The sequence below is a fragment of the Chlorocebus sabaeus genome, chromosome 23, assembly GCF_047675955.1.
Source record: "Chlorocebus sabaeus isolate Y175 chromosome 23, mChlSab1.0.hap1, whole genome shotgun sequence".
Taxonomy (NCBI): Eukaryota; Metazoa; Chordata; class Mammalia; order Primates; family Cercopithecidae; genus Chlorocebus; species Chlorocebus sabaeus.
The window spans coordinates 55,462,422-55,606,600 of NC_132926.1; the positions used below are offsets into that span (position 1 = coordinate 55,462,422).

General features: G+C 39.7%; 1 protein-coding gene across 10 annotated transcripts; it reads right to left on the reverse strand.

The window, feature by feature from the left end:
* Positions 1-24,529: 24,529 nt before the first annotated feature.
* GRAMD2B (GRAM domain containing 2B) lies at positions 24,530-96,370 on the reverse strand. Of its 10 annotated transcripts, none has more exons than XM_038008425.2 (15): positions 95,887-96,370; positions 57,854-57,973; positions 57,078-57,120; positions 53,615-53,726; positions 51,100-51,166; positions 50,055-50,158; positions 45,304-45,399; positions 42,539-42,610; positions 42,359-42,439; positions 39,555-39,666; positions 38,548-38,673; positions 37,293-37,380; positions 36,099-36,203; positions 34,185-34,278; positions 24,530-30,183 (listed from the first exon to the last, which is right to left on the reverse strand). In XM_038008425.2, exons 1-15 carry the CDS (start codon positions 95,948-95,950, stop codon positions 30,142-30,144), a joined length of 1,326 nt encoding a protein of 441 aa, XP_037864353.1. In that variant the 5' UTR covers positions 95,951-96,370; the 3' UTR covers positions 24,530-30,141. The 10 variants fall into 10 exon arrangements, with proteins under 10 accessions (XP_037864353.1, XP_037864348.1, XP_008012471.1 ...); XM_038008420.2 differs by having other exon boundaries at positions 37,293-37,383; XM_008014280.3 differs by having other exon boundaries at positions 38,548-38,670; positions 95,887-96,361.
* Positions 96,371-144,179: the final 47,809 nt, after the last annotated feature.

Genomic DNA, 144,179 nt, shown 5'->3' on the forward strand with positions numbered 1-144,179 from the left:
GAGTCATTATTCTCATTGCAGGTGATGTGACTAATGCTTAAAAACTTAGGAAACTTTGTCAAACCTCACCATTAGTAAGTCACAGAAAAAAAAATTGAATCCAGAGACTTGGGCTCCAGAATCTGTGCTCTCAAACTTGAAAAATTTGCCTTCCAGCTTACAAAAGTCACTGGGTTTGGGAGCATCATCTTCACTGGTATATTTCTTCTTTCAGGACTCCTGGAAATATCAAGAATATCAAGGTCCTTTGGCTTGGCCAGATCTAACCTAAAAATGCAAAATTCTTTTTCATTTCTTATTTTTTTGAAATTTTCATAGTATGAGTCAAAGAAAATGCAAAATTCTTCTTGTTGTTCTAAAAGGTGAATGGCACAAATGTTTCATATTTCCACGAACTTTACTAGTATTATAAAAAAGAAGAAACTGTTTCTCTATTCTCTTAAGTTTAGTGGCTGGGGCCTGTGAGTTAAACTGACAAAAGACAGATTAGCAGGAGAAAATGTATATCGATTTTATTGATGTTAATTTTACATGCACAGAGGGCTTTATAGAAAAAAGTAAAAAGCTCAAATAAGTGGTTAGATGTGGGGGCTTATATATACCTATCTTAGTAGAGAAAAGGGAAGGGGAGAAAGGGCATTTGGGGGAAAACAAATGACTTTTTGGAAAGATAAGTGGGCCCTTGGGAGAATAGATGGGAGATACGATAGTCTTGTGACAATGTTCCAACCCTCTAATCATGCCTCTGTCTGGACTTCCTATCTCAGGAAAGATTAAAATTGCTCCCAGGGGAGGAGATTTGAGATTGAGTTCTTTTGAGATGCTTTTAGGGAGATCAGGGATTTCAGCAGCTCAAATGCTTTTAGCTCAAAACAGTTTTTATGCCAAAGTAGTATATTTTGGGATGGTATATCATGATCCGTGAGCTATGAAATATATGTATAGGTTTTGTCCATGGTACCTGGCTCCCAGAACCCAGAATCCTTGTAATTTCTTAAATGATTAGAGAAATAGGAGTATCTTTAATTAAAATATTTGGCCTTTTGTTTTTGGTTCTTGAAACAGCTCCAGAACACCTCCAGAGTGATAAGGGTCAAAGATGTTGTAGTGAATGCTTATAAGTCTATGTTGCCTCCACATCCATTTTGAATGCAGTTTGGCTTTCTTGTGCCCAAGGCAGGGCTCAGTCACCTGTGATGCAGTTTCCAGTTATATATCATGTCCAAATGCCTCAAGCTGGTGGCCAGAGATAAGAACGTAGAGGCGTCTCTCCTGCCTAGAAGACTGGGCTCCCCATGATCCCTCCTCTTCCTTTAAAGGGACCATTCAGACATGTGTCTGTCAAGTTAAAGTGACCCACACCCTATGCCCTTATATACATTACTGGTTGCCACCACTTTGTTTTCTCTTCTCTCTTCCTGTCTATGCTCCCTAAGACTTTCTTCTGTGTGGCCTCCAGGAGTGGTATGTTCCTATCTGGGTCTGTAAGTACTAAAATCTCTTAGACTTTCACATTGTGATTATGTAATTGAAGCCCATAATCCAACCCTTGAAGGCCATCCATACAAGTGGATTCATTGATGATACTCTTTGATCAGGGCTGGGGATGGTAACTAGCAGCTAAGTTGATGGAGAAACTCAAAGACTTTCATTGAAAATGTCAGAGATGTCTGAACAAGAGCAACTCCACCTTGAATAGGAGCTGGGTAAAAAAAGGCTGAGACCTGCTGGGCTGCATCCCCAGGAAGTTAGGCATTCTTAGTCACAGGGTGAGATAGGAGGTCAGCACAAGGTACAGGTCACAAACACCTTGCTGATAAAACAGGTTGCGATAAAGAGGCTGGCCAAAACCCACCAAAACCAAGATGATGAGGAAGGTGACCTTTGGTTGTCCTCACTGCTCATTATATGCTAAAAAAATAATGCATTAGCGTGCTGAAAGACAATCCCACCAGTGCCATGACATTTTACAAATGCCAAGGCAACGATACGAAGTTACTCTATATGGTCTACAAGGGGAGGAACTCTCAAGTCCAAGAATTGCCCACCCCTTTTCCTGAAAACTCATGAATAATTCACCCCTTGTTTAGCATATAACCAAGAAATAAATATGTGTATACTTAGGCAGCCCATTTTACTGCTCTGCCTATGGAGTAGCCATTCTTTTATTCCTCTACTTTCTTAATAAACTTGCTTTCACTTTATGGACCTGCCCCGAATTCCTTCTTGTGTGAAGTCCAAGAACCCTCTCTTCGGGTCGGGATCAGGACCCCTTTCTAGTAACAAAAACAGACATGTTATTCATAACAAGGCTGTTTTGGAAAAAGCTTCAACAGTGTTCTCTTCTGCTCTCTCTCACACAACAACATCATCAACACAAAAGACTTCTGTGACCCTAAAAATATGTGGGGATTTCTCTGCACCAGCAAGTAAGCAATCAATTCGGCAGCAGACACCAGCTGGGTGTCCTTCAATTCAGTTCCAACACTGTCTACTCGGAGATAGCTTCAGACTGTTTCCCCCTCAGACACCAGTCCCAAGTCTGAGCCTCTGGAACTTCTGACCAACTGGCTTCAAATTGGAGTTCCCTAGGCCCTTCTTTGTGTTCAATTAATTTGCTGGAGTGGCTCGCAGAACTCAGGGAAACACTTATGCTTACTGGTTTACTATAAAGAATATTACAAAGAATACGGTGAAGAGATTCATAGGATGAGGTATAGGGGAGGGGGTGTGGAGTTTTCATGCCCTCCCTGGGTGTGCCCCTGCCCCCATCCAGGAGCCTCCATGTGTTCAGCTATTCAGAAGCTCTCTGAACCCTGTCCTCTTGGGTTTTTATGGAGGCTTCATTACATAGGCATGATTGGTTAAAACATTGGCCATTGGTGACAAGCGTGGCCTTCAACTCCTCTCTTCCCCGTGGAGGTTGGGGATGGGGTTGAAAGTCTCGACCCTCTAATTATGCCTTTGTCTTTCCACTGACCAGCCCCATCCTGAAGCTGTCAGTCAACATTAGCATACAAAAAGACAGCACTTTGGAGATTCCAAAGACTTTAGGAGTTATAGGCCAGGAAAAAGGGATGAAGACCAAATATATATTTCATAATATCACAAAGCTCCTTTCAACTACATCTGAGTTTATGGTTAATAAGGAGATTTGGGAAAGTTCCTAACCACAGGATGGGAGCCAGTTGCCAGGGGAACCAACCGTATGATTAGAGGGTTCCAACTCACAACCCCAACCCCAACTCTGAGAAAGAGAGAGGGGCTGAAGGTTGAGAAGATCACCAATGGCCAATGATTCAATCAGTCATACCTACATAATGAAGCCTGCATGAAAATCTGGAAGGACCAGGTTTGAGGAACTTGCAAGTTGGTGAACAAGAATATATCCACATGCTTGGAGGGTGGCATGCCCCAACTCATGGGGACAGAAGCTCTGGCCCTTGGAATATTTCCAGACCTCATCCTATGTATCTCTTCATCTGGCTGTTCAATATACTTTGTAATGAATGGGTAAATGTAAGCAAACTGTTTTCCTGAGTTCTGTGCGCAGCTCTAACAAAGTAATCAAACCTGATGAGGGAAGCATGGAAACCCTGATTTATAGCTGGTCAGTCAGAAGCACACATCACAACCTGGGATTTGTCATTGGCATCTGAAGTAGTGGGCAGTCTTGTGGAACTGAGGCCTCAACTTGTGGGATCTAATGCTATCTCCAGGTAGGCAAGAGTTGGAATTGAATTGAATTGAATAAGAGGACATCAAGCTGGTGTCTGCTGGAGACTCTGATATCAGAAGTGTTGTGTTGAGTAACAGTAACTGAGAATAGGGCAATACAGCTTGGTTTTTGCACTTTGCTTTTTCTCTACATATCTCTACCAATCCCCTTCAGCACATTTGAGACCTACCTACAAGTTACCTAGTAAGTGTGATATTTAGTTACTATCATTTGATGCAATCTATGAAGAAAATCTTACTCCCTTTGCAGCTGGTAAGCAAATTCCTTGCAGGGAGAGCTGCTTCTTTTGGGGAGGCTATGCATGGACAAACCCTGTCAGGGATGAAGGTGGCCTCCAAGCTAGGGGGCACTGACTGGCTGTAGGGGTTGCTACTTGTGGTGCATGCTCAGGAAAGCTCAAATGGTGTGGGTAAGGACCTTGGCAAAGGGCAGACTCTGAGAGATCAGGGCGAGGAGGAGGAAGAGCAATGTGATAGGTGTGATAGCCCAAGGCTAGGTGGAGCATGGTGAGTGCTCTCCCCAGGAACCCTCATATCACTAGTCAATTTATACATTCAGGAACCTGCACCACATCTTTTGAAAACTGATGAAGGTGGTGGTATTCAGGTCACCAGCACCTACAGACACAGAAGTGGCAACATGGGCACTAGGAGGATGTAAAAAGTGGGGGCGGTAAATGTTTTCTTTCTTTCTTTTTTTTTTTTTTGAGACAGGATCTCACTCTGTCACCCAGCCTGGAGTGCAGTGGTACAATCTTGGCTCATTGCGAACTCCGCCTCCCTGGTTCAAGCAATTCTCCTGCCTCAGCCTCCCAAGTAGCTGGGATTACAGACATGCACCACCATGCCCAGCTAATTTTTGTATTTTTGGTAGAGATGGGTTTTCACCATGTTGGCCAGGCTGGTCTCGAACTTCTGGCCTCAAGTGATCTGCTCGCCTTGGCCTCCCAAAATGCTAAGATAATAGGTGTGAACCACTGTGTCCAGCTGATGCTTTCTTACTGAGCAAAAACTAAATACTAATATATATATCTAAAATATACAGATATATACATATATGTGTACACACACACACACACACACACACACGGCCACATAGAATTCCTCAATAAATTCCAAAAGGAACAATATCATTATATCATCTAGACTATGTTCTCTGACCATAATTGTCAATAAAATTAGAAATCAATAACAGAAAACAGTCATTATGTATGGAGTATGAAGGTCCCTCAACAAATTAAAAATAGAACTACCATATTATCTATGAATCCCACTTCTGGGTATATATTCAAAAGAAATAAAATCAGTATGTTAAAAAGGCATATGTGCCCTCAGGTTTATTGCAGCACTATTCACAATGGCCAAGATATGGGACCAACCTGTGTCCATCAATGGATGAATGGATAAAGAAAATGTAGTACATATACATAATGGAGTATTATTCAGCCTTCAAAAAGAAGGAAATTCTGTCATTTGGAACAACATGAATGAACTTGGAAGATTTTATGTTAAGTGAAATAAGTCAGACACAGAAAGACAAATACCACATTATCTCACTTATATATGCAGCCAAAAAAAAGTCAAACTCATGGAAATAGAATAGAATGGTGGTGACCAGAGGCTGGGGATGGTGGGGATTGGGCAGATGATATGATTTGGCTCTTCATCCTCACTCAAATCTCATGTTGAATTGTAATCCCTAGTGTTGGAAGAGGGGCCTGGCGGGAGGTGATTAAATCATGGGGGTGGATATCCCCCTTGCTATTCTCATGATAGTGAGTGAGTTCTCCTGAGATCTGATTGTTCAAAAGTGTGTAGCACTTCCCCTTTCTCTCTTTCTCTCCCGTTCCACCATGTGAAGATGTGCCTGCTTCCCCTTCACCCTTCTGATCTGACTGTAAGTTTCCTGAGACTACCCTAGCTATGCTTCCTGTACATCCTGTGGAAGTGTGAGTAAATTAAACCTCCTTTCTCAAAAATTACGCAGGCTCAAGTAGTTCCTTATAGCAATGTGAGAATGGATTAATATAGGAGACGTTGGCCAAAAGGCACAAAATTTCAATTACACAAAAGCAGTAAATTCAAGAGATCTATTGTACATCATGGTGACTATAGTTATTAACAATATATTATATATTTGAAAATCACTAAGAGAGTAGATTTGAAGTGTTCTCACAAAGAAATAAGTCACTGAGGTGATGCATCTGCTAATTTGCATGATTTAGCTGTTCTACAATGTATACATATTTCAAAACATAATGTTGTATACCCTAAATATATATTTGTAGTTGTCAATTAAAAAATAAAGAATGAAGGAAATCAATAACAGAAGAATAGCTTAAACATCTTATATGTTGGAAATCAAATAATGTTACTAAAGAAATTTTGGGCAGAGAGTAGTGGCTCACGCCTATAATCCCAGCACTTTGGGAGACTGAGGCGGGTGGATTGCTTGAGACTAGGAGTTTGAGACCAGCCTGGATTACATGGAGAAACCTCATCTCTAGAAAAAACAAGAAAGCCCCAAAACATAAAAATTAGCCAGGTGTGGTGGTGCATACTTGTAGTCCCAGCTACTTGGGAGGCTGAGGTGGAGGATCCATTGAGTTTGGGAGGTTGAGGCTGCAGTCAGCCATGATTGCACCACTGCACTCCAGCCTGGGCAAGAGAATGAGACTCAGTCTCAAAACAACAACAACAAAAGAAATCTTGGAATTAAAAATAAGTCATAAAAAATTTTAAAATAGTTTGAAGTGAATTGGAGGTGAGGCAGTCCCAGATGTGGACCCTAATGGACTGAAGTCAGGTTGACCTAAATCTCTGAGATACAGAAAGGCCACAACTGTCAGGAGTGTCTGTGCACTAGAATTAATGGGTTGCTAGATAATCCTGAGGCTACACTGTCAGAATGTTACTGCCAATAATGTTGCAAAGTTCTTACTGAGCAAGTGCATATCTAGATGCTCGGAATTCTCACACTTTTCTTGAAGGATGTGTTGTTTGTGAATTATCGCTTGGGTGACCATATGTGCTAGATTGCCTGCGACAGTTCCAGTTCACGTTGGCTGTCCTGACAAAATTATTAAGGGCACCACTTTTACATTCACAAGTGTCCTGGTATGAGTAATACATTATGTCATCACCCTAATTATCAGTTTTAACTCAAGTTGGCCATGATCTCAAAGGGTTGATATTTTTGCATTAAATAATGTATTTGTAAATTATCATCACAGTATCCTTTTGGTCATTGTTTGGTTCTTGTATAATTACTGCATTACTACCATTTTGATTGATTTGTTCCTCTCCTCTAATTCATTGTTATCATGCTTTCTGTCCCATGGGAAAGTTAGAATGGATGAGATGGGCAAGCTGTGGGGGACGTTGTGTCCCCAAGTGGAGTACATTCAAAAGAGTTTGTGAGTCACATTTCTTTGAGGTCTGCTTCCTGCTGTGAAGCTGACTTCCTGTTTCAGTACATTCTCATTTCTCACCCAGAAGAAAACACATTTCAGGACACTTAACATTTAAATTGTATCAAGAAATTTATTTTCTTTGATATGGATGTAGCCAGTTTAAATTTCATCACAGGTGCAGAAGAACCAGAAGCAATAGAAAGAGGAGCAAATTGATAATCATCTAGTGCCTGCGAGCTGGATTTGGGTCACCTGGTGCCTCCCTGTTTCGAGAGCCAACAGCGTGGTGGTTTCAAGGACCTCTGCCTCTGGTTTGGGATCACAAATATTTCCTAATCTCTAGAAATGCTCTCAGTTTATGATCTGCTTTAGACATGCACTACTAAGTTTATATCAAAGGACATTCTTGTTTGAAATGTGCTCTGGTATCCACCAATGAACATTTTTCTTCATGCTCAGTAGCAATGATGGTTTAAAACTGTTTTTGCCATTAATAAATCTGAAATAGGGGCCAGGTGCTGTGGCTCACGCCTGTAATCCCAACATTTTGGGAGGCCGAGCTAAGCGGATTACTTGAGGTCAGGAGTTTCAGACCAGCCCGGCCAACATGGTGAAACCCTGTCTCTGCTAAAAATACAACAATTAGCTGGGTATGGTGGCAGGCGCCTGTAATCCCAGCTACTCAGAAGGCTAAGGCAGGAGGATTGCTTGAACCTGGGAGGCAGAGGTTGCAGTGAGCCAAGAACACACACCTGCACTCCAGCCTGGGCGGCAGAGCAAGACTCCGTCTCAAAACATAAATAAGTAAGTAAGCAAGTAAATAAATAAATAAATCTGGAATAGGCATAACCAGCATATTTTCCAACCATAAAGACAGCCCTAGGTTATGTCCCCAGGGCCAAAAAGAAATCTGGGGTGGCATAAAGGAATTCAAAACGAGCAGAAAATAATGTGAGTTGCTTCTTCCTATTTCCTTTTCTGCTTGGGTCTCACAAAATTCACAGCATGTCTGCTGTATGGTTTTTGTTCTTTAAGTTTCCTGCAGGGTAAAGGACAACCTATGGGCAAGATGCGTGGAGGCCGGGCTTGGTGGCTCATGCCTGTAATCCCAGCACTTTGGGAGGCCGAGGCAGGCAGGTCACATGAGACTAGGAGTTCTAGACCAGCCTGGCCAACACGATGAAACCCCATCTCTACTAAAAATACAAAAATTAGCCAGGCATGGTGGTGCATGTCTGTCATCTCAGCTACTTGGGAGGCTGAGGCAGGAGAATTGCTTGAACCCGGGAGGTGGAGGTTGCAGTGAGCCGAGATCACCCACTGCACTCTAGCCTGGGAGACAGAGCAAGACTCCATCTCAAAAAATAAAAAAATTAAAAAAAAGATGGATGGAACATGTATGACGTTTTAGGGTACATATGTTGATACACTACTTTGCTAGAGGGTAGACTTACAGCAGTCTGGAATGTTTAGAAACATAGTTAGAAACTGGAGGTTACTGGAAAACATCTTTGAACCTGGAAATTAGTGCTATGAAGCACAGTACCTAAAAGCCACCAACTCTCCTCCTAGGAAAGACCTTTCGGTCATTTTCTCATAACACCTTGATATGGTCTGGGTGTGTGTCCCCTCCAAATCTCATGTTGAAGTGTGATCCCAGGTGCTGGAAGTGGGGCCTCCTGGGAGGTGTTTGGTCATGGAGGTGGATCCTCTTTGTAATGAGTGAGTTCTCGCTCTGGGTTCGTGTGAGATGTGGTTGTTTAAAAGTGTGTGGCACCTCCCCCACCTCCCCTTGCTCCCTGTCTCGCCATGCACTGCTTCCCCCTTCGCCTTCAGTCATGATTGTAAGCTCCCTGAGGCCCTCACCAGAAGCAGATGCTGGCATCACACTTCCTGTACAGCCTGCAGAACTGTGAATCCATTAAACCTCTTTTCTTTATAAATTACCCAGTCTCAGGTATTCATTTATAGCAACACAAAAAATGGACTAATACAGCACCTAGACTTGAATTTTCTCGTAAGTTTCCCTTACCCTTTTAAAGGGCCTGACAGTTTATAACCAGGGGCTAGTGAACCAGTTTGAATTCAACCATTTTACTTTTTTCTGATGTACACTCTCCTAAATGGGTGGCACTACAATCCCAAACCCACCACTAGAGATTTTAATTCAGGAAATCTGATAGCGGGGGTCTAAGGATCGGTTTCAACAAACATCCACCTCCCTCGGATTCTGTGGTGGGCGTTTCTTGAACCACACTGTTGTGGCGGGAAGGCCACGTCCTATGAAACAGCTGGGGAAGCACAGGGTACCGATTGGAAGAGCCCAAGCTGGGATCCTCCTCAGGCTGAGTCCACGGTCTCGGATTTGTGAGATTCAGCGTGAGGGGCAGATCTGTTGCAGCAGGCCTGTGTTTTCTCCACGGCCAGAGCAAGTCAGGTGAGCAGTGCACCTGTGACAGCCGGAAAGGCAGGTGAAACTTGCATACCTAGGAAAATGAGCACTTTTACCTCCAAGTGTTTCATCTTTGGGAAAGGTTGTATGATGGCTGCTTAAATTAGGATCTCTTTGGATTATTACAGTGTCCAGGTATTGTTGGGTGCTGTATTCATTATTGGTGCCAAATACGTAGAAATAAATAATAAACATGATATAAAAATGTTTATGTGATTCTAAATATTTAGTAAAAACCAAATTCATGGGAGAAAAAACTAAGTCCCATGCTTTTTCATTTCCTCAAACCATAGTCTAAATAGCATGTGTATATAGGACACGTGACATGCTTCCAGATTGAAACGAAGCAGAATGGCCTAAAGTCAGTCCCCATTGTTCTATCCTGGCTGCTTGGTCTCTGGAAAATTACTTAATCTTGCTGTCTCAGGTACTGTTTGTGAAGTTGGAAGCAGGGGATGGGAGTGTCCTTTATAAACTTCATGGGCTGATTTATTACAATTTACCCAAATGACAGGATGTCTTTTAAATGTACAAAGCATGAAGGTATTGAAACAAAAGGCTATAAAAATATTGATTTAGAAATGGTCGAACTTCCCATGTTTCCAGGAAGACCATGTGCCTTGTTCTACACATTCACTTGAGTAGCAGGCCTGGTCATGTGGAAATATTTACCTGGAGGAGAACCAAGTAGAAAGTTGACACTTTTCACACAAATCTACCTAAGCCATTGTACTTACTTATATTGGAGAAAATGCAGCTCCAGCGTTCTAGGTGCCATCATCAGAATATGGTTTTATGCTTTAAGTGTTTTATGGTTGTCCTCATTTCATATTCATCACTATTTCCTCAGACAAAATTTAGCAAACTTTAATCTTTATTTAGGTTTTGTATAAAAACGGAGGCCAGGTATGGTGGCTCATGCCTGTAATCCCAACACTTTGGGAGGCTGAGGCAGGAGGATTGCTTGAGCCCAGAAGTTCAAGAATAGCCTGGGCAAAATAGTGAGATCCTGTCTCTACCAAACAAAACCAAAACCCAAAATTCGCTGGGCATGGTAGCATGGACTTGTAGTCCCAGCTATTCAGGAGGCTGGAGTGGGAAGATCTCTTGGGCCTGGGAGGGGGAGTCTGCAGTGAGCCAAAACTGAGCCACTGCACTCAGGCCTGGGTGACAGAGTGAGACTCTGTCTCAAATAAATGAATAATAAATAAAAAAATAATGGGGCAGGGCGTTGTGGCTCACACTTGCAATCCCAGCACTTTGGGAGGCCAAGGTGGGAGGATTACTTGAGGTCAGCAGTTCAAGACCAGCTTGGCCAACACGGTGAAACTCCATCTCTACTAAAAATAAAAAAATTAGCCAGGCATAGTGGTACATGCCTGTAGGCCCAGCTACTTGGGAGGCTGAGGCAGACGAATTGCTTGAACCCGGGAGGCAGAGGTTGCAGTAAGCAGAGATCACACCATTGCACTCCAGCCTAGGCGACAAGAGTGAAACTCCATCTTGGGGGTGGGGGGGAAGGAAGATTCTAGTTCTGAGTGAATCCAGCCATTTTCTTTCCTTCCCTGGCTACGTCATGGGAGAATATATTTCCAAGATCCTTTTTTTTGAGACTGCAACTTGATGTAGAGTTTGAATTCCCACCTAATTTAATATTTTGTCCCTCAAAAGGAGAAATGACCCAATTGTTCAAGGCTTTATAATTGCTCCAAATGACCACCAAATTCATCTCATTTTGGAGACCTGCTTTCATGTCATTTGTTCTTTGAAAGTAAGATTATTCTAGACATTGAAAATACAAGGAAAAAGATAAGTAACGTGAGGGAGTTCAAGCCCCTCCAAAGGTCCATATGTAGTCATTTTCTTATAAAACTTAATTCAAAAATCTCTTTTGGCAGTAGGATCAATGCAGTCACAAGCCTACAAGACAGACCTGCCTTGGGCTTAATTTGTTGCAGTGTTAGAGGAAATACTGTTAGGGGAAAGCATCAATATCCTACACTACACACTGATTATACAAAAGGGTATAAAACACAATTGATAATATCTTTTAAGGTTTCCCAGGAGTTAAAAAACAATGACAGCAAAAGGATATGTATGCCGACCCAAAGCTTATTCACTTCTCTTACCAAGACTGCCAAAAGGATTCTGTTCCTGGGGAGTCATTTGAGCCAGGATGGAGACTGATTTATTGGGTTTGGCGCACTAGGTCACTGGTGGACCAGGAGAGGCAGGTAGGAAGGTAGGAATCATCTTGTGTTTCACTGCTGAATGAATCCGTTTTCTTCCCTGTTATTTTTTTTCTCTAGGGTGACTTTAGGATTTATATAACATTTTATTTGGTTCAGCAGCCACTTGGCTTTGATTGTGCAATCAGTACTCTGCCTTCAATTTTCTTCTGTCAGTAAACTACTTCTCTGGAACAACTGCCTGGCAAACAAATTGGGTCACAATATGTTTGTCTGTAAAGCTGACAGCACATCACATCCTCCATGCAACGTTACCCCGATCAACTGTGTCAGAGCCCTGGCATTATCACGTGACTGTTGTTCTTCTCAGTTTAGCAAGAAATGACTTAATTTTCCATAGATGAACTTAACCCTTGAATGGGAATTTGTCAGTCTTAAAAATGAAAGAATGTGCAGTGGAGGAAATGCAGATTTCTCATTCACCACTGTCCTCTCCTGAAGTAGTCAGCATAACCATTTAACACCAAGCAATCCAGGAAATATTTTCATACTCTCCAGACTGCTGACTAGCTCTGATGATTTCCTGAGCAGTCGCTAAATAAATAATTTTTTAAAAAAAAATATTTTTTTTTTATTTCTTTTCTTCTTCTTCTTCTTTTTTTTTTTTTTTATTATACTTTAAGTTCTAGGGTACATGTGCACAATGTGCAGGTTTGTTACATATGTATACATGTGCCATGTTGGTGTGCTGCACCCATTAACCCATCATTTACATTAGGTATATCTCCTAATGCTATCCCTCCCACCCCCCTCTCCCCACAATAGCACCCGGTGTGTGATGATCCCCTTCCTGTGTCCAAGTATTCTCACTGTTCAATTCCCACCTATGAGTGAGAACATGAGGTATTTGGTTTTCTGTTCTTGCGATAGTTTGCTGAGAATGATGGTTTCCAGATGCATCCATGTCCCTATAAAGGACATGAATACATCCTTTTTTATGGCTGCATAGTATTCCATGGTGTATATGTGCCACATTTTCTTAATCCAGTCTGTCACTGATGGACATTTGGGTTGATTCCAAGTCTTTGCTATTGCGAATAGTGCCACAAAAAACATACATGTGCATGTGTCTTTATAGCAGCATGACTTATAATCCTTTGGGTATATCCCCAGTAATGGGATGGCTGGGTCAAATGGTATTTCCACTTCTAGATCCTTGAGGAATCGCCACACTGTTTTCCGCAATGGGTGAACTAGTTTACAGTCCCACCATCAGGTAAAAGTGTTCCTATTTCTCCATATCCTCTCCAACACCTGTTGTTTCCTGATTTTTTAATGATTGCCATTCTAACTGGTGTGAGATGGCATCTCATTGTGGTTTTGATTGCATTTCTCTGATGGCGAGTGATAATGAGCATTTTTTCATGTGTCTGTTGGCTGTATGAATGTCTTCTTTTGAGAAGTGTCTGTTCATATCCTTTACCCACTTTTTGATGGGGTTGTTTGTTTTTTTCTTGTAAATTTGTTTGGGTTCTTCATAGGTTCTGGATATTAGCCCTTTGTCAGATAAGTAGATTGCAAAAATATTCTCCCATTCTGTAGGTTGCCTGTTCACTCTGATGGTAGTTTCTTTTGCTGTGCAGAAGCTCTTTAGTTTAATTAGATCCCATTTGTCAATTTTGGCTTTTGTTGCCGTTGCTTTTGGTGTTTTAGACATGAAGTCCTTGCCCATGCCTAGGTCCTGAATGGTATTGCCTAGGTTTTTTTCTAGGGTTTTTATGGTTTTAGGTCTAACATTTAAGTCTCTAATCCATCTTGAATTAATTTCCATATAAGGAGTAAGGAAAAGATCCAGTTTCAGCTTTCTACTTATGGCTAGCCAATTTTCCCAGCACCATTTATTAAATAGGGAATCCTTTCCCCATTTCTTGTTTTTGTCAGGTTTGTCAAAGATCAGATGGCTGTAGATGTGTGGTATTATTTCTGAGGGCTCTGTTCTGTTCCATTGGTCTATATCTCTGTTTTGGTACAAGTACCATGCTGTTTTGGTTACTGTAGCCTTGTAGTATAGTTTGAAGTCAGGTAGCGTGATGCCTCCAGCTTTGTTCTTTTGGCTTAGGGTTTTCTTGGCAATGTGGGGTCTGTTTTGGTTCCATATGAACTTTAAAGCAGTTTTTTCCAATTCTGTGAAGAAAGTCATTGGTAGCTTAACGGGGATGGCATTGAATCTATAAATTACCTTGGGCAGTATGGCCATTTTCACAATATTGATTCTTCCTATCCATGAGCATGGTATGTTCTTCCATTTGTTTGTGTCCTCTTTTATTTCACTGAGCCGTGGTTTGTAGTTCTCCTTGAAGAGGTCCTTTACATCCCTTGTCAGTTGGATTCCTAGGTATTTTATTCTCTTTGAAGCTATTGTGAATGGGAGTTCATTCATGATTTGGCTCTCTGTTTGTCTGTTACTGGTGTGTAAGAATGCTTGTGATGTTTGCACATTGATTTTGTATCCTGAGACTTTGCTGACGTTGCTTATCAGCTTAAGGAGATTTTGGGTTGAGACAATGGGGTTTTCTAAATATACAATCATGTCATCTGCAAAGAGGGACAATTTGACTTCTTCTTTTCCTAACTGAATACTTTTATTTCTTTCTCTTGCCTGATTGCCCTAGTCAGAACTTCCAACACTGTGTTGAATAGGAGTGGTGAGAGAGGGCATCCCTGCCTTGTGCCAGTTTTCAAAGGGAATTTTTCCAGTTTTTGCCCATTCAGTATGATATTGGCTGTGGGTTTGTCATAAATAGCTCTTATTATTTTGAGATATGTTCCATCAATACCGAATTTATTGAGAGTTTTTAACATGAAGGGCTGTTGAATTTTGTCAAAGGCATTTTCTGCATCTATTGAGATAATCATGTGGTTTTTGCCTTGGTTCTGTTTATATGCTGGATGACGTTTATTGATTTGTCTATGTTGAACCAGCCTTGCATCCCAGGGATGAAGCCCACTTGATCATGGTGGATAAGCTTTTTGATGTGCTGCTGGATTCGGTTTGCCAGTATTTTATTGAGGATTTTTGCACCGATGTTCATCAGGGATATTGGTCTAAAATTCTCTTTTTTTGTTGTTTCTCTGTCAGGCTTTGGTATCAGGATGATGTTGGCATCATAAAATGAGTTAGGGAGGATTCCCTCTTTTACTATTGATTGGAATAGTTTGAAAAGGAATGGCACCAACTCCTCCTCGTACCTCTGGTAGAATTCGGCTGTGAATCCGTCTGGTCCTGGACTTTTTTTGGTTGGTAGGCTGTTAATTATTGCCTCAATTTCAGAACCTGCTGTTGGTCTATTTAGGGATTCAACTTCTTCCTGGTTTAGTCTTGGGAGAGTGTAAGATCCATTTCTTCTAGGTTTTCTAGTTTATTTGCATAGAGGTGTTTATAGTATTCTCTGACGGTAGTTTGTATTTCTGTGGGGTCGGTGGTGAGATCCCCTTTATCATTTTTTATTGCATCTGTTTGATTCTTCTCTCTTTTCTTCTTTATTAGTCTTGCTAGTGGTCTATCCATTTTGTTGATCTTTTCAAAAAACCAGCTCCTGGATTCATTGATGTTTTGGAGGGTTTTTTTGTGTCTCTATCTCCTTCAGTTCTGCTCTGATCTTAGTTATTTCTTGCCTTCTGCTAGCTTTTGAATGTGTTTGCTCTTGCTTCTCTAGTTCTTTTAATTGTGATGTTACAGTGTCAATTTTAAATCTTTCCTGCTTTCTCTTGTGGGCATTTAGTGCTATAAATTTCCCTCTACACACTGCTTTAAGTGTGTCCCAGAGATTCTGGTATGTTGTATCTTTGTTCTCATTGGTTTCAAAGAACATCTTTATTTCTGCCTTCATTTTGTTATGTACCCAGTAGTCATTCAGGAGCAGGTTGTTCAGTTTCCATGTAGTTGAGCGATTTTGATTGAGTTTCTTAGTCCTGAGGTCTAGTTTGATTGCACTGTGGTCTGAGAGACCATTTGTTATAATTTCTGTTCTTTTACATTTGCTGAGGAGTGCTTTACTTCCAACTATGTGGTCAATTTTCGAATAAGCATGATGTGGTGCTGAGAAGAATGTATGTTCTGTTGATTTGGGGTGGAGAGTTCTGTAGATGTCTATTAGGTCCTCTTGGTGCACAGTTGAGTTCAATTCCTGGATATCCTTGTTAACTTTCTGTCTCGTTGATCTGTCTAATGTTGACAGTGGGGTGTTAAAGTCTCCCATTATTATTATATGGGAGTCTAAGTCTCTTTGTAAGTCTCTAAGGACTTGCTTTATGAATCTGGGTGCTACTGTATTGGGTGCATATATATTTAGGATAGTTAGCTCTTCCTGATGAATTGATCTCTTTACCATTATGTAATGGCCTTGTCTCTTTTGATCTTTCATGGTTTAAAATCTGTTTTATCAGAGACTAGGATTGCAACTCCTGCTTTTCTTTGTTTTCCATTTGCTTGTTAGATCTTCCTCCATCCCTTTATTTTGAGCCGATGTGTGTCTCTGCATGTGAGATGGGTCTCTTGAATACAGCAGACTGATGGGTCTTGACTCTTTATCCAATTTGCCAGTCTGTGTCTTTTAATTGGACCATGTAGTCCATTTACATTTAAGGTTAATATTGTTAGGTGTGAACTTGATCCTGTCATTATGATATCAGCTGGTTATTTTGCTCTCTAGTTGATGCAGTTTCTTCCTAGCATCAATGGACTTTGCATTTTGACATGTTTTTGCAATGGCTGGTACCTGTTGTTCCTTTGCATGTTTAGTGCTTCCTTCAGGATCTCTTGCAGGGCAAGCCTGGTGGTGACAAAATCTCTAAGCATTTGCTTGTCTGTATAGGATTTTATTTCTCCTTCACTTATGAAACTTCGTTTGGCTGGATATGAAATTCTGGGTTGAAAATTCTTTTCTCTAAGAATGTTGAATATTGGCCCCCACTCTCTTCTGGCTTTGAGAGTTTTTGCTGAGAGATCTGCTGTTAGTCTGATGGGCTTCCCTTTGTGGGTAACTGAACCTTTCTCTCTGGCTGCCCTTAACATTTTTTCCTTCATTTCAACTTTGGTGAATCTGACAATTATGTGTCTTGGAGTTGCTCTTCTCAAGGAGTATCTTTGTGGCGTTCTCTGTATTTCCTGAATTTGAATGTTGTCCTGCCTTACTAGGTTGGGGAAGTTCTCCTGGATGATATCCTGCAGAGCGTTTTCCAACTTGGTTCCATTTCCCCCATCACATTCAGGCACACCAATCAGACATAGATTTGGTCTTTTCACATAATCCCATATTTCTTGGAGGCTTTGTTCTTTTCTTTTTACTCTTTTTTCTCTACACTTTTCTTCTTGCTTCATTTCATTCATTTGATTTTCAATCGCTGATACTCTTTCTTCCAGTTGATTGAGTTGGTTACTGAAGCTTGTGCATTTGTCACATAGTTCTCGTGTTATGGTTTTCATCTCTATCAGTTCTTTTAAGGTCTTCTCTGCATTGATTATTCTAGTTATCCATTCATCCATTCTTTTTTCAAGGTTTTTAGTTTCTTTGCGCTGGTTACATAGTTCCTCCTTTAGCTCTGAGAAGTTTGATCGACTGAAGCCTTCTTCTCTCAACTCGTCAAAGTCATTCTCTGTCCAGCTTTGTTTCATTGCTGGTGATGAGCTGTGTTCCTTTGGAGGGGCAGATGCGCTCTGATTTTTTGAATTTCCAGCTTTTCCGCATCTTTGTGGTTTTATCTGCCTTTGGTCTTTGATGATGGTGACATACTGATGGGGTTTCGGTGTATGTGTCCTTTTTGTTTGTTAGTTTTCCTTCTAACAGTCAGGACCCTTAGCTGCAGGTCTGTTGGAGTTTGCTTGAGGTCCACTCCAGACCCTGTTTGCCTGGGTATCAGCAGCGGAGGCTGCAGAAGATAGAATATTGCTGAACAGCAAGTGTTGCTGTCTGATTCTTGCTCTGGAAGCTTGGTCTCAGGGGTGTACCCCACCATGTGAGGTGTGAGGTGTCAGTCTGCACCTCATTTGGAAGTGCAGAAATCACCCATCTTCTGTGTTGCTCACGCTGGGAGCTGGAGGCTGGAGCTGTTCCTATTCGGCCATCTTGGGTGCCTAAATAAATAACTTTTAAACAAGTCCAGTATTGACAGAGAGGCAGACTGTGAATATCTCAATTTTTTTTGTAAATGTGGCTATAAGAGATAGAGTCTTTGCTTTGTCTGCAATCTGAAATAACGCAAATGTTAATTTTCTGCTTTTTTTTTTTTTTGATGGAGTCTCACTCTGTCACCCAGGCTGGAGTGCAATGGTGATCTTGGCTCACTACAACCTGTGTCTCCCAGGTTCACGCAATCCTCCCATCTCAGTCTCCCTAGTAGCTTGACTACAGGTGTGCACCACCACATATGCTAATTTTTGTATTTTTAGTAGAGATGGGGTTTCACCATGTTGGCCAGGCTGGTCTCGAACCCCTGACCTTAGGTGATCTGCCCACCTTGGCCTCCCAAAGTTCTGGGATTATAGGCATGAGACACTGCACCTGACTTTTTTTTTTTTTTTTTTTTTTTGAGACAGGGTCTTACTTTGTTGCCCAGGCTGGAGTGTAGTGGCATGATCATGGCTCACTGCAGCCTCAACCTCCTTGGCTCAAGCAATCGCTCAGCCTCCTGAGTAGCTGGAACAACAGGTGTGTGTCACCATGCCCAGCTAATGCTTGTGTTTTCTGTAGAGATGGGTTTTTTCTTTGTCCAAGCTGACCTCTAACTCCTGGGCTCAAGTGATCCTCCTGCCTTGCCCTCCCAAAGTGCTGAGATTGCAGGTGTGAGTCACTGAGCTCAGCCCAAATATTAATCTTTAAATAGAGAATAAATATGATTATTACCAAGTTTTGTTCTGGATTCACCCACACAGACTTCCCCTAAGGAAGGCTGACTCGACTGAGTGCCTAACGTGGCAACAGCAGACATTGTCACCGAGCCCGGATATGTTGCCACTTCCCTGCAAATCAACAAGCCATGTGGTAGCAGGATGATTGCATTGGACCCTTCCCCATTGGGGAAATAAATTTGTCTTCTTTGGGATAGACCTACGTTTTTGGTATTGATCTGCCTTCCTTGACTGTAATGTTTCTGCTTTACTTGCTATCAATAGAGACTTCATATTCCACATTATAGTGCTTCTAATCAAGAAAGTCATTTCATAGCGAAAGAAATGTAGCAGTGGGCTTGTGCCTACTTGAATCCACTGTTTTTACCATATTCTTCATTACCAAGAAGCTGCTGACTTAGGGTGGTAGCATGACCTCCTGAAGCCTCTGTTAGGCCATCAGGATACACTGCATCTTAGAGAATGCAGTAGGTGCTATGAAGCAGAAACTAATATTTGTGTGCCCTTTATCTAGCAGGAATACATGGACCCAGGAGTCAAGTTTAGAGGTAGGAATGCTTCTCTCACTATGGATAGGGACAAGAGGCAGAGAAATTCGAGGCAGAAAAGGGTGGGGTACCTAGCGAGGGCCCCACCCTCAAGCCTGGAACCGTGATCCAAGGTGAGAACTTTACATCCTTGTTTTCCTGCTCAAATGTTGCCTTTTCTGAAACCATCCCTGGCCTTCCCTGCCCCCTATCCTGTACCCATAAAGACCCCAGGCTCCACTGGCAGAGAGTAGAGAAGGGGAGAAGAGAAGAAACAGCTGAGTGTCAGATAGAAGCAGCTTGACTTCAGAGGGACAACTTGATGGCAGGGTAGAACTTTGGAGAAGACTCGTCTGGAGGTTGCTGGACTTCAGGGGAGGAATACCTTCTCTCTCCATCCCCTTTCCAGCTGAGAGCTACTTCCATCAGCACTAAAATCCTCTGCATTCACCTCCCTTCAATTTGTGTGACCTGATTTTTCCTGGACACTGAACAAGAGCTCAGGTGCCACAAGTGCAGATGCTAAAGGCTGTCACACGGACCTTCTGTCCTCACAGGTGGAGAGCAACCACCTCATGAAAAGGCAGAGGGCCCACTGAGCTGTTTAAAACCTGTCATCTGCAGACAGCAAAGCTGAATGGCCCACTGTAATGCATGCCCTCTGGGGCTTTGGAGGTTGCAGATACTCCCCCACTAGTCATTGCCTTGGGCCCCCATGGAGTTTTGCTCCCATCAACACCCAGAAGCACTCGCTCTGGCTCCTGCACCCATTCACCTCTATGCTTCCTCTCCCATGAGGGGTTGAGAAATGTGGGCTGAGTAAGCGAGGCACTCCTGTCACTCCTCTCGTGAGGCCTGCAAAAGGGTCAGGGAAGATTCCCTGTTTCACTATTACAACTAAAAACCCATTTGCAGAATTCTGGCTTCCCATCTGTACAATTCTGAGTTCTGCTGGTTTGGAGGTTTTCATTTCCAAGGGAAGAATGCTTCCATGAGGGGACATAAATGTTCCCACTGAATTGGAAGCTGAGAGTTCCAAATATCCATTTTGGTCTACTTATGCTCTTGAACCAAAATAAGAAGAAGATAAAGAAGAAGAAGAAGAAGAAGAAGGAGAAGGAGAAGAAGGAGAAGAAGGAGAAGGAAGGAAGGAGAAGAAGAAAGGAGAAGAAGGAAGGAGAAGGAAGAAAAAACAGAGAAGGAAAGAAAAAGACATGACCACTGAGAATCCATACCCTTCAGGAATAAAGATTTGGGTCATCCTTAACAGGTAAAGTATTGTGACAAGCTGAATTTCTGTCTGAGGGCAAATAAAAGATGAAATGAATAATGGCAGAATAAAGATGGAAGAAGAAACATATTTTGTGATGAGTTACGGAAAGGAGAATTATAGCGGCTATGCATATTTTCTTCTCTTCCTTTGTGTGTGTATGTATGCGCACATGTGCACAAGCATGTGTATGTATGGTATATAGATTCTCAATGAATGTATGTTAGCTATTTCCTTCTTTTCTCTTTTCCTTCCCTTTAGCGTTTTATACAAGTTTTGTTGATGGCTAACTTTACAATCTAGTCATTAGACTACAGAATATTCAGATGGCATTATACCAAATTTGAAGAACAACTAATATAGCTGAGAGATGAATGATGTGACTGCCTTCCAGAGAGGCATACAATGAATGTTGGGAATTTGCATCTCTTTTTGAGGAAAATGTGAGAATGTCTTCCTTTGTATGAAGGATAATTACATCTTGTAAGAAATATAATCTCCCTCCTTCTCTTATCTTTCTCTTGCTCTGCTGCCCAGGCTGCAGTGCAGTGGCACGATTTTGGTTCACTGCAACCTCCGCCTCCTGGGTTAAAGTGATTCTCCTGCCTCGGCCTCCTGAGTAGCTGGGATTACAGGTGCCCACCACCACACCCAGCTATTTTTTTTTTTCTTTTTGATTTTAGTAGAGACAGGTTTTCACCATGTTGGCCAGACTGGTCTCAAACTCCTGACTTCAGATGACTTGCCCACCTCAGCCTCCCAAAGTGTTGGGATTACAGGCATCAGCCACTGGGCCAGAGTTGTGTTTCTTGTTGCATGAGAGTTCAAATATTTGTAGAAGAGTGTGTGTGTGTGTGTGTGTGTGTGTGTGTGTGGATGCTGAATAGCCAAAGGGGTGAGTAATAGCCAGTTAACTAAGCTGTTATTATCTCTGTTTGAAGCCCGGCTTTCTTACATTCTGCTTTGTGATGCTAATGCTGAATCTTGAAACTGTATTTTCATTTTGCTAGTAGCTCTGCTAGATTCTGCCAATAGGGGGCACTAGAGAGAGAGAGAGATGGCTGGCACCTGTGAGGCTGGAAGGCAAGAAGCGGTTGCTGTTTTTTGTTCTCTCCCTAAGAACTTTTTGACTTCTTCCCATTCTGGTGAGTTTGTCATCCTGACAAAGGCAGCTTATTTCTGTAAGCTGAATCCAGTTTTCAGTCTCCCCAACATTAGCAGAACCAGCCTCATTATGCCTCCTCTGCGACTTTAACACCACCTGGCTGTGCCCCTTCTTCAGAGGTTTGAGCTTCAGCTGCAGGAAGCCCCTCCGCTGAGCTTCTAAACTGTTGTAGTTTTGAGAAGTGACAACGTGCTAGCAGCCCTAAACTGTTGTAGTTTTGAGAAGTGACAACGTGCTAGCAGCCCTCGTTCGCTCTGCGCGCCTCCTCCGCCTCGGCGTCCACTCTGGCTGTGCTTGAGGAGCCCTTCAGCCCTCCCTTGCACTGTGGGAGCCCCTCTCTGGGCTGGCCGAGGCCGGAGCTGGCTCCCTCTGCTTGCGGGGAGGTATGGAGGGAGGGGCATCCTCGGGAATTGGGGCTGTGCCGGGTGCCTGTGGGCCAGCGCGGGCTGGCAGGCCCCATATACAGAGTGACCAGCCAGCACTGCTGGCCCTGGGCAGTGAGGAGCTTAGCACCCGGGCCAGCAGCTGTGCAGGGTGCGCAGGGTCCCCTAAGCACTGCCAGCCTGCCTGTGCCGCGCTCGAATTCTCCCCGCGCCTCAGCCGCCTCCCCATGGGGCAGGGTTCAGGACCTGCAGCCTGCCATGCTGGAGCTGAGCCCCGCCCCTGCCCCCACCCTTGCCCCCGCCCCCACGCCCGTGGGCTCCTGTGCAGCCTGAGCCTCCCTGAGGGGCACCACCCCATGCTCCATGGTGCCAGGTCTCATTGACCGCCCAAGGGCTGAGGAGTGCAGGCATGCAGCGGGGAATTGACAGGCAGCTTCGCCCACGGCCCCAGCACGGGATCCACTAGGCAAAGCCAGCTGGGCTCCTGAGTCGGGTGGGGACTTGGAGAACTTTTATGTCTAGCTGGAGGATTGTAAATGCATCAAGCAGCACTTTGTGTCTAGCTCAAGGTTTGTAAATGCACCAATCAACACTCTGTGTCTAGCTCAAGGTCTGTAAACCCACCAATCAGTGCTCTGTGTCTAGCTAATCTAGTGGGGACTTGGAGACGTTTTGTGTGTAGCTAAAGGATTGTAAATGCACCAATCAGCACTCTGTGTCTAGCTCAAGGTTTGTAAACGCACCAATCAGCACCCTGTCAAAACGGAGCAATCTGCTCTCTGTAAAATGGGCCAATCAGCTCTCTGTAAAATGGACCAATCAGCAGGATGTGGGTGGGAAGGGGGGGTGGGTCAGCTAAGGGAATAAAAGCAGGCTGCCCCACCCAGCAGTGGCAACCCAGTTGGGTCCCCTTCCATCTTGTGAGAGGTTGGCTTTTTCATTCTTCAGAATAAATTTTGCTGCTGCTCACTTTTTGAGTCCGCTGCGTTTATGAGCTGTAACACTCACCGCAAAGATCTGTAGCTTCACTCCTGAAGTCACCAAGATCATGAGCCCACCAGAAGGAACAAACTCGGGACACACCATCTTTAAGAACTGTAACACTCACCGTGAGGGTCCGCGGCTTCATTCTTGAAGTCAGTGAGACCAAGAACCACCAATTCCGAACACAGTTTCATCCACTTCTCGTTTGTTCTCCCAAACCTAGATTTGCCACTTCCATGCTTTCTTCGTGTTCTGTTTCCCTTTTCTGTTACCAAGTTAACAATTTTTTCTACTTGGTTCACAATTCTGGATGTTGAGTTTTCTGTGATGTGGGACTTCCATCTCCACTCAAGATGGAGAAACAGGTGCTAGATTTGACTTACCCGAAACAACCAAAAAACCCAGACAAAATATATGAAACGAATGGTGTTCAGGACACTGGAAATTAACTAGTGAAGGACAGTGATGTCTGAGAGAAGGGAAATAGTGGAGATGAGCCTCTGATTGCCCGGCTTACTGCATTGCGGGTTTTCAGGCTGCAGTGTAGGGAGGGGAACCCAGGGAGAGCCCAGGGATCTCCTTGAGCTCCAGAAATGGAGCTGGGAGTTGGCCAGGTGGTGGAGTTTGCATAATAGAGCATCAGAAAGAGCTTCTCTTCGAAAGACATAAAGAGAATAAAAATACAAGCCAAGGTCTGGGAGAAAATATTTGCAAATTGAATATCTGATAAAGGACTTTAGTCCGAAATATATGAAGAACTTTCAAAGCTCAATAATTAGAAAACAGTCCAGTAAAAAATGGACAAAAGATTTAAACAGACCCTTTACCAAAGAAAATATACAGATAGCAAATAAGTCCATGAAGAGGTGCTCAACATTGACAGTCTTTAGAAAAATGCAAATTAAAACTACAATGAGATACTAGAACACACCTATATCATTATGTCTAAAATTTAAAAGATTGATATCATGTGTTGGTGAGGGTTTTGAGGAACTGGTGCTCTCACCCTGCTTGTGGAAATGTTAAATGCTATACTTTGAAAAAGCAATTTGGCAGTTTTTTCTGAAGTTAAACATATATATATATATATGGTTTTTTTTTTTTTTTTTTTTTTTTTTTTTTTTTTTTTTTTTTTTTTTTTTTGAGACTGAGTCTCCCTCTGTTGCCCAGGCTGGAGTGCAGTGGCATGATTTCTTGGCTCACTGCAACCTCTGGCAACCAGGTTCAAGTGATTCTCGTGCCTCAGCCTACCAACTGGCTGGGAGTACAGGTGCGTGCCACCGTGCCCTGCTAATTTTTATATTTTTAGTAGAAATGGGGTTTCGCCATGTTGGCCAGGCTGGTTTCAAACTCCTGACCTCAAGCAATCTGCCCGCCCAGAGTCCTGGGATTACAGATGTAAGCCACTGAGCCCACCATTGAAGTTAAACATACACGTATCATATGACCCAGCAACTCCACTCCCAAGAGAAATGAAAGTGCATATCCTTACAAAGACTGGTGCCAGATGTTCACAGCAGCTTTATTGGTATTAAGAACAACAACAAAAAACTAGAAACAACCCAAATATCCGTCTACAGGCAAATCGATAAACAGTCTGTGTTATACACATACAATGGAATACTGTTGAGCAATAAAAAGGCATAAACTATTGAAACATGCAAAAAATGGATAAATCTCAAAATAATTATGTTGACAGAAAGAATCCAGACCAAAAAAAGAGTACATGGTATATGGCTCCACTTATATGAAATTCTAGAAAATGCAAACTAATCTACAGAGACAGAAAGCAGATCAGCAGTTGCTTAGAATGGAGAATGTAGGTAGGGGCACGAGAGAAGGATTGCGACGTGGTTTCTCTAAGGGGTGATGGATGTTTATCATCTTGATTGTGGTGATGGTTTCTCGAGTACACGTGTACATAAAAACATAAGATTGTATACATTAAGTATGTGGTTTACTGTATGTAAATTATACATCAACAAAGGTGTTAAAAATGGAGAATAAAACAAATCAGAATGCTGTTAGGATGGTGCTGTTAGACAAAACTGTACAAGTATTCCTTTTAGCAGCCAACAAATCTACTTCTCTCCTGCATCTATGGCCTTGAACTGCATTTTCACTAGAGAACTTTCAGCTTGGGGTAAAAAATATTTAGCTCTGGGTGTGGGGGAAGAGTTTTGTTACTTCCTCCTGTAGCCTATATATGTGCAGAGAGGAAGAAATGGAGTTCACAGTCATAGTCCTCAAATGAAGGAGCAAAGGAGTAATAGGGTCACTAACTGGACAGAGCCCGAGAATAAACGGACAAGAGCTTACATAGGCAGCTGGATGTCCTTCTGTCTATAATATGCTTAGCATAGGTGCCGTGGTGGCGGGGCAGAGGGATGCATGCTTCTCTGTATAACGTGTTCTCTCACTTCCGTGTATCAGAAGAGGTTTTATAATCATAGTTGTTTTCAGAAAGAACAAAATGAAACTTTCTAGTGGCATTCATAAAGACATAAAAATAATGGGTTGTGTAGCTCATCAAGATCCATTGAGGCAGGGCGCTGTGGCTAATGCCTGTAATTTCAGCACTTTGGGAGGCTGAGGCGGGCAGATCACTTGAGGTCAAGAGTTCGAGACCAGCCTGGCCAAGATGGTGCAACCCCATCTCTACTAAAAAAAACCCCCAAAATTAGCAGGGCATGGTGGCAGGCGCCCATAATCCTGGCTACTCAGGAGACTGAGGCAGGAGAATCGCTTGAACCCGGGCGGTGGAGGTTGTAGTGAGCTGAGATTGTACCACTGCACTCCACCCTGCGCAGTAAAGTGAGACTCTGTCTCAAAAACAAAACAAAACAAAACAAAACAGAACAACAAAAATGATCCATTAGTGAGTTTGTCTGTGAGAAGCAAGGGCCATTTTCCCCTTCCACTTTTCATTACCACTACTGAGATTATTGGTATTGCGAATGCTCCTTGTGTGTGTACAGAAAAAAAAAGAGAGGCACTACATAGAGTGGTTAGAAACAGAGATAAAAGAAACTACAAGAGAGAAACAGAATCAGGTCTCCGTTTTTTTTTTGTTTTTTTTTTTCAAATTAGGAAAGGACTTAGCGTCTAGACACAACAAAGAAGTGCTGGAAATTCAGTGATCAAAGATGCTTCATGTGATGACTTTTCTTTTAGGCAAGAATCTGGTAGCCTGATAGTAAATAGCAGGGAGAGGTGTAAAAGAAGCATATGAAAATAATATTATATCACTGGGCTCCTTTGTCAGTAGGTCAGGTTATGACCTCAAATGGCAGTATAACTATTACCAATGTGTAGAATTTTGACTTAAAAAATGCTTGAGAGTAAAATCACCTGAGCTATCCGTAACACATTAGTGTCCATATCCTTTAGATCACCAGAAACAAAAAAATAAGAAAGCATCACCTGCATTTTACTATTGTTAGGGTACACAAATCAAAATAGCATACAAGACAACTCATATTTAAGTCAGAATTTTTTTTTTTTTGGCCTGACTCCATGAATTTATGAACTTGTGTAAGACAAGGAAAAGGCATTTAAAAAATGTCTCTGGGCTGGGCGAGGTGGCTGACATTTGTAGGTGGATTGTTTGAGCCCGGGAGTTCGAGACCAGCCTGGGCAACATGGCGAAAACCTGTCTCTACTAAAAATACAAAAAATTAGCTGGGTGTGGTGGTGTGCACCTGTAGTCCCAGCTACTTGTGAGGCTGAGGTGAGAGGATGGGTTGGGAGGTAGAGGTTGCAGTGAGCCGAGATTGCGCCACCCAGCCTGGGTGATGATAGAGTGAGACCCTGTCTGGGGAAAAGAAAAAAAAGTCTCTTGGTTGGTTTCAAGGAATTGCATAAATGAATACCTGGGAAATGCTTTGGAGTATTGTGGAGTATATATAGGAAGGTATCTTAAATGTTTAGCTTGAGAGGGCAACAATAATAATAATAGCATTTCCAGCTTATGGAAGATTGGTAATTTCTATTCACCAAAATAGTATGTATTTAATTATATTATAGATTAAAATATTAGAGTGCATAGAAGTAGTATTACAACTGATAATCTTTTTAAGATTACACAAGTTTTGAAGGGCAAAACATATGGTGGACATTTGCTATTTGGCCATTCAGCATCTGAAACCCCTATGTTAGAATTCCCTATGTTTATAACCTAGTTGGTAGAGGCGTAAAAATCCCAGATGCTTGCTTTCCCTCGCTTGGTATGCTCGTTAGTATGCAGGCTTAACCTGGATTTCACCATTCGGATCTAGCTGGATCAGATTTTCACTTGGAAGCTAGTAAAGGGAAACAAAACAAACAATAGAATCCACAAAGCAGAAAAAATAACTAAACCTAGGAATGGCAGCGCTCTCTTTCGCTTTGGATGAGTCAACTGTAGTGGTTATTGGGAAATAAAGTTTCAGGTAAAGAACTAGCAGCCATGCTGTGGGGGTGGCAGTTGTGAGTTCTGATTCCCTGCAGAGAGTCACCCAATCTTTTAAATTAACTTATCTGATTAAAAAAAGGTAATGACTGTTCATTATACAAAATCTGTAGGATACAGAAAATGTGTATGGGTTTCTGTGTATGTATGTATGTGTGTGTGTATATATACACACACACACACACATATTTAGGGTTTTCTTCCTAAAATTGGGATCATACCCTATAGTTTTATGTCTTTTAATGCACTTTTTGATATTTTGTATGCCTTTCTTTGACAATGCAATTTTAAATAACTACATCATTTAACTGTCTTCTACTGAATATTTCGACTCTCTAATATTTTGCTGTCAGAGTTTTCAAAGAATATTCTTGCATATAAAGTCTACTATACCTCTAATTGTTGCTTTAGGATAAATTCCTAGATGGCAGATTACTAAAACTCAGTGAAATCTGAGCCTTTTTGAGGCTCTTGATATGGTTATAAAGTTGTTCTCCAGAGGTGGCTGACCCACTCTTGAATCACTAATGGGTTTTGAATAGAAAGCATTGACACTGAACTTTAATAAAACTGTAATGTCAGACATGACTTTTTTTTTTTTTTTTTTTGAGACAGAGTCTTGCTTTGTTGCCCAGGCTGGAGTGGCAGTGGCAAGATCTAGGCTCACTGAAACCTCCACCTCCTGGGTTCAAGTGATTCTCCTGCCTCAGCCTCCCAAGTAGCTGGGACTACCGTTGCATAAAAGTATTTTTAAAAATAATGACTATTGTAGCTGTTATGAAAGCATACTACTTGCCTGACATGGCTATGTGCTTTAGAGACACCATCACATTGACTGATTGACTGAAACAAGGTCTTGCTCTGTCACTCAGGTTAGAGTGCAATGGTGTGATCATGGCTCACTGCAGCTTCAGTCTCCCAGACTTCAGCAATTCTCCTGAGTAGCTGGGACTATAGGCATGCATCACCACACCCAGCTAATTATTTTTATTTTTAGTAGAAATGGGATCTTGCTACATTGTCCAGGCTGATCTCAAACTCCTGAGCTCAAGCAATCCTCCTGCCTTGGCCTCCCAGAATGCTGGGATTATAGGCATGAGCCACTGCACCTGGCTGACATTATCACATTTAATCCTCACGCTGATACTTTTTACTGGTACTTTCAACCTCATCAATAAAATGGGGGGATATGGCCAAATATTTTGCTAAAGGTCACATAACTCATGAAATGTGGACTGAGGAATCAAGCATTGTCTTTTTTTTTTCCTTTTTTTTGACTTCAGAGTTCATTTTCTTTCCTTTAAACCATTGTAACCCAAGAACTTAAATTCCTTTATCAGTTTTGAAATGAATACTTGGGAGGAAGGAAGTATAAGTGAGTTGGAAGCAGTAGATGGCAGGTGGAAAACGAGTTAAAAAGCATAGTAAGTCTTGGTTAAAAGAATTTACCAACTGACAAAACACAGTGTTAGCAGGGCGTTTCAACCAATGAGTATTTATTAAAAGCCAGAGGTGCACCAGGCACAGCTGTCCACTAGGCTAACAGATACAAACGATGTAACCAATTCACTTATTAGCTTATCTGATTAAATAAAATACATTTCATAGAAATGATTATCAAATGCATTGTGGATAGAAACAGAATATCCTTTATACTTAGAGATCTTATGATACCCTAAACAATTATTAATAAAAACCAGCCAACCCATATGGTACATAGCATACCACCAGTTATTTTATTTTAGTCAGCAAAAGATAAAAACATACAAATTTCATGCTGAAATGGATTTTAGCATTATTGAATGCTGAATACAGACATCCTGTTTCAAAACTATCATGGTCCACCTACAGTCTTAAAAATTCAGTGTTTTTCATCCTGTATTAAATCACTATATACCTTTTGGCTTAAAAATTAGGTTTGGTTTCAAAATAAGTTTAATTTAGTACTTCAGTCACATGCCTCACAGATTCTTGACCAGTCCAATTAACTATTAGTTACAGCAACAAAACGAAACATAAACGGAATGTTAAATCCACCTTGCTTGATATTCTTGCCAAAAAGGAACTGAGAAATTAAGATACACAGGTGATTTAAACCAGAACATAACAGGAGGACTAAAAAAAAAAAAAAAAAAAAAAAAGAGACAAAATGTAGATGTTACTTGTTTGAAGCAAACCTGTCCACTTAGAGCCATTTATTGCCTTTTTCAGACTTGTGTCTAATTCTTGAAAGGACCACATTGAGTTCGTCGGTATACGATGTATCCTTTAGTTTGAAAGTCGTTAAGATGAGTGTAAGGGAGAGGCAGGAGGGCGGGAAGGATGAACAAGGCACAGGGTGGAGTGTTTGCTGATGCCATTATGGTAATTATCCAAGAGAGTGTGTCCGCTGGGCCCTTCCTGAGACCTCCAGAGATGGGTCTGTTTTCTTCGGGCAGCAGCAGCAAAATCTTCCTCAGAGAGTCAAGGTCAACTTTTATTGCACAAGAACCAAAATTATTTCCCTCCCCACTTTCCTGAGCTGGAGACCGCCACATGCAATGTCTGGATTCTCATCTGTTTGCGCCTCTGACCAGCAGGGCGCACTCAAACAAAACGCCCCGGGAAGCACCTTCTTCAAAGGGAAACGTGAGGTATTCCGAAGGTCCAAGCAATCTGGTCAATCAGTCACCATTCTCAAGCAGCTTCTGTAAGTTATTTTGTATCTTGAAATAAAAGAAAAGAAGCTCCTATTATTAAATAGAATGGAATATATTAAGGGCATATTTGCTATAGTCTATATAGTGTTCTAGATTATTCCACTTTGAATAAAAAGCTACAAAAGGGTTAAATTTAGATGAGGCAAATAGATGCTTTTTCATAAACTAGAACTCTGGCAATCCACTTTTTCTTTGGGACATGGTCTCGCTCTGTCACCCAGGCTGGAGTGCAGTGATGTGATCATGGTTCACTACAGCCCTGACTTCCTAGGCTCCACTGATCCTCCCATCTCAGCCTCCCAAGTAGCTGGGACTTCAGGTGTGCACCATCATGCCTAGCTAATTTTTGCACTTTTTGTATAGATGGAGTTTCATCATGTTTCTCAGGCTGATCTAGAACTCCTGGGCTCAAGTGAGCCTCCTGCCCCAGCCTCCCAAAGTGTTGAGATTACAGGTGTGAGCTACCATGTCCAGCTTACAATCTACTTTAAAATGAGAGAATATAGTGCTTTAAAAAAAAAAGAGAGAATGGCAGAAAGACGAAAATGTCAGTAGAGATTGAGATAAATGAGACGAAAGAAAAAGAACAAGGAACTGGCAACACCAGTGTGACCCAAATGCATTAGAAGACAATAGGAAATTGGTCTTTACACAATCCATTTGATGGTTTTAATCAGACAAATGCCACGTAATAATGTTTTACACTCCTGTTACTCCAATTAGCTATTATTATTTAACATTTCCAAGAAGGTTGTGGATTTCACAGGGACAGAGACCAACCACATCAGATGTTTGGATCTTAAGACAGGTCCAATGTTGGACATCAAAAATGTTCTCAGTAAATGACTGTTGAATAAAGGAACTTGTAAGAATTCAGAGCAGCTGGGTGCTGTGGCTCATGCCTGTAATCCTAGCACTTTGGGAGGCCGTGGTGGGTAGATCACGAGGTCAGGGGTTCGAGACCAGCCTGGCCAACATGGTGACACTCTGTCTCTACTAAAAATATACAAATTAGCGGGGTGTGGTGGTGGGCGCCTGTAATCCCAGCTACTCGGGAGGCTGAGGCAGGAGAATTGCTTGAACTTGGGAGGTGGAGGTTGCAGTGAGCCAAGATTGTGGCACTGCACTCCAGGCTGGGTGAAAGAGCAAGACTCTGTCTTGCGGGAAAAAAAAAAGAAAAAGAATTCAGAGCAAGGAATTCTCAACAACCAGCCCTGTGACGTGAGTAGAAACCTTGCAGATCAAAAGAAAGAACATATTGTTTATTAGAGGAACAGTCTGTGATGTCCTATGGGTGTTCTCAGGTGAGTGAGGAAGAAGGGGATCTGAGATGTAAGTGCCAGCAAAGGCATGCCTGCTCCTGAGTCACACAATACCACACACAGGCAGGCTTTACACATGAAACCATGGGCCAGGGAGCCGAACTAGCAGGATGAGTTATGTGGGTAGTAAGCGGTGGAGCAGGGATAAGAACAAAGGCCTGACTCCAATATTTATGCTCTTTCTACTATACTGTTCCACCATTAATTCCACTTCCAGAACTAAGAAAATAAGTGTTTACTTCAGTTCCCATAAAAGACATTGCCTTTTCCCCCCACTTTCCTGCTTTGTTTCTTCCTCATGTATCGCTCAGGACCAAAGATAAATGGAAAAACAGGAGTGGGAGGTAGAAAAAGGGATAAAACAAAGAACTGATAACCCAAATCCACAAAACACACCTATGATGACACACACACAAAACCCAAAAGTAAAACAAAGGAGGGAAATAAGCAATTTACATAGGAAAACCCAAATGGCCAATAAATATATGAGATGTTCAGCCTCAGTAATAATTACGAAAATACAAGTGAAAACCACAATGAGATCCAGCTTCACCCTATCTGACTGGTAGTGGGAAGGCTGAATGGACTAGGATGGTACCTGTGGGAAGAAACTTTGAGGAGACATTTGAAGACAGACTTCACTGGATTTGCCAACTAGTCAGTCAGTGGCAGGTGAAAAGAGGGAGTTAAAAATTATTCTTAGATTGCCAATGAGGATGACTGGAAAAGCAGTGATGCCATGAACAGAAATAGGGAAGTTATAAGCAGAGAAAGATCATGAGGCTTAGACATCACCGGCCCCTGATGGCGAGAAGAAGGAACTGCTGGTATGGAGTATAAGACCTCCACGGTGTGGAGCTGCTATTTCACCGGCAGGCTGTGCTGCACTAGCGTCCAGCTGCCTCTGAGGAAAGGTGCAGATGAGTCAAAAAGAGCACGGGTGTGGCCTGGTACCTCTTTTTTAATACTTAGGTTCTTTTGAGCAATGTGTGCAACTTCTAACTTTTTAGAACATCAACACATGCATTTTGACCCCAAACCCACTTTTTACTGAATCAGTTTCTGCTTTGAGACAAAGGTGGTCTCCACTGGTGCTCCTGTAAACCTCCCCGGCCTCCCTGCTAGGCTGTCTGAACCCTGCACAAGACCCGAGGCTGTTGGCCTGCTGTGAACAAGCCCTTCTGTTTTCAGTTCCCTGATTACAGAACGTGGTGTCCTGGCCGGGCCCGGTGGGAGAGTGGGAAGAAACACAAAAGAAGGCAGCAGGATCCCATGTGTTTCTAATCCAAAGAATATCACTGGTATGTCAGAGTGAACAAAATTGAAAATTAATACTACTCCATTCTCCGGGTTGCATGAAAGCCAAACATTTGTAAGCATTTCATTTAAAAAAAATCATTTATCTTCAATTCTCAGAAACTAATGGTTTAGAAAGGAAAAAAAGCTAACCCATACCTTCTCCAGGTTGATTCTCGATGTGAGAACTTTCCACATTTGCCCATAAATACAATGATTTAATATGAATTATCTGACCTGACTTGGTTTAGAACATAAGTTTGGAAACTCCTCTGCTTTTAATACTTTAGCTGTTAAATACTAACATTGAGTGTAGAAAAACAAAGATAATTTTACTCATTTGTATTTAATATGAAATTTTACTAATTTGTATTTAATATGAAGAAATACATCTTCCCAAGTAAGCATAACTGTACTATGATGTAAAGCTACCAAATACTGTGCATTTGTGACAGCAGTTCTAGCTGAACACTGGATTCTTCTCTCTAAGCCTTTCCTGAAGGATTAGAGTAAAAACAAAGTAGTTATCAGATAAAGAAGAAGAAAATAAGACATGTAAATCAGGTTTATTTCTGGGATATTTCTGGCATGCCTATCTTCTTCTCCAGCTCACTCTCCTGCTGCCTTCTAAGAATGCCACAAGCTAAGGACAGATTTGCCCTAGCGTTGTTTGGACTGTAGACACTTTGAGATAAAGGTACATCTGTGGCCTTATCAACAAAGCCTAAAGCTGAATTCTGAGGAACCGTAAAGCAGAGAGCTTCTAAGCACAACTTTGCAGTCAGACAGGCCTGGTTCAGGTTCCAGATCTGCTGACTTTATTTACATATTTTTCTTTTAATGTTCTCTCAGCAGACTCAAGTCTGCTGCCTTTCTAGGTGTGTTACCTTCAGCAAGCTAATTTGATACTCTGATTCTTCTCCTATCAGATAGGGAACAATGACGCCTATCTTCCACGGTTCTAATAGGGCTTACATGCAATATTTAATGTATGGGAATGGTCAGCCTGGGTGGAGTTGGGGCTGTACTTTCTGGCCAGGCCAGTGGTTGGTCTCCAGTTCACTCCCTACTATGTCCCTACACTGAGCTCTGCCGTCAGAGGTCACTTACCATTGGGCCCTGTGCTATTAAGTAATATGTCTAATCAAGGAGGAAAAACAAAAGACCCGCAAGACTATGTATTTCAGGGAAAATGAGATTAAAACCTGTTTCTTTGTGGAAATAAAAAATATTTTTCACATTTACTATGAAAAGCCCCCAGCCCGGGTTGATCATATAGGTTTATTGCGGCACACTAACGGAGTCTGAGTGTGTAATCCCTGACCTGACCTAGGACAATCAATAGGCACTACTGTGACTGCCCCCATACACAGGAAAGAAATAGGTCACCTTTTCTAATTTCACTATGTTAGCTGTAAGCTCTTGACAGAGAACCTCCACATTGAATTGTACTTGTGAGCCCAGGCCAGATGGTGCTGCCTGTCTGTAAGAAAAAAGAGAAAAATTATTATGGGCAGGGATGACAAGGAAAGAAGTGGAATGAACACATTTAAAATTGATTCGAACAGAAAATTGGTTTATAATAGAAGAGAGTGAACATTTCATTTGTTAATATTAGACAAAGCCCTGCAGTAATCCGCAACTCCAGGCTAGATGTTTAGGGAACTAATTCCTGAAGGCTCAGCTGGAAATCTCTTAAGCTATTTTTAAGTGGATATGGTGTGTTTCGGCTTCCAAACAAAAATCAGGCAATTATTTTCAAGCACGTGGTTTCTTAGAACCCTTTTATTAACCCCTAATATCCTCTCTGTCTCCACCAGAGCATAAACTTACAAGAATGATTGTACTTTTCAGCTATTTATACTAGAACTTTAAAAGTTTAGGAATGTCTTTATCTAGTTAATCAAATGTCCCTTGAAATGTGAGACTTTTGTAGTTCCTTCTTTGAGATTTATCATACAGCTATAATTGCCCTTGTCTTATAATCAGGCATGAGCCACTGTGCCTGGCCTGGAGTCACTTCTTGTCTTTATGTACATTAACTTTTTGAACAAGATGGGAGAAAGTAAGGGCACAGTATGAATCCATACCAAACTGTTTATTAGGCTTTTGTATTTTATTAGTTCAAGTGTATATTTATGGTTCAAAAATAACCTGTATACCTGCATACATGTAAGCCACCTAAAGGTAATTCCTACAGAGTAAAGAAAGGTCCTAGAATGGTATAACACAGTATTTCTCAAAGTATAGAGCTCAGACCATTGCCATGAGCACCACCTGGGAACTTGCTGGAAATGCAAATTCTCAGGCCTCATGCCAGACCTACTATATCAGGCACTCTGGAGATGAGCCCTGAAATCTGTTTAAATGATTCTAGATAATTCTGATGCAAATTAAAGTTTGAGAGCCACTGGTAGACTGAGGAGCCCATGGTTTTTGTAGTTATATACGCCTGCAGCTGATTCTGCAAACCGTAAGACATTAAACTAATTATTACTCTGAGTCTCAGTTTCTTCATCTGTAAAATGGGAATAACAGCTCTATTCTAAAGTTGTGGTGAAAATGTAATGAGGAAAAATCATTGGTATTTGTATGTGTATGTATTCATTCTAATAGAGTCTTTAGCATGTGGTGGACACTCTGCCAGGAAATATCTCTACTTCAAAAACTTGGGCTAAATGTACACTTTCTAACATAGCATAAATTATTTCACTTTTTAGGTAACGTGTCAAAATCTTCATGTAAACAGGTTTAAAGAAAAGAGCTCTATGTCTGAAAAGGTTTAATTAGGCCAGGCATGTTAAAAAAAAGACTGATAGAAAATCTTCACAGACACATTCAACTAATTACTAGCCACATTGATCTTGACAGTGGTCAAGAGTTTTGTAAATAAGTGAGTTAATATAAAAAGTTATACATGATCAAATGTGCCGAGTTTCTTGAATTGCTTCTTTCTCTGAGTGTCTTGGTTAACTGCCATTTTACTAAGGTAAACTTGCATAGTTTAAGAAATGGGGCAAGGTCACAACTGCATCTTAGCATATTAGAGCAAGATAATATAAAATGAGTTTTGTTTCTTGCCTTCTTACTAGCAACATTACAACAACTCCAAAATATTACAGGGTTAGGTCATCCATTTCTAGACCCTCCTACCTTTTTACTTTCCACATATACACTTAACAAAATATCTCATACAGAATGTATCTCCAATTAATGTTTACTAAGAAGGATGCTAAGTTCTGGTCAATTATTACATTAAGCAGAAAGGCAAGCAGATGACAGCACTAGAGGCAATTAGCTTACTCAGTATTATGGGTGTCCACAATGGAGGTTAGTAACCCCAGCTGCTCCTCCAGAGTATTAATTCTGTATCTCATATAGAAGGTCGAGATGATTAGTGCACAGACACTGGAAAGGGATGAAAGAGAAACTTTCATTAGGTTAATGACCAGGATCTGATGATCATAAAACAACTCAGTGCCAATGTGATACACTTGAGGCAAGGCATTTTCCAAAATAACTTGGTAAAGAGATTTTAAAAACATCCTTTCTAAACAGGCTGATGCTTGTTATAAAACTTACAGCTAGAAGAGACTTAAAATCCTCTAGCCCAAGTCCCTCAATTTGCAGATAATGGCTCTTCTAATAGCATTGGTCAGAGCCAGACCCAAGTTGGAGTACCGAGCCAGCGTTCCTCCTCCCTGCGGTACTACCGTCCTCTGCTAGAAGAGCCTGGGCAGACAGTCCCCAGTTGCGTTCTCTGGTGACTCCCTCCTTTATCTGGAAACTAGACTGGGCATATTTTCCTTGGTTGGGAGGAATAGCCTAGAACTGGGTCAGGCTATTTTCAGAAGAACAATCGGTTACACACTGGAAGTTAAAAAAGTCGATGCCTACATTTTTGGTAAAGGGGATGAGGATAAGATTTTCAAGTTGTGTTGGCCCCTGTTCAGGGGACATGGGACAGATGGCAAAACAAAATTACAGCTAGACAGAAGGAATAGGTTCTAGTGTTGAATACCACTGTAGAATGACTAAAGTTAACAATGATAGAGTTTCAAATAGCTAAAAGAGGATATTGAATGTTCTCAACACAAAGAGATTATAAGGGTGATGGATATGCTAATTACCCGGATCTGATGAGTATACATTATATGTATCAAAACATCACTATGTACTCCATAAATATGTACAATGATTATATGTCAAAAAAATAAAAACAATAACAAGGGTAAATATGTTTCATAATTTACAGAGCAATTTCCCAACTAAGGGTACCCACTCAGAACTTAGTCCTCTGCAGGGTTTGGCACAACCACGAAAATGTGACCTAAGCCTAAGGAAAAAAAGCTGAAGTAGGAGACAGAAATTGTCACAGTAAAGATGTGGGTCACATTTCAGACAATTGAGATTTACAGTAGGTCTCGGCAATGTGAAGAGATTACTCCTTTAGCGAATGAAATCATTTTCTTAGTCACAGTAAATTCATGTACTTACACAATTGCATAGAATATAAGAATATGGTGAAGCACTGGACATTTCTGAGACTTGACTTTATGTAAGATTCCAACAGTTTCTGACAGACCTGCTGGGTGGAAAACAAAAAACAACTGTTTAAAACCATAACACACTTCTTTTATCCAGCAATATCCCTATAGGGTACTTGAGAGAGGTAATTATTCCCAGGTAAAAGAAATCAGAGAAAATATCCACTGAAGCCTCCCAGTTGTCATTTTAACCAGTAGTTACAATTCCTTCCAACAAAATTCATTGATTTACACACCTATCCACACAGCCTTCTTTGTGTCAAGCATTGTGCTGGAATCAATGGTGAACAATATAACAATATCCTTGCTCTCTTACCAGTATAGCTAGTTATTAGAATAAAAAGTAAATAAGAAATTTGAGTTTTACTGGAAATTTTTTTGTTTTTTTGAGACAGTCTCACTCTGTTGCCCAGGTGACAGTGGCGTGATCACAGGTCGTTGCAGCCTTGACCTCCTGGCCTCAAGCAATCCTCCTGCCTCAGCCTCCCAAGTAGCTAGAACTACAAACATGTACCACACCCAACTGATTTTTACATTTTTTGTAGAGGCAGGGTCTCACTATGTTGCCCAGGCTGGTCTTGAACTCCTTGGACCCAAGCAATCCTCCTACCTCAGCCTCCCAAAGTGCTGGGGTTACAGCAGCAGAAATTTTTGAAACATAATCTCATGTATTCAGAATCATGAAGTGACCTCCATGAAGGCTATTCACTTTTGTATCCCCCACTGTAATCATGGAACTGGGTACTGTTTGCTAAATGAATAAGTGAATTAATATGCAAAGACCTATAATACAAAGGGAGGAAAGGGAACATGAAGAGCAGTCATAAGGCGAAACATGGGGACCCTTTAAAAGTTACAAATAGGCCGGGCGTGGTGGCTCACGCCTGTAATCCCAGCATTTTGGGAGGCCGAGGCAGGTGGATCACAAGGTCAGGAGTTCAAGACTAGCCTGACCAACATGGTGAAAACCTGTCTCTACTAAAAATACAAAAATTAGCTGGGCATTAGCCAACTCAGGAGGCTGAGGCATGAGAATCACTTGAACCCAAGAGTCAGAGGTTGCAGTGAGCCAAGATTGTATCATTTCACTACAGCAGCCTGGGTGACAGAGCAAGACTCTGTCTTAAAAAAAAAAAAAAAAAGGGTTACAAACAGACATCTCCAACTCTTCTAAAAAACCCCCTCACAAGACCTCCATTCCTTACCCTGTGCCGGGAGACTCTTGGCTTTTCCTTCAGGTACTCTGTTAACATGGGCATCTGCCCGAGTTGGCTTTGCTTCTCCCTTGGAGACATTCAGAACTGTTTGGGATTCTGTCACATGGAAATCTACTAAGCCAAAACGGAGCTGGGTAAGTTTTCTCTCCAATGTATTTAAAACAGGATTAATCACCAAGTAAATCAATCCCTTAACATGCATGATGGTCAAGAACATGAATGGATCGTCTCACAAGTTAGTTGTGGTGGCTGGGGGCTGAAATTGAATGCTTAAGCAAATAAGTAATAAAGTGATATAAAGATAGTTTTTCATTTTCCAACTAACTCACTCACATAGATAATTTGGCTATAACAATTAAAAATATTATTGAAATAAGAGGGAAGAAAATAGGCTGGGCGCGGTGGCTCACGCTTGTAATCCCAGCACTTTGGGAGGCCGAAGTGGGTGGACCATGAGGTCAGGAGTTCGAGACCAGCCTGACCAACATAGTGAAACCCTGTCTCTACTAAAGATACAAAAATTAGCCAGGCTTGGTGGCACACGTCTGTAATCCCAGCTATTCAGGAGGCTGAGACAGGAGAATTGGTTGAACCTGGGAGGTGGAGGTTGCAGGAGCCAAGATCGCGCCATTGCACGTCGGCCTGGGCAACAGAGAGAGACTCTGTCTCAAAAAAACAAACAAAAAAAAAAACAAAAAAAAAGAGGGAAGAAAATATTATGTTTCTCCCTCTCAACTACCCCAATATTAGGTCTATTTAAGAGACCTCTGTTAAATGTGCATAAAAGGAAATGAATTTTTACCACATAGGCAATTCTTTTCCCTAGAACTCTCAAGGCATCCTTTCTCCAGATTCCATTCCTGATTTTTAGCTAGGAAGACAATGTGGCTTTTTTCTTTCTTTTCTTTTCTTTCTTTTTTTTTTTTTTAAGGGGGTTGGGTGAGGATGTTTTGCGGGGAATTAAATTTTAGTCAAAATACAACAATTTCCCAAACCTCGAGAGTTCTCAGATTCAGGAGTTTGAGAACCAGAACTGCTGTATCCTTCCATGTCTTGCCTTCTTTGTTGAACCACTCCATCCAGATCTGAGAATTCATCATTGAAATCCTGAAAGGAAACAGTGAAATGAAGACAGGCTGATTTTCCCTTAGTAAACAGGCAGGCCTTTGTAACTCCCAGCCCTTTCACCTAGGCCTGACCTATAAAACATAGAATAGAAGGAAGGATTACCCCATATGACTGGGATTTTCCCAACAGATCACCGAGTATCTGGTTACTGAAACAGATTTTTCAGGCAGTTAAAATTCTGTCAACAAACAGTGGCCAACTTGTTTAAAACAACAAATGTCTGGAAAAACACCCAGAATGCCAATAATTGAGAAGCATCCAGTGTGAAGCTGAAGAGGTTTCATTAGCACTTTGTAATGAGAAAACCTGATTACTATACACATATATAAGAGAAAAAAATAGAAAGCTTTAAATCCAAGTTCAAATATGTAGACAGAGAGAAAGATACTACTAAATTATAGTTTTTTTTTTATTTTAAAAAAGTATTGGAAACAGAAAAGGAAAAATGGCTTTAGCAAATTAGGCCCTGAAAATAAAGTTTAAGCTTTTTTTATTCCCTCAACTAAATCAAAACAGGGTTAGTGCTAGTGTTACATTTTAGAAAGATGATGAGGAGTAAGGGAAAAGCACAGACGTTCTACTTTGTATTCTATTGGTTCCCCAAAATGCTTAAGAACGGAAGAGACAAATGGTGTCATTAAAATGTCCTGGCAAAGGTACAATTAGGCTGAGCTTTTAACAATTTAGTCAGCTGCCAGATGAAGAAGAGACTCATCTTGTAAGCAAATTACCAACCTTTCACCTTGAACTAGCTGTCTTTTGTTCATCTCAACACTCATTTCGATTTCATACAAGGATTTATAGGAGAAGGAAAATTGAAAATTTCTTCAATTTAACGATTTCTTGAATGCCTATCTTGTATCAGGCAGTATGCAAATCTCCTTACATACATGATTGCATTTAATCTTCACAGCCACATCATGAAGCTGGCATTTTAATGGATGAAAAAACTGAGTCAAAGCAGTTACAGAGCTTGCCTGATGATATAACATAGCTGGGTGGAGCCCAGATTTAAAACCAGGTTTCTTGGATTCCAAATCATATGTGTTACATTATATTTTGTGCTGCTTCCCACTACTGTTTTTCAAGGTAGATTTTTAAGAAATTGAGATAAAATTCAGGTAACATAAAATCCACCATTTAAAAGTATACAATTTAGTGGTGTTTAGAATATTCACAATGTTGTACAACCATGGCCACAATCTTGTTCTGAAACATTTCCATTACCCCCCAAAGAAAGCCCATACCCATTAGCAGTCACTTTCAATTTCTCCCTCACCCCATTCTCTGGCAACCACTAGTTTACTTTCTGTCCCTATGGATTTGCCTGTTCAAGATATTTCATATAAAGGTAATCATAGAGTATGTGGCCTTTTGAGTCTGGCTTCTTTCACTTAGCATGCTGCTTTCAAGGTCCATCCATGTTGCTATATTGTAGCTGGTATCAGTACTTCATTTCCCTCTTTTTTTTTTTAGATGGAGTCTCATTGCACCATCCTCCAGGCTGGAGTGCAACGGGGCGATCTCAGCCCACTGCAATCTCTGCCTTCCAGGTTCAAGCAATTCTCCTGCCTCAGTCTCCTGAGTAGCTGGGATTATGGGCACCCGCCACTAGGCCCAGCTAATTTTTTGTATTTTTTAGTAGAGACAGGGTTTCACTATGTTGGCCAGGCTGGTATCGAACTCCTGACCTCATGATCTGTCCACCTCAGCCTCCCAAAGTGCTGGGATTACAGGCGTGAGCCACCACGCCCGGCCCTTAATTTCCTTTTTATGGTTGAATAATATCCCATTGTATGGGTATTTAAAAAATTTATTAATCAGTTGATGGACATTAGGCTTTTCCCCACCTTTTGGCTATTACGAATAACGCTATTAACATTCTTGTACAAGTGTTTGTGTGAATACGCTTTCAGTCCCATTACTTTTAAACTGTTCTCAAAAAAAGATTTGTGGGAGATGTTGAAACCATGGGCTCATATTGCTTCATTAATGTTGAATATTTCTAATCATTTGAATGATATGGTTGGAACTCTCTTGGGAAAACATTATAACCATTATGGGTACAAATCTTACACAAACAGAGGGAGCTACTTCCCACTGGAGATTTACTCTACAGTTTACAAAGTCTAAGGGAATGAATCAATCTTTACCCGTCACTTGGGCTTTATAGCTTTCTTTTCTTCAACAGTTAATTCTGAGCATGTTTGTCTTCTCTTCTAAGTTGTGAAGTCTCTGAAGGCATGAATTAGTTTTAATTTTTCCTGGTATCCTACAGCGTGCACTAGCATGGTGCCTTGAACACAGAAGACATTTAAGGATTTGTGGGATGACTCAGTCCTACCTCAAATAGATGTGTGAATCCCTCTAAACCAATATTGACAGGCAAACAGAGCAAGACTTTATGAATGCCTTCACTGACCAGTAACTCACCAAGACAGTCTACTAGGTGTTTCTTTCTTTTTGCAGACAACTCTTCAATTACTTGGAAAAAGCTTATGGCTACTACGGTTTCCTCTTCTTCAAGACAGATATGCCCTGTTTCTTCAACTGTACCTCAAATATTTTGGTCCTAAGCTCTTCCCACACCGTGGTCATGGTGTAAGCACAAGTGTAACTGTGGGACATATTCCCTTTCTTTTGCATTTAGATAGTTATGTAGACAACTTACCAGAGGCAGAGATGACGGGCGGTCTGCTCGGAAACTGTTTTCAGCAGAAGATGGATTGGGACTGTTACCAACACTTGTATTCTGAAATTATTGGAACAAAGCGAAAAACCAGATTAACTATGAAACCATAAGAAATATAGAAGAGAGATAGTAATTGAGGCTCAGGGACATCATACTCACTTCTAAGTGTCCACACACAGATTTTAGTAGTTTGTAAGTTGAATCTCTGGAGAGTAAGGAGACAAATATGTACTGAAAAACAAAACGAGATAATTACGAATAGATATTACCGATGAGAAGTGAGAGTTGAGAGTTCAGAAAAGTATCTGTATATAGCTTTTTCACTTTCAAACAACATGGACCTCTCTTTGATCTACATTCTCATTCCTCTCACCCAAATATTCCATTTTTATTCCATTTCTGGAATAAAGCAAACATTCTCCCATAAAAACAACAAAATTTTCAAACCCAATTTAAGAGTAATAAATACACGTAGGGCAAAATGAAGGCTCCAAAAGCCTGTCATTGGTGCCACAAACAAGCCCAGAGAAGAAAAGGCCTGGACATTAAAAAAAGGCTAGTGACATTCACTAGATCCCCTTTAAAATCTCTCTCCCTCTGTTTTTGTTGTTAAGGGTATTTAACAATTCCCGAGGGTCCGCCTTCTCTGCTCTGACCTAGATTTCCACTGAAAACTTCCCAGTGGCTCTAATAGGCTAGCTCTCTTTCATGCCACTTCCAGATTCTTCCTTGTACAAATATGGAGATTTTCGAGTGGAGACTTATAAGTGAGCCATGGGAAAGAAGTAAAATCAAAGCTAGACGAATCATGTGAAGACAAATGACATGAGGAAAAATGATTTTACCATAAACAATATGTTCAGAAAATATAAAAATCTACTTTCTTTTCCCATCTATTTATGTCATAGAATGTTTTCAGACCTCCTTTCCGTGAGTTTGCGATTATCCTCATTTACCAATGAGGGAACTTGAATTATTTCCAAGCAAGTACTATATTCCAAAGTAATTAATATTGTGGGTTCTGGCATCAGGCAGATCCAGTTGCAAATTCTGGCTCTGACACTTACTAAGTGGGTGACATTGGGAAAACTGCTTAACCCCTCTAACTTTCAGTTTTCTTAATAACAGTTATCCATTACAGGGTGGTAGCAAGAAAATATAAGAAAAGCATTAGTGTATGGCCTGACAAGGAGGAAATACTGATGAGTGTTGGCTATTAGTATTTTTAAAAGATCCCCAAATAGATATTAACATATCTTCTAGCTTATCAGAATGGTCTCTTTTATCTTTCCTTCTTTCTTCTTCTCTCTACAAGTTTTCTAGTATGGTTAGAAAGGAAATCTATAGCCAGTCACGTTGGTTCATGCCTGTAATCCCAACACTCTGGGAGGCTGAGGCGGGGGATCACTTGAGCCCAGGAATTTGAGACCAGCCCTTGGCAACATAGCAAGACCCCATCTCTATTTAAAAAAGAAAAAAGAAGAAAGGAAAAAGGAGAAATGAAATCTATAGAATGTAGATTTTATGCTTTCATAGAAATAATAGGTAACAGATTAAAAAAATTTCACGTGAAAAGTAACCACTCCACTCCCTCTTTCTTGCCAAGCTGAAATAAACACCACTTTAATGTAAATGTTTCTGATTGCACATGTCTGGGGTAGCACAATAGTCAATTCAGCTCTGGAATTTCTATATAGAAGGTAGTGCAGGCAACCTGTTAGTAAAGCAGGTCTAAAAACTGATCCTGCACCTGCAGTTGCAGAGCAGGTGCAAGTTTTATTTATCTGGAATGGCTCGAGGGAGGTATTGACTGAGGTTATGGGGAGGCTGGCCACCCCCACACCAGGAACTCCTCACTATCAACCTGCTTGCCTCACCCTGTCAGTAAGGTGGTGTTTTGTTGTTGTTCTTTATATGTATTTATTACTGTTTTGAGACAGGCTCGCTCTATCACCCAGGCTGGAGTGCAGTGGTGCTCAATCTCAGCTCACTGAAACCTTTGTCTCCTAGGCTCAAACAATCCTCCCACCTCAGCCTCCCCAGTAGCTGAGATCACAGGTGTGTGCCACCACACCCAGCTAATTTTTGTATTTTTTGAAGACAGAGGGTTTCACCATATTGCCCAGGCTGGTCTTGAACTCCTGGACTCAAGCGATCCACCCGTTTGGGCCTCCCAAAGTGCTGGGATTACAGGTGTGAGCCACCATGCCTGGTCTTGTTCTTGTTCTTTTTCTTGGAGACAGAGTCTCGCTCTGTTGCCCAGGCTGGAGTGCAGTGGCACAATCATGGCTCACTGCAGCCTTTACCTCCTGGGCTCAAGTGACCCTCCTACCTCAGCCTCCCAAGTAGCTGGGATCACAGGCACACACCACCACACCTGGCTAATTTTTATATTTTTTGTAGAGATGGGGTTTCACCATGTTGCCCAGGCTGGTCCCCAACTCCTGGGCTATAGCAATTCTCCCACCTCAGCCCTCAGCCTCCCAAAGTGCTGGGATTAAAGGCCTGGCCTCCCTTTTTTTTTTTTTTTTTTTTTTTTTAAATTTTTTTCTTCTTTAAGATTATTAAAGGCACTGAATATATCAGTTTAGCCTGATCTGGCAGATGTTAGCCTGACCTAGCTGAAGTTGAGACAGAATTTTATTTTTTTGACCTTGGTCTGGCAAGTATAATTAAGTCAGCAGGAAATTCAAAATTGGCAACACTTCTATGAGAATAAATCACCTTGTGAAGGGAAACAGCACTACATGAATGTCTACAGGCTATAATTTTTAAAATTAGTCTTACAGAATTTTCCTGATTCACCAAAGGAGATGATGATATTTATGGTTTGGAGTCTTGGTCCTTGGCAAGAGGGCCCTCAGGCAGCAGAGCCCAGAGCAGGAGGACAGAGCGAAGGTGCCCTCGCTCTGCTGCATACTCACCCTGTCTGTGACCGTCGCTATGATCAGGGCGTTTGGCACTAGAAGAGCAGTTTTGGTTTTCTTTATTAGGGTTACTGAGAAAGCTGGAATAGAGATCTGAAACAGAATCAACAAGTTAATGCCAGTTCAGACTTGACAGAACAGCACTTCGAATCTTCACATTAAAGGGGGAAAAAAAAAAAAGTAAACAGAAATCAAAACCAGCAGCAAGCTCCCCAGCCTCCATGAAGAAAAGTCAATCTTACAGAGTGGTAGGGATGTGTCACTGAGCTCCTCAAAATGGTGCTTACTGAGCCGGAGGATAAATCTGAATCATCCATTGGACTGAAGATCTTGGTGGGAAACCTTTATCTTCAGACATGGAAATAGAATGCAAAATGTATATTCATTTTAAAGATAAGCCCAAGGCGCTAAAGAAATTTCAAGCTTCTGGTCATCCACTTTGGGCTAACTTCCACATGCCCCACTCTCCTCTGTCTTTAGGTGCATGTTGGGGGGAAAACGTTAAAAACCACTGGTATAATAGGACCATCACTGGAGAGAAACCCTGGGACCTGAATTCTTGGCTCAGTTCTTTTTTTTTTTTTTGAGACAGAGTCTCGCTCTGTCGCCCAGGCTGGAGTTCAGTGACGTGATCTCAGCTACCTGCAAGCTCTGTCTCCCAGGTTCACGCCATTCTCCTGCCTCAGCCTCTCGAGTAGCTGGGACTATAGGCGCCCACCACCATGCTCCGGCTAATTTTTTTGTATTTTTAGTAGAGACGGGGTTTCACCATGTTAGGCAGGATGGTCTGGAACTCCTGACCTTGTGATCCGCCCGCCTCGGCCTCCCAACTTGGCTTAGTTCTGTTACTACAGATTGAGCATCCTTAATCTGAAAATCAGAAATCCAAACTATTCCAAAATCCAAAAGTTTTTGAATGCTGATATTGATGGTCAAAGGAAATGCTCACTGGAGCATTTCAGATTTGGATTTTTGGATTAGGAATGCTCAGCCCGTTATATATTGGCAGACATTGCAAAATCTGAAATCCAAAACACTTCCGGTCCCAAGCATTTTGGATAGGGGATACTCAATCTGTATCTACATGACCTACTCCCCCTTGTAAGCCATCTGTTCTAGGCCTCAGTTTCTTGATTTATAAATTGGAGATAGTCTCATCTACTTCTCAGAATTTTCTGTGGATTAAGTAAGATAATATATGCAAAATGCCCAGTGATGAATAAAAATTTCATTTACCTACTCACTTGTTTATGAAATCAGGATGGGTGAAATAAAAGAACTCTAAATACTTTTCTGGTTCAACAAAGAATAACAACAACAGTAACTATAGAAGCTACGATTATTGATACCTGTTTACCAGATATAATTTAATTATGATGATCCTACATAGTCAGTATTATAAGAAATAAATAAATTTATTTAGAGAGGTGCATATCATACATAAGAAGTTACAAAGATGGAATGCAAGCCAGTCTGATTCAAAATGTGGGTTCTTTTCAATACAATGTGCTATAAGAATGTATCAAATGGCACAAAGAACAGAAGTTCACGATAATTTATGTTATACCTCTCCAACCAAATTTGATCTCAAAGGAAAATGGATCGCCATCACTTCAATCCCTGAAAACAGAGTTGCAGACAGCCATGGTAAAATGATCCAACTCCCTCCTTCCCTAGGAACTCATACACACTTGAACATCTACTTCTTGAAAATGCCTCACATATTCTCAAAAAGTGGAGAAGAGATGGGCTTTATGTAAGTACTGCCAGCTTGAAGGAAGCAAGCACAATGAGCTTTTTTTTTTTTTAAAGACGGAGTTTTGCTCTTGTTGCCCAGGCTGGAGTGCAGTGGTGCGATCTCAGCTCACAGCAACCTCCTTCTCCCAGGTTCAAGTGATTCTCCTGCCTCAGCCTCCTGAGAAGCTGGGATTACAGACATGTGCCACCACGCCTGGCTAATTTTTTTTTTTTTTTTTGAGATGGAGTTTCGTTCTTGTTGCCCAGGCTGGAGCGCAGTGGTGCGATCGCGGCTCACCGCAACTTCCACCTCCTGGATTCAAGGGATTCTCCTGCCTCAGCCTTCAGAGTAGCTGGGATAACAGGCATGTGCCACCATGCCTGGCTAATTTTGTATTTTTAGTAGAGATGGGGTTTCTCTATGTTGGTCAGGCTGGTCTCGAACTACTGACCTCAGGTGATCTGCCCACCTCAGCCTCCCAAAGTGCTGAGATTACAGGTGTGAACGACCACGCCCAGCCACACCCAGCTAATTTTGTATTTTTAGTAGAGATGGAATTTCTCCATGTTGGTCAGGCTGGTCTCAAACTCCCAACCTCAGGCGATCCACCCGCATCGGCCTCCCAAAGTGCTGGGATCACAGGTGTGAGCCACCGTGCCTGACCGCAAAATGAGCTTTTAATTTTGAATATTTGCATTCACATCTGGGTTTATGAGACAGGCTTATTTATTGCCCTCAATGATCTAGGCAGGAAGACTATGGAAGAACAAGGGATAATCCAATTGAGACATTTTCTAAACACTGTTTGCCAAAGAACTCCACTCACAATATTTTTCAAAGGCAGGAGGCAATTCAGAACTTACAAGTTGGGATAAATTTGGAAAAAAAGAATTTGAGATCTACTTAGATCATGATTTAAAAAAGATGAGTCTAATTTTGTTTCTGAGCGGCAATACAAACACGCAGTGGCAAAGGGCTATAAATTCAGATTTTTCATAATCTAAGGCATGGAACACCCTTAAGAAAGTTTTCCATCAATTGCTTCATGAGTATAAAATTACAACCAGATAACATTTGTAAAATAAAGCTTAAATCACTTTTCAGTTTGAGCCTAGACAGAAAGTGATACATGCATGCTAATTTTACTAGCATCTGAAAATACCAACAGGCTGACTAAAAAGGTCCTGATTAAATTAAGGCTGCACTTTATTAATATTTCTCCAGGGTAAATGATAATATTTTTCCAGGGTAATGGTAACATTTTTCCAGGGTAAACTGCTTTAGAAGGGGAACTTGATTAGAAAGTTCCCACGGTAAAGCAATTGTTTGGGTGCCTTCAGCTCATACTGGATCACGCTGGATTGAGGTCCATTGGCAGTGAGGAAATTCTGCAACATCTCTGAAGCCCAAATCTCCTTCGACACCATCCTTAGAAGGGATGGAACATACAAGTCACTATCATGGTTCTTATTCCCACGCCCTGCTAATTTTCAGTCTCCTGCCTTGGTAGGTTACAAACTGTAAAAGCAATCTCAGTATATCCATGTCTTCAAAAAACCAGGGTCACTTCTTCTAACTTCTTTTTATCAGTTCTTAGGTATAAGTAGAACTTTAAAACCATTGCTAGAATCATATCAGCTTGAAAGTGCACTGACTGCCTTTGTGGATCCCCCAATCGCTTAACAAAGACTAATGCTTTGTTCATTAGTGTCTTCAGTCCCTGCTGCTCTGCTCAGAGATGTTGGCTCTATATGAATTCCTGAGAACTATATCACATTGATCAGTACTACCCAAGCCCCTTCCCCATTCCATGAACAAGACCTTTAATCCAGAAATGTAGAAACAGATGAAATACTGCTCCCTATTGCTTTGTATTATACTGATTCAGATAATACTATCAATCAAATAATGCTTATCTAAACATAGCTCTATATGATAAAAAATCAATATAAAAAGAATATGTTTTACCTAAAGAATAGTATGCTAGTCTCTAGCTCCAACACCAACAAAAGAAAATATTCCTATTAGATTTGTTAAGTGGTCTTTATGCAATTGCCAGTGGTTTTAGAGAGAATATTTAAATAAGGCACATCTACCACTCAAAACAAAAAGAAGTTTTCATCAGCTACTTCATGACTATGAGAGTTGCTTCTTCACACTCATGAATCAGAATGATTGAAAACTCACTGAGGTCATGCAAACCCAAGAAGTGTTTCTCTGGTGTTATTCTGGAGGCCTGAATGAACTGTGATGTGACATTGTAGCTCAAAGGTAAAAAAAAGTCAGTGGGATAGAATTATCTTTTCCTTGATAGGCCACAGTCCCACGGTCCCCAGTTTAGAGGGCAGTGCCAATTCCTTTAGGCTGTTCTCCTTAATGTCTCAGGATGTCATGTGTCTCTACTCCCCCAAATCTGTGTTTAATAATAATGAAAAGATGTAATATCAGAGTACACTTGGGATCGAGGGTGTCTGACTTCCCCAGGCTAGGCCTTAACTGCTCCACTTCCTGCTCATTTTGTGCTGGTGAGGGTACAAAGGGAGTGCTAATAAGTAGCTTATTTACTGGCCTGCTGTCCTAGACATCACTGATAACTGGTATAAATATGGTATAAAAATTGATGTTTCTTAAAAGAAATGATTTTGGTTTAAATGTATGTGTTTTAAAATCATGGCACACCCTCCATATAAACAACTTTGAATGTTCGCTGGTGACATCTGAGTAAAAAGTATTTAGGGTATGGCTATGGGTGAGGTACATGTGTATATATGAGGTATATGTATATAAAGAAATGAGTGAGAAAATAATGTTTAGGGAAAAAGGGATGTTAGTGTCATCTGGAGGCATTTAGAACCTATAGTATTTGGAATTACAACAAAGGAAACTTGGCATAAAAGATTAACCATAATATAAGTATCTATAAATATAGCTAAATTTAAGACGATTAATATTTGCCATATACAATAAAGTATAGGGTTAGCTTTTTTTTTTTTTTTTTAATTATACCAACCTTTGTGTCTTTTCCAAAGACCTTGGAATGAAAACAAATCCAGTTTTCTGATACAAAGAGCTTTCCTTGGTATAGTATTTCTTTCTGTAGAGCACAGGTAAAGCCTGGGAGAACACACACAGGTACAGCATCATTTAGAATTTCCATTTAAAATAAAAACCATGTATATATTTTGGTGACTCAAGGATGGGCAGAGAATACATTCATACTCAAAAGTTTTATTGCCTCTTCTTCTGTCATCTTAATGGAAAGAAAGCTGTGGCGACCAGTTTGTTTTTAAATTCAAAGTCTTACCAACTTCAGTATAAATATCAGAATGAAAAGGCAAATCTACCGTTGTACCTGAGAGACCAAGAATGAGGTTTTACAAGTCTCCTCAATCATGTGCTGGTATTAGTACACCTGTTCCCCTTTTCCCCAGTATTTTCACTAATGACTGTTTTCGAAATAGATGGCCTCACTAGGGGAAGAGCACATAACCCACACCTTCTGTCTGAAGGTCATGGCAGGAACCCAGCATCTTGCCTCAACTTTTGCACATCAAGAGAGGCTAGAATGGAACTTTGGGCCCCTTGATGAACCACTGCAGAGCCCAGTAGGCGTGCTTAACTAGCATGCTGGGCAAGATATTTAGGTGACCATCACACCCTTCATAGTGGCATCAGCACGTGTCTGTCCATGTCTAAGGCTGTGAGTTTTCTTTTAGTCTTCTTCTAGTGGCCTCTCTTGCCCCAGGCTTGTTATCCTAAATCTTAAAGCAATGTAACCATGTGCATTTCAGCAATAAATAAAGAAGGGAAGGGTATCATGGAACCATCTTGGGTGACTCCATACCCCATGGAGAACTGTTTCTTTTTCTCCTCTGTGATCTTTTCACGCTGCCTGGTGAAAGCTGATTGAAGCTGGTGTTATTGTTATGTTATGACTTTCAGAAACCTGATCCCCTTGGTGACTCAGTCCATAGACTATGCCCTCTTTCTTCCCCAAAACTAATGATCAACTTTTCAAATATGTAGCTTAGAAAGTCAAACAGGCCAGAACTTACTTTGCTTCAGTGGTTCCTCCGTTGGGACACTAAGAAACAACTTGTGAAAGTGCATATTGGCCTTGTACTACAATGAGAACAAAATACAAGCATTACCACTCTCACTTTCTTGTGAAACATCACAAATTCAACTTCAACAACAAATTTTCCCTCCCTTAATAGTATCTTTAGGAATTCCTTCTCACTGATCTTACGTCTCTGACACAGGCCTTCAGTAAAACACAGTGAAAGTCAGGGCACACAAGTTTCATTTTCTAACAAGTTTAATGCTTTGCTGGTTGGATGTAATGATGCAGCTGCTGGTCAGCCTACTGCTGAGGAAACAGGGCTAGACAAGGATGTCCCTAATCAGAAAGGGGATGAAATCTTAAGGAATCTCATTAGGGAAGGTACTGGATCCCAGGTACTAAACGTACCAGTGAGTACTCTCAGAAGAGTACAGTGGTTCAAAGCTTTGTAGTCAGGTAAACTTGAGTTGAAGTCTTGGCTGTAGTGGTCTAGCTCTTGGTGTGTGACCATGGCTTAGTCCCTTAATCTCCCTGGGCCTTGGTTTCCTTTTCTGTACCAGAGGGCAAAAACAGTGCCTGCCTCAAGGTATGACATAAGGCTTAAATGGGATAATACACATAAAGGACCTATAGTCTAAGGCAACATATGGCCACTCTTCCTACTGTATTATTGTGAAGGCATTTCCTTAGCCAGTGACAGGAGTAGGATGCAGTAGGCTACTGTCAAGACAAGTAGGATTTCATACAAAGACTTCACTCTCCAGGGCAGCAGAAAGCCCAAGACTATGAAAGCTGCAAATCACTTCATCTTCAAGGGATCTGTTTTCACAACTGTGACAATAACAATGGATAGCCAGCAATTTACAGATTGTAAAACACTTTCATCTGCATCATACAGCTATTAATAGGTAGAACTGTTAGCTGGATGTGGTGGCATGTGTCTGTAGTCCTAGCTACTTGGGAGGCTGAGGCAGGAGGATCTCTTGAGCCCAGGAGTTCAAGCCTGCAGTGAGCTATGGGGTATAACTGGATCCTCTCTCCACAGCATCAATCTGCCTCATAGGATACTTCTGAAGAAAAATTCTTATAAAGAGAATGGGTAGGAGGCCCTGGATGGCTTATTATCCAAACCAAGAGTGGTCTCAATGGCAAAACTGGCCCTGTTTTACCGTAAAGAACTACAGACCAGGTCATCAAGACGATAGATGGTCCCTGCAAGTCAGCTATTTTATAGATAAACACCTTGTAGAAAGATACCTTGATTAAAGCTGGGTGTTGTATGGCTTCACTGAGCTTTTGTTTTCAATGGCTACAGTGAGCAATGGTTGCACGCTTGATTTAAAATATGCTAGGCCATAAACTCTTCAAAAATGTCAACGTAAAAATTGGCAAAAGAGGTAGTGGGGCTGATTTCAATTAAAAGGGACATAGCAGGCTGAGTGCAGTGGTTCATGCTCCTAATCCCAGCACTTCGGGATGCAGAGGTGGGTGGATCGCCTGAGGCCAGGAGTTTGAGTCGAGCCTGGCTAACACAGCAACACCCTGTCTGTACTAAAAATACAAAAATTAGCTGGGTGTGGTGGTGCACATCTGTAATCTCAGCTACTCAGATGGTTGAGTCATGAGAATCACTTGAATCCGGGAGGTGGAGGTTGCAGTGAGCTGAGATCATGGCATTGCACTCCAGCCTGGGCAACAGAGCAAGACTCTGTCTCGAAAAAAAAAAAAAAAAGAGAAGACATAGCAAATACATGCAGTATGTGACTCTTGATTGGATCCTGGAGAGGAAAAAAACACCTTTATAAAGGATATTTATTACCAGGACTACCATGGAAATTCAAAAGTAGATTTTATATTAATAATATTTTAATACATTTCATATTTAAATTTCTTGGGTGTGCCGATGGTTTTGGTTTAGCTCTTAGGAGGCACATATTCAAGTATTTAGAGGGGTGAAGAATTAAAAAAAACCCCAAACTCCTGGCCCCAGGACATGCATCACACTCTCTGATGACATAGAACTGGGTTTTGTTTCCTATCTGGGTGTATTTTAGAGCAGAACCAAAATTAGTTTGGAGAATAATCCTGACCCTGTTCAAAGGTCTTACTCCTCTGTGTGCAGTTGGCTGGCCTACTACTATTCAGGCAGATGCCTTATCAGACTCTTCAATTTCAGTACAAGGATGTCACAACTCCCTTTGTCTTGTTAATTATTGGATAAGCACATGACTCTGTGTTGGTCCCTGATCTCTGGGTATTTGTCAGAGTTCGAGGCCACAGCATGGAACTCATCACCATGCAATGTGCTGAAAAGTGAGTTGTAGAATATAACATTGATAAAAAATGGACTGGAGGAACTGCTGCCTGTTTGTTCCTCTAAATTGTCTAAACTCTATGCCTATCTTAGTCTTGACCAGCAGGAAGGTGCATGCTTGAGTTCCTTCTTGTCACTGGCTTCAATAGTCTTGTCACCCCCTAAGACAATACAAATTTCATTCTTAAATTACCTGGCCGGAAGATGAAGACTTTTTTCTTTCAGTCTTAGAGTCATTTTTGCTTTCTGTTTTACAGTCGTTCTTATCACTTGCTAAAGAGGCACCATCAAAACTGGATTTTGACCTAAAGAAAGAAAGTCCAGGGTGTCTATAAGATAATTTTTCTTTTTGAGACAGTTTTGCTCTGTTGCCCAGGCTGAACTATAGCAGCATGATCACGGCTCACTGCAACCTCCCCATCCAGGACTCAAGCGATCCTCCCACCTCAGCCTCCCGAGTAACTGGGACTACAGGTGCGTGCCACCATGCCCAGCTCATTTGTTTGTAGAGATAGGGTTTCACCATGTTGCCCAGGCTGGTCTTGAACTCCTGGACTTAAGTGATCTACCCACCTCAGCCTCCCAAAGTGCTGGGATTATAGGCATGAGTCACCACACCTGGCCTATGAGATACATTTTTCATTAATTTATTGTAATAAATCTTGATTATTATACTATCGTCTAAGAAAACCTGACATTTGTTTTTCTTTTCTGAATATCAAAAATCATTCATGATACTCTGAGAGCATTTACACAGCACATGCTTTAGGACACTGGAAGGATTTCAGCAGGCTGTAATAGAAAACTGTGGAAATAGTAACTTATAGAGGGTGAAATAACAATCAAGTTGTGAAAATAATTATGTCATTTTAAAAGTATTTTAATCAGTATTTAAAAAGGAGTACTTGAGGCAAACTACTCAATAGTATTGCGGCTATAGTTCAATCAAAGAATATTTTTGTTTCAGAATTCCACTAATATTTAACAAGTATTAATTGAGTGGGGAATTGTGTTAAATGTCTTGGGGCCCATAACACAGTCTTTGTCCTTAAGGCGCCTGTGTAGGCATGCATCAAAGACTTTTTAAAAAAGCAGTACATGATTTAGCACCAAAACAAAAACAAAGATAAAAAAAAATATTACAGCAGTTAGGAGAAGGTATGGAGCCAATAAGTCTAACAGGAGGTGAGAGAAGAGGAAAACAGGCTGGGCACAGTGGCTCACACCTGTAATCACAGCACTTTGGGAGGCCAAGGTGAGCAGACCACCTGAGGTCAGGTGTTTGAGACCAGCCTGGCCAACATAGTGAAATCCCATCTCTACCAAAAGATACAAAAATTATCTGGGCATGGTGGTGTGCGCCTGTAGTCCCAGCTACTCGGGAGGCTAAGGCGGGAGAATCGCTTGAACCCGGGAGGCAGAGGTTGCAGTGAGCTAATAATGCGCCACTGCACTCTAGCCTGGGGGAGAGAGCAAGATTCTGTCTAAAAAAAATAAAAAGGTTAAATTTAAAAAAGTAAATAAAGAGAAGAGGAAAACAAGAGAATAATGTGGGCTTGAAATGCTGGGCCTAAGAGGATAAGCAAGAATCGGGTATGAGGAAAAGACACAACACATCCCGGAGTGGAAATACAATACAAGTGAAATCAGAATAAAACAAAAATGAAACCAAAAACATGTGTGAAGCCAAATCTTCCTTTTTCCTGTTAAGGACAGAGGTCAGAGCTCCGGAGTTTCTTTCTAAGGCGATTCTAGTCCTGGTTTTCCATTTTAGTAGATGTGTGCATTTGTACGTGTCTCCAACCCTACGGCTAAAAGCAGTCGCTTCGAAGTAGCATGCATGGATGATTTTTGGAGTTATATATATAAATAAGTTTTACGATCGTGAAGTTGCTTTAATGTTTCTGGGAGAAAATGGCACATAAAATCTATGATTTCACGATATTATTCCTTAAAATGAGGTTCAGTTAAAAAAAAAATTGGTTCAAAGTGGATTTAAGAACAATCTGAAGTAATTCAGGTGGTACCTGGGTGTCACAGATAAACAGAAAGGACTGAAGTTAGAGAATTATGCTCTGGTTTTCTCAGCTGTGAAAAGATGGACTATATGATGTCTTAGGCCTCTTCTAGCCACTACAGTGTATGATTCCACAGTGCTCAAATCACAGGTCAAATACCCCTTAGCTGTTCAAGGTAAATGAATTTAATTTCAGACACAGGCCATTTAAGCTATTCACAGATGTAAATTCCCTGGGAATTCTAGGGATTACTTTTTTTTGGAAGCTATGAAAAAACATTTGTTCTCTATTTGAAAATAAAACTATCTGTACAAATGTCAACTTACCTTTTATTTATACTATTCACAGATTTGAATTCATCATCTCTACTGATTCAAATCAATAAATGTTAATGGAATGGGCAAGGAAATGATCAGACTGTTTGAAGATCCATGGCCTGCAAGCAAATATGACAAGTAGGGTGGCTCTACCCTTGATAATTTCAAAAGGCAGAAGCAATAAGGGGGTTTATCTGCATGACACTGACCCCTGTGGACAGGGTATGTATGTATATAATATTGATTTCTTTGGGTCTTTTCAACCCTGTTATTCTCACTTCCTACAGGTGACAAGAAGCCCAGTGCAAAATGAAAATGTGGGGTCCCTTATATAAAAATTAATTAATTAATCTTTTGAGACAAAGTCTCACACTGTTGCTGAGGCTGGAGTGGCACAATCTCGGCTTACTGCAGCTTCCACTTCCTGGGTTCAAGCAATTCTCCTGCCTCAGCCTCCCGAGTGCATGCACCACCACACCTGGCTAATTTTTGTATTTTTAGTAGAGACGGGGTTTCACCATGATAGCCAGGCTGGTATTGAATTCCTGACCTGAGGTTATCCACCTGCCTCAGCCTCTTGAAGTGCTGGGATTACAGGTGTGAGCCACTGCGCCCGGCCCCCTTACATAAAAATTATTAAGCATTTCTGGATAGCAAGAGGGGAGCATTAAACCAAGTGTGGGCCCTTCCCAGCTGCACAGACCACATGCCCATGAAGTTTAGCAAGCATGCCCTGTGGGAGTGTATTATTATTACTGAAGCCTGGGGAAGATGGAGTAAAACCAACAGTGTTTTTAAGGTGCCTGCTGTAGTCAGCCAACAGTGGTGAAAGACATGAGAAATAACGTGCCTTGTGCCTTTGTGAAGAGAAGCATTAGGTGAGGCTTTGAGGGGAAACAACTAGAGGAAAAAAAATGGTTAAACTGAGATGCTGGCCAGGTGCAGTGGCTCACACCTGTAATCCCAGGACTTTGGAAGGCCGAGGCCAGTGGATCACCTGAAGTCAGGAGTTCAAGACCAGCCTGGTCAACATGGTGAAACCCTGTCTCTATTAAAAGCACAAAAATTAGGTGGGCATGGTGGTGCATGCCTGTAGTCCCAGCTACTGGGGTGGCTGAGGGAGGAGAATCGCTTGAACCTGGGAGGTGGAGTTTGCTGTGAGCTAATGTGCCACTGCACTCCAGCCTGGGTGAGAGCGAGACTCCGACTGAAAAAAAAAAAAAAAAAAGTGAGATGCCACAAAACAGCATGCAGGAAAGATGAAGAGATAATTGGGAATTAGAGTCAGAAGAGGAAAATTTGGGGAAGAGTTAAGACTTACTCTTGGTCCTGAATGAAGCATAGATTTGGAGAGAAGACATGGGCTGGTAAGCCAGGAAGGAAGCAAAAAGTGGAGTTAATAATCTTTCAGCAGAGACCAAAAGAAGTAGAAGGTAGCAGTTCTAAAAGTTCTAATAATGGTGAAGGACAACAATCATTTCTCTACTCAGTTTAGATAAACTGCACTCACCCATCACACACTCTTGGTTTAACTGCTATCTTTTAAGTGCCCCAAAGCAACTTTAGTCTCTACCAAACGGTAGTTGGTGCCTCTGAGAATGATGAGGCTACAGCTACACATCTCAAAACCACCTCTCCCCTCCAGCTCCACAACCAAACCGCCCCTCCCTTTTAGTCTGTCACTGGAAACTGGTGGCCTGATGGGTCCCTGGGATGGGGATTCTTTTCCTTGGCTTTTTCATGGGCCCCAGGAAAATGAGACACCAGGTGGGCACACCCGAGGCTGGGCAGACACTCCAACCCGGCCAGCCTTCCCAGGTGCTTTCTAAACATATGTCTGAGAGTGGGCCACCCTGGTCTCATCACTTAGCAAAATCAGCGCTTTCAGAAAGGTGCAGATGCTCTGCTGAAGGTTGGGGCAGGAGGGAGAAGAAGATGCTACCTGGGTATCGGGGAAAAATGCTCATTCTTTCTCATGAGTATTATTTGTCTATAGTATCAATACATCCTCACTCTTAACAAAAATCCCCAGCTCCTCCCATAATGCCCTCTCCCCAAAAGACAAAAGAGAACAAAGAGAGTCAACGGAGGACTCACCGTAGGCTAATGATTTTCTTCTGGTCTGGGGAGTCGGCCTCCACAGATGGGGTAGGGGATTGGGCTGTTGGCGACCTGCAGGCTTTCTTTTTCTCCTCCACACCATTCTCAGCCTCTGAGCTGAAGAAGAAAGGAAAACGCTTCACCTTAGACATTCAGAGAGAGGTAGCTGGAAGGAAAACGATGAAGTAACCTGGTTTTCTAGAGAGTGGAATGATTTTCATTCCCCACTGATAGGCTAGTTAACTTTGACACCTAGGCCCTTTCCCAATCTCCATTCTAACCCCTTGCCTGGTGCCCCAATGGCAGTAGCTGCAGGTCATACCTGTTTCACTTATAAATGCCAGACTGTGTGGACTTGCTGGCTCCCAGGTCTGTGTTGCCCAGCTCTGTTGCTCTGCATAGTCTGTGCTGCCCAGCTCTGCTGCTCTGCATAGTCTGTGCTGCCCAGCTCTGCTGCTCTGCATAGGCTGTGCTGGGGAAGTCAGATCACCTGGAGGCTGGGAGGGCCCTGCACACGTGCACATGCACACGCACACATGCACACGCACACATGCTCATGTGTGGCCTCCTGCAGGTGTGAGCCTTCCCTCTGGGAACCCCCACCCCTTTTGTTTGCACTTCTTTTATGTCACTTACATGTTGTTTAACCAAGCAGTTCCCTAAGCAATTTACAGTCTCTGATCTTAACAACCACCCAGACTAGGTAGGAATTACTACCCTCATTTTATAGATGAGGAATCTGAGGCTCTTGCTATCTTGCCTAAGTTCAGAGAGCTAGCATCTATCTTACTTGAGATTCAATCTCAGTATGTCTGTCTGCAAAGCCTTTGTGTTCTCTCTCTCCATCCATCCCCCCAACCACCTACTCATCCATTTATCCCCATAACTAACTCTTCAGTGTGAGAGCTCCAGGGTGGGGTGGGAATCTTACTCATCTTTGTCCTAACCACGGGGTCTAGGATAGTGTTGACCTACAGTCATGATCAATAGGCTTTGGAAAAACTAGGTCTGACCTTGGTAAAAGAGAAGGTGGAGGGGAGTAAAGGGGAAGGTGAGTCAAGAGGGTTTGTGCATAGAACCAACAAACAGAGGACAACCAGCATGGGGGATGCAGAAGTGGGCTCCCTCAGTCGGCCGGTGAAGATCTCTTGGGAAGCAGGGGAAACCATTTCCAATAGGAAAGTGGGAAAGGAAGGGATGTTGAAGGAAAAATACAAAATATTTTTTATGGATCAGAACTTCTTTGGTGTGTCAGCTCAGTAAAACACAAACGATACTTCTGAGGATGTGAGGACTCCACGGAGACTGAGCATAAAGAAAGACATGTTAAGATGGCATTGCTATGAGAGATTAGCTAATCTTCATTTTCATTTACCATGTATTTGGTATTCTTACCTGGATATGACTATGCAGGCAGGAAATGTCACTGGATAATTTAAGCTGTCTGGTTGCTTTGCCAACCACTTTTCACAGCATATGAAAATTGCAGCCTAGGCGAGGAGTCCTATTGTAGTGTCAGAATCAAGGCCAGTATATCTGACAAGGGTATCTAACTAATAACTCCCCAAAATGGTTGTTACTTTTTTTTTTTTTTTGAGATGGAGTTTCACTCTTGTTGCCCAGGTTGGAGTGCAGTGGTACGATCTTGGCTCACTGCAACCACTGTCTCCTGGGTTCAAGTGATTCTCCTTAGCTGGGATTACAGGCGCACGCCACCATGCCTGGCTAATTTTTGTATTTTTAGTAGAGACGGGGTTTTGCCATGTTGGCCAGGCTGGTCTCGAACTCCTGACCTCAGGTGATCCGCCCACCTTGGCCTCCCAAAGTGCTGGGATTACAGGCGTGAGCCACTGCGCCTGGCCAAATGGTTGATGCTCTTAATTTTGTGGTAAGAGTTTCTTTTTTCCTAGTAGATACATATCTGAGGACAGAGGTCCAACCTTCTATTTCTTCAATTCTTCTCAAAGTACTTAAAACAGTTACATACATTAAAAGGGCTCGGTCCATAACAGAATTGCATTATGTGGCAAAGGTACATGGAAGGCCAAGGCCTGGAAATATTATTAGGAAAACCCTGTTTTGGTTTAAATAATAATTGGACTTCATTAAACTTAACACCATGTTTAATTTGTGGACTCAAAGAATTTTAGAATAGTTAAGAGGCCTTAAAACACATCTCTGGCTTTTTTCTCTTCCCCCAAAACACACACACATTATCTCTCTTCTTCAACAGATTCAGGCAGAAATCTACTTGAGAAGCCCTCTTTAAGTAGAGACTGGGTATAGAACTTCAATAATCCATCTCAACATTTATTCAGATATTTACTGGATTTTATGCAGGATCAGATGAAGACTTAGAGGGAGAGCCAGAGCTGTCCTGTACAGCATCTTTGTGTACAGAGAGCCACTCCGCAAAAGGTGCTCCTGGCAGAGATAAGGTGCTCCTTGCTCTGGGCAGAAGCGACCCAGCACCAACGTCAGAAGGCAGCAAAACTGAGGCTGGACTTCAGTCCCTCTTTGCCCCTGACCCATCTTGGTCAGGCTTTTGTGTGCAGTGCAGGTGACTAAGTGCTTAACCACATGAGGTGGTCCTGTTTTGGGACTCAGCTTAGCACTGAAAAGATTACAGTGCATGCCTCTAGATTGTCTTACTCAAACAATGTCTTTCAAGGATGGAACATACAGTTGTACTCAAAGTAGCTTTTTTCTACATACTCTGCACTTTATTTCTCCTTCAGCTTGCGTCTTGTCTTCAGCACTGGTTCTCTCCTTGAAGGACCTAGCCAAGGGGCACATCCTTCACATTGCCTAAAAGTCTCTGTGCTGCCTGCTGATTTTATAACTCACTAGGCATCGAATTAATTCCTACCTTGTACTGGTACCTTTTCTCCCAAAAATCTTAGTTATCCAGCACTAGACTAAGTTCCTCAAAGGCAGGGAATGTCTGTTTTCTTTTCCACGGCACTCAGCTCAGCATTTGCTCACAGTGGTCATTTACAGGTTGAATAATATGGATGAATTATGTAGTATCTCGAAGAGGAAGCGAAATTCACCTACGGGTCAATTCGATCTTAGGTTTTTGCTTACTTAAAGATGCTACAGGCTCAAGCAAGTTAATTCCTCACACAGGCAAGATGATTCCTGCAAGCGTCCCTTACCTTGGAGGTCTTGTCAGCAGCAGACTGAAACTATGTAGAATTCAAGCAGCAGAGGCTAGCTAGCGTGTGTTTGAGTGAGCAGTGTGGGAGGGGAAATGGAATGCTTCCTCAAGGCCTTTTGGAAACTTTGAAGTCAATGAAGCTGAATCAGGCCTCTCAGCAACTGTAAAGTTACAGTCAACAAAGCTGAACAGGTTTCATTTAAATCATGAAAATAAGGAAATCAGGTTTTATTTATTTTTTAACCAGAAGACAAAGCCCTGTTATGGACTTTGACTAAAAGAGTCAACTGAAAAAACAAACCAAAAAAACCAATCTGCCTATTTCAACAAATATTTACTGGACTGGTCCCTGCTGTCAGGGCGCTCAGAGCTTTGTAGGTGAGACAGGTAAGGGAGCTGGCAGTTGTTAAGTATCCATAGAAGCAGTAGAAGATGCTGGAGACACAGGACCTTCACTTGACCTTGGCAGGTTACTTTTCCTCCCATCTCCAACCCACTTCAAGCATCAGTTATGGTCCCTGCCTGAAAGGTTTTTAGTAGAAATTTCAAAGCAGTGAGATAGTCATGCTTATAATAACGAAACCTGACTTCGCCTATTAGGGGACAGCATTTTTATTTTTACTTATTACTTTTTTTGAGATGGAATTTCACTCTTGTTGTCCGGGCTGGAGTGCAATGGCGTGATCTCCGCTCACTGCAACCTCCACCTCCTGGGTTCAAGTGATTCTCCTGCCTCAGCCTCCCGAGTAGCTGGGATTACAGGTGCCTGCCACCATGCCTGGCTAATTTTTGTATTTGCAGTAGAGATGGGGTTTTACCATGTTGGCCAGGCTGGTCTTGAACTCCTGGTCTCAAGTGATTTGCCCGCTTCGGCCTCCCAAAGTGCTGGGATTACAAAGCATAAGCCACCATGCCCGGCCAGGGGCCAGCATTTTTATTACTGGCTAGGAAAACCTTGTTTCAATAAAACACTGCCACACACTGTTACACAATTTATAAATACAAAAACAGGTTGTACAATCCCTATCAATCATCTAATATTTGTCACTTCCCAGACCTCATTAGTTTGATGATGACTTAAATTTGGATTTCACAATTTTTCAGAATTAGAACTCTAATGTGGAGGCAACCATCATTCCTCCTGGAGATAGTATCTGTGAGTTTCAGGTAAACTCAATATGCCTTTCTCTTGTCACATCACTGGCCCTTTGCCCCTCCTGCTGGGAATGTATTGTATTCAGGCACCATCACATGCAAGTCCAAGTAAATAAGTAGCTGAGGGCAGAAGTTATGATTAAGCTGTGTCTCAGGTGAAGGAAAACAAGTGTTACACTGAGGTTCAGTCCAAGAAGGTGTGTTCCCTTCTACTTACAGGGGTGAGTCCCTGTGTTTGAGTCTACTTACATGTTAATCTAAGCTAAAGGCATAAAAGTATGTCACTGAGCTTCCTTATGGTAGCAGAAGTAGAGGTAGTTTTATATCTACCATTATTTTTTAAGAAGTCTCTGATCATTTTAAAGCCACAGTCTTGACCAACAAAGGTTTAGAAGAGTCTTGAAGATAGGATACGTTTCATCAGAGGGTCTTCATAGAATAAATTCCTGGAAATGGGATTGTTGTGGTCATGGGTGGGTCTCTGAAAGTAGAGTGTTGCTGAAACCCTGTAGTGAAAACCAGGTTGGCATCTGGATTCACCAAGATCTGGGGCCTCATAGGCGTTTGTTTTCAGAGATCTGCCTGCTCAGTGGCTCCGTGGCTGGCAGACACTCTTTGGAAAGCAAAGAGCTGGGCTATAGAGATGGAAGAGGGCTGGACAGCAGCCATAGTACAAATAAAGAGAGGCCTCACAGGGACCAAAAGAAGGAAATAGAATGGAGTGTGGAAGTACAAGAGTGAGCAGTGGAGACAGGATGGCTGGGAAACCCTTTAGCTTCTCCAATTTCATAAACTCGGAATCTCCCAAATTAGATTTTTATAAGTCAAGAAGAATGACCTTCCATTTACAGTTCTGATACATATATTTTTGTTTGGACAACCATACATTTCATTTATCTATCTACATATTTATTTCTGAATAGGCACTATAAGCATAAGTATAAAATTTAAAAGTTACAAATAGAAAAACAAATTTCTTTTTACCCCTGTTTCATGGTGACCCAGTTTCTCTCCACAAAGGCACCTGCTCTTCCCAGCAACTTGTGTGTCCTTCCTGGCAGAGTCTGCGCATATCAGCATGTGCATTTTTGAAGTACAAATGATAGATAGCATGCTATTCTATGCCTTGCTTTTTTTTTTTTTTTTTTTTACTTATTGTATCTTGGTGCTCTTTCCCTGTCAGTACCTATAGATCTTCCTCATACTTTTTAAATGACTGCATAAAGTTCCATTGTGAGGACGAACTGTTATTTAACTAGTTCCTTATTGACGGGGCATGTAGGTGGATTCCAGTCTTTTGCAAATACTAACAACATTGCACAAATGTCCTTATATGTTTATAACGTGTGAATAATTTTCTGGAAATGGAACTGCTGCATCAAAAGGTATATGATAGAAAAAACATTATAGCTATTGCCAAATTGCCCTCAGTAGACATTTTGTGATTCACACCCAAATATACAAGTGTTTATATCTTCTCACTAATAAAGTGTTAGCCTTAAAAATATACATATTTTGAAGTACTTAATAGCTGGCACACAAAATAACAATAATCATTTTAATCATGACTAGTGCTAAACTTTTTGATCTTTGCAAATGTAAACGGCTAAAAAAATTCCACTACAGTTTTCATGTGCATTTTCTTCTTAAGAGTAAAGCTGAGTGTATTTCCATATATCTAAGTACTTATTCAAACTTTTCTTGTTTTGTGAATTAGTTGTTTGTATGTACATTTTTGCCAATTTATCTAATGGTTTGCTGTCACTCAGGCTGGAGTGCAGTACAGTAGCACAATCTCAGCTCACTGCAACCTCTGCCTCCCAGGTTCAAGTGATTTTCCTGTCTCAGCCTCCTGGGTAGCTGGGATTACAGCTCAGGGGTTTGAGGCTGCGGTGAGCCGTGATTGTGCCACTGCACCTTACCCTGGGTGACAGAGTGAGACCCTGTCTCAACAACAAAAAGTGGTAGCTACTGAGGAGGCAGACAGGGGATGGGAGAGGTGGGATTGAGATCATTATACAATTTTAATGAATTATATTATTTTGGTAAGCATTTAAACAATTTAAAAAGTTTTATTCATATCCTTGTAGCAATGATGTAAGGTACAGAATGGATAATAAAAATCAGTGGATTTACTATCTTCAAATGTTTGAGCTCTTACTATGTGTAAAACCTCATAGCAGATTTTATGTTCTCAAAGGACTTAGGCTTTACTGGGAACTTAAGTTGAGTACATAAATAAAGAACAAAACATGTCGTAAAGGATATTGTGTCATAAAGAACGTGTCTAAGGAATTCAGAAACCTCTTCTAATTGTAAAGAGGAGACTCAGAGAAGTTGTGTGGAAGAAATAAGCATGATACCCTTGTGTATGAGGAGGCATGTCTTTTCTAGTTAAGTAGAAAAATATTATAGCTGTCAGAAATATATTTCAGTATGAGAAATGTAAATTATATTTCTATTTGTTGTATAAAACAGTAAAAATAAAACAGTCCTTTGGATTGGAGACATCAAAACTTTCATTACTGCATCACAGCCGTCGGTGCCACCTCTCTGCCCGAAGAAATGCTGTAGTTATACAATGATTATTGTGGAAGGATTGAGATTTGAGCTGGATACATATAATTTGGACTCATAGAGATGCCATAAGGTCATGAGAAACACAAGGAAAGGCAGAAGCAAAATATGCAGACAAGGAAAATTCACTCTCACAAGGAAATCCAGTAGTGTTTTTTTTTTTTTTTTTTTTTTTTCCTGAAGTACAGGCAGCAGGAAGAAGCAGAAATTAAGTTGTGAAGTTTGACTCCTAACGAGAGAAGGCTACTTTTAGACTTCATTTGACTGGTGGCAGGTATTAATTGAAGATTTTTAAACAGAAGGAATGAAATGACAAGATATTAAATGTCCACCTTTTATACATCATGGACCTGATGAGCTATGGGCTTCTGGAGGACTATATTCCTATTTGTATAAGAACAAGGGAGGGTGGAAGCTGGAGACGAGAGAAAACAGAAAGGCAGGTAGGGAGGTGAATCTGAAGGCAAGAAACAGACACTGCATTGGAGGGACAATCCAGAGATAACATTGGAATGATTAGGGAGAGTACGCAATGGAGAGGAACACCTGAGAACACCAAGATTATCTGGGGGATGGAGAGGATGGCATTGCCACTAACAGTTACAGAGAACACGAGAGAAATTGTAGTTTGGTGGGAAGGATTTTGTAAATTTAGTTTTAGACATAATAGACGTTATATTGATAGCAGGTAGAAAACTGTATCTAAAAGAACCAAAAGAGCCCCAAATATGTCAACAATAAAAAGAATATCAGATTTTGCAGAGAAGGGGTTCTGCCAGTTTGGAAACTAATTCCATTGAGTCTCAAGCACACTGCTGTAGCAAAAATGAATACCTAAACACCAGCAGCAATAGCAGGGCTAGATAAATGGTTTAGCAGAGGCCACCATCTGGCTCCAGTAACCTCTTTAATATGGTCTCAAAGAAGACCCCTCTGTTCTCATGAAAGTGGACAAGTCATTGTCCCATGAACAATCGTGTGATTCATTCCTCCCTCTATATCTATTCCTAATTCTGTTTTCCTAAAATATTATGTCTCTTTGAAAGCCTAAGGCAACTCATATAACTCCAAAAAGCAATTAATTGTTAAGATTCTGATTCTGGAGAACTCAAACTAGCTTATGTTTTTTTAAAAAAGTAACCAAACAGCCCCCAAGGGTTTTTGTCACTGCTTTAAGAAAAAGTCAACAGTAGAGAGTGGGTGCAGCTGCAGTGATTTCCCTTCCACCCTTGGAACGCACAGCAATGATCTCTAGGGTCTTCCTCTCCAAGACTTCTGGGACATCAATGTGCAATTCATCCTCCTGAGACACCGCCTCCATTATGTCATGCTCCAGAGTCAACAATGGCTTTCTAGTGAGTACCAGATCGAGCCAAGACCCTCCAGTTTTGCAATCTCCCTCTGCTTTTCAAAAGGAATTCTTTGTTCCAGCCATGTTGGTCTTCTTACCTTGGCTGTACTTATATCATGTTCTGTCCTTCCTCTATGCATTGATTCTCAGTCCTCTGCTCCCTCCTCTCTACACACAAGAACACATCATACCAGACTCTGAACAAATCCAATTACATCCTCACTTTGATACTGACCTCCATCTCTTTATTATCAATAATATAAGAAATTCTGCAATTAATACTTATTGCCTAGACATCTATTTGCAATACAGGAAAACAATTAGCATTTTAAAAAGGGCTTGGGCTTAAATTTTATCTCAAAACCTACCTCATGAACTCCTTCCCAAGTGTGGTTGACAAGTTTTGGAAAAGCGGGTGGGAGCAAGAGAAAAAGGTCAGTCTTTTCATTTTCCCCACTGCTGAATTGGCATTGTGTGCAAACTTATTTTTTCAAACTGATTATTAGTTAGATGAGCAATAATTTGAAACCATATGGAAACTTGAAAAGACTGTCTTCATCAAACTGACTTCATAGCAGTAGCATTTTGAGGCCAAGCACAGTTGGAAAATAACAAAGTAAATTATAAAATGCAGCAAGGAGGTAGCAATGGACTTTTCTAGTTTCCAGCCAAGGAAGATTGATGCTGCTGATAGTGAATTCTCTTTTGCTATTTACAGCCTCAGTACATGAATGCTATTTTACATTGCATAATACTACCAAACTTTCTAAAAACATATACTGAATATATCTCCTCCAAACTAGACTATAACCTTTTTAGGGGCAGAGACTTTAAGCATTTTTTTTGAATTTCTGTCTTCATTCCTTTTTTTTTTTTTTAAGATGGAGTCTTGCTCTGTTGCCCAGGCTAGAGTGCAGTAGTGTGATCTTGGCTCACTGCAACCTCCACCTCCTGGATTCAAACAATTCTCCTGTCTCAGCCTCCTTAATAGCTGGGATTACAGGCGTGTGCCACGATGCCCAGTTAATCTTTGTATTTTTAATAGAGACAGAATTTCACCACGTTGGCCAGGCTGGTCTCAAACTCCTGACCTCAGGTGATCTGCCCACCTTGGCCTCATATCTTCATTCCTTTTTGAAGCTCTTCTCCAGTAGCAGCTGGATGTCACAATGAGCCACTTTAATATACCTAAGATATATTAGAGGACATCTATTTGATTAAGGTTTTTGTCCTGAAGACTGTGTTTAGGAAAGAATTAGTTTTAAATTAGTTTTAAAGTCCAGAAAAACATATTTAGAGAAAATGAAAATTTTCATTACTCAGTGAGGTCTATCATAAAGGAGACCAATTTGGAACCTCACTTTAAAGGAACAGAAGATCAAAGAGAACAAAACTATGAGGATGAGAACTTCAAGCAAGAGTCATAAAAGGTTCTATTACTAGTATACAAAGGAGGAGAAAGGAAAGAACTGACTTATATATCAGGAATGCCAAGGAGAAGTGGTATCTGTAGCACGAGAACTGCCAGGAGAGTAGAATGATAAGGAATAGAGTGGCTGAGGGGCTAGACTTACTGATGGACGGATAACGGTGCTTCTGAATTTAGGAGGGAATAACAGGCCCTGCCATGGTTTCCTGAGATGTGATAGTTTATGAACCTGATACTCATGAGAAAATTATTGTCTATCTTTTGATAGACAGGTATTGCAAGAGAGTAAAGTCAGGGAAACCGGGTGCTATGGTCTGAATGTTTGTGTCCACCAAATATTGGTATGTTGAAATTCTAACCCCTAAGGTGAAGGCATTAGGATGTGGGGCTTTTGGGAGGTGATTAGATCATGAGGGTAGAGCCCTCATGAATGGGATTAATGCCCTCGTAAGGAGCTCATTAGTCCCTTCCACCACATGAGGATCCAACAAAATACAGCCATCCCTGAAACAGCAAATATGTCCTCACCAGACACTGAATTTGCTGATGACTTCATCTTGAACTTCCAGCCTCCAAAACCATGAGAAATAAATTTCTGTTGTTTACAAGAATGTCAGTCCATTTGCATTGCTATAGAGGAATACCTAAGACTGGGTAACTTATAAAGAAAAGAGGTTTAATTGGTTCACAGTTCTGCAGGCTGTCTAGGAAGCATAGTGCCAGCATCTGCTTCTGGTCAGGGCCTCAGGGAGCTTACAATCATGGTGAAAGGTGAAGGGGGAGCAGACATGTCCCATGGTGAGAGTGGGAGCAACAGAGAGAAGGGGAAGTCCAAGATTCTTGCAAAAAACCAGATCTTATATGAACTGAGTGAGAACTCACTCATCACTAAGGGGATGATGTGAACCCATTTGTGAGGGAACCACTGCCGTGATCCAATCATCTTCCACCAGGTCCCACCTCTGACACTGGGAATCACATTGGAACATGAGATTTGGAGGGGACAAACATCCAAACCATATCGTTCTGCCCCTGGCCCCTCACATCTCATCCTCACATTGCAAAATACAATCGTCCTTTCCCCAAAGTCCCCAAAAGTCTTAACTTGTTCCAGCATCAAGTCTAAAGTCCTAAGTCTCATATGAGACTCATCTCCTACCACTGATGAGCCTGTAAAATAAAAAAAGTTATGTACTTCCAAGATACAATGGTGATACAGGCACTGGATAAACATTCCCATTCCAGAAAGGAGAAGTCGGCCAAAAGAAAGGGGAAGTAGGCCCTACACAAGTCTGAAACCCAGCAAGGCAGTCATTAAGTCTTAAAGCTCCAAAACGATCTCTTTTGAGATTGCTTACACCATGCTTCCTGTATAGCCTGCAGAACTATGAACCAATTAAACCTCTTTTCTTTATAAATTACCAGTGTCAGGTAGTCTTTCACAGAAATGCAAATGGACTAACATACTTGTAAACAACAGAAATTTCTTTCTCATGGTTTTGGAGGCTGGAAGTTCAAGACCAAGTCACGGAGCTCACTGGTGCAAGGAGTGAGCTCCCAAGGCCTTGGGCAGTTCTGTCTCTGCAGCTTTGCAGGGTGCAGCCTCTCTGGCTGCTCTCACAGGTTGGAGTTGAGCACCTGTGGGTTTACCAGATGTAGGGTGCAAGGTGCCAGAGGCTCTACCATTCTGGGGTCTGGAGGACAGTGGCTCCCTTCCTAGAGTTCCACTAGGCAGTGCCCCAGTGGACACTCTGTGTGGGGGCACAACCCCACATTTCCCCTCAGCACTGCCCTTGTAGAGTTTTTGTATTGGCTACGCTGCATGATAGGCTTCTGCCTGGGCACGTAGGCCTTCTGATATATCCTCTGAAATCTAGGTGGAAGTCGTCAAGCCTTCTTCACTCTTGCATTCTGTGTGTTTGCAGGATTAGCACCACATGGAAGCCGTGAAGGCTGATAGCTTGCACCCTATGGAGTGGTAGCCAGAGCTGTACCTGGGCCCCTTTGAGCTGAGGCTAGAGCCAGACTGGCCGGGACACAGGGAGCAACATTTTTTTTTTTTTTTTTTTTTTCAGCAGGCTGAATGGACTGACACCAGTTTTAGAGGTTCTCTTCTAGGACACAGAATGAATGAGGACCAGGTAATAGGTGAGAAAGGAAATGGGACGAGTCAGAAATGATAACCCAGAGAGGCATTGCTAGTAAACTTCACAGCAGAATGTTTCATTATGTTAATACAAATTCCCCTTGAATTACACTTCAAATCTCTTGTCTGGCCTTACAAAAATTACATTTATGCTAATATGCTAATAAATTTTATCCAGAGAGAGAGAGAGAGAATATATTATGCTAGAAATACATGTATGCGGTCAGAAGAGAATTTTTTACCTATTAATAGTGCAATAACCTTTTAGGTTAACACAGACAAAAACCAGGGCCATTAGAAGCCGACTTAGAAGAGAGAAATGTTTGCTTTTGTTTTGAGGCACCCCTCTCCACTCCCATGGAGACGAGCTGTGCTCCTCTGGCCCTCAGCTAAGCCCCTGAAAGAAGAGCTGCCTCTTGCCACCCTGGCATTTGTGATGACTATAGCTCTTTCTTTCCTCTTATACCCTTCATTTCCTGTAACTCTGTCTTCTGTTTCATGTAGGAGGGAAAAAAAAGATATCAAAAGCCAGAGAGAGCTTAAAAGACCAAGTACATGGGCGTTGTAGCAGAGTTAAAAGTTACTACGGGGGTCCAAAATAGTTCCAGAAGCTGTGCCTTTGTTTCTCCCTCACTCAAACTCCGCATTGCTACTTCCTCAGTCTCCTGTGTTCTGATCTTACAATGCAGAGCCGCACACATGTGAGGACAGAGTAGGGTGTTCACAGGATGTGACATACAGGACTTTCCCAGAGGCCAGGTTTGGGTCTCACGCCATATTCCACCAAGTGAATCAACACAGGCGTCAGCAGCACATGTGAAAATTCTCTTTGCTTAAATGCCAAGTATTATTAAAGCTAAGGATTCTTTTTCTAATAAAAAATTAATGGGACTCAACTTCTAGAGAAGACAGACATTGTCACTTTAAAAAAGTGGAATATATCTATATATTGGTGAACGCAGTTTTATGTAAAAGGCTTTGGTTTAACCCAAACACCCTCAAATTAGACACACGTAAGGAAAAAGAAGTTCACGATATCCCATGGCAAAAAATAAAAGACAGTATAATTTTAGTTATTTCAGATTGCGAGGTTTCAAAGGTGTTAACCTACCAAGAATGTAAATGTCTCATATCTGTATTTGGCTTTCCCTAGAATGTATCCATGTGGTTTGTCATGTTAGTGTCAACAAAATAGAATTATTCCATATTGTTATGTAAAAATATATTATACATGATTTTAATTATTACAAGTATCAACATAGGAAATAATTGTGGAACTAGTGATAACTCTTCACCGCTGTTAAAATGTTTACCCCAATATCTTAAATATAGCTAACTTTTATGGGATAGAATAATTAGATTGAATATAATTTGTACATGACAGTTAGTACCTCTTTCAAGGAAATAAGCAGTGGATCTAAAAGATTTTAATTTTATATTTGACATCTTTATTTACTGTCCTTAATTTCTCCCACCATAAATATGCATTTTATCTATCTGCACTTTAAACGTGTTGCTTTGGAAAACACATCTCTGCCTCTTCCCTCTTCCTTGCCACTCCTTTCTACTGGATTTCCCGAATGACTTTATATTTACATGGTGCTTTGCCATTCGAGGAGCATTCATACCCATGACACCACGATACTACACTAACCCTCATGCGGGCATGTAAGCAGGCATGTTAGACAGATGTTTGAGGCAGGCATGTAAGACAGGTGTTATCCACATTTCACAAATAAGGAAACCAAGATGAGTTCATTGAGGGCCCACACAACTCCAATCTTGGTGACTGAAGCCTCTATTACTCGCATACTATGACCAACCTTCTCTTTCCAAGCCCGGCCAGACACCAAGACCTGTAGACTTTACCTTCTTAATATTTTCCAGTTAAGTCCCCTCTTTTTCTTTCCCTCATTTAGTTGACTTAGCTAGGGTCCTCAATGCCTCCTGCCTGGACCACTATACCTCCCTACCTCATTTGAGTTATATGTGACCTCTCCGCCTTCCATCCGTATGGAAGATCACTTTGCTCTGTGATCTTTGCAAAGTCCAAATATGATCACATCATTCCTTCTCCTCCTTTAAAACCCCTTTGACTCTCTATTGCCTACAGGATAAAGCTGAAGATGAGTACAGCAAACAGGTCCTCTGCAATGTGAAGCCTCCCTTTCTGGCTTTGAACCTCTTGTCATGCTGCCCCCAAGCACCCTCCTCTTGAGCTGCTGTGCCTTCTCTGTGGTCCCTTGCACGCACTGCTTATCTTTCAAGATATAGCTCTTGCTGGGGTCACCTCCTACCTGGCGACTTCCCCAACCCCCTCTGGGTCCTAAGGACTGACCTCTTCTTCTTTGTGCTCCTTTCCAGTACCCTGTGACTGTCATGGAAACTGTATCACTTTAGTATGTGGTTTGTTTAAAAATTACAAATGGGGTCAGGTGCCGTGGCTCACACCTGTAATCCCAGCACTTTGGAAGGCTGAGGTGGGTGGGTTACTTGAGGTTAGGAGTTTGAGACCAGCCTGGTCAGTGAAACCCTCTGTCTACTAAAAATACAAACATTAGCTGGGTGTGGTGGTGCATGTCTGTAATCCCACCTACTGAGGAGGCTGAGGCCAAAGAATTGCTTGAACCTGGGAGGCGGAGGTTGCAGTAAGCCAAGATCATGCCACACTGTATTCCAACCTGGGCAACAGAGTGAGACTCTGTCTCAAAAAAAAAAAAAAATTATAAATGGGCTACTGTTTACTTGTCTTTGCCCTGCTTTGACCATATGCCTCTGGAGGGCAGGATCCCGGTCTTTTCATATCTCTGTATCCCCACAAAGGGGTTCAATTCGTTTACCTTAAGGACTTCATGTTCCTTAAACCAGCTCCAAAGGCCAGGCTTTCTGATTTCTAGCCCAGAGCCCATTTTGGCTACACCAGACAGTATAGATAGCAATAGGAATGGATGTACTTCACTTGGAATTCCTGGGTTTGGGAACACTGGCATGGGAAAGGCCAGGAGTTTTCTGCTGGGGTTTGGATCCTGTTCTGGAACAACCCCCCATAGTTCAGTAGACTAAACTACCGAGGATGCTTTTGGTGAGGCAATGGTCTGCCCTTCCAATACCTTCAGACAAACATTAGTCAGATGGATCCTGTGAAGGTTATGGCTAAAGAAGGAACATTTCCATCGTGGGAGCTTTATCATTTCTTCCCACAAAACTAGGTGAAAGGTAGTGGAGTCTGCCTGGTTACTGAGGCCAAATGATCTCATAATTACTGCTGGGAGGGGCCACCATGCCTGAGTTTGCTTTACTTTGCTAGAGTTGAAAGGGCAATGCTTAGATATTAGATTCCAAGAAATGGAAAGAAAACAGGATTGCTTTCCTTCGTTTTATGCCTTCTTGGAAATGGAGAAGGTTCCAGGAGAAGAATCTGTACTCCACGGTCTGTGGCTTCCTAAGAGTAGCTCACGTCCCAGTTTCTGGGAGTGGCATCTTCATAAGGATGTTTATCATATTTCAGTGTCTTAGTAAGGGCCCTGGTTTCCTCGCCTCCACACCAGATCCTCCTCTCACAGCCTGCGTCACAGAGCTGCTCTCTGTCACACCTTAGTCAAATTGAGAACACACAGAGTTTTTTTGTTGTTGTTGTTACATTTTTAAAAGCTTGGGGAAGGTATGCATTTTCTACATGACCAATGAAGCTAGGCATTGTTGATAAGAGAAGCAGTGAATGTTTTAAAATCAGTCATGGTTATTGCTGGATTTTATCAGAAACACTCAGACTGGTCTAGTTTTGGGGAGTTAATATGAAATTTACAGCACAGCTGAATAAATAAGGGTACCCACTTATTCTGATAAATGATTTTTAAAGTTTTAAACCACTTACTATGAACATTTCATAACATATAAAACATGTACAAAGTGGACAGAATAGTATAAACAAGGCAATCTTGTTTCATCTATATACCTGTAGCCCACCACTCCTACCTCCTACTGGTTTTGAGACAAATCCCAGACCGTATTATCTTTTCATCTGTCATTATTGCAGTATATAACTCTAGAAGATAAAGATACTTTGAAAAAATAAACACAATACCAACATCAAACCTTAAGACAAAATTGTAATTGATTTTTAAAAAATGAGTGAAATATGGCTGTTTTTTCAGGGAAACTATTAGCACGACATAGTAGTATTTAGGATTGGAGTGGACTAAAGCATCTCTAGGTACACTGTTGGGTATCTGGTTACCCAGTAGGGGACTTGGGAGAGTTCCTATTCTCACATTAGCCCACATGGCTCTTGCTAGCACAGCAGTAGGAGCTACCTACTTTGACATCACCAGGTACCAGCATCCCTTTTCTCTTGCCCTTCCTGCTCTGGCTGTCCTGAAGAGAGGAAAAAATGGAAATGCCATTCCCCAGTCTCCACACCCAAGTCAGATTCAGCTTGAAGCTGAAGAAGAGAGATTCCCAATGACACAAATCAGCATGAAAGGAATTATGGCTGTGAACAGAATGTATCGAAGTGGGTATGTGTCCATGACTCTAGGCGGGATGATGGAGCCACTCTGCATCCTGTCTGTGCCTCAGGCTGCAGCTGCTCCTCTTTAATCTGCCCTCCTACCCCTTCCTCATCCCCCCAACCCTCCCACCACATACCCAAGAGACAGTGAGAGAAACCTGAGCAGCAGCAGACACAGGGGGTGATGTGACATGTGACAGCCAGGCTGCCCACTTCCTCTGGCCCATCAATACTTTGTGTCAGCAAGTCCTCAGGCTGTGCTGGCCCTCAAGATTGTCTGGGTTTTTCATATGAAAAAAAGCTCAACATCACTGATCATTAGAGAAATACAAATCAAAACCACAATGAGATACCATCTCATACCAGTCAGAATGGTGATTTTTAAAAAGTGAAGAAAAAACAGATGCTGGCAAGGCTGCAGAGAAAAAGGAATGCTTTTACACTGCTGGTGGGAGTGTAAATTAGTTCAATCATTGTGGAAGACAGTGGGGCGATTCCTCAAAGACTTAGAAGCAGAAACAACATTTGACCCAGGAATCCCATTACTGGGTATGTACCCAAAGGAATAGAAATCATTCTATTATAAAGATACAGGCACGAGTATGTTCACTGCAGCCCTATTTACAATAGCAAAGTCAAGGAATCAACCCAAATGCCCATCAATGATAGAATGGATAAAGAAAATGTGGTACATTATACACCATGGAATACTATGCAGCCATAAAAAAGACTGAGATCATGTCCTTTGCACGGACATGGATGGAGCTGGAAGCCACCATTCTCAGCAAACTAATGCAGGAAAAGAAAATCAAACACCGCATGTTCTCACTCATAAGTGGGGGCTGAAAGATGAGAACACATGGACACAGGAAGAAGAACATTACACACTAAGCCCTGTCAGGAGAGGTGGGAGGGAGAGCACCAGGAAGAATAGCTAATGGATGCTGGGCTTAATACCTAGGCGATGGGTTGATCGGTGCAGCAAGCCACCATGGCACCCGTCTACCTATGTAACAAACCTGCACATCCTGCACATGTACCCTTGAACTAAAAATAAAAGTTGAAGAAGGAGAAGAAAAAAAGATTGTCCGGGTTTTCATGTGAATATGCTCATTTATCTTGGATAATTTACAAGGTCTGTAACAATTCTGTATAGATCTAAAAGATGAACAGTATGTTTGAAACAAAAAATGGAATTCTAGGTGCAAAAATCAGCTCTCTCAAAAGTATTAGATTCTCTGAATTGATCAATCATAAACATATACTTCAAAGGGCACCTGTCCCCTTATCCTTACAAAAGGTTCTTGCCAACTCTTAGAACAAAAAGTCTACAGAATTTGGTTCATAAAGAAATGGCTTTTACAAAACAATAATTCGTACCATCTCCTTGAATGGCTTCAGATACCAAATAGGCAAGTTACCTTAGAGAGGGCACTGAAGAAATGTCTTTTCTAAGCTAGAAGGCCAGCTTGTTCTTAAGGCAGACAGACATCTGCACAGAATAGTGGGGGATAATGGGAAGGGCTCCTGTCCTTAAATTCCATAAATTCCCTTACCACCACCCTGGCCCCCTACCCCAGTGTGCTCCGCCTATTTTTCTCTTGGAATAATCTTCTTTGGAAAAGGTAGGCCAGGATTGGTGGTGGTGGAGTGCTGGAAGGCCTCTCTCTCTTTTTTTTTTTTTTGAGATGGAGTTTCGCTCTTCTCGCCCAGACTAGAGTGCAATGGTGCAATCTCGGCTCACTGCAACCTCTGCCTCCTGGGTTCAAGGGATTCTCCTGCCTCAGCCTCCCTAGTAGCTGGGATTACAGGTGCCTGCCACCATGCCCAGCTAATTTTTTGTATTTTTAGTAGAGACGGCATTTCACTATGCCGTCAGGCTGGTCTTGAACTCCTGACCTCAGGCGATCCACCTGCCTCAGCCTCCCAAAGTGTTGGGATTACAGGCATGAGCTACAGCGCCCGGCCGGCCTCTCTATCTTTTACAGCTCACTGTTTCCTGTTATGGATATAACAACATGCACGCATGAAATCACTGATGGAGTCTTTCCATCACAGCTGAGAGAAAGCCAGTTTTACTGAGAAAAGACAGAAAACTATTGTGCAGGAAAGTTCAATGTCAGCATCTCTGTGGGGAGAGCAGAAGGCGACTGGGCAAAGATGTCTTTGAAGACACAAGGGAAGGGAGATAATGAAAGAGGATGTGAGAGGACTCTGAAGCCTCAGGGTTTTGCCTGCAGAGGCCCTGTTTTATTTTAGCTAATTAATAGGACCCTGGCTCTGCAGCGAAATACATAGACTGAAACAACACTTACTAAAACTAGGAGTGAGAATATAAATAAAGCTGACGAATTTTCCTCTCTTCTATTAAAAGTCATTTCAGGTACGCCTGAGCCATACAGTTTCTGAAAGATCAGTCTGTGAACTCCATAAACTAGAGGTTCTGAAACTGTGGCCTAAGAACTTTCTACATCAGAACCATTTAGGTACGGGCCTTGTAAAAACGCACTTCTTAGGTCTACTTCAGACCTTTTAAAAACTTAAGTCTTATACCTACCAAAATCTTGGAACTACTGAGCTGAGTGTCAACCAAGCCAAGATTACTGGGCTAAGCGGGAAACGAGTCAATTACTATTGTTACTTTCATCCAGCAATCTTCTAAGGAGGGCTGGGAGAGACTGGTAAGTTTATCAGTACTACTGGAAAAACAATCCCCATTCACCATCAATCTGTAATGCTACTTCAGGAAAGAAGTTTCCAAATACTTAGTAATTTTGGATTTTGGATGATTCGTTAGATATATTATCCAAAATCAAAATATGAGCCACATCTGAGTTTTCTTTGGGAAATACAATTACTGGTGTTTTTTTATTTTATTTTTTGCTATGATCTGTGTTTGTCAAGGTTTCTACAATGAGCTTTGTAGAATCATAGATTTTGATTAAAAAAAAATCTTTAAAGAAGGGAAGAAATAGAGACCATACTTAATTTTGAGACACCAGTTGTACATGGTATCTTAAACTAGACCAGATTTCAAGGAAATATTTAGAGAGGGATTTTAAGCAGGAGGCTCACAGAAAAATCTAGAAGTTTTATAATGCATACATGTCAATACACATTAGAAAAAGCATTTTAGGCCGGGTGCAGAGGCTCATGCCTGTAATCCCAGCACTTTGGGAGGCCAAGGCGGGTGGATCATTTGCGGTCAGGAGTTTGAGACCAGCCTGGCCAACATGGTGAAACCCCAGCTCTACTAAAAATACAAAAATTAGCTGGGCATGGTGGTGGGTGCCAGAAATCCCAGCTACTAGGGAGGCTCAGGCAGGAGAACTGCTTGAACCCAAGAGGCGGAGGTTGCAGTGAGCCGAGATCACACCATTACACTCCAGCCTGGGTGGCAGAGCGAGACACCGTCTCAAAAAAAAAAAAAAAAAAAAAAGCATTTTAGGATTTTAGGGAGGAGTTTGAATGAGTTTACTTCAAAATCATGACTGATGTAAATATTCAGGTGAAGAACATGAAGATGAGATTAGGAGTTAGTGGGTTCAGGTGCTGAATTCAAATCCTATCTATTTTTACTTTTGTTGTGTCTGGTATTCAGTGGGATAGTTAGCCCTCTTGTTGAAGTTATCTTCATAGGCATATTAGGAATAATAATTACTTCTTAGGATGTTGTGAGACTTTAGTAACATTCATAGACTTTTTACATAAAAAGGTATGCACAAATACACTAAAACAAGGCTTAAAAATTTGTTTTCACCAGAAAAAAAGTGTTTTGATTTGATTTGAAAATTTTTAGTGTGAGGAAACAGATTTCAGCAGATATAATCCTGTGGCCATCTAAGACTGTCACAATTATCAGGTAGGTTCTGTCTCCTGTTTACCATTGAAATGCCTGCAATTCAGAAGAATATTTTATCAAGAACTTCTAATGAGCTGGTTCCTATATTCGTAAAAAAATCCTCTGCTCATTAGAATTAAAACCATATTATCTGTTTTAGCAAAAAAAAAACTTATATTAGGACTAGTCATTGCAATGGTAATTGTGAAATGTTGCTGTGTGCCAGCATTATTATTTATAGTTCTCCCTTGTATGGCATGATCAAACGGCCTAAATAAAGAGAAGGAGTATGGGAAGAAGAGGAGAAAGGCTGGGAGCCTACTGATTGTCCTTTGAGCACCTGCATCGTTTTCAGGCTATAAAAGGCTAGGAAGATAATCACTGAAACAGTGTGAAGGTGACAAAGTAGAGGAGGGAGGCCCTGAGTCAATCCTGAAAGTGGTTGCAAACAGCCTGCTTTCCTCTGCAGCACCAATGAGGGCCCAGTCTGTAGTTTGGAGCAATCCATAGCCCAGAGCCTATGTAGGCTGTGTACCTAATTTCACAGTATGAAGTTAGACTTAATTTCAGGGACAATGATTACAACATTACGAAGTTGTCTTCATGCTGTTACATTTCAGATAAACCCAGCTAACAGTATTTTAATGTCTAAAAGGTATCTATCTCCTCTGCAAAGTAGGGGATCTTAACTGTAAGAAAAAAAAAAAATTTATGTTTTTAATATTTTTTCCTCTGCCATAATACATGCTCATTCTAGAAAATTCAAACATTACCAACACCACAAAAAAAAAAAAAAAAAAAAAATAAGAAAACATAATTTAGAGAATATCATCATTTTTAACATTTTGGGGAACATTTTTCCAGGCCTATTTCAATAAATAGAAATGTCAATATAGAATTTTGTATAATAGGATCATTTTATACATGTTTTATGCTATTAAAAAAAAGTCAAAGATAGTCCTGAGACTATTCTACCCCCATGATTAGAGATAAATGCCACCTTTCATGAATGCTACAAAATATACCATTGTGTTAATGTGTAGTTCATTAATCTAATACAGAATTGACAGTCCTTTGTAATGCCTTATTTTATTATCTCACATAATTTTTTCATTTTGGTTAAATTTATCAATCTTCCCCTTTATAACTTCTGAATTTAATTCCATGCATTATAAGACTTCCTACTTCCATATGATACAGTAGATCTTGTTTTCTTCTAGTACTTTTATGGTTTCTTTTTTTCTGTGTCTAAATACTTGATAGATCAGGGGCTTATTTTAATTATGGAATGGAGTAGATTTCCACTTCTAGTTTTTCCCAAATGGCTAACCAGTTGTTCCATCTTTTCCCCATGGATTTGAAAATACCTCCAGATATATTTGGATTTCCTTCTGAACCTTCATTAGGATAGCTTCATCATGATAAGCTGTGGGTCTATCTTTTTATTCAGATTTGACCTGGATATTTCTGAATGCTTCAATCTTTCCGAATAATTTTAGAATCATTCTGAAAGTTTTCTCAAGAGAGTCACTGAGATTTTGTTTGGAGTTGCAGTGAACTTATACATTTAAGAAATGCTTTATAAGTTTCCCTTTTGAGGAAGGTAAACTCCATTTATTCAAGTTTTCTCCTTTAGTAGGTGTGTTGTTTTACTTGAAGTCTTATTAAATAGATTTCTGGGTATTTTATATTTTTGGATGGTAGTCTGTAACTCTTTTCTCCAATTTATTTTTTTAACTTTTTATTGTAGTTAAGAAAGGTAATTGACTGTATTAGTCCATTTTCACACTGCTATGAAGAAACATCCAAGACTGGGTAATTTATAAAAAAAAAAAAAAGAGTTTTAATGGAGTCACTGTTCCACATGACTGGGGAGGCCTCACAATCATGGTGGAACGTGAAGGAGGAGCAAAGGCATGTCTTACATGGTGGCAGACCAGAGAGCATGTGCAGGGGGGACTGCCCTTTATAAAACCATCAGTTCTGATGAGCCTTATTCACTACCATGAAAATAGCATGGGAAAAACCTGCTCCCATGATTCAACTACCTCCCACTGGCTCCCTCCCATGACATGTGGGGATTATGGGAGCTACAGTCAAGATGAGATTTGGGTGGGGACTCAGCCAAACCATATAATTGACTTTTATAATTTTTCTGATAATCAGTCAGCTTACTAAGTACTATTATTTCGAATTGCTTTTGTGTTTGTTCACTTGAGTTTTAAAAATACAATCAATTTTGGCCAGGTGCAGTGTCTGTAATCCCAGCACTTTGGAAACTGAGGCGGGATGATCACTTGAGGTCAGGAGTTCAAGATCAGCCTGGTGAACAGGGTGAAACCCTATCTCTACAAAAAAATAAAAATTAAGCTGGGCATGGTGGCACATGCCTGTAATCCCAGCTACTCAGGTGGCTGATGCACGAGAATCACTTGAGTCCAGGAGGTGGAGGTTGCAGTGAGCCAAGATCGTGCCACTGCACTTCAGCCTGGGCAACAGAGTGATTCTGTCTAAAAAAATAAAAAAAAAAAAAGCAAAACCAAAAACAAAGAAACAATCAATTTTATCTGTATTCAACAAGTAGACATATATGAAATATCTATATATTTCAACATACGGAAAGTCCAACGTCTTGCAGGTTACTTTTGATACACTGTCTTTAGTGTTCCTATTGCATTCATCCTCTGACATACTTCTTTCTTGAGGACTTTGGCACATGGACTCTTAAATGTCCATGTGGATGGCATCCAGTAATAATGGCCTTATCACCAACAACCTTTACTGACATTTCACATAATCCCTTGTGGTCAACACCGGGCTTGCATCATGGCTCAGACTGCTGTGTACAGGAATGTTCTTTGTCAATATGTCATCTCTAATGTCCCCATATCTGCCTGTAATCTCCTATCCTTCCAATTCTCATCCCTTGCCATTCTCACCACCTGTGTGTTTCAGCCTCAGAGAAAAGCATCAGCTATTGAAGTTTCCATATTCTCATTGTCAATCAATCAACCTCTTCTGGTCTTATTTCCTGAGGCAGCTCAGGCCATATATGTGATTGTTCACCCTTAATTTCCAATCATGCTAATCGTTCTGCCATGCCCACTCAGATAAAATCCCCAAATCACCCTTTTAAACTTCTAATACTAAGATTCTGAGCACATTGTAGGGAAAAAAATACCCATCTTTATTGTAGATCAGTCCCTTTGCTGGGCCCTCAACGGTTCCTGGACATCCTGTTTTATTTCATCAGCTCGTATTTCAAACACTCTCCACGTTCCTCAAGCCCCTGATGAAACACAACTCATCCTTCTTGGTGAAAGGGGCCTTGTCATGACTTCACTAAGAAAACTGAAACTTGAAGTCATTATACGAGAGCACCCACATTTCTTCCCCAGACCTCTACTTATATCTGCATCGACTGCATCTATTCATTCCTCCACTTTGAGAAGGCAAGGCCTCTCTCTTACTCATGTTCAAGCCCATTTCTGACACCTCTGGGCTTGTTCTATCACTTATCGGGTGTGCCCCTTCATATCTCCCTCTCTGCAGGCTGTTTCTCCAAGGTTATGTACAGGCTCACAAGGCTCTCTCTCACCTAAAAAACAAAACCTTTCATTGACTTCACTCCTCCAGTTACCTTTCTCTCTTTTCTTCACTTCTCAGACAAACTTCTTAAAGCCTACATAGCTTCCTCAGCCACCTAGGAAATAAGTCCAGAAGGGGCTGGTAGGCTAGGAGAACATGGAAACATCAAGAGGTTATGCTTCTCTCTGAGGCTGAAAAGCACAGGTCGTGAGAATGGCAAGCGATGAGAACTGGAAGGATAGGAGATTACAGGCAGACATGGGGAAATGAGAGACGCCATACTGACAAAGAAGATTCCAGTATGCACCAATCTGAGCCGTGATGTAAGCCAGGCATTGACAGTGAGGGATTATGTGAAATGGCAGTAAAGTCTACATAGGCTATGTTGGCTTCCTCATTTCCCATTTACCCACAGAGTCTGGCCCTCATGACCATCGTGCCACTAAAATTTATTTGGAAAGGTTCTCTGGTGATTCTCTATTTCCAAATGCCAAGGGCAGTTTAGTAGCTGCTCTTGGTTGTACTTGCCACTGGTGACTATCTTTTGGGATTCTCCTTTCCTTGTTTGTTTTTTCATGATTCTGTTCCTCTGTTTTATTTTGTTTGGTTGTTTTTGTTTTGTTTTATTCTCTGCTGTGCTGTTTATTCCCCATCACCTTTGTGGCCTCTTCCTTTTTTGACCTTCATCCTAACACAGAATCATTCCCAGGTTCTGTCTTTGGTTTCCTACTCTTCTTATTGGGAAATTGGATCCACTCTCATTATTTTAACTCTCACCTATAGGCCAACAATTGCCACATCTATCTGCTAGCTCTAAACTCTATCCTACAACTATTAAAAAAGGGAACTCATTTTTTAATACCCCAAATCTCCTTCCATGGCATAATGCAATGGCATCATAATCCACACAGCCTTTCTGAAGAGAAAAACTAAGTCATTCTGGCTTCCTTGCTCTATCAATCCATTCCATCACCTGGTCCTTCCAATTTTTCCTCAAAATTTCTCAAACTCATTCTCCCCCTCCCCTACCAGAATAATCTTACCTGGATTGTTTTATAGCCAGCTAATTCCTGCTTCCTGCTTTGTTCCCCAACAAATACATCTTCAACTGTCACTAGCATTATCTTGAAAAAACTCAAACCTGGCTATATCACATCCCTGGGTAAACCCTGTCAGTGGCCCCTGTGCCTTATAGATAAACCAAACCTCCTTCTCATCACAAAAACATGTCCTCTGGGACCTTCTTCCATCCTACTGCTTCTGCCTGATGTGCTGCCCTTCAAGTTTATACATTTTATCTTCTAGTAATATTAATTCTTAATAGTCACCTGGCTGTTTCACATCACTGTGTCTTAATTTAGGCTACTTTTTCCAGTTAGAATGATTTCTGTCTCTTTTTGGCAGAGTAGGCAACTGACTCCTATTCCTCCTTCAAAACTTCTCTCAGATATCATCATTTCTTCCAGGAGGCCTTCATTCAATTCCCATGCTGGGCTAGTTTCTTCCTCACTATTCTCTTAAAAATGCCTGTACATAGCACAGTAGATTGAAATTCATAGTTAATGTAATAGCAAGATGTTGCTCAAATTATAGTGAACCTGACCAAATGATTTTTTTTTTTTTTTTAATTAAGAGACAGGGTCCTCAGGCTGAAGTGCAGTGGCATGATAAGAGCTTACTGCCGCTTTGAACTCCTGGGCTCAAGCGATTCTCCCACCTCAGCCTTCCAAGTAGCTGGAACTATAGGCTTGTACCACCGCACCTGTCTAATTTCTATATTATTTGTGGTAGAGGCAGGGTCTTGTTATGTTGCCCAGGCTGACCTCAAACTCCTGGCCTCAAGTGATCCTCCCATCTTGGCCTCCCAAAGTGCTGGGATTATAGGTGTGAGTCACTGCACTGGGCCTAATGTTCTAGGGGACACAGTTCATGCCTAATACATCCTAATAATCTATAACACAGTATAATGTCTAAAAATAGTAGGTCCTCAAAAAGTGTGCATTAAATTCAATTATTGTGGAAATATAAGTACTTAAATGAATATAAAGTAAATTAAAATGCTAATATAATTATTAAGCTCAAGTGGGAAACTGGTATCTCTTAGGTATTCCCCAATTTCATTTCTGAGGAAAAGGGCTTTTTAACCTAAAATTGTATTCTCTATTTAAGTACAACCTTTGATTATTTTCAGACATTAAGTATATCAGAGAAGCCTGCAACTCTACCAATAATGAATTTGGTCTCCATTTGTGTTACAGGTTTAAATTATGTTACCCCATTAGGCATCTCTGTTATGAACCAATCCAGAAGGCATTGTGGGAAAGTGGGGTTGTCTGATGCAATGTGAATGCTGATATGTCTCTATAAACATGTAAGAGGATAGTTTAGGTATGTTCCAGTGGCAGTCCTGCCTTAAACAGGTATATGTTTACCTAGGGAAAGAAATAAAAGGAAATAAAAAAAATAAAGGGGACAAACCACATAAGAAAGCAAGGACTCATATTAAAGAGGCTTTCCTTCGTTTGTTCAGTTTGATAGAATTCTTTATACAAAAACTACAGAAGTGCACAGAGAAGTAGGGCAGTTTCTTCAAAGACTCTTCAGGTTGGAAGGGATCTAACAAATCAGGTCATTCAGCCCTCTCTCTTTACAGAGAAGGAAACTGAAGACCAAAGAGGAGAACGACTTCCCTAAAGTTTCAAAGAGTCAGTAGTAGAGCCAAAGCTGTAAAAGGAGGAAAGAGCAAAGCAAGAGGGGGCACCTAACCGGGGGCGCCGAGTCCTTCCCCCTTCTGCTCTCACTGTGAGTCCTCCCAGTCCCAGCCAGTCACGCCACAGGAGACCCGTAAGTGCCCATCAAGAACATGCATTTGAACTTTCAAGTATCCTTTCCTTGTTCCTCCCTATGCCTGAAATAATTTTCTCCCTCCAGTTAAAGGCACATTCTTCCTTGTCCCTCAACCTCACTTCAAACAGCACCTCTTCTCTCACCCCACGAAACACAAATTGCCTGCATCTCTGTCCTCACAACATTTAATTACTGTGGAATTCTTATCACGTGATATTAGTTATATGGGAATGCGTCCCGTTCCCCTCTCCCCAGACTGGACACTCTTAAAGGGCATCACACATACCTCATTTAGCCTTGTATTCCCTGCACAGAGTAAGCACTAGGTGACTGCTTGCTGAATTACTTATTTTGGATTAGAGAAGAGTGAAGACATAGCACCTAAAAGTTACTGAACAGTACAGTATTAAAATTAGATCTTAGATCAAATGGTTGTGTAACACTGCTGTGCTAAAGAGTCCATTCTGACCCAAAGTCAAGAACAGGAGAATATGCTTGTCCATCGGTATGCTCAGGAACTTCTCAGGGAGTAAACCAGTCAGCTAACAGAGGTTAACTATCAGGTGCCAGACAAAAATGGAAAGCTTAATGCTAAAAATTGATAATTATCATGTTGGAAAGTCAGGGGTAGTGTCTTATAGACAGTGAAAGAAAGGCCATTTGGAATATGGGCAGGAGGTTTGAGAAAGTGTGATTTCTACACAAATTACCATAATGTGCAATAGAGTATTAGCTAGTACAAGAAGATTGTGATAGCTGAACTTTCACTGCCTAAGCTCATGGACATTTAAAAAAAATAATTTTTAATTTAAAAATAATTTTTAATACTTATGACACACCAACACCTACCTGAGTATATTATAAACACTGAAAAAGAATAATCACTATAAAATGTTACTATTTTCATAATATGGTTACAAAGTAATAAATGTTGAATTGGATGTATAGAAATTAGTTTGTTAAGGATTGCCAGAAACTCAGTCTTATTTTATAGTCACATCTTGTTTTTGATAAAAAATGATCTTATCCACAGAGTGATTTAAAGCTGTTTAAACCATTCTTATTCACCAAATTTGGCTTCAAGTAACTCCAGGTTGTTTTTCAAAACCTGAATTCACTCTCGAAAGATTTGCCAACCTTATGACTATTGCAAGAATTGGCTCCAGGCTTTGAAAGTAACACTACAAGAAGAATTTCAAGAAGATTTTGTGCAATTGCAGCATTGTTGGAAAAGTTCTTGGGTTTCTTTGGTGACTACTTTTAAAAATACAACACTCACATGCTTTTAAAACACATCAGTAACATCACTTTATAGAAACACTCTGTACTTGTGCAAACAAGAACCCCTTTATGGTTTTTAAAAATTGGAATCCATGAAGGACTGCTGTGCCAATTACGATGTAGAGCTTCAACCGAAAAAATGAACTTCTCTACTGCTAGGTTGGAGCACAGATGAATATGCAAGTATCCAAAGAGGTACCTCTGTTTGACAATACAGAGAAAGCACAAGTGCTCAATTGACAGCTAATCTTGTCTTCCACAGAGCATTATAAATTCTTTCAATGTTAGAATTGTAGAATGGAAATGAGTGTTTGTTTTATAAAGATTAGAAAACACACATAACAAAAGTTAAGAGAGCTACGCAGGGTTGCATAGACTTTAACAGGAGATACTTTGTCTTCTCCATCTTTGCCCTTCCTAAATCTAGTGCGATTGTATAATGAATGATTTTAGGAGGCTGGTTCAGTTTAGACTGCCTGCCTTTCTATTTTGACTTCAACACTTTAACAGCTGTTATGACTTGGGCAAGTCACTGTGTCTCTCCTACATATAAAATGTGATGAAAATAGTAGCTACCTTATTATATGTATATCTGTAAAAGCACTTTGAATAGTGTCTAATGAATAGCAATGATATTACTTCATCTTGTCTAAGCTTTGACATATTTTCTGGAGCTACTTAGTTTCTTCTTTGAAAGAAGATCGAATCTCAAAACAAAATATTCCTTTCCTCTCTATTCCATTTTCCTTATGGCAAAGGCTTTACATGTTTCATCCTGGTGATATTTAAGACACTTAGCATGGTACCCATGGCACAGGAGTACTTAGTAAATGTCAGTTGAGTACTCAATCAAGTCTCTCTGGTCACCATCAACTGTCAAATACTGCCTTTCTCTTAGCTCATATGCTTTTTATTATTCTGATGCAAGGTCTGATATTTTGTGATTTTAGAATTTGAGAAAAGGTGCTGTGATTCTTTGTAAAATTTTCAGAAAAGATCCTGATTAAATCAAGAACACACCTAAGAAATCTATCAACTTCATATCAAGACAGGTCCAACTTTATATACTGTGCAACTTTGTTATTAAGGAAGGAAGGGAGAGCCAGAGGAAAAGAAATATATTCTTAACAATAAACATAGGCTTTTTGAGGACCACACCGTATAGTACGCAGAGCATCCTGCATAATATTTAAGGATTAAATAGATCAAATGAGGTGTTATTTTCTAAAGAATTACAGAAACAATGTACTGATAATAAAAGTTGTTCTGATGAATTGATAGTTTTCCATCACTGTCGATATATAGCAATTCAACTCACAATACACATTTTACAGCAATGCACACTAAAGGTTTCAGAATCATTTGTAGGAACACAACTGTTTCAGAAAATAATCCTTAATTATTATAAAGGACACAAAAACTAGCATACTGTTTTTCCAAGGTTCTTCCTAGTTTTTAGCTCACTGCACAAGCTGGGCCTAATGTGAAAGACAACAAATATGGATATAATCATACACCTGATATATATGGACTTTAAGAAAACACCAACACGTATACACAGATCAACATCTCCACTAGGGCTGGGTACGGTGGCTCATGCCTGTAATCCCAGCACTTGGGAGGCTGAGGTGGGCAAATCTCTTGAATCCAGGAGTTCAAGACCAGTCTGGTTAACATGGTGAAACCCTGTCTCAACAAAAAAATAAGAAAAATAGCCAAGCCTGGTGGTGCATGCCTATAGTCCCAGCTACTCCAGAGGCTGAGGTGGGAGGACCACCTGAGCCGAGAGGCTGAGACTGCAGTGAACTGTGATCACGTCACTGGACTCCAGCCTGGGTGACAGAATGAGACCCTGTCTCAAAAAACAAAACAAAACAAAAATCTCCATTAGGGAAGAAGAGGCTTGTCAACACCCCATTTTATTGCCTGAGACGAGACACAGAATAGAATACAGAGAGAAGAGAAGGAATATCTTCCTGGGCAGAACAGAAAGATTATGTAGGTTAATGGTAAATCAGCCAATTTTTTCTTTCTCTTTTTAATATAACTCAGTATTATTTCCCCCTCTCTTCTCCCAACTCTCTTCTATTTTCTCATCTCTTTACTCACTTTCTCCAACTTCACATTTCCATTTCTCTCACCTTGGTCTCTTCCTTTTTAAAACAGGTCTCATCACCACTGTGCCCCATATTTAATAGTTCAGAGGGTGGCCCAGATATCACTACCTCATCTAATTAGGGGGTCTGTCTAGGATCATCCAGACTAGAAGAGAGGAACAGAAGAGATCAAGAAAATGAATTGGCAGGATGGCTCAGTCACAATTCCTCTGTTTAACACTGGGGGTCTACCTTACTAAGGTCATCACCATCAGATCGTATTCTAATGGGTTTGTTTACTACTGTTCAAACTATGAATTCATTTTATGGGTGGATAACTATTCTGCACAGAAGCTTGGAAAAAACAGTATTTGAGAGTAATGCCTGCCACTTATTGAGCTCTCCTATGGTGTGCAGATACTGTGTGATCACAATCATAACAATCTCACAAGATGCTTCATGTCGCCAAGTTCAACACATTTATAGGTATACCGGAAGTTGGATAGTCTAAAAAAAAGGAAACTAATCAACAAAAAACTTGGTTCTGGCCTTAAAATGACAATAGCATAAGAAAAAAGACCAAAACGTTGGAAAGTGTTACCTTTGAGACAAGGAACTGTAAGGTAGGAGACAGGATGAAGGTCTCCATTTTTCATTTTGTATCTATCTATATTTTTTTGCTTTCTGACTTTTTACATGTATTGCTTTAAAAAACATCAACACATATGGGAAGATTATGTTCCAGGTATGTGTCACTTAAAAAAACCAGTAATAAATATTAGATGCAAAATTTTAAGAGGTCGTAAAAAAAAGTACCCAAATATTGCAGCCTGAGTTATCTTTGATGTTGTGGTTTGGGAAGTTTTCAAAATCTTAAGTATGAATGTCACTTAGTCAACATTCAACGGATGTTTATTGTTACAAAGGATAAAGCACTGACCCGTCTTTATGACCCATCTTGTTGCTCTTGCTACGTGAAAGCCCTTTCTTTCCTTTTTTTTTTTTTTTTTTTTTTGTGAAAAGACATATATTTATAAAGTAAAAGGCTTAGTAAAAGATCTAGTCTAATTGTCTTTAAATCAAGCCTATGGAACAAAGATTTCTATGAAATGCCCAGAAAAGGCAGATTTATAGAGATAGGGAGTAGATAGTGATTGCCTAGAGCTGGAGTTGGGAGTTGAAATAAGGATTAAGAATAAATGTACCTGAGGGACCTCATTGGAGGGATGAAAATGTTCTTAAACTGGGTCATGGTGATGGTGCATCACTTGGTAATGTTACTAAGAGTCACGGAATTATACCTGGAAATGGGTAAATTTTATGAGGTAAAATCTCAATAAAGTTGTTACAAATACTATGCACCTTGGGACATCATGTCCATTATAAATACAGAAACCTTTGACACACATGGAGTGACCAATGATGGCTACATATATCCATCTTAGGGAATGTAAATTATTCTACTTTAGGAAATGTAGTTTAAGTTGGTTCTGCTTCTCTTCTCAAGGTGACGAATCAAACTTCGGATAAAACACTCCTCTTTAAGGATAAAGAAGCAGTCATTAAGGTGGCTGAGGAGGAATCCTCTCAAGGATCTTTGCTCTATTACATTTGAAAATGTGCAAAGTGGCTAAAGCTGAGCATTTTAGAAACTAGAAAGGTGTTAAAGGACAGTTCTGTTGAAGTTTAGCAAATGGAAACAAAAATGCAGTTTAAAGCTGAGGGTCCAGGAAGCAGAATGTGGAATGAATGGTTGATGGATAGAAGTATTGGACAACAAATGTATAACACCAAATCAGTAAGCAATATTTAAATTAGCTGGAAGGTCACAAAATACTCATGGCATGAGATCCTTTTAGCATAAAGTAAAAACCAACACACCTGGTTAGATTCAAAGAAATGCTCAGGTGCTGTCACAAGAGTCCTCAGGGTCACTTTACAGAACATTACTGCAGGCTACTGTAAGCATTTGACCTCTTTGAAGTTTGACCATTTAGTTTAATTACACTTTATGTCATCCTCCCACTTCCACCCCACAACATATCCCAGATGTTAAAAAATGAGGACTAATACAGCTACAGTTTATGGAGAGCTGATAATATGTAGGCACTAGGTGAAGTACATTTCTTTATTATTTTACTTTTTTCTTTAACATTGATTTTAAGTTCAGGGGTACATATGCAGGTGTGTCATACAGGCAAACTTGTATCATGGGGGTTTGTTATATAGATTATTTTGTCACTCAGGTATTAAACCTAGTACCCATTAGTTATTTTTCCTGATTTTCTCCCTCCTCCCACTCTCCACCCTACAATAGATCCCAGTGTGTGTTGTTCCCCTCTATGTGTCCATGTGTTCTCATCATTTAGCTCCCACTTACAAGTGAGAACATGTGGTATTTGGTTTTCTGTTCCTGCATTAGTGTGCTAAAGATAATGGCCTGCAGTGCCATTCATGTTTATGCAAAGGACGTGATCTCGTTTTTGTGGCTGGATAGTATTCTATGGTGTATATGTACCACATTTTCTTTATGCAATCTATCATTGATGGGCATTTAGGTTGATTCCATGTCTTTGCTATTGTGAATAGTGCAGCAATGAACATACACATGCATGTGTCTTTATAAAAGAACAATTTATATTTCTCTGGGTATATACCCAGTAAAGGGATTGCTGAGTTGAATGGTATTTCTGTCCTTGGGTATTTGAGGAATTGCCACACTGCCTTCCACAATGGTCAAACTAATTTACACCCCCACCAACAGTGTATAAGCATTCCTTTTTCTCTGCAACCTCACCAGCATCTGTTATTTTTTGACTTTTTAATAATTGCCATCCTGACTGGTGTGAGATGGAATTTCATTGTAGTTTTGATTTGCATTTCTGTAACGATGAGTGATGTTGAGCCTTTTTTCATGATTGTTGGCTGTATATATGTCTTCTTTTGAAAAGTGTCTGTTCTTATGTTTCCCATGTAAACTTCAAAGCAAGCCTGTATCAAACAGCTGACTTAAGTATTCCCCATTATAGATAATGAAAATGAGACTATAGATAATGATAATGAAACAGAGACTTAGAGGTGCTGAGTAACTTGCCAGAGTCACACCTGTAGGAGACAGGAAAGCCAGAATTCAAATACTAGTTTCCTACAGCCTGCATTCTTAACTACTTCATGTACTGCCCAGATAAATCAGCAATTTTCTGTGATATTAACCTCCAGTCATAGAGCTGATTTGGTTCACTATATATATTTTTCAAAACCTTTCAAACCAGAGCACACTGTTTATTTTTCTCCATTTTTTAAAACTCCTCCATTGGGTGTTATACTTTAATATAATTTGTTTAATATAATTTATAAATATAATATGCTATGTATGACATTTTTAAAATATGAGTTTTCATACACTGAAGGCCCATATTTAATGCATTAGTAGGTGAATTAATATATGTTAAAACATGTTATACATTATTCTTTCCTACCCCAAAGTTTGTAATGAAAAGTGAACTGGATCTTGCTATGTTGCCCAGGCTGGAGTGCAGTGGCACAATCCACGATCTTGGCTCACTGCAACCTCTGCCTCCCAGGCCTCTCACCTCAGCCTCCCTAGTAGTTGGGATTAGAGGCATAAGCCATCACGCCTGGTTAATTTTTGTATTTATAGTAGAGACGGGGTTTCACTATGTTGGCCAGGCTGGTCTCAAACTCTTGGCCTCAAGTGATCCACCTGCCTCGGCCTCCCAAAATGCTGGGATTATAGTGAGCTACCACACCCAGCCTGTCAGATCTGATGACCTGGAAATAAAAAAAAAAAAATTATATGCACACACATACACAGATAGAGAGATAATCTTCTTTTGCTAAATGGGAGCTTTCAAAGTTTGGAATTAAGTAAGCACTAAGAAACTGAGTTAGGTCCAACAAATATTTGCCTTTATTTCTCTTGTTTCTAATTCAAGATCAGTTCCTAACTTCAACCTGTGTTCTGTTTGTCAAGTACTCCAACATGCCATGCACAAAGACAGATCATTTAGATGAGAGATGTTGCCACTGCAGATCATTTATTTTTACTTGAATTCACTATTTTAAGTAAAAATATATTCTAAAAATAACCAACCTTTATTGATAATACCAGAGAGCTTCCTTTTAAGGTAAATGTTCTTGTTGCCCACATCTATCCTTTTCCTACATACATATGGAGTTGGACAAATTTCTAAAATTCTTACACCTCAAGTTATTAAAGTTCAAATGTTAAAAATTCAAATTGCAATTTGAATGTTATTACATGTAATTTAATTCATTATTTGAAACATGAATCAAGATAACTTTTGCTCAGAATATATCAGCATTCATTTTGGGTACTTGTTGAAATTCATTAAAAGTAACCTGGACATTACTAAATGAGATCCAGAAGAAGCTTTAAGAAATAAAGGTGTGTTTCATAAAATGTGTAAAAACGGTGGGGGTTTGGGGGAGGGATAGCATTAGGAGAAATACCTAATGTAAAAGACGAGTTGATGGGTGCAGCAAACCAACATGGCACATGTATACCTGTGTAACAAACCTGCACGTTGTGCACAGGTACCCCAGAACTTAAATAACACACAAACAAACAAAAGTTAGAGCAAGGGTATTCTGGCCTCTTGAAGGAAAAAAAAATGTGTGTCAAAAAAAGTCAGGCTATGCTACGACTCTTCAAGTACTGGGAACATAAAATTCAGAATGGAAAAGGTAATAAAAGCAGAGAAAGTTAGGATCTCAAAAGGAAATATACAGCTAAAGTACTTATTCTTGGTCAGAAAGGGGTTCATTGTATTTTTTCATCAAATATGCACTTTGGTGATGAGTGTACCAGCAGCTTCACCTTCTTCTAGCAGAAAGATGAACAAATTAGCCATAGCTCTTGGGCAAGTAAATGTACCTAGAAATTCTAACCGCTACTGATAGGAAATGTGATTAAGAAAAATTTTAAACATAGAATTTCCCCTGACATAGTCAAGCTGATTGTCAGCTACAAGCATATTACAGTATATATCTTAATTAGTGGGTCTGGGGTCTTAGCTTCCCCAGCTCACCAACAGATGGTTATCGAAAGTGACTGTTGCTTGGGCCTCTGAGAAATTCAATAAGGAAAAATGTAATCCGAGTCTGCAACCTATTTAGAGGAAAGATAACTAATACAACTGGATTAGTGGGTGAATTAATATATGTTAACAACTTGAAACAGTACTTTGTACAAACTAAACTGTCAATAAACATTAATTGTTAATTAATCATCATAATAACAGCAGCTAAATTCTATGAGATGGAAGCCACATGTGTACAAGGTGAATACTAGTAAAGAAGAGATGAGTATGGCCAGTAATGAATGAAGGCTTCACATGAAGGAAAACTTGAGTTGATTTCTAGAAGTAAATGAAGAGAGAGTAGAGAGGGGAAAGGAACAGCGGTAAGGAAAAGTGAAGACAGAAGGGGATTCATTGGGTCCTATGTTTGACATACCAGTTCCTTATTCCTTCTGCATATCACTTCTTTTTTTGAGTTTTATAGGAAATATATTTTTAAATTATTTTACAATTAATATTATTTTTAATTGACAAATCATAATTGCTTATGTTTATGGGGTACAAGATAATGTTTTGGTATATGTATATAATGTAGCATGATTAAATCAAGCAACATACCTATGGTCTTGCTTACCTATCATTTTTATGGTGAGACATTTGAAATTTACTCTTAGTTATTTTGAAATATACAATACATTGTTATTCACTAATCACTTTGCTGTGCAATAGATCTCAAAACTTATTCCTTCTGATTGAAACTTTGTACCCTCTGATCAACTCCCTATTCCCTCCTTCCCCACCTTTTCCACCTTCCAGCACCTGGCAACCACCATTCTACTGTTTCTATGAATCCAACTTTTAAATTTATTTTTAAATTAAATTATAGTTTTGAAACAGGGTCTCACTCTGCATCCAGGCTGGAATGCAGTGGCATGAACGTGGCTCACTGCAGCCTCAACTACCTGGGCTCAAGCGATTCTCCCACCTCAGCCTCCCAAGTAACTGGGACCACAGGTGTGCGCCATCATGCTTAACTTTTTTTTTTTTTTTTTTAGAGATAGGGTCTCACTTTGTTGCCCAGGCTGGTCTTAAACTCCTGGGCTCAAGTGATCGTCCAGCCACGGCCTCCCAAAGTGTTGGGATTATGGGCATGAGCCACAGTCCCAGGCCTGAGTCAACCTTTTTTAGATGTCACACACAAGTGAGATCACGCAGTGTTTGTTTTTCTATTCCTGGCTTATTGTGCCTAACATATGTCCTCTAGGTTCATCCATGTCACAAATGACAGGATCTTTCTTTTTAAGGGCTGAATAATAGTGTGTATATATGCCACATTTTCTTATCCATTTATCCATTGATAGACAACTTAGATTGATTTTGCATCTTGTGTACACATAGCACATTTTCTTATCCATTCATCTGTTGATGGACACTTAGGCTGATTTCATATCTTGGCTATTATGAGTAATCTGCAATGAACACGGGAGTGCTGCATATCACCCCTTTAAGTATAGGGCTGCTAGTATGATTGTTTGGCTATAAAAGATGTGTATGCTGACTAGTATTAGGGAGTGAGGTTGCAATGGTCTGTGTGGGTCCAGATCATGAAGGATCTTAAAATCTTGGCAGAGGATCCCATTTTTAATAGTAGGCCATGGGAGGCCATCATAGATTCTGGAACAGAGGAACCAGTGCACAGCATAGTGGTTGTAAGTTCATGCTGTAAAGTTAGGAGACCTGGGCTTGCATCCTGGATGCTCTTTTATTAACTGTGTGACTCTGCCTAGTCTCAGAGCTTCAGTGCTTTTATCTGCAACATGGAAATAATAGCACCTGCCTCATTCTTTGTGAGAATGCATTTAAAGTGTTGAGCACACTCCCTCTCACACAGTAAGCATTCTTAGTAAGTGCCAGCTACTATTACTTAGGAGGCTAAGGCTCTAGGTGACGAGGCCTACATGTATGCAGTTACAGACGCAGGGAAATTGCGAGGAGCAAGTCATTCTAATCTTCTTAGAAGAAATATCCACTGGGACACCCAGACTTCAACAAGACTTTGAGCTTAGTGATAATCAATCTAAGTTATGAAGTTCAAAACAGAAGTTAGACCGGGTTTCTAAGCACAAAAATTTGGCAACTTAAAATGATTTCAAAGTGGAATTATCACATCAGTATATCCTTATGATAATATATAGTCCTCCTTCCTAAATTACTCTTATCCTGATACCAAAACAAGAGTTTTAGAGCTCAGAAGGGTTAGTGTCTAAAATCATAGACTGAATTAGAAGTGACTTCAATAGGCTTAGAAAATACCACTTTGTAGGAAAAAACAAACAACTCCTCCTCCCAAACCAATTTTACCAAAGCCTGCAAAATAGATAAATATTTTAACAGTAGAGAAGACTCAGTTATAGGCTAAACTCTTTATCATACCTTGTCTGTGTGTTTAATGAGGCAATGGTCACCAAAGTCCCTTGAAGTACAGTAATATTCATTTGTGCCTCCCCTATCCCCACTCTGCTCTTGAACTTCCAGAAAGGCAGATCCAAAATAACATTTATCCTTGTATTGCCCATCGTTATCGAACAAGTAGATACTCAGTTATCTGAACTGAAATGAATTTGTGAAAATGGTCATTCTAAACGAAGGGCTGTGTTGGGACTTTGAGCTTCAATGTGTTTAGGCTTATTTTCTACAAAATTATTTTCCCAACATCCAGTGAGTTTTGAATTAAGAGAATTTGTTTAAATCCTACAGTAGACTTTTCAATCAATCTAAACCGTCTCCTTAACTGAGTATCCAGACAGAGAGAGAGAGAGAGAGAGAGAGAGAGAGAGAGAGAGAGCGCGAGCGAGTGAGAGCGCCACAAGATTGTCCATGTAGAAACTCCAGAAATCCGCATCCACCCAAAACGCGTCCTGGGGCAGAGAAGTTTGGGTTGCGCTCCTCCCACCTCCTTGGAAGGGTCCCAGCTGAGAATACTCACTGGGCTGAGCCAACTTTGCTCTCCCTCTTCCCGAGCACTTTCGCAGGCTTTGTGTCTTCCACATCTTGCTGTAGCTCAGTCATCGGGGCCGTGTCTGGAGGGCACCTTCAGACTTCCGCGCGCCTGGCTCTCCCCCGGTTCGTCCTGGCTTCTAGGTCCCGGGGCGCAGGCCAAGCAAGCGGCGCCGTGCCCTCCCCTGCACCCTCTGCCCCGCGCATCCAGGCCGGGCCGCGCCAAGCTCTCGGGGCCGCGGACCTGGACACGTCGGAGCGGGCGCGATTGGTCCGACCCAGTGTGGAAGAGCCCAGAGGGAGGGAAGGGGAGGGTCGAAGCGAAGTGACAGCCTCATTCCCCAACCCAGGAGGCAGAGAAGAGAAAAAGGAAACCTGTTGAACGAGTCTTTCGGGAGAGGAAGCTAATTGGCCAAGCAGGTGGAACATTTGCCTAAGAAGGCACAATCTGTGTAGCCTCCTGGTAAATTAGGCTTTTTGTTTTCTATCCTGACTGTAACAAGGGGATTTTTAAAGAGGGCAGCCGACTCTAGATACCGGAAATGGAGATGTCTGAGTGGGACGCCCTGTCACACAAATGCACTGTGTGGGCTGGCCTATGCCCCATCCTAAATTATTCAAACAGGATATTGCTTCATTGAGGGACTGCCTCTTCTGCTTAAACAATAGCTCTGCTCAATTTTTTATGTGGGAATAACAAAGGTAATAAGTAGTTGCCTTTGGTGGTGTTTTGGTTAACCCTTCATCGTTCTCTGGGGGGCTTAGAGGGGAAAAGAAGAAGCAACCATCAAAATCTTCAAATATTGGGTTATGACTGTTCTCATCAAAATCAAAATTGGTGTTTGATAATTCCCAAGCCGTCTCTTTGTTGCCCACAGTTGTGCAAGTACCTTATTTACTATGCACTCAACCAGTACCGTGAATGCCTCTTCCTCCCTCCTTTTAGTGACATTTTGACTTGCTGGTTCTAAGGTTTTGCATTGGAAGCATCTGTTCATTCATTCATTGAACGAACTTATGAGGGCAAACAAGTTCCAGGCATTGTTCTCAACCAGCAGTGTCCAATCTTTTGGCTTCCCTGGGCCACACTGGAAGAAGATGAAGTGTCTTGGGCCACACATAAAATACACTAACACTAAGGATAGATGATGAGCTTTAAAAAAGGTCCGTGCAGGGGCCGCGCACGGTGGCTTATGCCTGAAATCCCAGCAGTTTGGGAGGTCGAGGCTGGTGGATCATTTGAGGTCAGGAGTTCGAGACTAGCATGGCCAACATAGTGAAACCCCATCTCTACTAAAAATACAAAAATTAGCTGGGTGAGGTGGCACAGGCGCCTGTAATCCCAACAGTTTGGGAGGCTGAGGCAGGAGAATTGCTTGAGCCTGGGAGGTGGAGGTTGCGGCGGGCCAGGATGCACCACTGCACTCCAGTGTGGGCAACAGAGTGAGACCCTGTCTCAAAAAAAAAAAAAAAAAAAAAAAAATTCCGTGCATACATATCACAATGTTGTAAGACAGTTTATGAATTTGTATTGGGCTGTATTCAGAGCTGTCCTGGGCTGCAGGTTGGGCAAGCTTGTATAAACATTGATTTGTTATAGCAAATAACATTTTTGCTGGTGGTTTTCTAATTTGCTATGGAGTAGTTGACAATTAGAATAATTAATATAAAACGTTATTATTGGAAGCCTGACTTGACTTTAAAACAATTACAAGTGGCAACAGTAGAGCATGACATGCCTGGGAAAAAACTATTAACTATGTTCTGGGGCTGCAAGTCCTTCATTTTTCTTTTAAAATAAAGTTTAGATTTAAGAATATTACAAAGACTATGCAACCATAGTATGTACATGTATGTATGTATGTATGTAGGGTGTACGTGTGTTTGTAAAACACCTAACCTAAATAACTTCAAACATTTTAGAGGTGAAAGTTCTGTCCAAAGTTTTCTTATTCCTTCTCTTTCTACATATGTATCATTAGGCTGAGAGAACAAAAACATCTTTTTATAGCCTGCTTGCTCCAAAATTGATTCTTGTGACATTTGAAAAATAAGTAAAAGAAAAAAGCTTACATAAATTCCAGAAGAGTTGGCTTAGTCAGGCCTCTCTCTCTTTTTTCTTCCTGACCACTGACTGCAGGAGCTGTGCTAGATGGGATTGAGAAAGCTCTGGGTGACCTGAAAGCTTGAAGGCTGTCTCCTTGGTGCCCATAGTTGTCTCTTCCTGGGGACATTCCTGATGCCTTCGCCTCTAGGTCTTTGCTTGAGATCCCCACCCTCCTCAGAATAGGCATAGGTTTGGAATAGAGATGAGGTTGTCAATTTCCCAAACTCTGGATGAGGACTCTAAAATCTCAGGTGCCCTCCAAGTTCTCATTACAGAGCTCAGATCAGACTGACTTTTCCCCCCTACGTAATTTTTTTATTGTGGTAAAATATACATAACATTACTATTTATCATTTTAATAAGTGTATAATTCAGTGGCATTCAACACTTTCACAATGTTATTTAACTATCACCACTTATCTGTACCCAAAACTTTTTTTTATCATCCGTAGCATAAACTCCCATTAAACCCATTAAACCATAACTGTCTCTTTCTCACCTCCTCCTAGCCTCTGGTAGCCTCTATTTTACTCTCTGTCTCTATAAATTTGTCTGTTTTAGCTACCTCATATAAGTGGAATCATACAATATTTTTCCTTTTGTGTCTGGCTTATTTCACTCAGTGTAATGTTTTCAAGGTCAATCCGTGTCACAGCATATATCCAAATTTCGTTTTTTTTGTGGCGGAATGATATTCCATTGCATGTATATACCACATTTGGGTTGCCCATTTATCTGTTGATGGATACTTGGGTTGTTTCCAGCTTTTGTTGATTGTGAATGATGCTGCTATGAACATGGGTGTGCAAATGTTTGTCTGAGTCCGTGATTTCATTTCTTTTGGATATATACCTAGGAGTAAGCTTGCTGGGTCATATGGTAGTCTATGTTTACCCTTTTAAGAAATCATGGTCAGGCCTCTTTTAATGCATGAGTAAGGGCAAGTATTCAAAGCAGTCTTAGCGTGGGTTATGGCTCAGTTAAAGAGCGCTCACTTACCCTGAAATAGTTGGAAGTTCTTTAGTACATGGTATGAGGTCTTCCAAAGGTGTGGTTTTAAGGGAGAAGGAGCAGCTAAGGTTGAAGTGGAAGGCAGGGCAGGTAGGGAAAATATCAGTCTTTTCCTAGAGTGGAACACTTAGAAAGGAGCAAGCTAGCTACATTATTTTACATACTGATGTTTGCTTACATTTAAAAGGCATTGTTAAACAACTACCTAATTTGTTTATTCTTGGGGCTATTCTACAGTAATATATGGAATATAGTATTCAAGAGGCACAGCAGATAAACAATAAAGGAAATGTCATTGCCATGTGACAAAATAGAAATATAAGGTTATGCCTATGACATGTGAGAGAGGAGATAAGAAAAAAAGATTATGCCTAAAATATGTTTTAGGATGCCCTTTGATATTGCACCAATAAGAGACATTATTTTTCTTCCCGTAAGTCTCTGGGAATCTAAATTCTTGTTTTCAAAAACAAAGAAGATTTCTTTTCTCTTCTTTCTTTCTTTTTCTTTCTTTCTTTCTTTTTTTTTTTTTTTTTGAGAAAGAGTCTTGCTCTGTTGCCCAGGCTGGGGTGCAGTGGCACGATCTTAGCTCACTGCAACCTCCGCCTCCCGGTTCAAGCAATTCTCCTGCCTCAGCTTCTCTAGTAGCTGGTACTATAGGCACACACCACCACGCCCGTCTAATTTTTGCATTTATAGTAGAGACGGGGTTTCAGCATATTGGCCAGGCTGGTCTCAAATTCCTGACCTGGTGATCCACCCACCTTGGCCTCCCAAAGTGCTGGGATTACAGGCGTGAGTCACCGCACGTGGCAAAAGCAAAGAAGATTTCTAGCTGATACTTTTTCTAGTTTTTAAAACCACTTTGGTAGAAGATGCCAGACATAACACCTTTGGTGGGTGGGAGCTTCTATGCAAATAGCTTTGATGTTTGATATTGGTCAGATATTGGCCTTCCTTAACATTGAGCACATGCACTGCGCATCTGTTCATAGTCTCGGGGGAAAAGTACAAATAATGTGTTTGGAGACTTGAGTGGAGATTTGGTTGCAAGCTGATATGGTTTGGTTCTGTGTCCCCACCCAAATTTCATGTTGGATTGGGATCCTGAGTGTTGGAGGTGGGAAGTGATTGGATCACGGTGGTGGTTTCTAATGGTTTAGCACCACCCTCCTAGTGCTGTCTTGTCATAGAGTTCTCATGAGATCTGGTTGTTTGAAAGTGTGTAGCACCTCCCCCTTTGCGCGCTCTCTCTCTCTCTCTCTCCCCGCTCCTCGCTTCACTATGTGAGGATGGTGCCTTGCTTCCCCTTTGCCTTCCACCATGATTGTAAGTTTCCTGAAGCCTTCCCAGAAGCAGAAGTCTGCACTGTCCACAGAACGGTGAGTTGATTAAACCTCTTTTTTTTTTTTTTTTTTTTTTTTTTTGAGACGGAGTCTCGCTCTGTCGCCCAGGCTGGAGTGCAGTGGCGCGATCCCGGCTCACTGCAAGCTCCGCCTCCCGGGTTCACGCCATTCTCCTGCCTCAGCCTCCCAAGTAGCTGGGACTACAGGCGCCCGCCACCTCGCCCGGCTAGTTTTTTTGTATTTTTCAGTATACACAGGGTTTCACCGTGTTAGCCAGGATGGTCTCGATCTCCTGACCTCGTGATCCGCCCGTCTCGGCCTCCCAAAGTGCTGAGATTACAGGCTTGAGCCACCGCGCCCGGCCAAAACCTCTTTTCTTTATAAATTGCCCAATCTCAGGTAATTCCTTATAGCAGTGTGAGAATGGACTAATACACAATGCGTGGTCAAATATTATAGTTACCTAACTTAAAACGTGGTGAGGTGAGTATTTATTAACCAATATAAGTATAGGTAAGTATCATCACATGCCTGTAGTTTTTTGCATATTGTCTGATGATAGGTTTTAGAAGATGTCGGTGACCTTATCAAGATGAAACCTGGAAGCTCTGTAATAACTTAACTATGCATGATATTTTATAAGTAAAAGGATTCCAGGAACACTTCTCAGACCATTCCTGTTTTCAATTAAAGCCAGTATCTAAAGAAGAAAATGGGGGAAAAATGGAGAGAGTTCAGAAGAGAAACACACAGTGACAATGAAGAACTTAATTCTAAGACTTTCAAAAAAATTGTAAGAATGAAAGTTGAGAAGCATTATCTGAATGGGTGCCTTTGTTGAATGATTTATGTCAATAGAAGAAAAGGTCCCCAATGACTATAACCATGAAACACTGGAATGGAACTCTGTAGTAGATTATGGAATCTTCTATGCTGGAGGGCTTTGAAAATAAGATTAAAAAATTTAGTAGAGTAGTTTTAAGCCAATATTTCCAAAGCCAAGTGATACTGCAGATTGGGATATTTGAAATCTTCTATTTCTCTTCTTAGAGATGAAGCAACCACTATGCTTAGCACTCATGTTCAGAGGAATAGGCAAGATGGAAAGGGATTACTGGTCCAGGGACCAGAGGGTAGTTTTGAAACACTAATTTAAATCTGGTTCATTGAGAAAGCAGAAGCAGTAAAAAACTCTTCCAGTTCATGTTATTTTTTAAGAATTAAAATAAATGATGCCACAGAAACAATACAGTAATATCTATCTCAAAGTTTTAAAATACATGCCCATTTTGTATATGGCAAATGTTACAGATCACCATGTGTGAATTGGGAGGGCCCCTGCCATCATCCAGCACAGTGGTTTTCACGCTGGGTTCTGTAGGAGGCCAGGGCTCTTTGGTCTAGTGAGGGGAGGACCCAGCACTTGCACTTAGGTGTTCTGACTCCTGGGCCTATTTCCTGCTACTATTTCAATGCAGTCTCTCCTGCTTCAATTAGGACTCTTCTACTTGTATCTGTTTAATATATTTGTTTTCTTTCTTACTTTCTATTTGGCCTGCCGCACACTGAACACAATTTCAAAATAAAATTCCACCATGATTTTTCAGAGCAAAGCCCAAGCTGTCAGAGAGTTCAGCGACTTGGAGAAAAATTACAGGGGTCTCATGAGAACAAAGATCCAGTTTTCCTGACTTGCAGCGGGGTGCTTTTAGGGTTGTAGGAGAGTGAACAGTGTAAAACAAATTTTGTTGGTAGCAAAGACACACATCTTGTAGGAGAGTGTGTTGGAGAGAAAGCCCAAGGACCTTCAGGTGTGAATACAAAGTTTGTGGGGAAAGAAATGTTTGAATCTAGAGCTTTCTTTGGTGGCTGCATTTTGCAGTTATCTGTTGCTGGATAACTAACCACCTCAAAACCTGGTAGCTTAAAACAATAATTTATTATTACCTCTCGTGGTTCTGTGGATTGACTGGGCTCAGCTGAATCGTTGTCACTTGTGGTCACTCATGCATTTGCACTCAGATAAAGGCTGGGTTTGAAGTCATTTGAAGACTCAGCTAAGCTGGATGTGCAAGATGGAATTTTCATTCCCAGGTCTGGTGCTTCAGCTGGGATGGCTGGAAGAGCTGAGGGCCAGCTGAGCATTTCAGTGTCTGTGCAGCACTCCATGTGACTAGCTTTGGCTGCCTTACAGCATGGCCATCTCAGTACAGTTGGATTTTTTGACTTGTTCTCTGGCATCCTCCAGACCAAGTGTCCTATAACACCGAGGTAGAATCTACAAGGCTTCCTATGAGACAGTTGGAGGTCAGGCAGCTTTTCCTATGCTGCATTCTCTTGGTCAAAGGTGAGCCATAGGGCTAGCCCAGATTCAAGGTGAGAGAACTATACAAGATGTGAATACCAGCTCACTGGGGGCCATCTAGGGAGACCAGATATCACAGCGCAGATAATAGATTAGACCCTCTGACTATAGATACTTTGTCATTAGGCATGTGGGTAAATGGACATTTCTAACAGTACTGTTGTAAATGCATGATATATAGAAGTGAACAAAATAGGCAAAACCCATGCTGTTGTGGATCTTACATTCTAGTGGGAGAGACTGAAAATTTAACAAGTCAGTACATGAATAACACAGTTTCAATGGGTTAGAGATATAAAGAAAATAAAATAGAAAAGGATAGAACTTGAGGGAGTCCTGTTTTACGGGATGTTCAGGGAGGCTTCTTTGAGAGATGACATCTTGGCTGAGCCTTCAGTGAGGAGGAAGCAATGTGAAGGTCTGGTTGCAGAGTTTGCCAGCCAGAGGGAAGAGTGAAGGTACAGACCCTGAGCCAGGACTGGGCTTGGCGTATTTTAAGAATGGAAAGAAGGCCAGTGTTCTCCACTGTGCCTGGAGTATAAGGGAGGAGGAGAAGGTTGGTGGGAGAAGGATGGCATCTCACAGAAAATATGTTTTCTGTCCTTTGGTTTATTATCTGTCCTCTTCCACAAGAATGGGATCTTCTCAAAGACAAGAACCTTGTTGGCCATGTTTACCCCTGTGTTCACAGTACCTAGTTCATGTCAGATGCTCAATAAATATTTGTTGAGTGAATGAATCATTGAGTGGTTTTTTCTAACCACTGTATTTCAACCATACTCCTGTGGAACTCTTACCGACATGAGATGTTCTAATGTTGAATAATTACTCTTTTTTCACTTTGCAGGAAGAAAAGAAGTGAAAAAGAACTATGATAACAATTTCCTCCCCATAACAAAAAGGAAAATATTTGGTTCATGCTGCTTACTAGATGACTCCTAGTGGAGTGCAAGTGCCTCTACCAGATTAGAAAGGTCCCATGACTCTCAGACGGTTTAGACCCGGAGCAAGTCCAAGAATCACTGTTTATAATCCACAGGCAACAATTTAGAGTTATGGAATCTCTCATATTTTCTCAGAGAAACATTCATACAGCTACTTCCTTGCCTTGTTTTGGGAACTGATGATCATACCATCAATATTAGTCCTGGCCTTTCTCTTTCCTCCTGTTGGCATGTTCTTTTTCTCCGTGTGAAATGTTTTAACAATGCAATCCATGCATTGCAACTGACAGATCATTTTGAAGTAGTTAATATTTAATCATAGTTAGTGTTCTGTACATTACACATTTTCTTTCTATCACTTACATACTTTTTATTGCTTCTTCTGACTTTTGTCTTTTAAAATATATTTTCTTTTTCTTTTTTGACAATTTCTGTAATTAGAGCATTTTGTTATCTTTTCTTCAGTCTCTTCTCTATGTAGCACTATTCATTTTTAAAAATCATTCGAAACAAATAACTTGAAACAAGGAAGGAAAGAGGGAACAAGACAGAAGGGAATGCAGGAGACTTCTACTCCTCAGGCACATAAGAAAGTTTTTCTACTTTTCTCAAGTAGCCACAGATGTTCTTTACTTTCACTTTTTGGTTGAATCTTTTAAATAGAACCTTCATTTGAGGCAAATTGTGTAGCCCTCCTTCTTTCCCTCCCTCCCACCCTTCCTTCCTTCCAACAAACATTTTGTATGCCTTTTACGTGTCAACCCATATTCTGGGTGATGGAGATATAAAAATAAATAAGCACCATGATTGCTATAAGTGAGTTTGCAGTCCAGTAGGAGAAACGTATCAATAAACAGATATTTACAAAGCATACATACACACACAGAACCTTACTCGGAAACCATATTGCAACCAGACACTTAGTGCCAGGTAACATCATGGTGTTAAATGGAGAGACGGGAAAGGGGCTGCTCATTTGATGCTTTGTGTTCTTTTGTTTTGGGTCACACACGAACCACTCATTCCCAGTTGTCCACCCCCTGCATCCCCCATGCATCTGAACAACTTTTAGAACAGGCTCTAGGCTGGAAGTCGGGAGAACTGGGCTCTAGTCCAAGCTCTGTGCTTTGTACTGGAATGTGATTCTATTAATGGAATACAGCACCGAAGTAACAGAACTACTGGCCCAAAGGAAAGGGCCCTAGATTGCATAGTTATAGCAGTATCTCTTCTTTCTGTCTTTATATAGACAAACTACAGGCATGGGGTAGGGGAGACTTTTTACATAGAAATGTTGTGTAAACCAATTTCAAAACCTTAAAAACATTTTCATGAGGAGAGGGTAGTTATTGAAGTCTATTCACCTGAGAAGATAAGTGCATTTACCATCTTCCTATAGGGCTCTGTCATTTGCATTAGCTTCTACATTTAAACGCATACCAGGTGGGGCATGGTGGCTCATGCCTCTAATCCCAGCACTTTGCGAGGCTGAGGTAGGAAGATTGCTTGAGCCCCGGAGTTTGAGCTCAGCCTGGGCAGCGTAGTGAGACACTGTCTCTACAAAAAAAGAAATTAAAACAATTAGCCAGGCATGGTGGCATGTGCCTACAGTCCCAGCTATTTGGGAGGCTGAGACAGGAGGATCACTTGAGTCCAGAAGATCGAAGGTGGAGTGAGCCATGACTGACTGAGCCATTGCACTGCAACCTGGGTGATGAGTGAGACCCTGTCTCAACAACAACATGCAAGAATACCAGATGAAAACAGAACATTTCCCTGTGTGTTAAGATCCCAGACAAATTAAAATCAGAATTTAGTTTTTATTTTTAGTAGTTGAGGAAATCAAATTAAAAAGTTATCTTTATTACATATATGATATCTATATTACATATATAATAAGCTGTCTAATAAGACACCTATCAGAGGGTGATTCAGACACTGGAAATAGACAGACATTGGTCTTATAGAATCTGAAGCCCCCAGAATTTGAAAAAATACTGTATAAATTTGCAGTAGACACTACAAAGAATCAGGTGATGAGAACTGGTGGGAAGAGTCTTGATTTCTGGCTTCTTAGCTGTATTTGCCAGGTGGTCCTACAGTATTTACTTTTCTGCACTGGATGTCTAAGGGATTGGTGTTGGTATTTTTTTAGTAAACAACTCTCCTTGTTTGAGCTAGTTGAGGGAGTTGTCCTGGAGATAAGAGAGTCCTGACTGGGGGGTAGAATAAGGGAATGGTTAAGAGTCGGATTAATCTGAGAATCCTAATATGCACTTTACTACCTTGGGCAAGTGACTTGCTTTCTCTAAGCCACAATTTTTCTTATCTATGGGGAAAAACTGGAATAGTAGTAGCAACTGTTTTATAGAATCATTAGGGATAAAAGGTTCAATTCAATGAGAAATCTTAACTATCCTAAATATATGCCCACACAGCATTGGAGCACCACCAGATTCATAAAACAAGTACTTCCAGGCCTACAAAAAGACGTAGACAGTAGTGGAGCACTTCAACATCCCACTGACAACCTTAGACAGATCATCAAGGCAGAAAACTAACAAAGACATTTCTGGACTTAAATTCAACACCTGACTAATTGGACCTAAAAGACATCTACTGAACACCCCACCCATCTACCACAGAATATATATTCTCATCTGCACATGGAACATACTCCAGGATTGATCCCATGCTCAACCTCATGCTCAGTCTCAATAAATTAAAAAAAATTGAAACCATACCTGCCATACTCAGAATGCAGTAGAATAAAAACAAAAATCAATTCCAAGAAGATCTCTCAAAACTACACAATTACATGGAAATTAAAAAACTTGCTTCTGAATTACTTTTGGATAAACAACAAAATTAAGGCAGAAATCAAAAAATTATTTGAAAGAAATGAAAACAGAGACACAACATACCAAAATCTCTGGGATGCAGCAAAAGCAATGTTAAGAGGAAAGTTTATAGTGCTAAATGCCCATCTCAAAAAGTTAGAGCTCAAATTCATGATCTAATATCACCTCTAGGGAAACTAGAAAAACAAGAACAAACCCCTAAGTTAGTAGAAGAAAATAAATAACTAAAATCAGACAAGAACTGAACAAAATGGAGACTGAATTCCATTCAAAGAATCAATGAAACCAAAAGTTGGCTTTTTGAAAGGATAAGCAAGATCAACAAACTGCTAGCTAGATTAACAAAGAAAAAAGAGAGAAGATCTAAATAAGCACAATCAGAAATGACAAAGGTGACATTACAGTCTATCCCACAGAAATGCAGAAGTTCCTCAGAGACTATGATAAACACCTCCATGCATATAAACTAAAAAACTCTAGAGGAGATGGCTAAATTCCTGGAAACACATAGTCCCCAAGATTGAATCAGGAAGAAATTGAAACCCTGAATAGACCAATATCAAGTTCTGAAATTGAAATCAGCAATAAAAAAACCTGCCTAGCAGAAAAAGCCCTGGATCAGATGGAGTTATAGCCAAATTCTACCAGAGGTACAAAGAAGAACTGGTACCAATCCTACTGAAACTATTCCAAAAAATCAAGGAGAAAGGACTCTTCTCTAACTCGTTCTATAAAGGCGGCATCACCCTGATACCAAAACCTGGCAAAGACACAACGAAAACAGGAAACTATAGGTCAATATCCCTGATGAACACAGATGCAAAAATTTTTAAGACAATACTAGCAAACTGAATCCAGCAGCATATCCAAAAGTTAATTCTTCATAAACAAATAGGCTTCATTCCTGGGATACAAGTTTCCTTCATTATATGCAAATCAATAAATGTAGTTCATCACATAAACAGAATTTAAAACAAAAACCATATGATTATCTTAATAGATGCAGCAAAAGCTTTTGATAAAATCCAACATTCTTTCATGATAAAAACTCTTAAGAAACTAGGCATCAAAGGAACATACCTCAAAATAATAAGAGCCATCTATGACAAAGCCATAGCCAACATCAGATTGAACAGGCAAAAACTGGAAGCATTTTCCTTGAGAACTGGAACAAACAAGGATTCCGAGTGTCACTACTCCTATTCAACATAGTACTGGAAGTCCTCGTCAGAGCAATCAGGCAAGAGAAAGATATAAAAGGCATCCAAATAGGAAAAGATGAAGTCAAATTATCTCTCTTTGCTGATGAAATAATTCTATACTTAGAAAACCCTAAAGATTCTGCCTAAAGACTCCTAGAACTTATAAATGACTTAGTTAAGTTTCAGCATACAAAATCAATGTACAAAAATCAGTAGCATTTCTATACACAAATAATGTTCAAGTTGACAGCCAAATCAAGAATGCAATCCCATTTAAAATAGACACACACACACACACACACACACACACACACACACCCCAGAAATACATCTAACCAGTGAGGTGAAAGATCTCTACAAGGAGAACTATAAAACACTGCAGCAAGAAATCATAAATGACACAAACAAATGGAAAAACACTCCATGTTCATGGATTAGAAGAATCAATGTTGTTAAAATGGTCATACTACCCAAAGGAATATACAGATTCAATGCTATTCCTATCAAGCTATCAACATCATTTTTAACAGAATAAGAAGAAAATACTCCAAAATTCACATGGAACCAAAAAAGAGCCTAAATAGCCAAGGAAATTGTAAGCAAAAAGAACAAAGCTGGAGACATCAAATCACCTAATTTCAAACTATACTATAATGCTACAGTAACTGAAACAGCATGAAACTGGTACAGAAACAGACACATAGACCAGTAGAACAGAATAGAGAGCCCATAAATCAAGCCACACACCTACAATCATCTGATCTTTGACAAAATTGTCAAAAATAAGCAATGGGGAAAGGACTCCCTTTTCAATAAATGGTGCTAGGATAGCTGGCTAGCCATATGTAGAAGAATGAAACTGGACCCCTATCTTTTACCATATACACAAATTAACTCAAGATGGATAAAATATTTTAATGTAAGACCTCAAACTGTAAGAATCTAGAAGAAAATCTAGGAAACACCATTTTGGACATTGGCCTTGGGAAAGAATTTATGATTATCCTCAAAAGCAACTGCAACACAAACAAAAACTGACAAATGGGACCTAATTAAAGAGCTCTGCACAGCAATACAAACTATTAACAAGAGTACACAGACAACTTGCAGAATGGGAGAAAATGCTCACAAACTATGCATCTGACAAAGATCTAATATGCAGAATCTAGAAGGAACTTACATAATTGAACAGGCAAAAAGCAAATAACCCTATTTAAAAATGAGCAAAAGATGTGACCAGATACTTCTCAAAAGAAGACATACACAGGGAAAAACGTTCCACATCACTGACATCAGAGAAATGCAAATCAAAACCACAAGGAGATACCGTATACCAGTTGGAATGGTTATTATGAAAAAGTCAAAAAACAACAGATGCTGGTGAGGCTGTGGAGAAATGGGAATGTTGTGTATAATAACAACAGTTGTTATACTGTTAGTGGGAATGTAAATTAGTTCAGCCACTGTGGAAAGAAGTTTGGAGATTTCTTAAAGAACTTAAAACGGAACTACCATATCAACCCAGCAATCCCATTACTGAGTATATATCCAACAGAAAATTAATCATTCTACCAAAAAGACACATGCACTTGTATGTTCCTTGCAGCGCTATTCACAATAGCAAAGACATGGAATCAACCTAGGTGCCCATCAATGGTGAACTGGATAAAGAAAATGTGGCACATAGATACCATAGAATACTATGCAGCCATAAAAAGTATGAGATCATGTCCTTTGCAGCAACACAAATACAGCTTGAAGTCATTATCCTAAGTGAATTAACACAGGAACAGAAAACCAAATATCACATGTTTTCACTTATACGTGGGAGCTTAACATCAGTTACTTATGGACATAAAGATGGCAACAGTGGACACTGGGAAGTAATAGAGCAGGGAAGGAGGGGAGCAAGGGTTGAAAAACAAACCTCTGGGTACTATGCTCAGGACCTGGGTGATGAGATCAATCGTACCCCAAACTTCTGCATCAGGCAATATGCAGCTAACAAGCCTGCACATGTACCTCAAGTCTAAAATAAAAGTTGAAATTATAAAAAATAGAAAGATAATCATTAAAAAACCCAAAAATAATATAGCATCATTAAAGAATATAAAGAGACAATATATACAAAGGACTTAGCACACTATACCAGGCACATAGCACTCAATTCATATCCATTATTGATTATCACCCCCATCACATCATTATTAACCAGAGTAATAGTTTTACAAATTGAGAATATTGCCCTCCCTTAGTTCATCAGTTCTCTTAATGGCAATCCACAGTGTGTGGAGTATTATGCCATGCGCTAGAGGAAGTTACTAAAGATGTACGAGATGTGACCTCTGTCCTCATTTGAATCCTCAACCCTGTTTATGCTGAATCCTTGTCAGAAGTTAAGACTGTATATTTAGATCAGAGTCATTTTTATGTTTAACTTGCTATATTCAGCCATAATCTCACTTGTCTATTTGTTTTTTCTTCCTCTTGTGAGAGGAAGGAAAGGAAGATGCTTTTGCCACCCTGAAGTAGTAAAAGAGTCATTGGAATGAAGAGTTAATCAATATGAACTTTAACGGAATAGAGGCTTATGATAGCTAGGGTGACTATGTCCTGGTTTACTTAGGACAGTGTTGATTTAGTTCTGCTGTTCTGGCATGTTTATAATAGAGACTCTTTTCAATCTTAACAGGTCTCCCTGTCTGTAACATTCGTTGACAGTCATTCTATAGTAGGGACCTAACTAAAATATCATATTAGCTCAGTTGTTTAGACTACGCACCTAATGAACCAAAATCTTGGATCTGATTGCCTTGCTGGTCAAGTAGGCTACTTACCTCTGTCACTCACTGTACTTTGTACTTCTATTAAATGGCTTGAAATTTATCAGAAAGGTGGGGTGAAAGCAAATGTGGCAAGAATGTAAAATTATCACAATTACTTGAAAAACACTCAAGCTCATCCTCCACTGATGTCAAATCAGAAGCATTTCTTTACGCACAGAGCAGATAGCTTTATGACCCAATAAAGAATTTGTTGTTGTTATTACTTATCTTGGCTTTTAGAACCACAAAACAGAATTTGTGTTCAAACTTCATTGAAAATCATACTTCTGTTGACAGTGAGGTGGTAAACTATCTGGCTTATTCCTCCAGATGCTTTCTTTACCTATTTTTCTCTAGAAGAAAGAAATCATCAGTAATCTGACTCTTCCACAGTAAAAACCTAAAGGCTGCTTCTCTTAAGCCCCCGGCTATGATTTTTTAGTTTATCACCCAGTGAACTAATTCCTTAAAGCCTTGGGTATCCAGGGGTTACTAAACCTCCAATAAGTAAGCTCTGTAAATAGTACACAACAGAAAACATAACGAAATCAAATTTAGGATTTCTTTTTCATTTTCTACTTTTGTTATCTTCTCTGTTTAAAAGTTTAGATAGTGATTGCCTTGGGGCTGTAGACTGAGAAGGGGGCAGAGGACTTTTAGGGGCATTGGAAATGTTCTACATATTGATGTAGGTGGTGGTTAGTTACATGGGTATATGCATATATAAAAATTGAGTGTATGCTTGAGATTTGTGCATTTAAATAAAAAGTAAAAAGAAAAGAAAAGCCTCAAACTTCTTTAGCCAGAGTTGGTAAAAAATGTATTCTGAATTAGTAAAATAATAGAATGAAGGTCTAAACAACAACATACATATCCTTTTTCCTTTAGACACAAATATGATCTTTGTCTCTATATTTACTTTTTTTCTGTGGATAAATGCCTCCTTTTCTCTGCCTTTACTTAGTCTTTGACAATAAAGCTTCAAATTATGACAAATGAGTTTTTAGGCAGGACTTTTTCTGCCTACTTTTATTCAAATATTTATTTCAGTATGTAACACTAGAACATTTTAAACTCTTAACTACACTTTTCTTTGGCTTTATATAATCTATGTAATATCTATTGAAAACCTCCTAGGCCATATCAGTCATGGTTTATGAATGGTATGCATCTTTACTACTTGGTTCCTAGCTTATCGTGTGACTTTACTAAGTTTGTTGAGTTGTATAATCAAAAGAACCAAGGAAAGCAAATGCTGTTTTAATATAAAACAGCAGGATGGCAACTTAGAACTTTCTAGATTTAAAAAAAAAAAGGGCACCCTCAAGGAGACTATCTTTTGCTATCTACTGACAAAGGGTATTCTAATAATGTGCAGCTAATCATATAATGATCTGGTTCACTAGACTTAGGTAAATTCAAGGACTGAGATTATACACAATTAAAAAAACAGAAAGGGAGTGGGGAAATCAATTGAGTGCTTCCTCTGTGCCAGGCACTGTGCCTTGCACAGATTATTTAATCTTTACAACTCTATGAGGATTGTCTTAGTGTACCATTGAGGAAGTTTAGGTTCAGGAACGGCAAATAACTCACCCAAATCACACAACTAATAATTTAGTTGTGTTGGTTTTCAAAGGTTGCTCCTTTCCCACAATGTACTATCTCTGGTGATGTCACAGATGAATTAAGAAGTAATTAAAAGAGCCAAAGGGATTTTAGAGATAATGTCATCAATCCCATTTGTTTGGAGATAAACAGGTCCAGGGAGGTTATATTGGGTCCAAATGGGCAACACAGAACTCAACTACCAGTTCTTCCCAGAAGCTTCCTCTACTCCTCTTCCTACCTCTTCACCTTATTCTGCATCCCCAGTCATAGTCAGGATTAAAATCTTTTGCGTGTCTCATTGTGGGTGGTTAAGAGTAAGCAGCCTCTTGAACCTGGGTTTAAATCCATGATCTACCACTTATAAGTTGTGTGACCTTGAGTAAGTAACTTAACCTCTCTGAGCTTTGGTTTCCTCAGTGTAGAAAATGAAAGAGTGATTGTGATAATTAAAACATGGAGACTCTTTAGAATGGGATATGACCTGTAGAAAATGTCCTATGAGTATTCATGATTTATTTTTTGTTGTTATGCTGTATAATTCTTCTTCTGTGATTTATTGTTACGTGTGTATAGGGTTGTCTAGCTGTTGACACGGATATGGTGTCTTATACACCTTTGTAATGCACTCCTCTTCCTCTCCTCCTCTTAGTGCCAAGATCAATGCTTAATCATTCTAGACGTGGAACAAAGGCCTATTGGATGAATTTGGTTTTCTCAGTTAATGACTTTCCAAATTTTTCCAGTTAACGACTCTATCAAGTATGGAATCCAAGACTCCCCTGTTATAATCTGCCACTCTTGAGGATCCTGATGTTGATTTCCAGGGTGGCATTTTCTGCCTATATTCCTCATTTCTTTGAGGCATCTGAAAATACAGGAGTAGTTGCGTATGCCCATGATTTCACTTAGGAATTGGTTATTTCTTTGTTGTTCCTTTACGGGGTTAATATCAAGCATGGACTGACTTTCCATTCTTGGCATCATGTTCTTGATGCAAACTCGTCTAAGGTAACAAGTGATCCTAATATGTGCTTTTTACTCACAGCTTCCCATTCTGTTGACCTTGGTACTTTTAACTCCCTCTACTAGCTACCAGAAAGAAAACTAAGGGGCTTAACTATTTTTACTTTCCTTGACATTTTCCCTCTCTACCAGATATTAGAATCACAAAAAGGTTTCATTTCCTAGGGTTGAGACTATACAATCCTGGGATTTCCTGATTTCAGGGGAGGTAGCTATTGTCTTTTGATTTCCACTCAGAGAATTTAACATTAGCATTTCAATAGCAGCACAATTGTTTTCAAAAGTATGGTATGTAGCATTTTGTGACAAACTTTCTAAAAATGTGGAAAATAGTTATCAGACTTTAGCATTCCATCCTCTTTTGGCAAAGTGGTGGATTTTTTAAAAAACAACAAATTTCATCTATATTATTTTAAAATTTAAATACTCCTAAACATCTAATGCTTGAAAAAATGATGCTATTATTCCACCGTGAACTTCATAAGTTGTTTTATTCTAGATAGCCTCTTCCTTATTAGCAGAACTTGGGGGATAATTATATGTATTTAGAAAATCTTTCTGACCTTTGTGAAAGTTTAGAGACTTTTATGTTCCTCTATGTAAGTCTTTCAGTGTGTGGAGATATAAGTTGCCTTAAGTAAGAGGAAACTCAGTATAGGAAGGTTTTGAATAAAATTACAACAAAATATGTAACTTTATTAAATACTTAATTTTACATTAAGATGAGTTTATTTTAAACTCTTTAAATTTTTTTCCCTGCTCTTTTTTCCCCTAGAGCCTAAACTTCGTACAGCATGCTTCATTTTCTTTTCTGTTGTGCCCTTTATTCCTAGTACCTATTACAAGTGCTCAATAAATATTTCTGAGTAATAAGTGATGACTTAATTAATCAGAAAAACACTCTGGATAGTACAGGCAACAGCCAACGCAGAAGTGCATTGTGTTCCACATGGCATTTTGTAATTCATTATTAGGATGATAATATATTTTCCTACATAAAGAGTAATGTGAAAAGAACTCAGATTCCTAGATTTGCTCATAAAATGAATTTATCACATATTGCAAATTCTACTGTTTTAATTACTCCAGTAGCAAACTTTTCTGGGTTAGCTTGGGAATCAAATCATTTTTTAAAAACTTGCTTATGCGGAGAAGGTACTTCTTATCCCAAGGTGACCTCTACACTGAATTAAGAAATGTATTTCTTTCTTTGTGAATATCAGTCAAATGGTATTCAGAGAGATGGAGAACTGGCTGTGAAGGAGGAAATGGTGTCTTCTTCATCGCTTTGGAAAGACTTGATCCTAACTCCTGGCTCTATAAAAATATTTGCCTCCCACTAAGTTCCCCATTACATTATGAAGATTTCTAATTCCTTATGTGACCTTCTCCTTTTAGCCACATATCCTACATAATTACCTCAGCCCCTGTGGAAAATAGAAGGAATACTCTAGAACAAATTCTGAATTTACTACAGATTCCTAGGCCTTTATCCAAAACTCATGGGGACAGATATGTTTTGGAGTTCAGAGATATTTTTGGATCTTAGAAAGGTAATATGACACATATGCTGTATATTACATAATATCCTTGGCCTGTAATTCAACACAATAATATTTCTTTGGCTAAATGTAAGACTATTCCCACAAAGTGAGATAAATAGATACTGCTCATAGCCTTACATCACATAAATTCAGGGTTCTGCTTGTAAAATTATAAAAGTTGTTTGGTGCTCAGTATCCCTTCTATCTCAGAATTGTGGGTAAGGGATTGTGGACCTGTCAAAGAGATAATGTATCAAAGAAGAAAATTATAAAGGTGGTTCCAGTCTTCAGACTGAATTCTGAGCTGCAGGGACCCTACTCAGAGACAGAGCAGAATTACATTCTTTGAAGAGGTTGGTGCTGTACCTGGAATGAAGGCTCAGTTTATAATTCAAGGTGGTATTTACCAAGGTAGTATTTGCCTCCTAGGTTAGCCAACCCTTGGGCTCATTAGCCCTAAGTGTTATTATTAGTGGGCTTATTTCTTAGTAAGCCAGGCTTTCTGCATTGGCTAAAAGAATGGTTATACTTGGAGAGAAAACTCTTTCACTTTTCCTTTTTCCACTTAGGGTGGGGTGACAGGAAACCACAGTGATGGCCTGGAGTCCCAGTGAGGATGCTGGTAGAAGCCCCACAAATACATAAAAAGGAAGGATGTTATTGAAGGCACTGGATGGGAGTGCTGATACTAGAACAGGATGGAGGCTGAAAACCAATTCAGCTGGGCCTCCCTACCTAGGTTTTTGATTTTCCCTATGGCTAATTCAGCAGTCACAAAATAGACTGTCAGCTATATATGACTAGTAAGTTTGTTTTGTTAGAACTTGAAAGCCTACCAGTGAACCAGACACTTTCCAATTTGCTGTGTCACTTGCTGGGATTAGAGTGACCCCTGTATATGACCTGGGATGACAGGGTTACCTCAATATTTAATTGTCTGCTTCAATTAGCAGCAATGATATCTTGACTAAGCTGAGTAGATATGGTCTACTCAAGATACAGTATTTAATGTCTACCCAAAACACTGTATAATAATGTAAGCCATCATTTTTCTATATGGTAGTAAACTTTTCTAAGTGCTAGGTAAAGCAGATCTATATTCAGATGTTTCCATAAAACACTCCTTGTTGGAACAAGAGAAGTGGAGCAGGTGCATCCATAGAAAAGATTTAAGAGGCCCTGCAAATTTCTAGCTTGGATAACTGGTAAAGATCTTTCTCTCTTGAAGCCAGTCAGTAAAGACTGGAGGAGCTAACTGATTCTTCAAATGTAAAGATAGCAATGAAAGACTTCAAAGAACATGAAAAAAAAAAATCAAGGAAACATGATTCCACCAAAGAACACAACAGTATTCCAGTAACTGAACCCAAAGAAATGGAGACCTATGAACTTTCTGACAAATAATTAAAAATAATTATTTTAAGAAAGCTCAGTGAGCTATAAAACAGCACAAATAGACAACTTACTGACTCAGGAAAATAATACATGAACAAAATCAGAAGTTTAACAACAAGATAGAAATAATAAAAAAGAACCAAATTCTGGAGCTGAACACAATTACTGGACTGAAAAATTCAATACAGAGTTTAAGCAACAAACTTGATTAAGCATGAGAAAGAATCTGTGAACTCAAAGACATATCATATGTTATTTTTCAATCCAAGGAGATTGAAAAAAGAAAGAAAAAAGAATTTTAAAAATAAAGAAACCCTAAGAGATTTATAAAACACCATCAACCAAACCTATATGCATTATGAGAGCCTCTGAAAGAAAAGAGAAATGGGAAGAAATCTTATTTTTAAAAAATTGGCTGAAAACTTCCCAAATCTTGGGGAGGGATATAGACATCAGGTTCATGAAGCTGAAAAGTTTGCAAACAGGATCAACCTGAAGATTATATGGAGACACATTATGATCAGAAGTCAATGACAGAGTGTTTTGAATACAGCAAGAGAAAAGTTACCTGTCACATACAAGGGAATATACATAAGATGATCAGAAGATTTATCAGCAGAAACTAGCACGCCAGGAGAGAGTAGGATGATATTTTCAAAGTGCTGAAAGAAAAAACTGCCAACCAAGAATACCATATCTGACAAAGCTGTCCTTCAGAAATAAAGGAGAGACAGACTTTCCTAGACAAACAAAAGTGGGAGTTCATCACCATTAGACCTGCTTTATAAGAAAAGTAAAGGGCATTCTTCATGTTGAAATGAAAGATGCTAATTAGTAACATGAAAACATATGAAAATGTATAACTCACTGGTAAAGATAAGTATATAGTAAAATTCAGAATACTCTAATCCTGTAATTGGCAGTGTGCACATCACTTCTAACTCTAATATAAAAAGATAATAGACAACAGTATTAAAAATAACTAAAGCTATAATAATTTGTTAATAGATACATGGTATTAATAGATATAATTTGACATTAATAACATAAACTGTATGTGTTAGAAATAAAAGTGTAGAGTTTTTGTATGAAATTGAAGTTATTATCAGCTTAAAATAAGCTAACTGTTATAATTATAAGATGTTCCTTGTGATTACAGTGAAGTTTAGTTTTAAAATCTATTTTTTCTTCTGTAGTCACTCCTGCTTTCTTTTGGTTATCATTTGCATGAAGTATCTTTTTTTATCTTTTCACTTTCATGTGTGTCTTTAAATCTAAGAAAAACCTCTAGTAGACATATGCAAGATAAAGAGAGAGAAATCAAAGCATGCCATGATCAAAAAAAAAAAATCAAATCACAAAGAAAGGAACAAAGGAACCATAAAACAGAAAATAATTAACAAAATAGCAATAATAAGTCCTATATTATAGATAATTACCATGAATGTAAATGGATTAAATTCATCAATAAAAAGACATAGAATGGCTGAATGGATTAAGAAAATGGGATCCAGTAATATTCTGTTTACAAAAAACTCACTTTAGATTTAAAGATACACATGAAAGTGAATGGCTAAAAAAATATATTTCATGCAAATGGTAACTAAAAGAAAGCAGGAATGACAACAGAAGAAAAAATACATTTTAAATGTAAAACTGTCTCTAGAGTGAAAGATCACTGTACAAAGTTAAAAGGGTCAATTCAACAGAAAGATATAGCAACTATAAATATATTGTATTAGTCCATTTTCACACTGCTATAAAGAACTGCCTGAGACTGGATAATTTACAAACAAAAGAGGTTTAATTAACTCATAGTTCTTTATGGCTGAGGAGGCCTCAGGCAACTTACAATCATGGTAGAAGGTGAAGGGGAAGGAAAGTGTGTCTTACATGGTGGGAGGAGTGAGCAAAAGGAACTGCCAAACACTTTTAAACTTGTGAGAACTCACACTCTATTATAAGAGCAGCATGGGGGAAACTGCCTCCATGATCCAATGACCTCCCACTAGATGCCTCCCTCGACATGTGGGGATTACAATTTGAGATGAGATTTGGATGGAGACACAGAGGCAAACCATATCATATATACAAAACATCAGAGGACCTAAATATATTATATAAAGCAAATATCGACAGATCTAAAGACAGAAATTAACAGCAATACTGCAATAGTAGGATACTTCAATACCCAACTTACACTAATGGATAGAACACCCGGACAGAAAATTCATAATGAAACATCTGACTTGAAAAACACTGTAGACCAAATGTACCTAACAGACTTATATAGAACTTTCCACTCAACATCACCAGAATACTCATTTTTCATAAGTGTACATGGAACATTCTCCAGGATAGATCACATATTAGGTCACAAAGTAAGTCTTAACAAATTCAATAAAGTCAAAATCATTCCAAGAATCTTTTCCAACTACAATGGAATGAAACTAGAGATAACAGCAAGAAAACTGTAAAATTCACAAATATGTGGAAATTAAATTACACAGTCCTAAATAATCATTGAGTGTAAAAGAAACTCAAAAGATAACTTAAAAAGTATCTCCAGACAAAGGAAAATGAAACACAACATACCAAAACCTATGAGATACAGAAAAAACAGTTCTAAAAGGAAAGTTTATAGTGATGAATGCCTACATTAAAGAAGAAAGATTTTGCATAAACAACCTAACTTTATACCCTAAGAAACTAGAAAAAAACCCCAAGTAATTAAGCCCAAAGTTAGCAGAAGGTAGGAAAGCATAAAGATTAGAGTTGATTTAAGTCAACTAGAGAATTAAAAGAAGAAAGAAAATCAATGAAACTAAGAGTTGTTTTTTAAAAAGTTAAACAAAATTGACAAAGTAGAGTAACCAAGAAAAAAAGACAGAAGACTCAAATAATTAAAATCAGAATTGGGAGAGGAGACATTACAACAAATACCTAAGAAATAATAGGGACCATATAAGATTATTATGAACCATTATATGCCAAAAAACTGGGTAAATTAGAAGAAATTCCTAGAAATATACAATCTACCAAAACTGAATCATGAAGATACAGGAAACCTGAGCATACCACTAGCAAATAAGTAGATTGAATCAGTATTAAGAAATCTTCTGCTGAGATGGGAGGATTGCTGGAGCTCAGGAGTTCAGGACCAGCCTGGACAACATAGAGAGACCTATCTCTACAATAATAAAAAAATTAGTTGGGCATGGTGGTGCATGCCTGTGGTCCCTGATTCTTGGAAGGCTGAGGTGAGAGGATCACTTGAGCCTGGAAGGTTGAGGCTGCAGTAAACCATGGTCATACCACTGCACTCCATTCTGGGTGACAGAGCAAGACCCCATCTCAAAACAAACAAACAAACAAACAAAAACTCCCAACAATGAAAAAAAATTCAAGGACCAATGACTTCATAGGTAATTCTATTGAACATTCAATGAAGACTTAATAGCAGTCCATCTTAAATTCCTCCAAAAAAATAGAAGAGGGAACACTTCCAAATTTTTTCTATGAGGTCATCATCGTCTTGATACGAAACCCAGACAATGACACTATATGAAAATAATCCTACAGACCAACATTCCTGATGAACACAGATACAAAAATTTTCAACTAGCAAACAAAATTTTATAGTACATTAAAAGGATCATATATCATGATTAAGTGGGATTTATCCCTGGGATATAAGGTTAGTTCGACATATGCAAATCAATAAATGTGATACAACACATTAACAAAATGAAAGAAGAAAACCACATGATCGTCTCAATAGGCAAAGAAAAAGCATTTGACACAGTTCAACATCCTTTCATGATTAAAACTGTCAATAAAATATGTACAGAAGGAACTTAAGAAAATAAAGATCAAAGCCAGGTGTGTGGCTCACACCTATAATCCCAGCAATTTGGGAGGCTGAGGTTTGCTTGAGCTCAGGAGTTGAAGACCAGCCTGGGCAACATGGACAAACTCCATTTCAACAAAAAATACAAAAGTTAGCCAGGCGTGGTAGTGCATGCCTGTAGTCCCAGCTACTCAAGAGGCTGAGATGGGAGCATGGCTTGAGCCTGGAAGGTGAAGGTTGCAGTGAGCCAAGGTCACACCACCGTGCTTCAGACTGGATGACAGAGCCAGACTCTGTCTCAAAAATAAATAAATAAAATAAAGGTCAATATGAAAACCACACAGCTAACATCCTAAACAATGGGGAAAAACTAAAAGCTTTCCCTTTAAGAAACTATCAACAGAATGAACAGACAACCTACAGAATGGGAGAAAATTGTTGCAAACTACGCATCTGACAAAGGTCTGATATCCTGCACCTACAAGGAACTTAAATTTACAAGGAACAAACAACCCCATTAAAAAGTGGGCAAAGGACATGAACTGACACTTTTCAAAAGAAGATATACATGCAGCCAAGAATCATGTGAAGAAAAGGTCAACATCACTGATCATTACAGAAATGCAAATCAAAACCAAAATGAGATACCATATTATACCAGTCACAATGGCTATTATAAAAAGTCAAAAAACAGATGCTGGTGAGTTTGCTGAGAAAAAGGAATGCTTCTATACTGTTGGTGGTAGTGTAAATTAGTTCAACTATTGTGGAAGATGCTGTGGCAGTTCCTCAAAGACCTAAAGACAGAAATACCATTCGACCTACCAATGCATTACTGGGTATATAAAGGAATATAAATTACTCTATTACAAAGATACATGCACATGTATGTTCATTGCAGCACTTTTCACAATAGCAAAGACATGGAATTAACATAAATGCCCCTCAATGATAGACTGCATAAAGAAAAGGTGCTACATATGCACCATGGAATACTATGCAGTAATTTTAAAAAAATGAGATCATATCCTTTGCAGGAACATGGATGGAGCTGGAGGCCATTATCCTTAGCAAACTAACACAGGAATAGAAAACTAAATACTCCATTTTCTTACTCATAAATGGGAGCTAAATGATGAGAACACATGGACACATAGAGGGGAACAACACACACTGGGGCTTATTGGTGGGTGGAAGGTGGGAGTAGGGAGAGGATCAGGAAAAATAACTAGTGAGTACTAGGCTTAATATTTGGGTGACAACATAATCGTACAACAAACCCCCATGACATAAGTTTACCTAGGTAACAAGCCTGCACACATACCCCTGAACTTAAAATAAAAGTTAAATTTAAAAAAAGAAAGAAAGTTTGCTCAACAACACTAATCATCAAGGAAATGCAAATAAAACCATGATGAGATATTACCTAACACCTATTAGGATGGCTTTTATAAAAATGTCAAAATATAAGTGTTGGTGAGGATGTGGAGAAAAGAGAACCCTTGTACACTGTTGGTATATTGTATACTTCAAATTTGCTAAGACAGTGGACTTAAATGTTCTTATCACACACACACAAATCAAAGGTAACTATGTGAGGTAATGGATATGTTAATTAGCTCAATCGTGGTAATCATTTCACAAAGTATGTGTATATCAAAAGATCACATCGTACACCATACACACACACACACACACACACACACACACACACACACACATATACAATTTAATTTGTCAACTATACCTCAATAAGGCTGAAACACACACACACACACACACAGACCCTCCCTCCCTCTTGTTCTGGAAACTGAGTAGCAGGCTCTCTCTTGCTGCTTTTGACTTTTCAGTCCCCAGCATTTGTTCTTTTTCTCTTTTAAACTTCTGGCATTCTAAAATTGATTAATACATAGTTTACTAATATATTTTTTTGGATTAGTCTTAGCAATTTCCAAAAGCATAAAAAATAAAGTGAGTGTTTGTTAATGCAAGTCAATTTCGCATGAAGACTTGTTTGTGAATTCTGTGTTGCCTGGAGCCATGCTGGGAGGTTCAGTGAGAGTCACCTCTGGAATTTCCTCATTGCTTCTCTCCCCAGCCTTGTGTCAGACCAGGCAAACTATGAGGGCTTTCATCCGCAAGACAGCATAATTCCAAACCAGCCTGGGAGCTCAGCCTCAGACCATAGTTGTTTAATTCAAATTAAAGTGATCACATCTTGAAATATGCTGATTAAGAGATGATTAAAAAACGAACTTCACTGATTATAACTAACAGGCAAGAATAGATTATACTTAAGCAGTTTTGTGTATTAATTTAATTCTGAGACTAAATGTTAACCATATTTTAAAAATCCCTTTTCGTGTGTTTTTAACCAGTCTTATGTTTCTTTCCTAATTATAAAACATTATTATTCTATTTTTCTGAAGGAAAAGTATCTTCTAATCAAAAAACATGTGTAACTCTAACTTATAAGAACTGCAACCAAAAGCAAAAGGCTGACAATAACTGGCTCACTTTAAGAGAATGGTTTTGAGTCTCCTTCATTAATATACTTTGGAGACCCACAGTTATAACTTTAATGCCCAAATTTCAATAGTATCCCAAATAATCTCTGAGCTAGCCATAGGGTGTTTCATAGCTAAGCGTTATTAGTTTGGCTGGCTCACTCTTGGAAATAAAAAAAAACATATTTGTGGTACTCCAAATGTAGAAAAACCCATGGATTTTATTTCATAGATTTACAGTTTCTTGAGTTACAAAACATTTCACAGGTCCTATCTGTATGTATATTTAAATTTCCTCTAAAGATCTGAAATCACACCATCAGAATCTAAGTTAGCTGAGAGCAGGAACCATGACTATTTCACTCACGTGTATAGAGCTAATGTCCAGTCTCCACAGTAGAGATTGCATGGAATGCAGAATATTGAAATGGAATGCAGAATACTGAATGAATCAATCAAAAACTTTAACACTTCTAGCTACAGGCAGCTCATTATGGCTCAAAGCAGGCAGGCCATCCTTGGGCAGTTCTGGTTGCTGAGAGTTCTTTTCTTATAATGATTGGACTGTCATCTCTTCGCACTTGTTTCTTCCAGTTTTAGCTCGTCAGGCCATGTAGACTTGCTCTACCACATAACAAACCTTTAAATACCTGAAATGATACTCATGCCCTACTTTCTCTGCCTGACCTCTGAGCTTTGCCTCTGCAGACTAATATCCCTAGTTTTTCTTTTTTTTTTTTCCAGACGGAGTCTTACTCTGTCACCCAGGCTGGTGTGCGGTGGCGCCATCTCGGCTGACTACAAGCTCCGCCTCCCGGGTTCACGCCATTCTCCTGCTTCAGCCTCCGGAGTAGCTGGGACTACAGGCACCTGCCACCACATCTGGCTATTTTTTTTTTTTTTTGCATTTTTAGTAGAGACAGGCTTTCACCGTGTTGGCCAGGATGGTCTCGATCTCCTGACCTTGTGATCCGCCCGCCTCGGCCTCCAAAAGTGCTGGGATAACAGGCGTGAGCCACCGCGCCCGGCCTAATAGCCCTAGTTTTTTAACAACTGACATAGGTATGAGTGTCTTGTGATACTCTCAGACTTCTGAGCACATTACAGATTGCCACCTTTGCATGGTACTCAGGATGGTTCAGGGAAGGGCTGGCCTGCATGGGATTATGATCTTATGCTTTCTAGAGTCTGTTCATGCTCTTTGCTATCAAATTAACTTTTTCATTTTTTTTGAGGAAACATTGTTTTTTCCAGTGCTTTAGGGAGAATCATTTTACTCTTAATAGAACCCTGCCTCAATGGAAGGCAATTGAAATGGGAGATAATTATCTCCCATTATTGGAGGCTGGTATAGTCTGCAAATGGTTCCATATGTTGTGTCTTGCTTCCAAGTTGACTTATTTGGAGATTCCAGATAATTGACCACCAAGTCTGGTTCTGGGGAAGTTGGGTTTCCGCATGCCTTATGGGTAAGGTGGAACTCTGAAGATTTTGAAAAGTTGTAGTATTTAAATGCTGCTGCTAACTAAGAATTTACTGTATTTTTTTTCGAAGGGCTGAAGTTGCAATTTGGCCAAAAAATTTTACTTATTTCCATGAACTTTGATATTTTCTGAAGATAATTTTTATATCAAGCTATTAATTTGGAAGATGCAGGTACATGTATATGCAAACATGTAAAAATTTTTATGAGAATTCATCTATTAGTGAGATAATATTTTACACCTGGAAAACCTGTGAAATAAAATTGTAGAAGGAAACAATTTTTACATTGATTTGAATGTTTTGAAATTACAGTCAGTTTATAATTGGGGAGATGGTCATGATGGAAAAAGGGAAAACGAAAAGGATGCAGCTGATGGGTGAAAGCAGGGAAGGGAAAGAGAGGAAGGCGAGAAAAAAGGGAAAAAGCAGTGAAGGTAGGTTGTCTAAGAAATTCCAAGTAGCCACTCAGTCCTTAAACTATTTTCTTGCATGAACTTTGAGTCCTGCGGTGTAATTATGTATTTTGTAACAAGCTGTTCAGAAGTTAAATAATTCCTATGAAACAGAAACTTATTGTTCTGGGAAGAAAGATGACCTTCCACTTTATTTTTCAAATAGATTCTAATTCAGGGGTCCTCAACCTTCAGGTCACAGACGGGTATCTGTCTGTGGCCTGTAAGGACCCGGCGGCACAGCAGGAGGTGAGTGGCGGGTGAGCAAGCATTACTGTCCCAGCGTGGCTTCCCGTCAGATCAGTGGCGGCATTAGATTCTCACAGGAGCACAAACCCTATTGCGAACTGCACATGCGAGAGATCTAGGGTGAGTGCCCCTTATGAGAATCTAACTAATGCCTGATGATCTGAGGTGAAACAGTTTTATCCTGAAACCGTTTCCCATCCGCACCCCCCGCCCCCACCTCACCCTCCCATGAAAGAAAAATAATTTTAAAAAAGAAAAAGAACTTTAATTTCGCGGAAGAAAAATTGTCTTCCCCAAAACCAATCCCAGGTGCCAAAAAGGTTGGGGATCACTTGTCTAAACTATGCAAATAATAGGATTTATGTTGAACCCCTGCTTTCATTCTGGGAGTTCAAATTCGAGGTATGTATTGGGCAGAGAGTGCTTGTGTGACCAGCCTCCAATAAAAATATTCGGTTCTGAGTTGCTAATGGGCATCTCTGGGCAGAAATATTGCACACATATTGCTACATTTTTTGTTGCTGGTGCAAAAATGTGCCCCATCACGGGAGGGAAAGAGCCTAAGGAAGCCTGTACATGGATTCCTGCAGACTCTACTTGCGTCTTTCCCCCTGTGATCCACCTTACTACGTCACTGTGAGAAATCTTAGCCATGAGTCCAATGATGCTGGGTTCTATGAGTCCTTCTAGTGAATCTCTGAGCGTGGGTGGTCTTGGGGAACACAGCCCCTTTTCTTGCAGTACTCATCCTGATACATTCCTTTTGTAGTGTTACACAATTTTAGTGAAAAGAGAAAAGGGAAGTGTTTCTGAAAAGTTAAATGTCAAATAAAATGTGGATCCAGAAGATATAGTTGAGCAAAGGCATGTCAATCTTTTTGAAAATCATCAAGCCAATTTAGTCATGGAAAAAGTATTTACTTACTTTGTACTTACAGAATATGAACTTCCAAGAAAGAAATGGTTTTTAAGGATCTTTCTTACCTTTTAAAAAATAATAGTTTTATTGAGATATAATTCACTATACTACAAAATTCACCCTTTTGAAGGGTAAAATTTGGTGATTTTATACCACAAACAGAATTGTGTAACTTTCCCCACCAATTCTAGAACATTTTCAACACCCTCCCCAAAAAACCCTGTACCCATTAGTAATCAATCCCCATCATTCCTTCCCTGCAGTCCCTGGGAACTAATTGACCTGCCATCTCTATGGATTTGCCTATTCTTCATATAAATGGAATCATGTGTCCTTTTATGACTAGCTTCTTTCATTTGTGTTGTAGCATATAATAGTACTTCATTCCTTTTTATTGCCAAATAATATTCCATTGCATGGACATACCACATTTTATTTTATCTATTCATCAGTAGATGACATTTGAATTGTTTCCATTTTTTGGCTATTATGAATAATACTGCTATGAACATCCATGTACAATCGTTATTGTTATTTGGACAGGTTTTATTTTAGCTTAGTTGAGCTATAACTGGCAAATAACCATGTACAGGGTTTTTTTTGTTTTTTTTTTGTTTTTTTTTTTTGTGAGACGGAGTCTCCTGCTTTTTGCCCAGGCTGGAGTGCAGTGGCGTGATCCTCCTGGGTTCAAGTGATTCTCCTGCCTCAGCCTCCCGAGTAGCTGGGACTACAGGTGTGTGCCATTACACCTGGCTAATTTTTGTATTTTTAGTAGAAATGGGGTTTTACCACGTTGGCCAGGCTGGTCTCAAACTCCTGACCTCAACTGATTCATTTATTTTTCACTCATGCTTTTGGTGCCACATCTAACTCCCATACCAGATTTTAAATCATCCTACTAACATTAGGAGGTCTACATCTTTAAGCCCAATCTGTTACTATATGATGGATGGAAATTAAAGGTGGGAGGAGTTGGAGTACAGTAAAGTGGCTAGAGTATGGAATTTAGAATTTTCATATAGAGTTTAACTCTTTAATATGGGAATTAGGCAGAATATTTTTAAGCCTCAGTTTCTTACATGGAAAATGGAGTAATAATAGTTCCTATTTCATAAGGTTATTGTGAAGTTTAAATTAGCCAATTTGTGAAAAGGGTTTAGGAGGAGATGTCTGGCACACAGAAGACATCTGAGAGTAAATGTTAGGTTGTTATCATTTTATCAAGAGATTATGGAGCTGGTTGGACCAACTCAAGAATTGCCTAGCAGAATTAAAGTTATCACTCTTCCATCTACATTTATGAAAGGCTGCTGAAATTACTTTATTTATGGTTATATGGTTATATAACTTTCTGGCAGCATAAAAAGTCCTGACAGATATACAGCAGAATGATTTTACTTCTTCTGGTTTCAGCAATCAACAATGATGTTCCTCTTTGGGGTCTAAAGAAGAGTCCTAGGCCAAAAAACTGTAGTGTCAGCCTAACTGTACATTTCATCATGCTGTATGCTTATTATTGTTTATCATTAATTAATGGCCATTTATATAACTATGTAGAAAATAACAAACAAAACTCCTTTCCTGTCAGTTGGATATAAGACCTTAAGAAAAGCCACTTGATATTTCAGTTAAATATTTACCTTGCTTTACAGCATGACTTCAGAACTTTTATATACATGTCTCAATCATTTGGTGTCCATGGGTACAGAACCAGGTTAGGGCCATAATAAACACATTCTGTTTTATTATTATAAACCTAGATATCAGTGAAAGTTCAAAGTCAAGTCATCTCAGTTAAGCCTATTCCTATGTGGCATGTAGACTAATAAATAAGGAGGCACCTTCCAGTAGAGATATGCTTATTTATATGTACTATAAAGACATCTTCCAGTAATTTTTATATAAACAACTCAATCTAAAATTTTACTACTTTATTCATCATCAAAAGTAAAACCCTTTGTTAGCAATTGGCACAGTTATATTTCCCAATGTGGACAATTTAACCATTCTTTTTTTTTTTTTTTTTTTTGAGATGGAGTCTCACTCTGTTGCCCAGGTTGGAGTACAGTGGCATGATATTGGCTTACTGCAACCTCCACCTCCCAGGTTCAAGCAATTCTCTTGCCTCAGTCTCCCAAGTAGCTGGGAGTACAGGTGTGCACCACCACACCCAGCTAATTTTTGTATTTTTAGTAGGAAGGAGGTTTTACTATGTTGGCCAGTCTGGTCTCGAACTCCTGACTTCAGGTGATCCACACACCTCAGCCTCCCAAAGTGCTGGGATTACAGGTGTGAGCCACCACGCCCAGCGTAATTTAACAAATATTAAAACATCTTTTGAAAAAACACATAATAATATTATGCTGTGAAACATTTATTTTAAGCACACAGTTTTCTATTTTAGTTTTTCCTGTGTTAACTTGCAATTAAAAAAAAAAAACACATTTAGGGACTCTTAGTAAGAAGAGAAGACTATAAAAACAATACCTTAGGAGGATACAAGGATGAGTAATATAATTTCTTCCAGTATAAGTGTGGCAATTCAGGAGGTGAACTAGGAGCAAGGTGTCCTTGCTCATGGAAGAATGACAGTGGGAGAGAAGATCGAAATCATTATCCAGGTTAATAAAGCAATACGTGAGATGACAGCCCAAGTTAGAAACCAGCCAAAGGTATTCCAAGTGACACCTATAGTGCTCATATGTGCTAGGTAGTTTTCTAAGCACTTCACAGATGAGAGTGATTCATTTAACCCTTACAATAACCCTGTGAGGGGGAAGCTTTCAGCCTTCCTTTAACAGGAGAACAAACTAAAGTGCAACATGATAAGTAACATAGATGACATTAGAATGCAGGCAGTCTGGCTAAGAAGTTGGGGCTCTTCACTACTATCCTATGCTACTTCTCCATGTAAATAAGAATTATTGTTAGTAAAGTCACTTCGGGTTTTTTTTTGTATTTCTAAATTTTCATCTATTTAGGAGGTACCAGTCAGGTTTCTTACATGCATATATTGCCAAGTGGAGATGTCTGGACTTCTGGCATGCCCATCAGCCTTATAGTAAATATTGTACCTAATAGATAATTTTTTCAATTTTCACCTCAACCCCACCCTCTAGGGTAACTTTTGGATTTTTGGAAGCTTTAGTTCTTCAAAACCCCCCAGATGTGGGATATAATAATGTAGATAAATAAAATAATGTAGATAAATAAAAGATTCAATAGGTTTTTTTTTTTCTCTCTTAACAAGGAAAATAAAGATACATTTATCCATAATTTACTCTAAAATAAAATTCTACATTACAAATATGTTGTATAATCTAGTGTGCTGAATTACGTGGCTTATACAATGTGATCATCTTACATTATATTAAGATGAATATTCCCAAAACAGTTATGTTTGTGTAGGGAATAAATTTCATGTTCATATTTTCCAGGAATCGATGATTGATTCCAAAGTGGTATAAACCTTTCATAGCATAATGATAGCTTCTTGTATAGGTTTGTCAAACTACATGTTAGTAAATAATCTCACTGGCATAAAATCTTCATTGTAATATTTAGAAAATTTGTCTTGGTTGAAAACAGCATCTTTATTTCATTAATTTGTTTGTTTATTTTTTGAGATAAGAGCTTGCTTTGTCACCCAGGCTGGAGTGCAGTGGCATGAATATGGCTCACTGCAGCCTCAATCTCCTGGGTTCAAGAGATACTCCTGCCTCAACTCCCTAAGCAGCTGGGACCACAAGCAGGAGCCACCACACCTGCCTAATTCTTGTATTTTTTGTAGAGACGGGGTTTCACCATGTTGGTCAGGCTGGTCTCAAACTCCTGGGCTCAAGTGATTCACCCGCCTTGGCCTCCTAAAATACTGAGAATATAGGCATGAGCCACTGTGCCCGGCCTGAAAGTTGCATCTTTAAGTTAACAGCGGCAGCAACTGGGACAGATTCAGTTTTGTAGGGCCTGAAGCTAATATAGTATGGGGGGTTTCTTTAATAAAAAACCCCACAAAATTAGGTGCAAACAATGAATATTGAAGTAGAAGAAATTCATTCAAGTGACAAACTCTGAAGTTTCAGCTTCGTTAGTTTCGTGGTAAATGTAGCACTTCAGATAGTGACTATATAAATTTTTTTTTTAAACGCCAAAAGAATGAATAGTCCCTGAAGACAATTCTTCATTTTTCCCCAGAAGGAGCTTATAAATTTATGTGTATATATAATCTCCATTGATTTTTTTCTCTCTTTCTATTTCTCCGTTGTCTGGCAAAATTCTGTTTACAATTTGTTCTCCATTTGTGAGATGAGAAAAAAGAGAGACTTAGTGCTTTGCCATAGGAAACAAAAGCCTTCAGGGCCAGGTCTGGGCCCTTTCCACTTATACTCTCAGCATATGAATTTGGAGAAATTATATATATATATAATTTCTCCATATATATAAGAGAAGATGGAGAACCATCTTCTCTTAGTGTCTTTATTCTTATATTTCCAGAAAACAAACTAAGCCCAGAGACATTTAAAACCAAGCCAAAGCACAGTTCTCAAATTCCTGAGTACAGAACATTTGTTTAGCCTTGTAAACCAGTAGCAATGTTGGGGAAAAAAGTTTTATTTTGACTTGAGACAGAACTTGTCTTTTTATAAAAAGAGATAGTCCATTTTTTTTTTTTCAGAAGAGTTAAAATTTTGAGAAACCCATTTAGCTCAGTATTGGTGGTTTTTCTTTCCCTTTCTCTTTTCTTTATTATTATTTATTTATTTCCATGTTTACTTAAGGTCATCAAAATATGGACTTCAGTCATATGGGAGAACTGAAATAGCTTGACAGTTTTTTGACTCTTCAAGTTTGACCCTTAAAGTTCTTATGGTTTTTACATGTATTTAAATACACAAAAGTGAATACTTTTTTAAAGCTTCATGTACCTTTTCTTTCCCTTTATTTGTCTCTCACTAGGTTATAAAAGAATGTATGGTGGTGATAAAACAAATAGGTAAAACAAAACCTTAGAATTTGACATAGGGTTGTGTGGATAATGACTTCCAACTGCATTTCTATAGTAACAATTCACCTATGTTGTAGCTATAATGACAACAATTCTTCAGTGCCTCCAACTTGCCAGCCTCTATAATTATCCATACCTAATCCTCACAATAGTGCAACAAGCTAGATGCTATTAGCCCCATCTGACAAATGAGAAAGCTGGAATTTAGAAAGATTAGTTAACGGGGCTAAAGAGGCGCAGTAAGTGGCAGAGTTGTGATTCAAATACAGATCCAAGTAACTCCAAGACTAATGTCCTTTCACCAAATACTGCCTTTCAGATTAGAAATATTCAGAGCTTTTGTGGTAGCCAGCCTCCAAGATGGTCCCCAGTGATTGCCCTTCTTGGTATTCTCAGCCTTGGATTGTCCACCTCATGAGAGTTCCTGAGCCAGAGCTACCTAGCGAATTTACTTCCAGATTCGGAACCCACAGATACTGTGTAAGATAACACATGCTCATTGTTTAAGACACTAAGATTTGGCCTAATATACTGTGAAGCAATTGACAACTCATCTAACCCTTATCATTCTCACTCAGCTTGGGAAGCACTCCTTGGGGATTTCATGTTCATATCAATGACCGATTTGGAATTTGGATTTGCCTTTGAACGTTGGAGAGCATGGAATCATGCAAGGATCAGCAGACAGATCCTGGGTGGTGATCATGATGTACAGGTACACAAGAGAAATGAATATCTTTTTTCCCCCAAAAGATGACGTATTACAGGAGTCACTACTAACTCAGCATCTATGTCAACTGAATACAATCTCTAAAAGAAAAACAAATAGGATGATATTAATCCTGGAGAGTTTTATTTTGTTTACAATTTGGGATAATTAAGCTTTGGAGTTTCATGTTTACTCTTTGAGGAAAGTGTGTCTGCGATTTACCTCATTTCCTCCAACCCTCTCTCCCTCTCTCTGCTCCAGAGACCCAGTGTTCTTTCAGCAACTTGAAATGTGTTTTCTCCTCCACAGAGAATAGCAAATGCTCTTTCTACAAATGGGATTCTACTTCTACCTCTTCCTCTGTTCCAGTCTCAGGTTCTGTTTCATTTCCTCAGAGACTGCTGCTTTTTGACTCCATGGACTGGGTTGCCCCCACATTGCTCCCTCTGCCTTCTACTCTGCCTTCTACTCTGCCTTCTCAGTGTGCAAGACACTCAGAATCCTCTTTAATGCATGTCTTCCTCTGACTACAAGCAACATAAGAACTTGCCACACTGGTTTTACACAAAACCAATGGATCTCTAGTACCTTATTACACAATAAATACTTTTTGACTAAGTATTTTTTGAGGAAAATGTTATTTCCAGCATAGAGAAAATAAGAGCAGAGGCATGAAGATATGAAAGTGTGCAGCATGTGTAAGGGAATATTAAATTAAAAATGGATGTTTTCTTTAAGTAATGCTTATCTCTTTCCTATGTAACTTAATTCAACTTCACCATAATTAATTTTTAAACTTAAATGAATTCGATGTGAAATTAAGCTCAAATTAATTTACATTTACATTTATGGAGGTAAAAATTTCAGCTTATATTGCTCATGGTGTCCTTTTTGTTGTGTAATTTTCCCTCTCTTTTCCCAGTTGCAAGAATAAAATATTTGGGATTGCTGAGTCAAATCCCAATTCAGATCGATTAATAAATCCCTGTGGAGTAGTAGAAAGTTCCTGGACTATGAATCAGAAGGTCTGCGGTATCATTTGATTTGCCACTCGCTGTTCTCCCTACGTTGAGCATATTAGTGACTTGTGTGCCCTGAATGTTCTGCTGAGCTTCAGCCCTCCTGGGGTGAAGTCAGCAGCACTCCCAGCAAGGGTCAGCCTCGCTTGTCAACCAGGGGTGGTCTTCATTCATCCATGACCTACCTGAAATTTATTCATCCGTCAAATATTTATTGTTGTCTACTTTATGCCAAGAACTGTGCTCAGTGATCGGTTAGAAACAAAAGGCAGCACAGTGAGGAGGAAGGACAAATATAACAAGTATAATTTAATGTATAATGAATGTTACACCAAAGATAAATAAAAGGCACAATGTGAGCACAGAGAAAGGGAGATTGGTGCCAGGGCAGGATTTCTGAAGGCAGTGATACCTGGCCCAGGTTTGAAGGACAGCTCCGAATTTACCCTGCCAGAGTATTGTAGGCAAAGAAGGTGCAAAGGCCCTGAACCAGACTGCGTGCATAGAGTGTGGACTTCTTGAGTACAAGGAAGGGCAACAGATATGACTGGGGAAGCTGACTGGGTCACAGATAATTCTCCTTAAGAGGTCAAAGGACAACTCTGTGAGATCACTGAAGATACCTGTTGTACTTCCCCATTCCTGCTTCCAGTTTTCTTTTCCCTCCACACAAGAGTATGTTTGAAGTGAGACCTGCTCATGGAATATTACCCTTCCATTATGGGGCTATTTGAAGGAATAAATAGAAACTTTCCTTTCTCTGGGATCATACTGGCAGCTGTTAGTTTTTTACATTAGGTAATGTTTATTTTGTTGCACTAAGCATTAGAAATGTGCAGTTTATTTCTAGATCTAAATATGGCAATATGAGGATGAGCAAGAACCATGTTGTGGAAAGTGATAGTTTGGAGAGCTAGGCTCATAATTTAATTTTCAAAGTGTGTGTACATTGTCTGCCTTCTATAGTATCCTGGATCTGTGTCAGTCACCAACAGAGATTTCAGCTCCTGGAAGCAGGATCTAAGCCTTATTTACTCAAGAAGAATCTATTCTTCTTGAATAATAGATTTAAGATCTGTTGAAGAATATACTCAAGATTCTGCTTTAGTAAAGTAGTTTTTTTGTATGTGCTAGGTATTAGGGCTAGAGAGGAAAGAATGTATTTGCTAGCTTCTAGGAGCTCTGGGTGATGAGTAATATACCATTTGTTTTCTGTGGATCTCCCTCATTGTCCTGTAACAGTCACAACTAGCACTAGAACATTTAAGCCTACAGAATCATATAATGAGTCAGTGTAGAATTAGGAATCTCACATAGTTCTCCCTGACCTTCTCTTTCAAAGAGTTATCGGGTCTACTTCTGAAATCTTTGTACGCTCTGGCGCTCTAGAAGTCACCCTGAGTGAGATAAAGAAATGGAATTAAATGACCCTTAACTGTGGGTTTGATTTTTGAAAATAGCCCAAATAATTTGAAGCCAAGCTGGGTGAGTAAATTGGTCCATGAACTTGGATAATGCCATTTTGGTCATGTATCTGACTGTATATGTACTACCTGGACTAATTTGTTCGCATAGTTTTGCCATACAGCAACAACAGAAAACATTTTTTTTTTTTTCTGTTACCTGCTTACTTCATCTAAGTAATGCAGAGAATAACTGTAATCCATCTACCACAGCAAAGGCCAGCAAGGTTTATAAAGTAATGCCTATAAAAAGTTCCCATGAGTAAGGCACTGTGCAAACAGAAGAGACGATTATTGTTACTGCTGGGCTATATATCAGTACTCATTCATCACTTACGTGCTTCTTGGCAGGGCTTCCGAATTTGCCCCATGTAGCTCTGTGCTAGGTCTTCTACATAATTACACAAGGATGCAACTACTAGAAACTTCAATTCAATTACATTTGCCTGGTTTTGTTTTTATAAAACATGAAGCCTAAATATCTTTAGAGGTGAAAGCATATAAATGAACCTGATTGAACTTTTTATCTGTTCAAAAATCAAAAGCTTTTAATGAAAGTGAGGACTTTAAACTGAATTCATCCAAAATAAATTTCCATGAAATTTAAAACTTCATTTAAAAAGTAAGTCACAGAGTTTACTTTACTCCCCTGCCACCAGAGTAGGTGTTGGTATCCATGGCTGACAGACCTGAAGACGGATCACAACACAGGACACTTTGCAGACATTCCTCAGTATCAGCCTGGAGCCTGGTAGCTCTGCTAAGTGGCTACACCCAGAAGAGAAGTAATAATCACTGCAGTTTGGCTATCAAGAAGCCCCATCCCTAGGGGAAGAGGGAGAGCACCACATGAAGGAATCACCCCGTGGGACAAAAAAATCTGAACAGCAGCCCTTGAGCCCCAGATCTTCCCTCTGATATTGTCTACCCAAATGAGAAGGAACCAGAAAAACAATTCTGGTAATATGACAAAACAAGATTTTTTAACACTCCCAAAAATCATATTAGTTCACTAGCAATGGATCCAAACCAGAAGAAATCTCTGAATTGCCAGAAAAAGAATTCAGAAGGTTGATTATTAAGCTAATCAAGGAGCCTCCAGAGAAAGGTAAATACCAACTTAAAGAACTTTTAAAAATGTTACAGGATATGGTCAGAAAAATCTCCAGAGAAACAGATAGCTTAAATAAAAAACAATCACAACTTCTGGAAATGAAGGACACACTTAGAGAAACGCAAAATACACGAGAATGTCTCAACAATAGAATCAAACAAGTAGAAGAAAGAGCTTCAGAGTTTGAAGACAAGTTTTTGAATTAACCCAATCCAACAAAGACAAAGAAAAAAGAATTTAAAAAGTGAAAAAAGCCTCCAAGAAGTTTGGGATTGTGTTAAACAACCAAAGCTAACAATAATTTGTGTTCCCAAGGAAGAAGAGAAATCTAACAGTTTGGAAAATATATTTGAGGGAATAACTGAGGAAAACTTCCCTGGCCTTGCTAGAGGTGTAGACACCCAAATACAGGAAGCTCAAAGAACATGTGGGAAATTCATCACGAAAAGATAATCGACTAGGCACATAGTAATCAGATTATCTAAATTCAAGATGAAGGAAAGAATCTTAAGAGCTGTGATTCAAAAGCATCAGGTAACCTAATAAAAGAAAACCTTTCAGATTAACAGCAGATTTCTCAGCATAAAACCTACAAGCTAGAAGGGAGTCCTATCTTTAGCCTCCTTAAACAAGACAATTATCAGCCAAGAATTTGGTACCCAGTGAAACTAAGCTTCATAAATGAAGGAAAGATAAAGACTTTTTTCAGACAAATGCTGAGAGAATTCACCAGTACCAAGCCAACACTACAAGAGCAACTAAAGGAGCTCTAAATAGCAAAACAAATCCTCAAAATATGCCAAAATAGAACCTCATTAAAGCATAAATCTCACAGGACCTATAAAACAATAACACAATGAAGAAAACCCCAAGGTACTCAGGCCACAAATAGCACAACGAATAGAATAGTACCTCACATCGCAATACTAATGTTGAATGTAAATGGCCTAAATGCTCCAGTTAAAAGATACAGAATGGCAGCATGGATAAGATGTCACCAATCAAGTATCTGCTGTCTTTAAGAGACTCACCTAACACATAAGGACTCATGTAAACCCAAGGTAAAGGGGTGGAAAAAGATATTCCCTGCAAATGGACATCAAAAGTGAGCAGGAGTAGCTATTCTTATATCAGACAAAGCTAACTTTAAAGCAACAGCAGTTAAAAGAGACAAAGACGGACATTATATAATGATAAAAGGACTAGTTGAACAGGAAAATACCACCCCAATACCAAAACCAGGAAAGGACATATCAAAAAAGAAAACTACAGACCAATATCCCTGATGAACATAGATGAGAAAATCCTCAACAAAATACTAGCTGACTGAATCCAACAGTATATCAAAAAGATAATTTACCATGATCAAGTGGGTTTATACCAGGGATGCAGGGATGGTTTAACATCCACAAGTCAATAAATGTGATATACCACATAAACAGAATTAAAAACAAAAATCACATAATCATCTCCACAGATGCAGAAAAAGTATTTGACAAAATCTAGCATCCCTTTATGATTAAAACTCAGCAAAATTGGCATACAAGGGACATAGTTTAAGATAATAAAAGCCATCTATGACAAAACCTAGCCAACATTATACTGAACGGTGAAAAGTTGAAAGCATTCCCCTGAGAACTGGGACAGTACAAGGATGTCCACTCTCACTACTTCTATTCAACATAGTGCTGAAAGTCCCAGCCAGAGCAATCAGAAAATAGAAAGAAATAAAGAGCATCCCAATTGGTAAAGAGGAAGTCAAACTGTCACTGTTTGCCTGTGATATGATCATAGGCCTAGAAAATCCTAAAAACTCATCCAAAAAGCTCCTAATACAGATAAATGAATTCAGCAGAGTTTCCAGATACAAAATTAATGTACACAAATCAGTAGCTTTGCTATACACCAACAGTGACCAAGCTGAGAATCAAATCAATAACTCAACCCCTTTTACAATAGCTGCAAACAAAACAAAACAAAACTTAGGAATAAAACTAACCAAGGAGGTGAAAGACCTCTACAAGGAAAACTAAAAAACATTGCTGAAAAAAAAAAATCATAGACAACACAAACAAATGGAAATAAATCCCGTGCTCATGGATAGGTAGAATCAATATTGTGAAAATGACCATACTGCCAAAAGCAATTTACAAATTCAATGTAATTTCTATCAAAATACCACTATCATTCTTCACAGAACTAGAAAAAAAAAACCCCTAAAATTCATATGGAACCAGCCCACATAGCCAAAGCAAGACTAAGCAAAAAGAACAATTCTGGAGGCATCACATTACCTGACTTCAAACTATACTATAAGGCCATAGTCACCAAAATACCATGGTACTGGTATAAAAACAGGCACATAGACCAATGGAATAGAATAAAAAATGCAGAAATGAAGCCAAATGCTTACAACCAACAGATCTTTGACAAAGCAAACAAAACAAAAAGTAGGGAAAGGACACCCTACTCAACAAATGGTGCTGGGATAATTGGTAAGCCACATGCAGAAGAATGAAACTGGATCCTCATCTCCCACCTTATATAAAAATCTACTCAAGATGGATCAAAGGCTTTACTCTAAGACCTGACACCATAAAAATTCTAGAATATAACATCAGAAAAACCCTTCCAGACATTGGCTTAGGCAAAGGCTTCACGACTAAGAACCCAAAAGCCAATGCAACAAAAACAAAGATAAATAGGTGGGACTTAAGTAAACTAAAAAGCTTCTGAAAAGCAAAATAAATAATCAGCAGAGTAAACAGACAACCCCACAGTGGGAGAAAATCTTCAAAATCTATACATCTAACCAAGGACAATATCCAGAATGTATAAGGAAATCAGTCAAATAAGCAAGAAAAAAACCCAAACAATCCCATCAAAAAGTGGGCTAAGGACATGAATAGACATGTCTCAAAAGAAGATATACAAATGGTTAACAAACATACGAAAAATGCTCAGCATTACTAATGATCAGGGAAATGTGAATCAAAACCACAATGTGATACCATCTTACTCCTGCAAGAATGGCCATAATCAAAAAATCAAAAAATAATAGATGTCGGTGTGGATGTGGTGAAAAGGGAACACTTTTACACTGTTGGTGGGAATGTAAACTAGTACCACCACTATGGCAAACAGTGTGGAGATTCCTTAAAGAACTAAAAATAGATCTACCATTTGATCCAGCAATCCCACTCCTGGGTATCTACCCAGAGGAAAAGAAGTCACTATATGAAAAAGATACTTGCACATACATGTTTATAGCAACACAATTCACAATTGCAAAAATATGGAACCAGCCCAAATGTCCATCAATCAATGAGTGGATACAGAAAATATAGTATATATCTACCATGGGATACTACTCAGCCACAAAAAGGAATGAAATAATGGTGTTTGCAGCAACCTGGATGGAATTGGAGACTATTATTCTAAGTGAAATAACTCGGAATGGAAAATCAAATATCGTATGTTCTGACTTATAAGTGGGAGCTAAGATATGAGAACAGAAAGGCTTAAGAATGATACGATGGACTCTGGGGACTTGGGGGAAAGGGTGGGACAGGGGTGAGGGATAAAGGACTACACATTGGGTGCAGTGCACACTGCTTGGGTGATGGGTGCACCAAAATCTCAGAAATTACCTCTAAGGAACTTATCGTTGTAACCAAACACTACCCATTTCCCAAAAACCTATTGAAACAAAAAAAGTGAGTCAAATATTATAGAGTAAGTAATTGAATAGTGTGTATTTTTTAAAATAACAATTTTTGGTGGTCTGAAAAAATTGGCAAAGTAAAAACTACTCAAAACCATTTGTGTAAAATTAGTTTTCCTATAATATTTTCAAAATGTCCAAAAATGAGGGGCTGATAACAGGCAGTCACAAGCCAACATCCTTTCCCCTTGGGAGTTCATTCCCCTAGCTGGGAGAACCACATCCATTCCTTCACTCAGTGCTGCAAAGTACACAGTGTGTATCAAGTTCTACAAATAGAAAAAACAGATCTGTTGGAGATCATGGGCTTAGGAGTTATAATCAGAGGACAGATCCAGGTTTTATGGGCCTGAAGTTTATACAATTTTAGAGTCTTCTTTAAGAAAATTATGAACAAGAAATTAGGCATGAAAGTGATTATACATTTAAATGAGGAAAACATCAAATTATGAATTGGAAAGAGTTTACAGATTCCATAAACATCTCCAAATCCAGAAAAGTAACAGTGCTCTTATGAATTAACTGTCTGACATACTCTGTGATATTTTCTTATAATTTATAGCTGATACTCATCGATCTCTTCATATGGCAACAACTTCATAATATTTTCAGTAAAGAGAAAAGAAGGTGGTTTAGTTTTTCTCTCTAGAAAAAATACTTACCTTTATATTGATAGGTTAAAGATTTATTTCAAATTCAAACCCAGTTTTGATAATGTCATGATAATCTACTATGTGACACAAACACAAATGCAGTGGGTGTTTTTAGTATTATTTTGGGTTTGTGCCTTATAAACACAAGAATTCTGATAAAGTCTATTATGCACAATTACCACCAAAAAAAGAAATAAAAAGAATAAGGTTGGTATAATTATATCAGCTGCATTATCGAGTATATAGTCCCAATAGGAGAGAACTGTGTTGATTAGGCAATAAAAAGAATAGAATCTACCACTTTATGTATTTATATATCTGATGACTTATATATCTGATGATTTATATATCTGATGATTGGAAAAATTTGTCAGAAACTAGTTTCTGGTTCTCTACATTTCAAACTCATTTTCTTTTCCACTACCCACACACTTCTGATGCATGGCACCATGTTCATATCATGATCCCATCTCTGGCTCTGCACCATGCCCCAGAGCAGGGTATATTGGCTCAGAGGGTGGTAGGAGTATTCCTGGAAGCCATTCCAATACCATACAGCCAGTGATAACTTATGTGCACATAGAAATGAAGGCAAATCACACGAATAGATTCCACAAATACCAAACTAAATGTATCTCTGAACCACTTTCCCTTAGTTCAGAATGCCAAAAATGCCTTTGGCCACATATCTGACCGGAGGAAAAGTTTGAAAGAGGAAAACTAGGAGTGGAAAGAGACAGAAATTATAATTGCAGTTGAAATACTATCTGCGAATTTTTCAAGAATGTAGGACTATCTGTGCATCTTACTAGTGGCCCTCCAAGTCCTTGGACAGTAGAAGCTGTCTTATAAGTGAGGGTAGAAGCTTAAGCTGCATTGGCTTTGTAATAAATACATCCTGACAGCAATACATTCTGATAAGTGGTTAATACAGGATATAGTGCCAACAATTAAGAAAAGGTTGCTAGTTCTGAGGGACGAGAGTGGGGGTGTGGGTGGCACAGGGAAGTTACCCGGAGCTTAAACTAGACCTTCTAGGATATGCATCTTGAAAGGGCATAGGAATTTTTGAGGCCATCAAAGAAGACTTCCAGCATGTTCAACAGCCTCACAACTAGATAGAACATGTGCATTGAGAAAGTATTGAATGTGGGGAAGTATCTGGTGAAGTTTGGGAAAGAGACAAGAAGTCCTTTCGCTCCTTGCAATGACAGTCTGCTGTGTTCCTGTTCATGTGGTACGATAGAGTGCTCCTGTGCTTTTTGTAACAGCAGGAGAAGTGGGGTTGGCTAAGAAAAGACAAAGCTCTTGAGAGAAGAGGGCAGAAGGAAAGAAGGGCAGACATTTTCTCTCCTACCCACTGGTGGCAGCTAGAATAGAGAAGACACAGATGCATTGGAGCCACTAAGTAGAGGCATAACGAGTTTGACTGTGGGGCTGCCTTGGACACCAAGGTTATCATTGACTGCAGCCTAGAGTGGTCCCCATCCCAGAACACAGAAGGACTTTGAGCACCCTCCTAACATTTCCGATTAGTTCTGCCTCATTTTTGTCCTCTTCAGTTCCCATCTTGGGCCTTGTTTGTACTCCCAAAGGCCACGGTGTCCTATTCTACACACTAACTACACTGGGCAACTTTCACTTTTGCCTAATGGCTAATTTGCATAATAAATCTCCAAAAACTTCTTGATCCAATAGAGGTTTTTGATTTTTTAAATTTCCTGAGTGACTAATTTATGGAACTCTTAATTCCAAAGCCTTTCCCAGTCAACTATCTACAGAGGTTACAGCAATTCATGTTTTTCCAAGTCTGCTTAATGTTCTGTATATTTTGAGAAATGACGATTTCTGCAAATTTTGAATTTTGAGGTACTGTGCACATTATGAATGTCAAAGATTTTCAAATGGGGATTAACTCAATGGAGGCTGGCAAAGCACTGAATAACTTTAATAACCTCTTGGAAAACTTTAACTAGAAGGAAACTTTTAATCTGAAAACAACTGATAAATCCTGAAATATTAAAAGCATTCCCTTTAAAATCAGGAATACAAGGATGTTTAGAATTATTGCATCTACTCAACATTATACTAGTGTCTTTGCTTGTGTAATAGAGCAAAAAAAGATTTAAAGGAGTAAATTTTGGAAAGGTAAAAATAAAATTTTTATTATTTCAAATATTGTCTACAAAGAAAATCTCTTAGAGTCTACAGATTTATTATTAAAAGTTTAGCAAGGATGTTGAACATAAGATCAATTTAGAAATCTAATTATATTTCTGTACATTGACAAAGAAAATACAATGTAAAATATATTTACAATAACAACAAAGGTATAAAATATCTAGGAATAAATGTAACATGATGTGTAAGATCTTTATGCAGAATATTCTAAAACTGTATTGAAGGACATTAAAGGAAACCTAAATAAATGGAAAGATATACCATGTTTATGAATTGGTATATTTAACATCATAAAGATGTTGAGTTTTCTCAACAATGAACAATAGGCTCAATGTAATTTCATTAAGAACAGTTTTACTTGATAAGCTAATTCTAACATTTAACTGGAAGAACAAAGGGTCAACGTAATGAAACACTTCTGAACTGGGTGAGGAGTCTTGTCTTAGCAGGTTTTTTAATTATAAAGTGATAGTAATTAAGACAGTGATGTATGACAGAGCTGGCATTACAGATTAGTGATGAAAGGACAGTCTATTCAATAAATAATATGGGACAATTTATTATCTCTACAATAACTTAGAATGATGCCCTAATTCATACCAGAAAAGGAAATGCGTTCCAAACACAGTACGAACCCTAGATTGAAAGAAAAACATACTTCTAGCAGAAAATACATATGTTCTTATGACCTCAGGGTATGGAAGGATTTCTTAAGTCATAAACAATTCATAAAGAAAATAATTAATAAATTGACAAATTAAAATAACTCAGACATAATAGAGAGTGCAAACAGACAAGTCATATGTTGGAATAAAATACTTGCAACACATATAACAAAAGATCAGTGTCTGGAGTATTTTAGAAAACTATCTTAAAAGAAGAAAAAGATAGTGACCTCTTTCCCCCAAAAGGGATATCAATTCATAAGCAGGCATTTTATAGAAGAGAAAACAAAAAAGACCACTAAACGTGTTGAAAAGATGTTCCGCCTCTTAGTTTAACATATATTAAACCCACATTGAGTTACCATTTCACACCTTCTAGATTGAAAAAAGTAAAAAGTCAGACAATTCCAATGTTGCTGAGGCAGCAGCATAACTGCTGATGGCAGCGTCAATGACACAGAACTTTGGAAAACAGAATGACATTAGCAAAGAAAGTTAATCATGTTCATAATCTATGATGAGCATTTCCTCTAGGTAGGTGCCTTAAAGACACCCTTCCACAGTGTACCAGGGGAAACGGGCAAGATGTAGCATTGCTTGAATGCTCAGACAACTGGAAATAACCCACAAGTGGGCCAGAGTGCTCTTTTAAAGTGAACGTCACATTATGACACTCTTCTAAACCCTCAGTGGCTTCCTGTCACAATTAGAATAGAACTCCAACCCCCCTCATCATCTGTTTGCCTCTCTGATTTCATGGGTGTCACTCTCCGCGGGTTCCTCTAGACTTCTTCCCTATCTTCCCTACTGCAGGGCAACCATGCTCCTTCTCAGTCTTTTGATGACTGGTTCTAAGTCAGCCTGAATATCACTTCCTTGGAGAGTCCTTTAGTTACCACCCCGTCTAAATTAGTTGTCTCTATCTTACTCTCTGCCTCAGCTTTGTTCCCTATAAAACATATTAGTTTTTGAATTATGTATTTATGTATGCACATATGCATTCATTCATTTTTTGGCCTGTCTTAAACATTAAACTAATAATCTCCATGAGAGCAGGGACTAAGTCTATCTCACTCATGATTGTAACCTTTGTGCCTTCTACATAGCCTGGCATATAATAGTTACTCAATAAACTTTTGTTGTATTGAGTGATTGAATAAAAACACTGTGTAAATTGTATCTGTGCCTATTTGAAGTGGCTTGTTGATCTGCAAATACATTTTATTAGCTCTAGTTCATTGAAAGGATAATGTGATACTAAAACAGTCACATAAATTCTCAATACTTATTTAGAAGGTAAAGGAAAGTGTTTACCTGGTCTTATTTTTTATCTCAAAGATTTAACCAATTTGTGCCTGAATGCTTCCATAAAGTATTTTCAATGATTTTCTACACAATACATTAAATAGATCTTTCAACTAGACTAAAAGTCCTTTAATGCCTATTTAGAGATATATTAAAATTTTTTAGGTTGATTCTAATACACATTTTAAAAATCCACTTACAGATGCTAACATAGAAATTTGATATTGAACACTCAAATATGCAGGTGACATAGGCTGGAGCTTTTTTTGCAAGAGGCTTGAATTTAGGTGGGTGCAGGTTTTATTTTACTTTTATTCTATTTATAATTATGAACATCATATTTATTTTATTTCAATTATGCTTTATGTATTTTATGTTTGTTTTAATATTTATTTGTTTGTTGATACATTTTGATTTGATTTAATTTAATTTAATTTTTCCTGGTTAGAGCTTGAGCTCCAAAGAAGAATTTGCATGACAGTCTACTTAAGAGATGGATTCCACAGACAAAGCAATTCGAGAGGCACTTGAAGCTCAGCAAAATATGGAAATAATGCATGAGTTTTACATTTTATTTTATTTTTATGTTTTCCCTTTGTTCTTTGTTAGCCTAAGTTTTACATTTTAACTCACAGAATTATACCCTTGCTCAACTACTAATGCAAGTAAGATAGATTCATTTTAATAATGGATAGAAAAATTAAGTAACTTGGAAATAGATACGTTATGAAACAATTTGCACACATTC

Coding starts and splice junctions, on each gene's coding strand:
- GRAMD2B (XM_038008420.2), bottom strand. CDS start 95,950: ATGTGGAAGACACAAAGCCTGCGAAAGTGCTCGGGAAGAGGGAGAGCA. Junction 45,400..50,054: donor TCTTTGGAAAAGACACAAAG/GTTGGTATAATT, acceptor ATTCTGTTTCAG/ATCTCTATTCCAGCTTTCTC. Junction 37,384..38,547: donor CAAGAGTCTCCCGGCACAGG/GTAAGGAATGGA, acceptor TTTTCCACCCAG/CAGGTCTGTCAGAAACTGTT.